Source organism: Dama dama, chromosome 17 (genome assembly GCF_033118175.1).
Source record: "Dama dama isolate Ldn47 chromosome 17, ASM3311817v1, whole genome shotgun sequence".
In the NCBI taxonomy this organism is placed as follows: domain Eukaryota; kingdom Metazoa; phylum Chordata; class Mammalia; order Artiodactyla; family Cervidae; genus Dama; species Dama dama.
In genome coordinates, this window is record NC_083697.1 from 42,932,528 (window position 1) to 43,057,727 (window position 125,200).

Consider the following 125,200-nt stretch of genomic DNA (forward strand, 5'->3'; position numbering starts at 1 on the left):
CTCAAAAGTCATCTCCAGCACCAGAATTTGAAAGCATCAATTATTTGGCACTCAGCCTTCTTTATGGTCCAGCTCTCACATCTGTATATGACTACTGGAGTAAGATAAGATCCAGCCATAGAGTTTCCTCTCCTTTCTGACAGCATCCAGTTTGGAGTGAAGCCCTGCTCTTTTAGAACCTCCTTGAAAGTATCCAACGCCAAAATCTTAAAATAGGATCTTTCTAAAACACTCTGAGAAGCCCCATGATTCTTCATGATGGACCTTCTTCCTCTGTTCCAACAAACAATAAACCCAACTCATTCACCTGTAGCTAGGTGTCTGGTGGTCTTTGCTCCTTCAGCTGTCTCAGTGTATACCTTCTGGAGGGCCTGACTGACCTGCTGTGAGCACGGTCTGAGAGAATCGACAGGACGGTGAGGTTGGAGACTGACTCACTCACTGTCCAACTGGCAGGAAGATCCATCCTGAGTGGGATGTGAAGTCCAGTCACCAGCACAAGAGGGTGGCCTCATTATTGATTTTACCAGTGCTGCCCTGGGCAAGTGTCCCAGTGGAAGGGAACTTTTGTCAATGCACAGATTCAATGTTGCGTATAAGAACGGTGGAATTGACTGGTTAACACTCCACTGTCTGGACTCGCAGCAAAGGGACAATGACAGAATAACTGTTTAATGCTCAAAGGCCTCTGAGTTCCTGGCGCATCTTTGGTTATCCCCTGCAGGGGGAGAACAGACAGCTGAGAAGTTAGGAGGAGGCAGCAGATCAAAATCAGTACTGCACCTGGGGGATGATGGTGGAGATTAGTGCTCTTCTTAGAAACCTGAAGGATGCTAGGAAACTCGTCCCAATCATAGCTCCATTTACTTTCCCAGACTTGCCCGTATAGAATCCAGGTAGAGGCTGGAGACCGAGTCTATAGCAGGCAGCCTCAGTTGCACCTGCTGTTGCAATGGTACTGGAGCAGTAATACGGGCTCAGGTATGTAGTGTGCAACTACTGATGGGACGACTTCATTCTTTTCTCCCCCAGGTAAGAAACAGTTGGCAACTGGAAAATGTTCCTTTCCAGTTTTGTTCCAGGTATACGTTAATTCCTTCTCTCTGTTATAATATAGCCTAAAGAGATACCCTGTTTTTCCTCCTAAATCAATTCTGAATCAGTTCATTTCTCTTAAGGTCTGCTGTTAACCTCCAAGCCATCCCCATCATCTCTAGACCACTCTGCTCTTGAGAGATGAATGGAACCAGATTATGCAAAAGAAAACAAGAATGTTTTCTCTCTCAAATTTCCTTATCATTTAGGGTACAGAGAGAGGGAGACTTTCATTCCCTGCTGGTGAAGGTGTAAATTGCTAGAAACTTTTTGGTAATTTGGTAGTATTACACAAAAAGCCTAAGCATATCCTTTGATGCTTTATTTTAATACTCAAGGAATATGTCCTAAAGAAAAAATGATAGATGCATGCCAAGATGTACTTAGCAAAGATAATTTTGTGTATAACCTTGAAATTTAGCATGATCTTTTAGTCACATGCAACAAGGAGTTAAAACTGATGTGGGGTCTCAATAAAATTCTATCTCTGTAGCATGTGTTATGCTGAGTTAAACAGCCTCCTTTGTTAGTCATCAGGAGTTGCACAGTGGTGGGAAAATATTTCAACAAAAAATGAACTACCTGTATGTACTCTTTTTTAAAAACACAGAACACTATCCTATAATGTTACCTTAAGCAGGAAATAAAAAATACTTGATACTGAAAAGTAACAGGGCATGTTACACAGATGGTAACAAGTATTTGCATTTAAAAAAAGTATGTTATTGGGCTACATGTTTTAATTAGGTAGTAAATTTACTTTCAAATTGTGAGTCTGAGTTGTAATTGCATTTCTCTCAAAATGACCCAAGTGCATGAGTAGCTACATTTTATTGAAGATGATCTGACTGAGGTTAATGTGAAGTCCCTGTTTCCAAGTTCAGCCTTTGTATAATTTCACCTCTGAAAAATCAATACAAGTCACAACCATTTTTATTGCCCAGTTGTTTAAAGTTTTATTCAGAGAGCAAAGATTTGACAGTGCATGGAATAGACAACTGTTTATAGGCCACCTGCTGGGCCAGCACCAAAGGATTGAGAATATATTTTTCCCACCGAAAGCTGTATTGAGTTTGTTTAATTGCAGTGCTCCATCAGAGGATCAGACAACTCATCATGGACTGACAGCAAGGTCAGCACTGAACAGCCATTCCCAGTTCCCTTTAATCTACTGAGCATCCATGCAGTGGGGAAGCAACGCACCAGGAGGCAAGACTAGAGGTTCAGTAGGTCTTTGACTTCAAAGAACAGATAGTCTAGAAACCATCACAAACAATCAAACTGATACTACAGTCATTGAGGTCGAGAGATATGACAGGGTGAGGCTCCATTATTCACAGAAAAATCCTGGCAAGGCTTAATTCCAGTTCATGATTAGAATTATTACCCATATTTTGTTTAAACCTCAAAAAGCCCCTTTGAGGTAGGTGTTACATCCTCTGTAATCTTCATGTCCTGGACCTAGGAAGTCAAAATATTTGATCCAACTATGCCAATGTCTGCTATAGTCCATTCTTAGTAGTTTGGTTTGGTTTTTAAAAACTTGACTTGCCTGGTTATTCTGAGTTTTGCTTTATTTCACTTCCTATTGAGGTTACGTGTGCATTTTGGAATTATTTACATAGAAACAGTTTAAAGTAAAGATGATCAGCATCCTAGGAAAAATGAAACCACTTTCAAAGTAGACCATGGAAAGCACAAAGTCTGATATTCCACAAGGTGGTGTGCAATCTTATGGACACTAGAAATATTATGTATAGGTCATCAGTAACATTAATAATATTTCCCTATGGGTGCTTTCTGATAACACTGGCTTGTTTCATCTTAACATCACAATGAAACAGTATGAAATGTTAATGTAAGAATTTGTTTTAGCTATATATGTAAATTATATTGCAAGCAAGTTACTTGGTTGACTCTTTAGTTCATTCCTTCAATCAGGTGTTTCAAAAGAAATGTTTTGCAAATATCCTCTTTATGCTTTCCCAAGGATCAGTTTAGAAAGAAAAATACTTGGTAAACCATTCCTGGTGGGCTGAACCTTGCTTCTGTTGGACTTCTTTGGGTTGGGCTGTATCATCATCTTGTGTCCTAAAAACAAACAAGTTTTCTTAGATGGTTTTGAAAATTATTCAGTAAACAACTTAATATGCCATCATCTTTTCAGTGAAAGATAACTACTGCTTTACTCTTCAAAAGATTAGTAGCTAGAAAAAGTTGTGAAGGATGAGGATGAAGAGAGAGCATCTAATTCCGTTGTGGAAACAATGCTCTCCATATTTCACTTAAAATGAATGAGGCACATTTTGCAACATTTACTATTTAAAAGAAAAAAATATATATATATATATAGCTGAGATATATATGGCCTAAAGCTATATATATGTCATATATATATATATATAGCTGAGCTGGGTCTTGATTGCTGCACGGGGGCCTTCTTTAGTTGTGGCAAGCAGGGGCTACTCTCTAGTTGCAGTGTGCAGGCTTCTCATTGCAGTGGCTTCTCTTGCTGTGGTGCACGGGCTTTGTTGCCCCATGGCATGTGGAATCTTCCCAGACCAGGAACTGAACCCATGTCTCCTGCACTGGCAGGTGGACTCAACCTCTGGCTCCCAGAGAAGTCTGCAACATTTACTATTTATTTCAGGGGCAAATTAAACAATAAACCCCTTTCATAAAAAAGTAAAAGGAAAAATGGTTAATGAATACAAAATTACACTTTATGGCCTCTTCAAAAGTTACCTAATGTGCTCTGGCCTTTCAATGAGGCTGTGAAATTAGTCTAATAAACTGAAAAAGAGAGATGATAAGTAAGTACAGTGTTTACCTATCTGAACAGTCTCTATCTGTACTTGTGAAGCTTCTTATAAAACAGTGGGAACACAGCTTTAAAAAGGTGTATGATAATGAGTTATGAACAGTGGCCAGGATTAGGCCGGCTCTGGCTCTGGCAGTTAATAGACCACGTGCTTGGGATTCTAGGCCTGTGTCCTCAGCTGTGAAACAAAGGACTGGACTTGCTCAATGATTGGCAGGGGGTCCTTCCAGCTCTACATTCATTTTTGTCCAAATAGCCTTGGGCAGACAGGGCCTTTGGAAAAGGAACATTTCAGAAGAGGCCTCTTCTGAAAAGCAAACTCCAGAGTCCATAATTAAAGATTTAGCTCTGAACAAAAATTGGCCAAGAAGGAAAATCAACAACAGGGGAAATCACACTTCTGGAAGAGAAGCATGCTGCAAGAGTTTCTGGAAAACAAAGCAGTATCAGAGAGCACCACACGAGATCAACCAAACCCACAGATTAAGATTAAAATTACAAGATTATATAATGAATCTTGAGAAATAACCTTTTAATAATAGTGGAAAATTGCTGAATGCTTCTATGCCAGGTCTTGTGCTAAGCATATCCTATGGATTAATTCCTTTAGTTTCACATGAGTCTGAAGAGGTAGGTAGTATATTATCTTCATTTTAGAGGTGAGGAAACAGAGATGTCAAGTGAGCTGCCCAAAGCCACACAAGCTAAGAATGAGCAGGACCAGAATTTGAATCCAGACTCAAGGCCAGATGATGACAGCCCACCGTTTGTGTGAATCACTCTGAAGTGATCGGCTAAGTGATTCAGTGTCCCCTGTCTACTCATCCATGGAAAAGTTAAAAAAAAAAAGAGGCTTTCTAGATTTTTTATCCTGAATAGTATCTCTTCTAAAGAATGACCTATTTCCTTTCTCATAGATAATCTTTCTTTTTGGCTGAGCTGCAGTTTGTCTAAGGCAAGGCTTGCTTTGTTATTCTTTGTATCGGCCCAAATGCTGGGTGCCAGAAAGGAATTCTAATTTCCCTCCTGTCTACAGAAAAATGGAATCATAGCTTTGGCCCTCTGCGTGCATGCTGAGTCACTTCAGTAGTGTCTGACTCTTTGCAACCCTATGTATCATAGTCCGCCAGCTTCCTCTGTCCATTTGATTCTCCAGGCAAGAATGCTGGAGTGGGTTGCCATGCCCTTCTCCAGGAGATCTTCCTCAACCCAGGGATCAACACCACCTCTCTTCTATCTCCTGCATTGGCAGGAAGGTTCTCCACCACTAGCGCCACCTGGGAAGCCCAGCTTTGGCCCCCTACCTTGTGGCAGTTTTCACATCTAGAGATGGGGTGGGTTTGTAGGGCCGGCCACAGCTGGGACCTGGGTCCAAGCTGGGTGACTTAGTTATCGGAGGGGCATTGATCCTGGAGCTCAGGTCACCACTCAGAAAGTTCTTGGCGTAGGAAGCGAGGTTTGGCACACTGACCACTCGGCTGGGCACTTCCTCCACCTTCTTCTTCTGTTGGGATTAAAAGAAAGGCCTGTTAGTGCCGCCTAAAAGCAGCATTACTGTAAAAGTAGATAAGCCTGCCATGCCAGAATTACGTGAGCAAGAGACAATACTTATCTATTACATGTTCTTTTTGAAAGCGTTTAGTTGTGCTTTAAAACAGGCTCACAATCTCTATCCAAAACTTCTGGCAGCAAGTATATTTTTTAATTTAAAGTTTTTAGATTTTAAAAGGTACCCTCAGCAGAAGCTGGCCCACACTGTCCTCAATACATTAATATTTCTGGAATGAAACTTACATTTTGTCACATGAAGAGGGATATATAAAAATTATAAATGAGCTCACATGAATTCAGCTGGAGTTAATGAATTACCAAAAAATATAAACTTTTCAGTGCTTTAGGATTTTGTGATAGCAGATGAGAAATTTGGATGTGAATATTTTCACTGTAATACATTCCAAAAATATAAAAGGAGAAAAAAGGTGAAGTGAAGGATTCTTGTCCTTCTTCTCCTTCCTATCACCAAGATATAGCCACTATTAGTAGTGACACATATATAAAAAGTTTGGAAAGTTAAAAAAACTCATAAAAATTAAAAATATATATAATCTGCCTAGTCAGATAGAAACAGTTTGCTAGTAATTTGGACTATTTCCTGGGGGGTTCTTATTTTCAATGAATATTTATCTAAATGAATGCCAGATTGTTGATAAATAAGCTACCATTATCTTTGGGGAAAATAAAGCCAGCAGAATTATGTAATGCATTGAAACCAGTAGGACCAATTTACCTTCATGGAAGGGGTCAAATACCCTGGGTGAGGATTGAAAGAGAAGGATCTATTCCGATGGGACATTGCGCTGGGGAACGCTGCATAGTGAAATCTTCTCTCCTCCTGGAAAAAATACAACTGAGTCTAAATGAGCCTAACTACACAGCACACTGAGTTTGATTTGAAGGAAGATGGCTGTGTGAGGGCAGATTACAGAGAGGAGGAAAAACCAGGGAAAAGAGGGGAAGTCAGTGGGAATCAAATTATAATCCACTGAGGCTTTGAGGAAGCACCTTTATTGCTGGAGCCTTTGTGTCCCCAGCCCCCTTGTAAAGGAAAGGACAAGCTTATTTGGCATGCCTTAGGGAAATAAGAGATCCAGGTACTCTTAGCATCTGGGAAAAGTCTACCGCAAAAAGTTATTAGCTAAGGCAAAATAAAAAACACCCAGGTACAATTGCTATATGGGTTTTCTTGGTGGCTCAGTGGTAAAGAATCTGCCTACCAATGCCAAAGATGTGGATTCAATCCCTGAGTCAGGAAGATCTGAGAAGGAAATGCAACCAACTCCATTATTCTTGCCTGGGAAATTCCATGGACAGAGGAACCTGGTGAGCTATAGTCCATGGGGTTGGACAGTCCAAAAGAGTTGGACATGACTTAGTGACTAAACAAAAACGCAACTGCTATATGGTCAATCTTCTTTATCTGTGTTATTTTCCACTTTTTTTCTTCCCAGATGTCTTGTTTTTAAAATAAGTTCCAGGTGTATAATTTCATCTGTAAAAACATTGATAAGTATTTCTAAGAGATAAGGACTCTTTACAAAACATAACCACAATACTTTTGTCACATTTAACAAACAAGCAATTCCTTATTGTGTGTTAGTCACTTAGTCAAGTCCGGCTCTTTGCGACCCCATGGACTGTAGCCTGCCAGGCTCTATTGTCCCTGGGATTCTCCAGGCAAGAATACTGGAGTGGGTCACCATTTCCTTCTCCAGTGCATGTAAGTGAAAAGTGAAAATGAAGTCGCTCAGTCATGTCCGACTCTTCGCAACCCCATGGACTGCAGTCTACTAGGCTCCTCCGTGCATGGGATTTTCCAGGCAAGAGTACTGGAGTGGGGTGCCATTGCCTTCTCTGCCAGGTCATTCTAGATTTTCCCAAATTCTATAGGTTAGCAAAACACAAACCAATACCAACATCAGGCAGATGGTGTAGGACTTGGGAGCAGAGTGATTATTTTTTGCCTTCTACTTTCCTGTGTTAATTTTTTCTAATGAGCATGTATTATTTTATATAACAGGGAAACAATATCCAAGGACCTTTTGTAAGGTGGTTTTCAGGTTATCAGGAATACAGTTTTAGGCCCCCAGGAAAGTGCCAGGCTAAAGCAAACGCCTCTGAAGCCTCACCGTGAGCTGCTTGATGATCTCCTCCCTCTCCTTCAAGCGGGTCTGCAGACGGCCTATGAGCTGAACGTCCTCTGGCCTGGATGCCCCCTTCCCTGGCTTCTCTCTGGAATCTTTCAGTCTGTTTCAAGCAGGCATGTGGTTAGCCCCCGTGCTGCAATGACTCAACCACGAGGAGGGAGATGTGGACATGATGGGGATGATGCCATGTGCTTGGCCTGGCTGGCTACTCTCTGTTCACCAAAGGGGAAACTGAGGCCCAGGGTCAGCCAGTGAATTGGCTGCAGAGCTCTGGGTGGATGGAGCCCAGGACCCCAACTCCCAGTCTGACATGTGTCATTCCTGGGCTGTAGGGCCCTGGAATCAAAGATCTGTGCACATAGATGCCACATTCAATGGGGCTTCAAGAACCAGGGAAGTTTGGGGAAAGTGGCCTTGGCTGGCAAATGTCCCCACTGCTAGCAAGGACAGCAGGTTGTGCTAATACAGATGTGGTTCCATCGCCATCTCCTGGCGGCCAGAGGGCATAGCATGAGCTAGTTCTGCAAAATGGGGGGCAGCAGGTACCCACAGCCCTTTCAATGTGGAGCTGGAGAGACATAACCTCTGGATGGTGGTGGAGGGAGGGGGGCTGCAGGTGGTCCACTGATTAGTTGATAAGAGGCCAGGGTTTTGGGGTGAGAGGACCTGGACTCTTAACCCAGCTCTGCTTTTTTCTAGCTGTGTAATGGGTATTTTGCCCATAACCCTCAGTTCCTTCTTTAAAATGGGCATGAAACTGGGTGGTTGTGAGGATTCAATGAGATAATGTGCCTGGCACATGGTAAGAACCCACTAGATGGTAGATGGTAAAACCTACTTCAGATTTTGGATGATTTGCTTTATATTGGAGACAATTGGGGACAGTTTTTAAAAGCACAAGTTAAGGGTAAGACAGGTGACATGTAAAGTTACTTAGTGCTGCTTGACCTGGTCACCTTGTCACTAACCCTGATTCCCCAGTCTCTTCTCCTCTCAGCAGTCAGAAATGACCCTGTTAAAAGGTGAATCAGAAGCCCTTGCTTCTGAAGCAAGGGCTTCCCCATTCACTCCACACAAATACATGCAAACCCCTTCTCAGTGAGGCATCTTCTCTATCCCTCCCAGCTATTCTGCCAAGCTCAGTTCCTACCATCACTCTCTCATTCATTCCACTTAAGCCTTCTGGCTGTTTGGTCTTGGGAGGCAGGCCCCAGGGCCTTTGCACTTGCTGTTCTGTCTGATTGGAAAGCTCTTTGTCCAAATGTCGCTCTCATTTCCATGCCTCCTTATGCTTAAATGTCACCTCTATGCCCACCCTTGGCACTCCAGATACTGATCCTGTTTTCCTTATAACATTTTCACTATCTGTTATGAAGTTTAACATTTGTTTGCATACTCTTTGTCAGAATCTCCATCTAGAATTTGTGAGTGCTATGAGAGCACAGTTTTTGTTTTATTCCCACTGTAACCCCAGAACCTAAAACAGTGCAAGGCACACAGAAGGCCCTTAACAAATATTTGTTGAACGAATAAATGAATGTTTGCAAGAAGGGCTCCTGGTTTCTTAATCTGTCCATGGGAATAAGCTTCTACCCTTAAGAACTGCTGTGACAGCAAAAGAGACACAGATGTAAAGAACAGACTTTTGGACTCTGTGGGAGAAGGCAAGGGTGGGATGATTTGAGAGAATAGCATTGAAACATGTATATTAGCATATGTGAAATAGATCACTAGCCCAGGTTCAATACATGAGACTGGGTGCTCAGGGCTGGTGCACTGGGATGACCCTGAGGGATGGGATGGGGAGGGAGGTGGGAGGGAGGTTCAGGATGGGGAACACATGTACACCCATGGCTGATTCATGTCAATGTATGGCAAAAACCACTACAATATTGTAAAGTAATTAGCCTCCAATTAAAATAAATAAATAAATTAAAAAAAAGAACTTCTGTGAGGATTAAATGAGATGATGCATATTAGAGGGGGAAATGCTCATAAAAAAAGCAGCCTTGATCCTTCTGATTTCTTTCAAGTGTGAGGGTTAAACAGTGCTCACTCCTCACAGATTAACAGTGCCCTGCATGAGACAGGAATGTTGTCTCTCCTAAAAGGATGGGTGACCAACCTTCCCAGTTTGCCTGGAACTGAGGAGCTTTGGAAACTCAAGACTTCCAGTTTTAAAACTAGGAGAGTCCCAGGGACACTGGGATGAGTTGGTCCCCCTAACAAAATGGTACATCTACAAGTCCCTCCCAGCCTGGGGCCAAAGCCTCACTTACTCAGTTTCCAGGGCAGCCAGCCGGGCCTGGAGCCGGGCTTGAGCACTGCTGAAATCAGCCACCATGGCCTGCATCTCCTTCCGGTGTTCCTGGCGCAGCATCTCCACCTCCCGGGCCCGCTGGGCTTGCTGATCCTCCTCCAGCAGCCTGGAGGGGTGGGGGTGGGGGGGGGGTGTGGGAGGAGCAGCACAGCTGGGCTTGCCCAGGCTCTAGCAACTGAACTTCTAGGGGACTGGAGTTTCTCCCCACTCTGCTGGGTGGCCTGCAGAATCTGAGGTCAGGACACGGTGGGAAGGAGACCTGGGTTCTCTGAGTTGTGGGGACCAGGATAAACCCATCTCGTGGGACACCCTCTCAGCATCTTCCACCCCAGCATTCCATGAAGGACCTGAGCACAAAGGGCAACCTTCAAGGGGAAAGGTGGGAGGACAGCTCAGGAAAGGAGTCCCAGAAAACACTCCTTTCACTTGAAGCAGGTGTGGGGCCTGGAGGCTGAGATTCTTTATCAGAATTGCCAACTGTTGGGACTCTGAGAGCTGGAAGACCTGCAGTCCTGTCTGGAAAGGCAGGGTGTGAGAGGGGCTAAGAGGATGGCATTTAGGCAACCAGTGTCCATCCATGACCTCCCCCATCACTTCTGAGTTGTGTGACCTTGGGCAAGCTAGACTTGGCTCAGTTTCTCCACGTGACTGACAATAGGGGCTACCTTGTAGGGTTATTGCATGGATGAACCATGTTAATCTATGTCCAGGACAGCCTGTGGCACAAAGTATATATTCGACCATCAGCTATTAATATCACTTTTCTTAACCTTGGAGTGGGGCATGAAGGGATCCGCAGACCAGACTGAAGGGCCTGACACCCTCCAAAAGTACATGCATATTTTTGTGTAATGATACGATTCTCCAGGAGAGAGACTGTTGCTTTCCTCATCTGGAGGAAGCTGTAACCGGAAATGATTAGGAACCCCTACTCTGGTCCAGTGTCCTTATTCCAGTGTTACATGGTGAGTCCCTAACTGAATTTAAGGTGCTCCACCTTGGCCAGGTGGGTTCATGGCTGTTCCTCAGATGAGCTCAGGCCTACTTTCACTTGAACTTTATGCTGGGAACTGGGACATTCAAACACTGGGATGAAATGGACAAGTGCCTTCAAAGATACAAATTACCAAAGCTTGCTCAGGAAGAAACAGATAACCTGAAAAGTCCCATATCCATTAACAAAATTAAAGTTGTAGTTATAAACTTTCCATCAAGGTGAAAAAAGGCTGTGAATTCAGGATGGAATCCTGAATAGGGCTATCCAACCTAGATAAGAAAATCATAGTTATCACTACAATTTACCAAGTACCAGGGTCAGTCCATGGTAAGCATCTTCCTATATGTTTCACTGCATCTACAATAGCCCCAAGAGAGGTAGTGTTTCCTACAGTTTACAGGTAGGAGAGGTTAGCAGACTTGCCCAGGTCACACAGCTATTAACAGGACCACAGCACTGTCTTTTAAACTATGCCACTGCACCGTCTCCCTGAGGGTTGTTTTAAGGATATTTTTGGTATTATTAAGTTTGATTCCATAAATTTCCTGATCTGTAGGGAAATAGGGTAAATCCAGCATTGACCCCTCCGTCTACTTCAGGGCTATCCTCTGCAGTTTTGAGATCTAGAATTCCTAGACCACTGATACCTTCCATGGGTCAAAGGAGTAACACCAGTGAAGTCCTGGCGTACTAGGGAATCTTTTCTTTGGGAAGATGCCGAAGGCATAACCTAATTTTACATCCCAGAGGCTCACTAAGGGGCAGAGGAGGGAGAGAGGGAGGGAGGGAAGCGGGGACCTCAGACGGACCTGCGCTGGTCGCGGAGCTGCAGCGCCTCCTGCTGGTGCTGTTCCACCTCGGCCTGCAGCCGCCTCACTGCCTCCTTGAGCTGCGAGTTCTCCTCCCGGAGGCCGCATCCCTCGCTGGGCTGCAGCTCCGCTGCGCTCTTGCCTTTGCGGGAGCCCGCCTGGCCCGGGCCACCCTCCTCCTGGGGAGAAAGCAGCCAGAAGAACCGTTTGCAGGAGGCTCAATGGCAGACAAGGGCCACAGATGTACCGCGGCCAAGACCCAGCCTGGAGCTCAAATTCCGCACTTGATTCAGAAGCTCATGTCTAACCTCTTGAAGTTTTCAGCTTTGAGAGTTGGCCAAATTTGGCTCTCGAAAAGTCGAATGATGCTGGTGAGCCAAGAATGTGGCTTAAATCAAAACAAGCCCAACACTCCACCTCTGTGGATTCTATGTGTTGGGGGGCGGGCGGGGGGGGGGGGGATGTCTCGTGTCTCTTCTTATAAGGACACTAATTCACTAATTATACCCTGAAGGTTTCATTTCCAAATTCCATCATACTGGTGATTAGGGCTTCAACATGTAAATTTGGGCAAGACCACAGAGGGCGGAGGAAGGGAGAGTGAATATTTGCTGAACAATAACGATCTATCACACCTCCTCCCAAGATTCTGGAACAGTCAGTCTGGATACATCTCAGCCCTGTGTCTTCTGAGAAAGCTTCCCAGGTGATTCTGAGGCCACCACAGTTATAATCCACTGCCCCACACTTGCCCTCGCCCGTCTCTTTACCTAGGGTGCCCTCCACACCTCCTGCCTTGGTGATACCTTCTCATCTCCTTAGGGGAGAGGCAACACGCTTTCTTTTCTCTGAGAGCCAGATCCCATCTGTGTAGAGGTTACACAGAAGTGCAGATTTGCTGAAGTGCTGTTTTTCTCTATCAGACCAGCAGGTGGAGAAAAGGAAGGAGCCATCTCCACTTCAATCTTCCCAATTCTATACCACCTAGCACAGAGTCTGGGATTCAGTAGGTGCCTAATGAATCCCTGCTCTGAAATGATGCTTGAAATGCCAAGGTTCAGACAGAAATGTAAGGATCTATGTCCAACATTAAATGGGGGCACAGTTAATCCCCAATTGGTGAATGTAGCAGTTTTCAAGGCCACGCAAACATGCCTGAAGGTCTGTGCACCTGTTCCTGCCACACGAAGACCGAACAGCATTGCAGAGGGGGCATGTGTGGCCCAGGCCCCATACTTCTTGCTTCCAGCCCTGGGGTGCGCATAGTGTGGGACACTCATGGATACCACCTGGCACTCACATCTGCATGACCCAGAAGAGCTCAGTTAAGGTTCTGTGGGGCCACCCTTGACTACAGGGAGAGAGAAGTTGACGGGTAAGTCCATCCCTCTCTGTCCTTGGCTGGGACAGATTTGAGAATTATTTCATGGGGCTCTCAGAAGATCCCAGTGGACGGAACACCACTTACGTGCAGTGGCAGCCACCTTGAGACTGCATCCTTATATTCTGCCTGCCCCCCCAACTGCCACCCCTTCATTTCTGCTGCCTGAAGTTGTTCCTTCTTATGAACACATTTCTTCTCTCTGTGGGAGATCACCCAGGGTCTGCTGTTTCTCCCTGAGTGTTCAGGGCTTCCCTCCAGTGAGATGTAGGTGAGGCCGGCACATTGATGACCAGGTTCTGTCTCATCTACCCAGCCTGAGTCTCTATCCATAGCCCTCAGGAGAGCCTGTCATTCACTGCAGTGGGCCTGTCACTGAACCCTCCAGCCACCAGCTGTCACCATCCTACACTTCCCGTGTCCCCTACCATAGGTCCAGGTGGCTCCCACCGATCTAGAACATTTAATGGATCATGTTCTGTTTTCCCTCTGCTAGACTTTACCAACTGCGCTGAACTCACTGTGATATATCAGTTGTTAATAATTCTCATTCAACACAGAAATTGTGTACAGGTTCTCAGTACCAGCAACATCTGGAATGAATGATCCCCACGTTCCTCCGATCTTCAACAGGGCTGGGACACCAACTAATTATGGCCATTTGCGTACCCTGGTGGAGACTCTACTGTGTGCAGAACTGTGTGCCAAGTACTGGGGCTGGGTGGACTGAGAGGGAGCAGACATGGCTCGTTCTAAAAGGACTCGTAGTCTGGTCGAGGAAACAAGGATATCCATGTAGTGATGGGTCCCTAACAGGACAGGCAGTAGATGCAGGTGCCAGCTGAGCTGTAGCAACAGGAAGTGCTCCAAGCACTCAGAGGGTGCAGAGAAGTCATGGGTTTGGATGGGAGACCCCCAGCCTGGAAGGATCAGCTGGGCACTGAAAAGGGAGGAAGGGTCCCAGGCAGGGGGCATGGCACATGCAGAGGCACCGAGGCAGGAGGCAGAGGCCACGTTTAGAGCAGAGAGGGAAACACAGCCAGTGGGTGAAGGCTTTTCAACACCAGACTGGGCGCTGGGAGCTTATTCTGATAGCAGCAGGGAGCCTGAAGGCTTTACACAGAAGTGCCTTAGATGGATACCTGAGGTCCACTGTGGTGGGCTGGGGAGAGATGTCTGGCTTGTGAGGGGGTCCCTGTGCTACCCAGCAAGGTAGGAATTATGGATGGGCAAGGAGGAAAATGATGGGCCAAGTCTGACCAGAAAGTTCAGAGCTTTGGTGACAGAAAGACAGCCCCCACTCATGGGAACAGGGGGCATCGAGGCAGGATTCTGTCTGGGGAGGTGTTCTGAGAAATTCTGTGCAGGTCCATGGAGTGACTCAGATGGGCTGTCTCTAGGGCCTGTCTGTCACCAACACTCTGAGATGCTATTTCATCTGAATTTAAAATAACAGGTATACTTAAAACTTGTTTTTGCTTTCCAGAGATGGAGTCTGCAGGCTCATCAAATATCCCCCAGGCCTGTGGAAGGACAGGGGGTAAAAGAGCACTTGGAACCTCTCCCTGATGCTGCTCCAAGAAGGGTGTGGGCAGGGCAGGGGTGCTGACCTCTGAAGTCCCAGCACGGTTCTCGCTGTCCCCTGGACACTGGGTGATGACCTGCCGTCTGCCCATGCTCTCCAGGGCCCTCAGCTCGGTCTGCAGAACCTCCAAGTCCTTCTGGTGCTCAGAGCAGGCAGCCCGCTGCTCTGCCAGCTCCTGCCTCAGGGACTCTGCAAAAGGAAGAGCAGTGGCAGGTCAGGGACGTGCTGAGGCCAAAGTCTGGGGTGGGCTAGGGGGGCGAGCAGCTGTAGGTGTTGGCTCGAGTTCCCCAAACTTACCTATTTCAAGAGAACAGCAGCAATAATACCATTTATAGAGTACTAAATATGTTAAGCCCTTAAAAAGTGTTTTCAGTGAAACCCTACAACCATCCTATCCAGTATTATCCCTCCCACTTTATGACGAAGGAACAGCCTCAGACAGGCTCAGCAGCCCAGAATTATTCTGCTAATAAGTCATAGTGTCAGGATTCAACACTTTCCATGGTTCTTCTTCCCTCAGAATCATCTGCTTAACCATTGCTGGTTGGTTAGGATAGGGGGTGGGACAGCCTGAATCCAGAGCTGAACCCTGAGGCAACACTTGGCCTCAGCAACAAGACAGAAAATTAAGAACAGAGAATTAGCACATGACCCAGTGGCCTCTTCTTGAAGTACAGGTCTCAAATTGGAAATGGTGACATACATTTATGCTAATTCTCAAGGAGACAGACAATCACAGGTTCTACTTCTCATGGATGTAAGTTCCTAGCTGGATCGTGGACAGCAGGGAGGGGATGGCATATCACCCCAACAGAGTCATTATGAAAACCAGAATCATCCAGGAGAAATGTACATGCCCTCCTTAACTCAGGGACCAGTACACCCAGGAAGTACAATTTCTCCTCTGAGGATTGTGGGTGATTTCTGATAGTGTGACACTTCCCAGCATGATCAAAAGGCAAATAAAATAATCATTTCAAAAAGAACATTTTCTGATGGAGTAGACAGTATTCAGTGAGCTATTAATTTTTAAAGAGAATATGACTTTCAAGTGCTAGTAAATTTGATACTTTATTTTCCTTTATGGACTTTTGAGACTTTATACTTTAGTTACTGCAAATTACTTTTGAGACATTGCTCCGATAATCCCAGAGGCCATAAGATACATAGTACAGGACTTAGTATAGAGCAAGTGCTCAACATATATTTGTAAAATAAATAAAAGATGTTTAGAGTGAAAATTAATGATATTGTGAAAGTGTCCCAGTTGTAAAAGATTTCCCACAAGTTTACTATGCTTCCCTGAAAGGACAGTATTTAAACACATATAAAAGTTTAATTATTCTGATGCTATTATGTTGAAAAATTTATCTCATCATCATCTTCCTTTATCCTCTAGGATTTTAATAGAGTGATTTCTATAGCTTAAACACAATCCAATTTTTGAAATTCTTTATCACAAAAATATGCGTAATAAAACCCTTTAGCAAAGCATGAACTACAGAGGGTTCATTCATTACCTGCCCCTCTTCTCTCATATTTTCTCACCATCCATTCATTTAGCCATCCACACCCCCATCCATCCACCTGCCCATCCACCTATTCATCCAGCATGTCCAGGTACCCACCCCAGCGTGTCAGGTACTCTAGTGGACACTCACCCTTCCTGCTCCTCACACAGTGACCTATGCTGCATGTCAGGTCTGTCTCACAAAGATGATGGAAGAGGAGTAACTTGGACCAGGAAGTCCTAGTATCATGCTGTGGTGGTCTGTGTTCCCACCCACCCAATGCCACCCACAAAGCCCATGATTTGCTATCATCATTACAGAGTCCACAAAACCCCTTCTTCCTGGGACTTGTGCTGAGCATGCCAGTCTATCCTCAGGGTCTCTCTGGAATCTTTCAACCAAGTAAGGACCAGGCTGCTGTGGGGTCAGAGAGGTCAGGGACGGGGCAGCAAGGATGGTTGCTGTGGGGTTTTAGACTCATCAGGGGTGTCCAGCCTGATCTCAGTCTGGGGAGTCTGGTTTCTGAGAAGTGTGGTACAACCTGGGTTTCAACTTGTATAATGTGTTTTCTTAAGGTGCCGAAACTTTGGCATTTCCCACGTGGCCACCACCATTCCAGGGTAGCTGCTAACTGGGAAATCTGTGGGACTCTTTCTCTCCTTCATCTGGAAACATGCAGGGCTGATGTGCTGACATGCAGTGAGCAGGTCTAATGAAATCAAACACCAAGTAGATCTTATTCACTTATGGAGGTAAAGAAAATATTCTTCTGAAAATTCTCTTAAGGAGAGCACTGTCTGGGTTTGAAGAAATATTTTAAAAGGTCTATATGGTCTTTAATGCTAGACATGAAATAAGGAGGGCATTTGTCTTGCTCTTAAGAGTGAGAAAGAAGATGAGAGTAAAGGAGAAAATGAGGGAGAGAGATGATCTACAAAAACAGACAGTCAGCCATGCAAAGGTGGAATATTCAGCAGTAATGACAGTGAACATTTACACAGCATTTACCAGGCGCTATGCTAAGCACTTCCAAAGTACAGACTCATGTAATTGTAATAACAGCCTAATGAAATCTAGGGGATACTATTATTATTACCATTTTACAGATGAGCAAAATCTAGGGGATATCTAGGGGATATCAGTATCTAGGGGATACTATTATTATTACCATTTTACAGATGAGCAAATGAGTCACAGAGCAGTCAAGCAACTCACCTGAGGTCACACAGCTAGGGCACATTGAATGGAGTTGGGCCTCATGCCCAGGCAATTTGATTTTGGAGATCTTTATTGCCTCTGGAAACTTCCAGAATGCTTTGTGTGACTTTGTGCTTTTTTTTTCTGTGAAAACTGAAGAGGAAATGAGCTTCCTGCTGAGAATGTGAAGGCAGGGGAAGAAGCAGAGGCACACCCAGAATCCTGGGGGCTTAAGTCCCCACATTTACAGAAATCTTTAGCAATGAGAGTTTGAGGCCATCTCATGAAACTCTCACGAAGGCTGAGATCTGGCTAATGCTCAGTAATGATGACGAAGATAATGATGACAATATTATCTGCACTAGCTGGGCTCATTTATATGCTAAGCATTTTATATTTAATATCTCATCAAATCCATACAACGCTTCTATGACAGAGAGACAAGTGCAACTTCACTTCATAGAAAAGGAAAATGAGGCTGCGTGCGACCTGATGCACGTCTTGCAGCTGGTTGGTGGCAGAGCCAGGAGAGTCGCCCTGGTCCTTACCACCCCCCACCCCGCTGCCCCAAGCCCTGATGGGTGCACAGCTGACTGCTTACCTAAGAGCAGTGTCTGCTGAGCCTTCATCCTCTCTAACTCCCCTTGGAGCTCTTGCCGGGCCTTTTCCTCCAAGGCCTGCATCTCTAGCCGGTGTGTCTGGTGCTGGATCTGGAGGCTGTGGCTGGATTCCTTCTTCAAGCGTTCTTCTGTGGCCTGTGGGCACAAGTGGGAGGAAGGAGGCATGAAAGCAGGCACAGAGGGGAGACCTGTCCCCTTTGCCTAGTTCTTCCTCATTGTTGGGGGCTCCCTGAGCACTTGCCACCCCCCCCCCTCCCCGGAGGGCTTATCAGGCTACTGTGAATGTTCCCCTACTCATCTGGAAGGACAGTAATGACCTGGCCACAGCGGCCGTTTTGTGCTGTGTGATTCACAGCTGACTGGACCAGAGTGGAAAGCTGTTCCAAACTGGAGCAATCATTGGGAATTTGGTGTTAGGAGGTGGGGGAGAGAGCAGAAAGAGACAGACACTAACTAGGAAAAGCAAAAAAACAGGTTCTTCTCTAGGGCCTTTAGAAGGGACACCTGTCAACACCTTGATTTTAGGACTTCTGACTTCTAGCGCTGTCAGATAATAAATCTGTGTTGTGCTCAGCCACCAAGTTTATGGTAATTTTGCTACAGCAGCAATAAGAAACTAACAGTCTATATTACTTTTGCAACAAAGAGTTCCAGTTAACACATCCCACTTTTCAGGTGAGCAAACTGAGGCTGAGAGAGATGAATTAGCTTTCCCAAGGTCACACAGAAAAGATACAGGACTAGGAAGAAACAAGCTCAGAAAAGTAAAGTGCCCTAACTGAAAACCAGTAATGGTGGGTGCAGTATTGTAACCCATGCGTGATGGTATCCAGGGCCCAAGCCCTTCCCACTCCCTCAAGCAACCTCCAGGAACAATGAGAAATTGGACTGCATCAAACGCACGAGGCTCCCATTAGGGAAGAGCAGATGAGGCAGCTACCAGAAGGCAGCAGCTTCTTTGCTTTGCTATTCCCCAGCAAATGGGGAGAAACAGTCTTATTCCTCTCACGGGAAACTCAGTCATCCCCTGGTGAGTTTATCTAGACAGAAAAGTCTTGTACTTTTCAAACTCTCTGATACTTTCTTCTTGCACTTGCTGCAAGGCTCAGCGCACTCCAACTGGTGACATTTTAATCCCAAGGAAATGTGAATGGAGAGATTGAAGCAAAGGTTTGCAAAAGGTGGAGCCAATCTCTTTTTAGGTCAGCCTTGCCTGCCTTCTGGCTCAGAAGTCCTTGGCAGTGAGGACCATGCAAGGTTTAGTGGCCAGATTTTATATCAAGCCAGACACTCATCCCTGGCAAATTGCTCCAGCTTTTTGTTTGCCTTGGGGTTTCTCTGGTGGTTCAGACAGTAAAGAATCTGCCTGCAATGCAGGAGACCCAGGTTCAATCCCTGTGTCAGGAAGATCCCCTGGAGAAGGGAATGGCTACCCATTTCGGTGTTCTTGCCTGGAGAATCCCATGGACAGAGGAACCTGGTGGGCTACAATCTATGGGGTTGCAGAGTTAGACATGACTGAGCAACTAAGACATTCAATTTTTCTTGTTTGCCTTGCTCTTGTGACTGGTTTGGGGCCTCCTAAGGGACCCAGCTTCACCCCCCAAGTCTCCATGCTCCATCCTATATAGAGTCTTCTTTCTCTGTGCTCCCAAAATACTGTGGGTGATTATCTCATGGCTCCAACTTACTGAATTAGAGCAACCTGTTCAAGTGGGTGTCTTTCCCCCTAGAGGTGAGCTCCATGAAGGTAGACTGTGCTAATCATCTTGGAATCTCCAAAGCTCAGCACGATGGTAGCTCAAGATAAATGCTCAATAAATACCTGCAGAATCAATGAGTGAGTAATAAGGGTAGGTCTTCTTAAAATTGAGCTCTTCCATGGACAGAATGTTTGTATCCCTCCACTCTCAAAATTCATATGTTGAAACCTGTTCCCCAATATGATGGAATTAGGAGGTGGGGCCCCTGGGAGGCACCGAAGTTGTGATGGTGGAGTCCTCATGAATGGGATTAGTGCCCTTATACAAGAGACCCCAGAAAGAGCGCCCTTCCTCTTCTGCCATGTAAGGTTAGAGTGAGAAGATGGCCATCTACGAGCCAGGAAGTGGCCTCAACAGACCCCAAATCTGTCCAAGTCTTAGACGTGGACTTCCAGCCTCTAGAACTGTGGGAAATAAATTTCTGTTGTTAATAAGTCACTCAGCCTATGTTACTCTGTTAAAGAAGCCTGAATGGACTAAGACAATCTGTTAGTCATGTATTGCTTTAAGCACTTCTCGTGGATTCTCTCTTTTGATGTGCTCAGTGGTTCTGTACAGTACATATGACTAGCTTCACTTTATGAATGGGGAACATGAGGCACAAGGAAGCCTACGCTCCCTTTCCTTGTAGGTGGCAGACCCAGGATTTGAACCCAGGCATCTCACTCTCAATCACTGTTCTGTATTAGGAATGATCATATGTCTACCATCTCCAATGAGAATTGCAGACACTTTGGTCTCATTCTGGAACCACCCCAAGTAGACAGAAGCCAGTAATGAAGACCCCATGAATCTGGTTCCATGGCTGCTAGGGACTGGGGCTTAGAACTGTGGGTCATCCCAATGGGCAGAGCACACTCCCCCCTCTCCCATCACCCGCCTCTATGCTTCCTCTACCTCCTGCAAGGGATTGAGGCCTACAGCCTGGAGGGGTAAAGCTCAAGCCAACACAAAGGCCAGCATGACCCAGCAGTGAATAACCTGGGGAACTTGGCAGCCTTAGCTCTTGTAGACTGAAAGCAAAGCTGGTAAAAGATTTAAGAGAATAAAAGAAGAAAAGGAATTCACAAATTCTGGACACCTACTAAGTGTCAAGCAGTCCACATGTATTATTTCATTGCTTTTCTCTTTTTTCTAAAAGTTTATTTTATATTTTTATCTGGGCAATGCATGAACACAGTATAAAGAGCCAAATACTGCTTTTTACAAATGAAAACTAGCACCTCCCTCCTCTTTCTTCTTCTCTCTGCATCCTGTCTACTGGAGCAGCCATTGGAACTTTTTCAGTTCTTTCTTCTGATATTTACCACCAATAATAAGACAGTATCTCTATTCTGCTTTAACTTGATTATTTTAGAAATTATGAATTTTCTTTCTATTATGGTAGATGAGGATTTTGTCTCATACATTCTTTCTCTTCCATTCCTTAAATATTGTTATACATTTTTTTAAATACAGTGAAATATATTCAATATTTCCTTCTTGTGAGTAAATGCCATTTACTGCTGAGCTAAATAAATTATAATTATTAAAATCTACCTTGGATTTCCCTGGTGGTCCAGTGGTTGGGAATCTACCTGCCAATGCAGGGGATCTGGGCTCAACCCCTGGTCCGGGAAGGGATTCCACATCCCTCAGGGCAACTAATCACTTGTGCCACAACTACTGAAGGCTGTGTACTCTAGAGCCTGTGCTTGGCAACAAGAGAAGTCACTGCAATGAGAAGTCTGTGCACCACAACTAGAGAGTAGCCCCCACTGCAACTAGAGAAGGCCCACATGCACCAACCAAGACCCAGCACAGCCAAAAATAAATAAATAAATAAAAAAGCTACCTTATCCAAAGTTTTGTTTTTCCTTGCATTAATAACTACTGTATTTTATTATTATTATTTTTTGGATTTTTTGGCCAAGTCTTCCTACAATCTCTAAAAGCTTTGTAAAATACATTCACTACAATTTTGCACATGGCCAAATGGATCAGAGAAGCCATCAAGCCTATTTTTCCATGGAGGCATCTCTTCTGGAGCCCTCCATCCTCGTGCTCCAGTCTAGACTCCAGTCTAGGCTCTGTTAGTGGCACAGCTAGGCTCCGGAAACCTTTCTCCTGTGCTCGATTCCCTGTATGCTAGATCTCTTTTATTCCCTCTTTTTTGGTTTGTTCCTTTGTTTTGGTGGGATATTCCTCAGGAACTTCCTGAGGAAAAGTGTATGAAAGATGCAAAAAGAACTCTGAAGGGTGTTCTGAGGCTGAGTGAGACCGTCCGAGAAAGGGAAAGCTTGGAATGGGGAGCCCTTCCCCAGCCTGGGATCCAGACCTTGTTGGAGAAGGTTGGTGGTAGTTCACTGATGGAGATGGCTGATTGCCCAGGCCAGAGTCAAGCAGGAGCAACCCTCCACCTGTGCAGGTGAACCAAGGTGGGCAGGTGCCCAGAGGGAATTGGGGCGTCAGGGCAGGTGTGAGGGCTGCCCGAGCAGAGAGTGTTTGCTCTGTGAGAGTTGCAAGAAACAAACCTCTGGGGTACAGGCAACGGCAGTCAATGGATAGGAACTCAGAGAGAGGCAGGGTCAGCAAGTGCGAGGATGGAGTCTGTGTCCACATCACAACTGGGTCTGGACCGAGCTGTGAGATTACTGTGAGGTCACTGGGGCAGAGAATCATTCAGCGTCCTCACACACCCAGGACACTGTTCAGGTGTGCACTGGAAGCCAGAAACAGCAAACATGCACCTTCCAGAACCAGGAAGGGAAGCCTCCTTCCTCCTGCAAGGGGCCTCCAGCGCCCTCTACTGACAAAGATTAACACTGTGCTCTGTAAAGGAGGAGAAATGCCTCAAGAATACAGATCATTATCACAAGCAGGTACTGAAGGGTAAATCGAGAACTGAGAGGCATAAACTGATAACAGAAGGTAATTCTCCTAATATTTCATGTGTCTGATATTTTTATTCAGTTATAACCCTTATTAATGGTTTTAATTGAATTTCTCAGAATTGCTTCATTATCTTCTAGCTTCCCTGTTGCTGCTGAGATGTTTGATGACATCTGAATTCAAGTACTTTGAGTCTGGTATCAATTTTTCCCTTAGAATTTCTTTTGAATTCCCTTAGAATTTCGCTTAGAATTCCCTTAGAATTTCTTTTGCAGGATATTGCCCAAGTCATGAAAGAGAAGTTGGTCTAATGATATAAAAGTCACGTGCAGATGACCAGAAGTTCAACAGACCTGAGTCTGTCTGAATCCTTGTCTTGCCTCTTACTAGCTATGTGACCCTGAGCAGGATGCCAAACCTCTCTGAGCCTCTTTCCTCATCCAGAAAAAGGGAATATGATAATAATGACCTTGTAGGATGAATATGGGGACTGGAGATATTGTACAACAGGCTCCCCCCAAAGTGCTGAGCAGCTCGCACAACAAGAGTTCAGTAGTAGTTAGTGGACGTCATTGTTAACACCTTTACCTTGACTTCCTGGTTTTTAGCCTTCTCAAGCATGCAGAGAGCTCGCTTGTGGGCAGCCTCAAGCTGGGCTTTCGCTGCCTGATTCTGCTGGACGGTCTCCTGGAGCTCATGCCGCAGCTGCTCCCGCTCGTGGTCCGAAAGCTGCTTGAGCTCCCGCAGGTCCTCCCTGTAGTTTGTGGCACACTGCTCCAAGGCCTGCTGCATCTGTGAGACCTGCCCACCAGGGCATCCAACCTCAGGCTGGGACCCTCACCCTCCCTGGGATTTTCTTTAAACATCAAAGCTTTCTGATGTCTCCACAGCCCACCTGAGCCTCCTCTACCCACGGGAATGCTGAGGCGGGTAGAAGCTGCAAGCTTGAAGGACCTGGGAACAGCTGGCCCTCCTAGGGGCTCCTCAGCTAGAGCCATGGATACCAGGGAATGGAGAAGAAGGGGTGGGATGTGTGCCACCCAAGAGAAATCAAGAGGGGACCAGAAAACCCTCCAGAGATCTATACAGCAGCCTCCCTTGCGTGCCCCATGTGCCCAAATCTCCCTTTCTTATGGAAGCTTTCCCTGACAGTCCTATTTGGTATTATACCCACCCCTCATCACCAGACAGCCACTCAGTCTTCTTTATCCTGCTCAGTCTTTTCGTCTTACTAATGCCCTTAACATCTTCTAATATTATAAGTGCTTATTTTTTATGTCTAGTGTTTATTGTCGGTGTCCACCTCCTCTGCTAAAATACAAGCCCTGTAATGCAGGACTTTTGTCTGGTTTGTTCACTGATAATATACAAGCACCTAGAAGAGTTCCTGGCTCATAGGTCTCATGAGCCACAGCAGGTGTTAAATGAATAAATGAACAGAACCAAGAAGCCCACCTTGCCCTGGACCTGGACTGCCCTCCCCAGCTTGGACAAGAATTGGGCCCCATATGCATTTCCAAGGCTGTCTGCAAGAATAAGGGAGAGGCAGGGTCTCACTCAGCATGAGGGTGCATCCCCACCAAGGTCATCCTTCTACCTGGGCTTGCAATCTGGCCTTCTGGCTCTGCCACTCCTCCTGCAGACGCTGGATTTCTGGTGCCTTCTCCTTTGGCAAAGAGCCCAATGGAGGCTGCAGGTCACCTCCCTCCTTGATGGGCACTTCGATCCTTTGAAGATACAGAGACCAAAATCACAAAAGATCCCAGCTTGGAAATGACATGGTCACCCTGCTAACATCCCAGCCACTTGGGCTGGGAGGAGGGAGCTCCAATGGCACTAATGGAATGACAGACATCTCTCTTGGATTTGAAAAAGTCATTTGACATACAATTCTGACTGCTGTTGCACTTGGGAGACTGTCAATATTCAGCTGGAATCACTGGATATCTGTTTCAGTGGTACTTAATAAATGATGATCAGTTATCAGAATGACTGAGAGCTTAGAGTTACTTATATGGGGTCCCTAGTAGCTTCAAAAGAAGGGGTCTCTGCAGTCTAATTTCACAACTTTTCATGAATGTAGAAAAAAATAACAAAAAATTATGTTCTACTTGAATACAGTAATTTACACTTTTCAAAGCACACATTGCTTTAACTTGCTGTTCCCAGGTATACACAAGAGGATTATAAATAGCCTTTCTGTGTATGTAGCAGGGACAAGACAGGCTGGTTTAAAGCTGTAGTAGTTTCTGCATTCTAGAAGAGATGCTGACAAATATTTTTGGAGGAGACTTTTCTATATTCAGTTTTGAGCCTGGAAACCAGCTGATAAATTCAAATGTGATGGGCTGAGATTGTAAAGTTAAGTATTTATCCTGTTTAACAGTGTAAAAGGATGCCGCACCGTGGGCATCTCTGCAGAGATTGCTGGGAGGTCAATGACATTTTGCTTTCTCTGGCAAACACATCAGGCCAGAGGACCAGAGGTTAGGGAGTTAGGGCCCTGGACTGTGAAGAAAGACCATGATAAGGACTCTGACTTGGCAGAGGTGAAAAGGCCCAGCAACATGGACAGAGGAGACCCCTGAAAGGAAGGGCAGGATGTTAAAAGCAGTGTAGCAAAGTTGTTAAGATCATGGACACTAGAGCCAGATTGCCCAGATTCAAATTCTAGCTCTACTACTGGTAACTGGTTATATTACCTTGTCTGAGCTCTTTAAACTGTTCCCTCTTCTAAAACATGGGGTTAATATCAGTACCTTTCACATGGATTGTTATAAAGATTAATAGAGTAAATATCTTAAAAAAGGCTTAACTCTGTGGCACATTGTAATATACAAATAAAAAATTAGTCAGGTATTTAAGAAAGTGAAAAGGTTTCTTTCTTTGCATCCTAATTCTCTTAGGTTATTTTCAAACTTCTGGAAGCTATGCTAAATATAACCAAATTTAGAACAGCTTATTTATTCCTACAAATAGGGTTACTGGGATTTTACATGGGATTGAACTGAATCTATAGCTGTACTTCAATTATGATCATTCTGTCTGTAAATAAATACACTTTTACTATTTCTTTTTAATTTGTAGCTCTTTTTCTTGCTTTATAGGACTGGGTAGGACCTTCAGGACAATGATAGGTAGTGAGCAGAACTTTTGCTTTGTTCTGAGTTTTTGGAGGAATGTGTCCAATATTTTACCATTAAGCATGTTTATCATACATGATCTTTTTCAGGTTGAAGAAATTCTATTCATGGATTGAAGAGTTTTTATCATGAAAGGATGTTAACTTTTGTCTAATGCTTTTGTGCATCATTGATATGATTATTTATTTTTTCCCTTTATATTTTAATATGATGAATTACATGATTGCCATTCAAATGTTCAATCAACCACACATTCCTGGGATAAACTCTACTTGGTCATGATGTATTATTCTTTTTATATACTGCTTGATTTTATTTTCAAACATTTTGTTGAGGATTTTGCATTCATGAAGAATATTAGTTTGTCTATATTAATGAATGTTTGAAGTGCCTTGAAAAAATTTATTCTGTAGTTTTTCAGCATATTATCTACAGATATAAAATAGGTTGTTAGTTAGTAGTGTAGTCCAAATCTTCTATATCCTTATTGATATTAGTCCAGTCATTCAATCAAATATTCAAAAAAGGGTCTCAGAATCTCAGATGTGATTGTAAATTTCTTCCTTTAGTTCACATAGTATTTGCTTCATTATTTAAAGCTCTGTTATTAGGTAATACACATTTAGGATTGTGATGTCTTCCAGATGAATTGACTACTTTACTGTTGTGAAACATCCCTTTTTAATCACTGGTAATACTTCTTGTTCTGAAGTCTACATTGATATGAATATAGCCACATTAGCTTCCTTACATTTTGTATTTGCATGGAGTATCTATTTCTATCATTTTACCTCCCAACCTATCTGTGCCTGTATAAACTGTGTCATACAAAATACCACCAACTGAAGGGCTTAAAAAGCAGAAATTAATTTTCTCATAATTCTGAAAGCTAGAAGTCCATGATCATGGAGTCAGCAGGTTTGGTTTCTTCTAAGGCTTCTCTTCTGAAGCTTGCAGATGGTCAACTTCCGTCACCCTGTGTCCCCACGTGATTGTCCCTTGTCTGCTTTACCAGGGCACTGATCTCTTCTTATGAGGAAATACTGGGTGGGGGCCATCCCAATAACCCCATTTAAATCAATCATCTATTTAAAGCTTTCTCTCTGAATGCATTCATATTGGGGATTAGGGCCTTAACATATGATTTTGAGGGGGGCACGGGGCAGCACAATTCAGCCCATAACAGTGTCTTTATACTTAAATCTCTCTCTGGTAGATAGCAGGTAGTAAATGTCCTGCCTTTTTATCCTCTCTGGCAATCTCTTTCTTTTAAATGATGTCTCTGTTTCATTTACAATATCAGTATTGTAGTATCAGACTGGGTTTAAATCCACATCTTATTTGTTTTCTAACTGCCCAATCCTTTTCTTATCGTTCTTCTGTTCTTTTTCTATCTTCCTACCTGACATTTTTTATGATTCCATTTTAGTTCTTTTATTGGATTTTTTTAAGCTTTTCTTTGTATTAATGTTTAATGTTGCTCTATGGATTAAAACTTGTATCCTTGACCTATCGCAACCTTCTCAGAGTTAACATTGTACCTCTTCATATAAAATATAAGTCCGTTACAATACTATAATTCCATTAATTGCTGTTCTTTGTGCTAGTGGTCATATATTATTCAACTATATGTATTATGAACTTCATAATATACTGCTTAATTATTAAGTAGTTATATGTCTTTTAAAGAAATTGAAGAGAAAGAAAAGCAGTAGGTTTTTATATTTACCTATACATTTACCTGGAGAAGGACATGGCACCCCACTCCAGTACTCTTGCTTAGAAAATCCCATGGACGGAGGAGCCTGGTAGGCTGCAGTCCATGGGGCTGCGAAGAGTTGGACACGACTGAGCGACTTCACTTTCACTTTTCACTTTCCTGGATTGGAGAAGGAAGTGGCAACCCACTCCAGTGTTCTTGCCTGGAGAATCCCAGGGACGGGGGAGCCTGGTGGGCTGCCGTCTATGGCGTCGCACAGAATCGGACACGACTGAAGTGACTTAGCAGCAGCAGCAGCATACATTTACCATTTCTGAGGCTCTTCGTTTTCTCCTGTAGATCCAACTTTAAATTTGCTGTAATTTCCTTTCAGCTTTAATAAATTCCATTGCTGTTAATCATACTGCAGCTTAACTGGTGAAAAGTCCTCTTAGCTTTTATATACCTGAAAATGTTCTATTTCACTCTCATTTTTGAAGGATATTTTCACTCGATTTAAAATTAGGATTTTACAGGTTTTTTTTTTTCTTTTCCATTTATAACCTTAATGATATTGCTTCATAGTTTTCTGGCTTTCATCAGAAAATGAGCCTAGAAGGTTGATGAGAACTCAGTTGTCATTAGTGTTCATGAAAAGCCAACTGTCTCCTGTATGTAATTTGTCTTTTTAAAAACCTGACTGCTTGTAAGATTTGGGGGGATATATTTTGTTTTCAGCAGATTTTCTATGATGTATCTAGGCATTGTAATCTCCAGATTTATTCTGTGGGGAGTTCACCTAACTTCTTGAATATGTAAATTGGTGTCCCACATCAAATTGGGGGAATTTTTGGTCATTTTTTCCAAATATTTTTCCTGCTCCATTTTCTTTGCCTTTTTACATGTGGGCTCCAAATACATGCATGTTAGACTAGTTGATATTGTCCCACAAGTCACTAAGAATCTCCTCATTTAAAAAAAATTTCCCCCCTCATTCTTTGGATAGCACAGTTTCTACTGATCTATCTTCAAGCAACAAACTTTTCTTCTGTGATTTTAATTTGCTGTTAAGTACATCTAATGAGGTTTTCATTATGGATATTGTACTTTACAGCTTTAGAATTTCTATTTGCTCCAAGGTTTTCATTTCTCTGCAGAAATTCCCTATTTGTTCATTCATTATAACAATCCTTTCCCTGAACATAGCTCATATCATTGCTTTCAAGTCTTTGTCTGCTAATTCCAATATCTAGGTCATTTTAGGCTTTATTAGCTGTTTTTTTCTTGATTATAAGTCATACTGTTCTGCTTCCTTGCATGTCTTATAATGTTTTCATCAAATGCTCAATGCTGTGGATAATACAATACTGGGAGTCTGTATTATTCAATCCTTTCCAAAGTATTTAGTTTTGTTATGAGAGCCAGTTAAATTACTCAAGGCTCTTTCTGATCTTTTTATGCCTGGACTTGTCTTTTGTTAAAGCATGTATATTTCAACACTGTCCTTTGTTCTAGGGTGTGGCCCTTATCCTACGGGGTGTGTTTCTTACTCCTAAAGTGTTATGTTTCTGAGGTCTCAACTCAATGCTCATAGAGCTCAGAAACACTTTTTTTTTTTTTTTTTTTTTTATTGTGGCTGATCTTGGAATCCAATGTCTCCTAGCATCTCACCTCTAGTACCTTCGTTTTTCTCAGCACCATGGCAGCAGCATACTCCTAGGCCTCATGAGTCTCACTCAAGCTCCCAGCAAGGACCTATGGAAAATTTTTATAGATTTCTGCCCCCTATACCCCCACTCAGTATCTTCTCTTCTGGCACCATACCTTACAAATTCCAGCTGCTCTAGCAGCCCTGAGCCCTGATGTCTGCTTCCTCAGCTCAACTTACCTCCACTTCTCTGCACTGTGGTTGGCCCTGTCCCCAGACAGAGAGGCAGGAGAAAATGTGGAGTGATTATGGGATTCAATTCATGTTTCTCTTCTAAAGAACATGGTCCTTCTCTGCTTAGTGTCCTGTTACTAAAAGAGTTGTCATTTATTTTGCTCACTTTTAAAGTTGTCTACAGAAAGAGGGCAAGTCTAGTACCAGTTACCCTGCCACAGCTGGAAGTACAAGTTCAGTCATTTTACTGAGTATTAAAGGAAAGAGTGACCTTAGAAAAACAGAAAAACTGTGGAACTTCGTATGGCATAAGAACAGCTGTTGAGATGTAGTTAACATTAGTTCTGGAGCCAGAGAGGCTATCATCTGGATTCTACCATCTACTGGCAGAATAAGTAGAAAGGGAAGTCACTTAACCTCTCTGTTCTTCAGTTTCCCTCATCTTTAAAATGAAGTACTTCAACAACGGTATCTATTTAATGAAAATTAAATGGGTTAATTCAGCATTCAGTAAATATTTACTATTATTATATTCATCATCATCATCATTTCTGGGAACACCATGAATGAGAATTTCCCTCTCTTACTCTATTCTCTTGTGTTAAATTCCCTTGTATCCTCATATCCTAAAAAGCTGATCCTATCCTGCCATCTCTCACAAGCAAGCCATAGCAGACTCTTCTGACTCCCCCTGCTCCCACTGAAGTTGATTCTGACCTGCTGCTGTTGCTGCTATTTAATCACTTCAGTCGTGTCCAACTTTGTGTGACCCTATGGAATGTAGCCCACCAGGCTCCTCTGTCCATGGGATTCTCTAAGCAGGAGTACTAGAGTGGGTTGCCATGCCCTCCTCCAGGGTTTTCCTGACCCAGGAATTGAACCCAGGTCTCCTGGGCAGGCAGATTCTTTACCGCTGAGCCACCAGGGAAACCCATCTGACCTGCTACCCCCACCTTAAATCAACAGCCAATGGAAAACCCACCATGCCAAAAGTTCTCTGACAAGCAACCTTCAAGGGGTTAACTACTGAATATGCAACCTCACCCCTAAAGAACCAATGTGTCTGTTCTGTTCTGCAGCCTCTGACCATAGATCTTTCTATTCCTTTCTCATTACTTCTCAGTTCTTACACTCTCACTAAAACTCCCATGAAAGAAGCCTACAGACCCCACACCTCCTCATTTTCTTCTGGGGTTGAGTAACCCCCTAAACAACAAAGCTACACAGGAGAAAAGACAAGGCTGCTGTGATCACCACCTACCGCTGGTCTGCCCAGCATCTTCTCCTTAGGGAAGCCTTTTCTCTTTCCATAATGATCCTGTTTAGTCCACAAGGTTCAGATGCAGCTAGCTCTGCCCTCATCCTTAATTGGCCCATGGGAAGGGCTGACACATACCTGGTCCATCAGAGCCAGATATCTCCTTGGCCAGAATGACTGGCTCAGGGATGGACAAGCGACCCAAGCTGGGCCCCTTAGAAACCTCTTGAAATCCCTCCCAGTATTTTCACAGTAAAGACTATTTCTTTCCGTTTGTTAGTTTTGAATGGAATAAGATTTGTAGCTTCCAGGGGTAAGTGACAGCACCAGCATTTAGTCTGGAGGCCCGACTCCAGAGTCTGTGCTCTTTAACCGCTATGGTTACACATCTCATAGATCCCAAGACAGAATCTGGAGGGAGCTGGGCAAGTATTATTAGCTAGAGAGTTCACAGGACTATAGGGTACCTGACACTGCCATTGATATGATTTAGGGGTGTAGGCTTTGCTTCCTCAATGCTAGCTTATAAATGTTTCTGTCCCCTCAAAATTCCTGTTTTGAAGCCTACTGCCCAATCTAATGGCAATAAGAAATGAGGCCTTTGGAAGGTGATTAGGTCATGAAGGTGAGACCCTCATGAATGGGATTAGTACTTTATAAAAGAGGCCCTTGCCCTTCCATCTTGTGAAGACAGAATGAAAAGACTCCTTCTATAAGCCAGAAAGTGAGTCTTCATCAGACACAGAAACTGCCATCACCTTGACCTTGGACTTTATAGCCTCCCTAACTGTGAGAAATAAATTTCTGTTGTTCATAAGGCACTCAATCTATGGGATTTTGCTAAGCAGTCCAAATTGACTATGACAACTAATCTCCCTCATGGTGAGATTAGTATCTTTATAAGAAGAGACACAAGAGAGACCTCCTCCTACACTGTCTGCTGCCTCTCTCTTCTTGAGAGGACATGAGAAGATGGCCATGTGCAAACCAGGAAGACAGCTCTCACCAGGACTATCTGAAGAGCTACCAGATGGGAGCATGGACTCCATGTCATCTGTCAGGACCCCACACAGCTGGTCATTAGTGTGGGGAAGTGAAGTATAAATGTGGTAGCCTCAGAATCACCTGGGAAGCTTTCTCAAAAGACACAGGGTTGGGATGTACCCAGACCTACTGTATCAGAAACTTGTGAGGCAGTATGACAGATCTTTATTGCTCAGCAAATACCAACTGCCTTGTGTGATGCTGTGGATTGAATTGTGTCTCCCCAAATTCATATGTTGAAACCTCAATCACCAATATGATGGTATTTGGAAGTGAGGCCACTGGAGGTAATTAGGTCATGAGAAAGTAGCCCTCATGATGAGATTAGTGCCTTTGTAAGAAAAGACACAAGAGAGACCTCCTCCCACACTGTCTGGTGCCTCTCTCTTCTCCATGAGAGGACACAAGAAGATGGCCATGTGCAAACCAAAAAGAGTCCTCACCAGGAACTGAATGGGCCAGCAACTTGATCCCCAGCATCCAGAACCGTGAGAATAACCTTCTGTTGTAGGGTATTTTGTTATAGCAGCCCAAACTAACTAAGACCTGTGGAGAGCATATTACCTTCTGCTCAGGGTATTAGTTTTTGTCACTTGGAAGAACAGGAGGCAGAGGTTTGGGCCAGTCCAGGTCTGTCTGATTTGGGGGCAGTTTATTAACCTTTTTGAGTGTTAGGTTCTTAATCTATAAAATGGTCTCTCTGAGTTGGTGTGACAATTAAATAATTCAGGTAAAGTCCTTAGATGTGCTGGAGGCACACAAGACATTTCTGTTCCCTCCCTAAGCTTCATGCATGGGGCAGTGATAAATATATGAGGTACAGAATGAATGAATGAATTAATTAATTAATCCTTCAAGTGTGAGTCCTCATTCACTGGAGCCCTCGGAAGCCTGCCTGTCCTCCTGTACCTTTCCTCCTCTTCGCTGCTGGTTCCTTCTTCAGCTGCTAACTTATCTTGATATTCCTCTCCTCTGGGCAGAGTCTGAGAAGGTTCATTCGGTCTCAAGCATGGATCCTAAGGGAAAAACAGTTGTAAGATGAGACTAAAGTAAAGTTCCTGGAGCCAACCTGTGGTTTACCAAACCAGAGAGCAGAGGAGAAAGAGCCTCCAGCAATCCTCACAGCTCTCAGGCCTGTGATGATTCAGTGCTGAGCCCACTGCCCGGCTCAGGAGCAGTGTCAGCCCTGATCCCTGTATCCTGCTTTTCAGCCTAGCAAGCATGTCACGCAGCTGATGAAACTAAAGTACAGACAGAGAAACTAAAGCATGTAGCTTGTCCAGGGTTCCTATCAGAGAGGAATGGAAATGAAATGCAACCCTGGGGCTGTTGTGGGAATCAGAGAACAGTGCCAGCAACAGCCACTGGTCTATAAGGGTGAGCAATTGGTATTATTATTATACTCATATTACAGGTGGCAGTCTGCTACATCCTATAATACAGGATCAGAAAACATGGAACTTTATCAGAAGCCTTGAGAAGTGGGGTATGGTGGGAGGACAATATGGAAACCATGAGTTAATAAGGAGGCTTCGGAATTTTCTATCAATAGAATTTGTTCATGTTATTATTTCCTCTTTCAGCAGAGAAGAAAGGTGAAGACTTTCTTATTTTGATTCTTCTACTTGTTACAATAACCACTGTCCACAGAAAACAGTGTAAGACAGGCTAGGATAGACCTCTTTGTTGAGAAATCTCATTAAATAATAATAAATTGCTACCTGGGCTTTCTGCTAATTATGTGTCTCTGTCAGTCTTGTGTTTTTCTGGCCCTGAGCTTCATCAGCTGTAAAACAAAGTGGTTGGTTACATCTCTGGTTTTCAAACCATGCTCCAGGGACCATGAGAGATGCCCTTGGTGATGAGAGGCAAAGCTGAGACTGGAAGATGGGGCCTTGGACTCCCCTCCCTCCCTGACACAGAATGAAACTGCTTTGGTTGCCTTCTATGTACTCTAATATTTATGAAAGGCCACCAATGTCAAGGCCAATGAGGACCTCCATGTTGCCAAATCTAATGGTCACTCCTTGGGCTTTGGTTAATTGAACTTTTCTGCAGAACTGGAATATCTGTTCCTTCCTCCTCCATGCAGCCCCCTTTCCTGGGTTTCCTCTCTCTTAGCTACTCCTCTGTCTCCTTTGCTAAAGCCTCCTCCATTCCTGCCCTAAACCTCAGTCCTTGGACTTCTCTTTTCTGTCTTACTTCCTAGTGTCTCATCTAGGTCCATGGATACTAATGACAAACAGTTTACCTCCATTTCCAAGTTTCCCCCTAAACTCTGGACTTGTATATCCAATTGCCCTCCAAACATCATTCAGATGCTTAATAAGCTTCTCAAACTGTAACATGTCCAGAACTGAACACTTGGTCTTACCTCCTTCAAACAACAAGCATCTACTTTCCTCAGGGCCTTTGTACTGGTTGTTCTTGCTGCCTTCAATGCTCTACCCTATGATATTTACATGTCTAGCTTCCTCACTTCACTCACCACAACCAAGAGACCTTCCCTCGTTTAAAACTTGGGCTCTGGCAGCAAACTGCCTATGTTTAAATCCCATTTCTTCTTATTTATGATGTAACAATCCTAATGGTACCAGTAATCACAATAAATAAGAACTAACTCAGTTCAACATGAATATCTCTACCCTAGTAAAATGAATCTTTGTGATCCCATGTTCTATACAGTTGACGGAATTCTCCAGGCCAGAATACTGGAGTGGGTAGCCTTTCCCTTCTCCAGGGGATCTTCCCAACCCAGGAATTGAATCCAGTCTCCCACATTGCAGGCAGATTCTTTTTTTTTTTTTTTCCTTAGTTTTGAAGGTTGAGTTTTTTTTTTCCTTTATTTTTATTAGTTGGAGGCTAATTACTTTACAATATTGTAGTGGTTTTTGCCATACATTGACCTGAATCAGCCATGGATTTACATGTGTTCCCCATTCTGAACCCCCCTCCCACCTCCCTCCCTATCCCATCCTCTGGGTCATCCCAGTGCACCAGCCCTGAGCACTTGTCTCATGCATCCAACCTGGACTGGCGATCTGTTTCACACTTGATAATACACATGTTTCAGTGCTATTCTCTCAGATTATCCCACCCTCGCCTTCTCTCATAGAGTCCAAAAGTCTGTGCAGGCAGATTCTTTACCAGCTGAGCCACAAGGGAAACCCAAGAATTCTGGAGTGGATAGCCTATCCCTTCTCCAGTGGATCTTCCCAACCCAGGAATTGAACCCAGGTCTCCTGCATGCAGACTGACTCTTTACCAACTGAGCTATCAGGGAAGCCTAGTAAAATGAATCATCACTACAAGGCTTAAAAATGAACTTGTAGGGACCTAGCAACAGAGCCTGAAAACATAAGGCAAAATGTTCAGAAATACAGGGAGGAACAAGCAAATTTATAATGGGAGATTTTAATACACACTTCTCAGAGACTCATATATCAGGTACACAAAATAAGCTAGGAAATGGAAGATTTGAACAAGATTAATAAGCTGAAACTAGTAGCTAAAAAAGAACAATAATCACTGTTAATGTTTATATAATGCTTAGTGTGCACCCTCAACTCTATGAGGAGAGAATCATACCATTTTAAAGGTGATGAACCTTGCCCAAGGTCATGCAGTGAACACCAGAACTAGAGTTTAAATATATAAGCTTTAACCATGGGGGTCACAAACAGTCACACACGACTTAGTGACTGAACTACAACAACAAACCTTTAACAACCAAACAGAATGTATACTTTTTGGCTATCACATAGGAACCATTTTTATTTTATTTTTTTTAATTTTTATTATTATTATTATTTTTTCCAGTGGGTTTTGTCATACATTGATATGAATCAGCCATGGATTTACATGTATTCCCAATCCCGATCCCCCCTCCCACCTCCCTCTCCACCCGATTCCTCTGGGTCTTCCCAGTGCACCAGGCCATTTTTAAAAAACGGACTCCACAACAGGCTACAGAGCAAATTTCAGCATAGCTAGAGTGTCGACATTTTATAGACCACAATATCTAATGACAATGCAAAAAATTTAGAAAATGGTAAGAAAGTAGGTTTAAAAAGTGAGATAAACTTCAAAACTCTGGTATACAGCTAAAGACATACACTGAGAGGGAAATTTATAGCCTTAAGTGCATTTATTATAGAACATTTAAGAAGTTAGAAAAAGGATAACATAATAAACCCAAAGTAAGTAGAAGGAAAGAAGTATGAAAGACAAAATTAATGGCATAGAAAAAGGCAGATCTGACCAGCACATCTGAAAGCCGGCTTTTTGAAAAGACACATCAAACTACTGCTAAGACTGATCAAGGAAAAAGGGAGAAGGAACTTAAAGCAACATGAATAATGGACAAAGATCTCATGACAGTTATGAAGATGAAAAAGAATTTCAAATGCACTCTGAGTCACTGTGAAGACTGTGAAAGAGAATGTGCAGGATGTAATTTCTGGGCTACCTTATTGACCACTGATATATTTAAAGGCATCCTGGGCAGGAGTCCAGAAATAGGAGAGGATAGAAAATGCTTAAAAAGGCTGACGATGCACTCAGATGACTACGCCAGCTCCCCACAGCATAGCGTCCATCTATTTCCATGCAGTAACTCATGGACACCTACAACTCAGGGAGGTGGGCAGGAAAGACAACCCCGTCCTTGTGTTGCAGAGGGGGGTCTAAGGTCGGAGAAGCCCAGACTTCCATGTGACTGCACTGGCACTCTGTTGTGTTAGCATGAGCACCAGCTGTCAGTATCAGGGCCTAACTGGATGAGTTCAAACTGTGATACGAATGTATTGCTGAAACGTATCTGCAAATCAGACACTTAAAATCAACCTGATAGATGAAGGCTGCTTCCCAAATCAATGGGGAGATAAACTCAGTAATCTTTTCTGCTTCTGTTCACTTGCTTCCAGCTCCCTGGAAACCAAAGACAAGGATATCCTTCCCATGAAAAGAAGATGAGTCCTCCCCCTCCCTGCAAATAATTAAAGGACCCAGTGTTCCTTTAAATCATCCTCTGGCCAAGGCTAATTTTTGAAGATGTTCCTAATCCAGCTTGAAACAGTACCCTCAGCTCTATTCATTCAGTTGTCTTGTCATGGATCAGTTAATATACAAGGAGGTGCAAACATCTGCCACATGTGGGTATGTTAGGTGCTGGAAGGACAGAGATTAATAAGAGATATAATTCTTGATTTCAACAAACATGGTTCAGCAGAGGGGACCAACAGACCATATAAATGGAAAGCATTCACCTTCACCACCCTACCTTCTGTACCTGGTATTTTGGGTCAAAGTGTATCATTCCGAATGAACTGGGGTGCCATCTGAATATTTCTCAAAGGAATCTGACCTTGGAAATGAACAGTAGGCTGAAGGAGCACTTTCAAGCTCACCAATACTCATTTCTCTGAATGTCAAATGGGGCAGTCTCTCCAGCATCCCTTTTCTGGTTGTTGGCTTGGGATCCCAGTGAGTGCCTCCCAGGACCAACAGTGAGCCACTCTGGGTGTATCCTGAGTTAATCGCTCCTAATTCACACTCTTGCATTCCCCATCAGGCATTTCTCAGGTTCTGTCCAGGACTCCCTCCATCACTAAAGTATGCACAGAAAATAAATAGCTCTGCTTCTCCCCTAACCATCCACTGCAAAAGCCTCCTCCCAACTCCTCCCAAGCAAATGGCTGGTTATTTTAAACCCACAGTCACATTAGGCCTTCATCTTTCATCTTCTAGGCAGTGAACCTCATCTGGGTTGTTTCTATTTTAAAGGAACACCCACGCCCAGGAAATCTTCAGGAAGGAAATATTGAAAGTCTTTCTCAAGTTCATTTGACAATCTTTCAAAGGCAGCATTATGTACATCTTAAAAATAGAACACCTAATGCAATGGGGTTTTGCTGAAATGATTACAGGGGACTGTAATAGATACTACAAAGTCACCTTACATTATAGACTCTTTTAACAGTTTCTAAAAGTGACTTCATGTGCTTTCTTCCGTTTATTACAAGTCTCTGGGGTGGAGGACAGGAGTCATGTCTGCCACTTTACTAATGAAAAGCAGTATAGAACTGTAATTTGGACACTGGTGTTCCTCAGTGTTCCTCAGTTTGGGCCTCAGTTTCCCTATCTGTAAAGCGAGGATAATAACACTTGCCTCATAGGGTTGTGGTGTGGGACTGTGTACACACTATGTTCTTGGTACTTGATCTGTTTGCCACGATGAACAGTGAGGAAACTGATGCCAGAGAGGTAATTATATAATAATATTTACTTCCTGCATTTGAAATGGAGCTCTCTGAGGACCACCCTCACTCATCCAGCCCTGGGCCTCTCTTAATGACAGCACTCATAAATACTTGTTGAGGCAAAATGAGTTGAATAATAATGACCACAAATAACTTTTCTTTTTGTTCTGGAGAAGGTGCAGGCAAGGATCTATGAAAACTTCATCCCTTCCCTGTCCCCAGCTCACTGAGACCCAGACACCAGAATCTTCGACAAAAAAATTAATTTTCTGTGAAAATTACCAAGACTCACACGACTTTCTGGAAACTAATGAAGAACACTGTGAACCTAAGAGAATCAAGAAGACCAGACATGAGAGGCCAGGATAAAAGGCTCAATGGAGTCTCAGCTGTCTACGGTGGGGACAGAGCCACACCCAGGGCTGGCAGCCCTCCCTCTGTGTATTCTGGGAATGGAGTGAAAAGTCTCAGCCTTATTATTTATATCTCTCTTGACTCACTGAAATGGTTTGGCAGAACAGCTAAGAACAACCGTTGTTGTGTCCCGTGTGGGGGCTGGGTTCACTGCGCTGTAATGCACTGCTCAGGCACCATCCACACAGGCCTGGACTTTGTACCTCTAGGGCCTCGGCAAAGATTTGACTCGCTTGGTTGGCATAGATTTTGCTGGAAAAAAATATCTGAACTAAATTATAAACTTTCTCTGATATAGCTTGACCAAGTTCAGAAAGTTGTGTAACCTGTTGAGTTGGTAAGGTTGTGGGGAAACAGACACTTGCGCCTGCTGCCGTGGGGGTACACTGACAACCTTGATGGAGTGCAAGGCAGCAAATCTATCCAAGTTCAGGCTTCTCATATCACTGGACCTAGCAAATCCTACAGTGGTAAGAGTTAGCCCTTACTAAACATTTACATGTACTGTTTCTGTCATTGTTTCACAGATGACTGTGGAATGAATGAATAACATACATGTTGAGTAGAATCAAGCAGAATTGATACTCATGACGGTTCTTCCTTCTTTACTTCTGTCTAGAACTGAACTCTTGGAGGGATCGTTGTCTAGACCCAGAAGGGTCAGATGAGAGCCCAGTTTCATGATGCACCAACCCAAGGTTTTCAATGTGCACTTGTATTTAAACTTCTTTGTGTATAGTTGCTCAGTCATGTTTGATTCTTTGTGACCCCATGGCCTGTAGTCCTTAAACTTCTCTAGGACTTGCTGTTTTAGCTATAGCAGTGGTTCTCAGTTGGATGGTTATGGGCCCAAGGAAACATTTGTCAATGTCTGGACAAGTTTTTGGTTGAGACATTCTGATTGCAGAGGGAGTGCTACTGGCCTTCGGTGAGTAGAGGCCAAGGATGCTACAAAACATCCTACAAGGCACAGGGCAGTCCCACAACAAAACTTCACCCAGTCCAAAAGTCAAGTGCCAAGGCTGAGAGACCTTGAGCTGCAATGAAAGCTCTGGCCCTTGTAAGTCAGTCCTGGAACATACCTAGAACTTGTGTGTATGTGTGTGTTCCCTCCTGAAAATACAGCCTGCTGTGTAATCTCCTGGAGCTTCATTATTATTTATTTCTAGCTTATCAACCTTCCTTTAATTTGAATCTCATCAATTAAGATCCCAGCCAACTCTGTCCCATCTCCCTACCACAGTCACTTTGAGGCCCTGAGAAATTCTCCAATATCTGAGGAAGAACCTTTCTGGGAAGTCCCACAGGGTACTGGTGAAAAGTTCAGCTGTCCCTAGGGCCAGGAGTTCTTGTTGAACGATAGCTCATGAGGCTGTTTCTTGAGAAACTCACAGAGAATGTTCTACAAGCAGACATTTTCAGAAAGGATGGGATGGCCTCAGTCAGGAAGGGCCAGCCCTGCTGATAAATGTACCTGTGTTCCTTTATTTCTCCTCCAAGCTTATGCAGGGGCAATGGGGGCTGCTCAAGAATTTCCCCCACATCTGGGTGTCAGAGGAGGAAATGTGGGGAGTCCTGGCCACTCTCCTTAATCCCAAGACATACAACTATAGCCTATTTTATCTGGAAGGCATCCTGGACATGTGTTGATACTCTTACAGGAAGAGTGGGGGATCAGAGCCAGAGACCTAGCTCCATCCCATCTCGGCTGCTTATCTGCCTGTGACCATGAGCGAGTCACCTAACTTCTCTGCCCTTCATTTTCCTCTTTTGTAAAATGGTTACGTTACAGGGTTACACAAATTCCAATGAGGTCAAGAATGGAGACAGTGCTGTATAACTGACCAATATTGTTATTCAAATCCATAGCCACTAGATTTTTGACTCATTTCTATCCTGGTGAATATGTGGTTAAGGTTAAGTATGGGTTATCCCAGTAGGGCTGTTTGCAAAATAGGACTGGAATCAACAAGGAGAACTTATAGTTTCTGAAGACAGACAGGCACAGGGAAATGGGTGGATTAATGGAAGAGGACAAAGCAGTGAGATTCAGACTCACCTACATAGTGTTTTCCCACCTGGAGTCTGAAGTAGACTGAAAATTGGAGGCAGCAATAAAATATATGAAATTTAGGCAATGGATTTTTGATGGTGCCAGCTGTAAAGATTAAGAGGTAAGCTGAAATAGGAACCAAGAGGGTCCTTCAGGCCAGGGTACTCAAACATGAACTTCACAGGAAGAATTTATGTTTCTGACATTATGCAAGAAATGTTAACTGAGTGCCTATATTTTAGGTTAAATTGTGCCCTCAAGAAGAGACAATGAAGTCCTAACTCCAGCACCTAAAGAAGTGACTTTACTTGCAACCTGGGCTTTTGCGGACGTAATTAGTTAAAATAAGGTCATACTGGATTAGGGTGAGCCCTAAATCCAAGGACTAGTGTCCCTATAAGAAAGCTAATGATGTGGTGACAAGCCAAGGAATGCCAAGGAGTGCCACCACCAACCCCCAGAAGCTGGAACAGACTCTACCCAGAGCCACCTGCAGGAGCCAACCCTGCTCACACTGTGATTTTGGACTTACAGTCTTCAAAACTGTGAGACAATACATTTCTGTGGCTTAAGCCCCAAGGGTATGGTAATTCATTGTGGCAACCCTAGGGAAAGAACACAGCCTAGCATGAGCCTGACAGAGACAAACAGAAACTAGATTCAATCCTGAAGCACCATCCCTTAAAAAGGGGCAGCATCACATGGGAGGGCTACCGTGAGAGTAACAGATATCACGGATATGGATGTGGATGCGGAGGGATGCAAGGGGGCATTGTGATTACTGTTAGGCTTCATGCTCCAGGCAGAACCAAAGACCCCACTCTAGTCCAGTGCCCCTTTGTCTGCCAGCCAGGTTGCTCTCAGAGAGGGAGGGAAGATTTATCTGACAAGTCTTGTTCTTTTTCAAACCATGCAGATAATTACTCAGAACTCTATTTTCTCCATGGTTGTTGCAAATTGATTTTATAATGATTTTTTTCCGCAGGCATTTTGGCAGCTCCGAGAGGGGAAATAAAAGGGCCCATTAATGCCAGCATGTGTCACTGGGGACACCAAAGTGCTGAAAAGGAGAAGAAAAATATCCTTAATTAAAGCAGAAAAAGCTAGAGGTTACCTGGGTCTCTAAAATGTTGTAGTGCTGGCAGTCCAATTCCTGGGGCCTTTCATCGCCTCTTGGGGGACATGCCTTATTCTGTTGGATAAATTCTTCCAGCCTTAAAACCTAAAATAGAAGAATAGAAATATTCAGCAATGAAGCAAAGTCCTACCACCTGGCTGTGGTCATTAATCTGGGAGCCTGTTCCTTTGAGTCAATCACTTCTGAAGACAGTGTCTCACTAGACAAATCCCAGACATGCTTCTTGAGGGGCCATATCTAGTTAGCTAGTTGCTTATTTCTTCAGAAGACAATGAACCTGGCATGTTTACAATATCCAACACTTCCCTTTAAATTATTCATGTCCATATAACTATACCAAAGCTGTAGCATGGTTTCCACTGTTTTCAAACCATTCATGGAAGGCCACCCTATTTCTTTTTTACAAAGTTAGTTGGTAAAGAAAAGGAACAATGTTAAAGAATTATACAGATAATATGAGAGAAGGGTGGCTACAGGATGCTACTACATTATAAGGCCTTAATTATGATGATTATTATTAACCAACTAAATGTAGAGTGTGAATTAAACAGATTGGTTCCCCAGCTCTACACTTTGAGAAGAACTAATAACCATAAAGGAAACTCAGATGTTGCTGTGTATGCTCCTCAGGTACCATGCTAGGCATAAGGTGGGGAGGAGAAGAAACAGCCTGAGAGCAAGATGGTAAGGTAAAATATCATCCCTGCCTTCAAGGAGCTGTCACCTAATGGAGGAGACAGATGCACACTTACAATCACAATAACATTCAGTAGACATATGTAAAATATAAAAAGAGCATCATTAATGACGTGCTTGCTCTGTGTCAGGCACAGACCTAAGCATTTTACAGTATTAAGTCTTAATTCTCCTAACAATCATTATGAGGTAGGTACTACTGCAGAGAACTTTCAGCAAAAAACTGCCCAGGAGTTCTGGTACAGTGTTAATAGCACTAAAGGATGAATAGAGTCCAGTGGCAAGTTTTTCTCCCCAGTAATACTGTCCACAGTGCTTTTAAACTTTGAACTTGGTCCCTGGGTGGTTTGGACAGATTGGCCCAAGAAGAAAACCCCATAGTTCAGCTGGCTTACATCCATTTCATATCCCACTCTTCTGGCTGGCCTCCAGATGGAGGCCTGATGGCTAAATCCTTGGTTTCCCAGGCTAGCCACGTGGCACAGATGTTACCAATGGGAGTAGGAGTCAGCTAGGGGCTTCGGTACACCCTTTTGTTTTTCTAAAGAAGTAGGCAGGCTTGGTCACCCCTGCCCCTACTCGTTTCCTGTTTTAAATTTGGACACGACAACTGGTCAGTGACAGTCATTCTCACAACCAAGGGGAATCTGAGCCAACTTCTCCTACATGCAGCGTCCTCAGGGACCTGTGATACATTTAGGGATCATGAAAATGTTTTCATTCAAAATTTGAAGGAAAAAATGCAGCCTTGCTGTATTCACCTTTATGGCAATGCAGTTACAAATTAAAATTTTTAATTTTCATTGATGAAGAAAAGAGTCCACAAAGGCAGAAGTATCTAATGCCCAGAAAACTGCCAGGAGGTGGGGAGATGGTGGAACCAAGAGGCTTGCAGATTTTCCAGACCTGATATTATTTAGCCACAGAATTAATGCCAGCAGCCTCCTGCCTCCTTCTTTTATGTATAACATTAAGTGCCTCTTTGTTAAGCCTCTATAAATCAGGCTCTCTGTTACTTGCAGCTGAATTTATGCCCCTGAGATCATCTTCCTGTCAGGCTAAAGTCTTTTTCTTCCGCGCAAGGATGCTAAATGTAAGAAAGTCAGGGTGACTTCCTGAGATTCCTGGCACGTTAGTTAATCAAATAATAAAAATAAATGAAAAAGAAAAAAAAAAAACTCCTGGAGTCCAGAATCATCACTCCCAAGCACAGTGTTTATTCAGGAGTTACCTCAAGCAGTGAATTCTGGAGCTTCACACTTAGGGCCGCTTTCTCTTCTTCCAGCTGCTTTATTTCATTTTCTGATTTCTTCTTCACTTCTTCCAATTGTGCTTCTACTTCCTAAATGATAAATAGAAGAGTTAACCACACAAGCCATAAAAACATGAACAGGACACACCCTGCCTTATTCCCAAAGGGGTTCAAAGAAGCTCACAAGAGTCATAAACTCCATAAAAAAATATAAATTAGAAATATATGAGAAAGTTAAAAAAAAAAAAAAACAGGTGCTAAATTCACACCACAAAGACTAATATATATTGGGGGAGAGCATGGTAAATTCCTGGCTTTAAGTATTGTAGTGTCAAGTAAGAAAAGAGAATGCTCATTATTGACACAATTCTCATAGTTCCATGAATCAAAAAGCCCAATACACCCTCAGATGCAAGGAAATATCAAAAACAGAATTAAATTTCCTCTTTGGTCTTCTCAATAGCAACCTTACTTTAGTCAAAATGATGGGATTCACAGAATACTGTTTCCACAGTCCCTCCCCACAGCCTCACAGTCTTAGTGCAAAGCAGATCCAGATAAAAGAACATTCTGGAGCTCATGTGAGTGGTGCAGCTGCATTTCAGCTCTGTGACCTTGAGCAAATTTCCTAACCTCTCTGTGACTCAATGCATTACTTATTAATACAAGCTTAGCATAGTTCTAGGTACATATTAATAGCAAGAGATAAATGAATTAAAAGTAGGGCAATTCTTATAGATTCCTACCCTTTTTGATCTAGCTTAATATCTGCGGAAATTTTGCAAGTGTCTAGAGCAGTGGATGAAATATTCTTTTCCTCTTAGCTGAACTTTCAGTTCAGTCAGTTCAGTTACTCAGTTGTGTCCTACTCTTTGCAACCCCACGGACTGCAGCATGCCAGGTTTCCCTGTCCATCACCAACTACTGGAGCCTGCTCAAACTCACGAATATTGAGTTGGTGATGCCATCCAACCATCTCATCATCTGTCATCCCCTCTCCTCCTGCCTTCAATCTTTCCCAGCATCAGGGTTTCTTCTAATGAGTCGGCTCTTTGCGTCAGGTGGCCAAAGTATTTAAGCTTCAGCTTTAGCATCAGTCCTTCCAATGAATATTCAGGACTGATTTCATTTAGGATTGACTGGCTTGGTCTCCTTGCAGTCCAAGGGACTCTCAAGAGTCTTTTCCAACACCACAGTTCAAAAGCATCAATTCTTCGGTGCTCAGCTTTCTTTATAGTCCAATTCTCACATCCATACATGACTATTGGAAAAACCATAGCTTTGACTAGATGGACCTTTGTCAGCAAAGTAATGTCTCTGCTTTTTAATATGCTGTCTAGGTTGGTCATAGCTTTTCTTCCAAGGAGCACATGTCTTTTAATTTCATGGCTGCAGTCACCATCTGCAGTGATTTTGGAGCCCAAGAAAATAAAGTCTGTCACTGTTTCCATTGTGTCCCCATCTATTTGCCGTGAAGTGATGGGATCGGATGCCATGATCTTAGTTTTCTGAATGTTGAGCTTTAAGCCAACTTTTTCACTCTCCTCTTTCACTTTCATCAAAAGGCTCTTTAGTTCCTCTTTGCTTTCTGCCATAAGGGTGGAATAATCTGCATATCTGAGGCTAATATTTCTCCCAGCAATCTTGATTTCAAGCTTGAGCTTCATTCAGTCTGGCATTCATATGATGTACTCTGATGTAAGTCAAATAAGCAGGGTGACAGCATACAGCCTTGACATACTCCTTTACCAATTTGGAACCAGTCCATTGTTCCATGTCCAGTTCTAACTGTTGCTTCTTGACCTGCATACAGAGTTCTCAGGGGGCAGGTAAAGTGGTCTGGTATTCCCATCTCTTGAAGAGCTTTCCACAGTTTGTTGTGATCCACACAGTCAAAGGCTTTGGCGTAGTCAATAAAGCAGAAGTAGATGTTTTTCTGGAACTCTCTTGCTTTTTCTATGATCTAATGGATGTTGGCAATTTGATCTCTGGTTCCTCTGCCTTTTCTAAAACCAGCTTGAACATCTGGAACTTCTTTTTTTTTTTTCATCTGGAACTTCTTGATTCATGTACTGTTGAAGCCTAACTTGGACAATTTTGAGCATTACTCTGCTAGTGTGTGAGATGAGTGCAATTGTGCAGTAGTTTGAACATTATTTGGCATTGCCTTTCTATGGGATTGGAATGAAAACTGATGTTTTCCCATCCTGTGACCACTGCTGAGTTTTCCAAATTTGCTGGCATATTGAGTGTAACACCTTAACAGCATCATCTTTTAGGATTTGAAATAGCTCAAATGCTATTTGAGGATGGAATTCTCATCACCTCCACTAGCTTTGTTTGCAGTGATGCTTCCTAAGGCCCACTTGACTTCACATTCCAGGATGTCTGGCTCTAGGTGAGTGATACACAGAAAAACTATACAAAAAGATCTTAATGACTCAGATAAGCATGATGGTGCGATCACTCACCTAGAGCCAGACAACTGAACTTTAGGTAGACATTAAGTCATTTATTCATTCACCAAATATTTATTTATTTTTTACTTAGGTTAAAAAACTAATTTTATTACAATGATAATATGATGATGTTTTCCTGATGTTTTGGACTATTAATTTCTTGAGACATGGATATTGTCTTACTAATCTTTATTTATTTATTTATTTTTAAAATTTACTTATTTATTTTTATTTTTATTGGAGGCTAATTACTTTACAATATTGTAGTGGTTTTGCCATACATTCACATGAATCAGCCATGGGTATACATGTGTTCCCCATCCTGACCCTCCCTCCCACCTCCCTCCCCATCCCATCTCTCAGGGTTATCCCAGTGCACCAGCCCTGAGCACCCTGCCTCATGTATTGAACCTGGACTGGCAATCTATTTCACATATGTTAATATACATGTTTCAATGCTATTCTCTCAAATCATCCCACCCTCGCCTTCTCCCACAGAGTCTAACAGTCTGTTCTTTACATCTGTGTCTCTTTTGTTGTCTCACATATAGGGTCATTGTTACCATCTTTCTAAATTCCATATATATGTGTTAATATACTGTATTGGTGTTTTTCTTTCTGACTTACTTTGCTCTGTATAATAGGCTCCAGTTTCATCTACCTCATTAGAACTGATTCAAATGCATTCTTTTTAATAGCTGAGTAATATTCCATTGTGTATGTGTACCACAGCTTTCTTATCCATTCATCTGCCGATGGATATCTAGGTTGCTTCCATGTCCTGGCTATTGTAAACAGTGCTGTGATAAACATTGGGGTACACTGGTCTCTTTCAATTCTGGCACCCTACCATGTGTTTGGCACTGTTCTGGAAGCTGGGGATAAAATGACACTATGCCTACTCACCAGGAGCTCACAATTGTGTGGAAAAGACAGGCAGCAAAGTCAACAGCTATAATGCAGTTGACGTCATGTTGGACGGTGACAATTGATTATAGACCTTTATGCTCTAATTGTGAGTAGATGGACATATTAGCAACTGACATCTGCTGAGTGTGCACCATTTTCTGAGTGCTTTTCACAGATCATCTCATTGATCCTTATGAAATCGTATGAGCTAGGTAAAAAGCTCATTATACAAATAAATGTTAAAGCTCATTATACAAACAAAGAAATGAAGCTTGAAGAAGTTAAAACAACTTTCCCAGGGTCATGCAGCCAGTATGTGGAAGAGTCAAGATCTGAACTCAGGAAAAGATGATTGCTTGGCTTGCTTCTTCCCTACCTGTGTGGGTCCAGTTATATATGGACATTTTTCAATAGTAAATACTACAGCACTATATAGTCTGTGGTCAGAGGATGTGGAGGAACTGGAGATACAAACAACCTACTATAAGTCATACTTGGATTTACTCTCACATTGTTCAAGGATCAAGTACAGAATGAATGGACATTATGGCTGGTTGAGCATGAATAATGAAACAGAAGTCATGGATTTCTAAATTTCTGACTCCTGGATTTCTAACCTGAGCATCAAAAAAGATGCTGCTACTGATCATCTACATGACATATTTACACTTCCTATGGGACTAATCACAGGCCAGTCTAGTGACCCTGGGGTGGTACTTAGCATTGTCCTTGGGGTGAGTCATATAAGAGAGAAAAAAAGGGATGTGACTAGATTGTAAGGGTCACATGATGTGGACACTTAGATCATGTACAGGGTCTTCAGTCAACCCATCATCTCCTTTTGCAGGGCTTGCTGTTTCAGAAAGTTCATTTTCTAAAGACAATAGATAAATTATCTTTTTGTTTGAAACAAGTTGAGATAACTTAAACAACCATCAGAAATAAGGCCATCCTCTCAGCAAAATTTCTGATTTTTGACTTCATTATTTAGCCCTCATTCACAGAATCTTTTATTGAACAAAAATTTTATTTAATGTGTTTACTGGTGCAGATACTTGCTAACTCTGCCAAAGCATGTTTGCAGTAACAGAACAGTGAAAGCCCCTGAGAGAAAGACTCTTAGCATAAAGCAGTGGCTATTTCTAATTTTAAACAGTTTAATTTTCTGGGGTACATGTAATCAATCACAGATTCAGCTATTGCCTTGACAAATGGACCTAAGGGAAAAAAATTCCTCCACAGGTGGAAATAACTCATTTCTGCAGTAATTTTTGACATTAGTAAGCCACATTTTAGGTGCAGAATAGTATGTGGTTTATTGTCAGTAAACAAAGAGTTCTTGGTCACATGGAAAACACAGATTAAAAGGAAGCATGACCATGTCCAGCTCATTCCAAAGTGACCTTAAGGACTTTAACAGGAATCATTAACAGTCTCTTCCTAACTCAAGTAAAGAGAAAAAACAGCTACAAAGACAAGAACATGAGGGAAAAGGAGACAGTTGATTTCAAACATATAAATTGTTGCATCCCACCCCAGCAAGAAGACTCCATGAGCTATTAACTCACAGGATTCACAGAGTACTTCATAAGTTCTATTCTCATTTAACTCTCAAAATACTCATGGAAAATGGCTTTATTACACCCATTTCACACAGAGCAAATCCAGTGCCTGATAAGAGGCAAAAGCAGGACTTCCACGTTTTTCTGCTTTCTTGTCTACACTGTCCACAATTACTAGCAATTTAAGAAAAGACACATAAAGGAGCCACTGTGATGGGAACAACAAATATGCAACCACAGAAAATCACTAAGCAGATATTTCAGTTCACATTTTAAAGGAAAACATGTTTTTTCAAGAAGAAAAATTACTATTTGGTATGTATTTATAGTAAAGTTCAGCTGAAAGAGTAAACTAGTACAAAGCCTGAAATGTCACTCAGAGCGGGGAGGCAGAAGAGATGATGATCTTATAATTTCCAAACTGTATAAAAACTATAATCCACAGGACAATATTGTAATAAACTATACTTCAATTAAAAATATGAATACAGAAGAAACTATAACCCACAGATTCAAGATTCCAATGAACCTCAAACATAAAAACACAAAGTATATCATACCATGACATACTATAATCAAATTGTAGAAACCAATGATAGAGAAAAAAAGTCCTCTAAGTGGTCACAAAACAAAAGACACACTATGCACTGGGGAGAACAGGTAAGAGTGGCTACCAACTTTTCATTTGACAAAAATACAAACCAAAAAAAAAAAAAAAAAAAAACCCCAAAATTGAACAGCATCTTTAAAGTGCTCAAAGAACAAAACTGTTAACCTAGAATTCTATAACTAGCAAAATAACCTTCAAAAATGAAGTCAGGAGAATAAGATGGTGGAGGAGTAGGTGGAGGTGGAATATATCTCTTTTCATGGATACATCAGGAATACACCTTCAGACACAGAAATGCATGCAGAACAGCAGCTGAGAGCAGACAGGAGTACCTGACCAGCAGAAAAGAACATACAGAACCACACAAAACTCAGTAGGACGAAGGAAATAGGGGGAAAAACAGGAGTGTTAGTAGGACTGGACCTGCCCTCGGTGGGTGGGGGAACTGAAGTGGGGTCTGATCCCCACACTGGGGCAACTATCTGAGTCAGAGGAGAAACATTTAAGGCTGAGAGTGAAACAGCTGATCTGTGGCAGCCTAAATGCAGTGAGAATCAGACAGTCCTTGCCACAGCCATACATACCCCGGACAGGGACGCAGGTCCCCCGGAAGGTGCAGCAGCTTGGAGCTGGAGTTTAGGGATTGTGGAACAATCTGAAGGCAAGGGCTGCTGTTAACTGCAGAGAGACAGATCAAGGGGATGTGAGGGAGGAGACTGTGGTGTGAAACGCCTGTGGAGGAAAGCTGGGCAGCCATGGAAGCAAGGCGATACTGCTGAGTCACGAGTAGGGGGTGGAGCCATCAGCACAGCCTCTCTCCCCACAAGCCAGCATTGGTATCTGAACAATAGAAAGGCTGGCCCATCAAACGCCTGATACACTGAACTAGAGTAGGACCCTTTCAAGTGCCTGAGGCACTGCACTGATCTATACAGTAGGACCCCAGCCAGGGGAGCCCATCTATGTGCCTGACACACGGAACAACAGAGAAGGACCCCAAGCAAGGCATCGCTCTAAGGACCTGAATGGGCGGAGCTACGGAGATAGACTGGCCAAGGAGGCCTTCTGATCACCAGCTACAAGATGCTCACAAAAAGCCTCTGATAAGGCCCTAACTCCTGCAGCAGAGGCAGTCCGTGTCCCTGCACCCTTGGCGCCACCAGGGTCCCTGCAAGCCAAGCAACTGTGCCACCTTCACGCTCAACTCTCACTGGGCAGAGCTGCCACAGGCAAAGAAAAGTCTTGTGTCTATGCACACAGGGTCACTTCAGTTGTGTCCAGACTCTTTGCAACCCTGTAGACTGTGGCCTGCCAGGCTTCTCTGTCAGCGAGGGGGGTTTTCCAGGCAGAATATGGAAGTGTATTGACCAATACTGGTTGCCATACCCTTCTAGAGCACTATATTTCCTGCTGCCCTAGCTGCCAACTCCCCTCTGTACCTGATGCTGCCAGAACCCATGAAACCCAAGCAGCTGCACCACCTCCACACCCCTGCCTCACAGGGGCAAACCCAAGTCCTCAGGGCAGCCTGAGGAGCAAACCCCAGTGTATGATCCATATGTAGAGGTGGAAGTAAAACCACAATTGAAACCCAAGGGCAGTGTGGCTAAGGAAGGCCCAAAACCTTCCCACCAGCTGTACAAGCTTCAGATTAAGTCCACACGATCAACCAGGCAGACTCTGTGTCTATGGAATATGTAAAAGGTCACTGAGAGCTCCCACGAAAGAAGACGCACTAGTTCTGCTAGCTGTGGACACTGGAGGCAGGAACACAGAGGAGGAGGACCAGATGAGAATCTGAGCTGCCCCCACAGCAGGTCCAGAGATCAGCACAGTGTTGGAGGGCCTCCTAGGGAGGTGAGGTGGACTGTGACCCCAGCGAGGGAAAGGACTCTGACAGCAGTGACTCCAGAAAAACATTTGTTATTCTTATGTTTTGACTTGTTCTATAGATTCTTTTGGACTTTTTTTCTTTTTATCCCCCCTCTGTTTTAGGTGTCGATTTTTTTTTTTTTTTTTTTGCAGTATGAAATCTAATTAAGCTTTTGAGCTTTTTTTTTCTCAATCACATTATTTATTGTTGTTATAAACCTCTGCCTCTACTTTGGGCTTTTGCAGTTCTGTGGAGATCCCCCCCTTTTGTTCCTCTCTCTTTTTTATAATTTTAATTTTTTAAACCTATTATATTTTTTCTACATTTATTCCTTTGTTTGCCTCTCCAACTGTTCTTTTCCTCTTGCAGTTAATCTTTAATGTATACAAATCTTCTTCATCTACTTCTATTTAACTTTGCATATCTATTCTTTCTTTCCTTTCCTCTCTATATATTTGTTAGTTTTGTTTTCATTGCTTCATTCCCCACTTGGCACCTTGCTTTAGTTTTGTTTTCCAGTTTGTGTTTTAGTTAATTTTGCTCTTAACTGGTAAATATTTTATTTCCTTTGTTTGCTGGGTCAATCTACTGTACTTTATTTTTGTTGGACTGTGTTGACTTTGCTCATCAGTGTGTGTATATATATATGTGTGTGTGTGTGTGTGTGTGTGTGTGTGTGTGTGTGTGTGTGTGTGTGTATTCCATTATTTTAATTATTATTTGCCTGATTTTGTAACTGTTATTTGCCTGGGGTTCGTCTTTGGTTTCTCGTTTTTGGATATTTGTTTTAATCTCACTTAATGCCATAACAAACCACTTGTGGAATCTTTGTTTCCAATCAGAGATCAAGCCCTGAGCCTTTGGAGTGGGAGCACTGACTCCAAGACCCTAGACTACCAGAGAACTAAGTCAGATAGAGAAAGATAAATATCGTATTCTAATACATATATACGGAATCTAGAAAAATGGTACTGAAAAATTTATTTACAGGGCAGCAATGGAGAAACAGAAATAGAGAACAGACTTATGGACATGGGGAGAGGGGAGGAGAGGGTAAGATGTAGGGAAAGAGTAACATGTAAACTTATATTACTATATGTAAAATAGATGGCCAATGGGAATTTGCTGTCTGGCTCAGGAAACTCAAACAGGGGCTCTGTGTCAACCTAGAGGGGTGGGATGGGGAAGGAGATGGGAGGGAGGTTCAAAAGGGAGGAGATATATGTATACCTATGGCTGATTCATGTAGAGAGAGATATCTGGTATGGTTCTAAATATTTGGAAATTAAGTAACCTATTTTTAAATAACAAAGAGTATTTTGGGAGTTGGTAGAAATAAAAAGTTGAAAAATTTTTGAGAAAATCATTCACATTCATATTTATTATTAAAATTAGAAAGCAGAGGCCTAGAATGTTTTGGGTTAACTTATTCAAGATTTGACAATGAGGCTCTTTCCCCAGGCACAGCACTTCTTACACACTGACTTGACTGATGTTTGAGTGCATGTCTTGTTTCTCCTACTAGACAGGGAGCTCTTTGAAGGCATGGATGATTCCTATATCCCTGCATTGCTCAAAACACCAAGTATGCATTCAATGAATGATAAATAAACCATAAAGGGATGCTGGCAGGGTGAAGACCTAAAGGCTGCACTCCAAGGCCCAGGGCAATGTTTATTCTGCCTTACTACATAGACAGAGAGCAAAGGTTATGCAGCCATGATTCACATCCAATTTATGTGATATTCAAGTGACTTTATGTCTCAGGTTCTTCATCTGTGAAAGGGGAAAGCCACCCCTGCCTACAGGGCTGAGGTAAGAAATAAATCATGGACTGGAAAGCTGTCATTCCTTTTAGCTGCACAGCATCTGATCCTTCTCGGAATGTTTGAGAAATTCTCCATCTGATACATCAGAGCCATCCTCCCACCACAGAACCAGAAAATGTCAGACTTACCTTCCCAGACCCCCTTCGAAAGAGGACTGAGGGAATGTGACCATCAGATACACTCACCCCAGATTTCAAATTGGAAGCCATCAATATGTACAAGCTGGAGTCACTGAAACAAAAAGGATCTGGCAACTGCATTTCCCAGGGACAGCAGGGCCACCCATTCTATAGCAGCTCTGACTGACAGACATTTCCGGGATGATGGAAATATTCTAAGGTTTATGTGTAGAAGTCCTTCAGCACTGTGCTATCCATTCCAGGAGCCATAAGCCACATACGGCAATTAAGCACTTGAAATATGGCTAGCTCACCTGAGGAACTGAATTTAAAATATTATTTAGTTGTGATTAACTTAAATGTAAATAACCATAAGAGGCTGCCAATTAGACAGCGCAGCTCTGCAGGCAACATCCAGGGCCCGTTGGTGGTGGTTGTCAGTTGTGTACATGGCATGTCTGGCCTCAGAGGTGGAGGCGTGTCCTCATCACTTACTGAGTAGCTGCCAAGCCCGGTTCCCTGGTTTTCCAGAAAGCTTCTCATTGCCCTTTACTACATTCCTTTCTTGCCTAAAGCGCCCAGGGTGGGTTTGTGATGCCTGACACCCAGAATCATAAGTGACGCAAATGAGGTGTAGAATGCAGCAGTGTCTAGCTAGCTCAATAGGGACTCAATAAACCTTTCCACGGTCTTCTAAGAATGTGTGGGCAAATGCTAATTATAGGACATGACTCTGCTCTGTCTGAAGATTAAGTAATCATATCCTCTAATCCCACGACAGTGAAGGCAGATAGGCCCTCTGGGTCAACTCCAGCCCTTCTCCTGAAGTATCTTTTTCAGGTTAAGGTAGCATTCAGGATACATAACACACTTGTACTCAAGGGCCCAAAGAAACAGTGCCCTCTTAACTCTACAGGGAAAACAGGTATCTATTTTTAGTCTATGAATACCTGATTTGGGGCCTCTTCAAGGTTTTACCTTCCTCTAGTCTACATGGCCTAATTTATGTAATTTATGTCCTCAGTTTGTAGAAATGATCATAATTTAAAAAAAAAAAAACACAGGAGGAAATGCAATTTATTTCTACATGATTCATTTCCCAAAGGGATCCATGCCCCTGATTAGAGCTGAAATGGAATTTCTACACTCAGAGTCAGGCTTGGCTGACAGGTTACCAGGGCAACCTGTAGCTCCAGAAGAGTAACCGTCCCTCCCACTGACTGTGGCTCAGGATAGAAAGAGGGTTCAGCTACATGAGGGCTGGATTTGTGCAACCAGTTACTGCTCGTCGGGAGGAAAGTGCTTTCAATACAGCTGCTTCCCACCCTGTGCAGGGATGGGAAATCATGGGCTCTGGAGTCAGGCTGTTGGATTTTAATGTGGCTACATCACTCACTGTCTGTGTGAGCAGTTATATAACATCATTGAGCCTCAGTTTTCTCATCTCTGAAATGGCAATACAAACATTCATTTTGTATCCCTGTTGGGAGGATTAAATGTTTTCATAAGAATAAGTGCTTTACAAAGTATGAAAGTGAAGTTGCTCAGTCATGTCCGACTCTTTGCGACCCTGTGGACGGTAGCCTACCAGGCTCCTCCGTCCATAGGATTTTCCAGGCAAGAGTACTGGAGTGGGTTGCCGTTCCCTTCTCCAGGGGATCTTCCCAACCCAGGGATCGAACCCAGGTCTCCCATATAGTAGGCAGATGCTTTACCGTCTGAGCCACCAGGGAAGTTACTTTATAAAGTACAGTGGTCACTAAATAATATTATCACACATGACGTCATCTAATGCACATGGTAACTAATTACAACCACTGTTTATCAAACTTTGAGTACATGTTTATGCACTGAGCTAAAAGTTTATATACAAAACCATATTTAATGCATGTAACAAGCCCCCAAAGTAATTATCTTTATTTTTGGAAAGGTTAAATGACCAGTTCATGGTCATAAAGCCAATCAGAGTCAGGACTTGGACCCAGTACTAGTCTTTCATGAGACCGTTTATTTATCCAACACATATTTATTGAGTATCTACTACTTTTCACCACCACACACTGCATTCCTCAGTGATATATGATTCTCTTTCAATGAAAACTCAGAGCTGATAATGCAAGTTCTTAGATTAGAAAGAAGCCTTCTTGTAATAATTAAAGCACCACCTATGCTTACAATAATGCTGATTTACTTCACTCTTTTCCTAAAACATTCAAATACATATGTATTTTCTTTCCTCAGCAAACACGAGGGATGAGGCTTTGCTTTCCTTCTCAGCAGAAAGCACCTCCTTTTGTGGGAATTTGGAGCAGTACTCAGAGGCTGAGAAACTTCTCTCCCACTGCCGACCCACTGATTAATCAATTACCTGCATTCACCTAGTGTCTATTACACCCCAGGCACTATGATCTGCTTTGTTTTTTTCACACGGATTCCTTCATGTACTCCTTGCAGCTACTCTGTTAGGTGCTATTATCAACATCTGTTTTATAAATGAGGAACATGGGGCCCACCGAGATTTTCTATGAGGGATCCAACTGTCCACAGCTGGAGGGTGGCAGAGCTGGGATTTGAATCCAGGCAGTCTGCCAGGTCCACGTGTTCACTTCATTTTATTTCTCTCTGCTTTTGCAGAATAGAGGATTTGAATTTCCCTAAGTTAAACACTCATATGACACAATTCCACCCCATGCTAATGACTCTAGGCCCTACTGTCTCATGGTCTTGGGATGCCCTGTCTCCTCCAGAAGACACTGAACTTCCTTTGGTCAGAGAACTAGCTGAGATCTGTACACAACAGGAGCTCAATAAATGTTTGAGGAAGGAAAAAAGAAACAAACAGGAAAGGAAGGAGGTAGAGGCAAGGAAGAACAAAAGGAATGGTATCTCTGGAATGGGGTCTAACCTTCTGCAGTCTCTTCCTTTCAGCTTCCACCGATGAGCGAACTGACTTGATTTCCACCGTGTGCTTCTTCACCAAGTCTTCTAGGCGCTTCATTAGCTGGTCTTTGAGATGTTTCTTCTCCTCTTCTGTCTGATGTTTGATTTTGCGAAGGTCTTCTTCATATTTTTGCTTCATAAATTCTGTCTCAATGCATGCTTCTTTCTTGGTCTATGAAAAGAAAAAGGGCTTGTAAAACTGCCAGGGCGGAGAGAACAGGAAATCACCATATCTCTTTTGTGCAACTTCTACAATGTTGATTACTGATTTTAAAGCATGTATCACAAGGTACAGTAAAACTTATAAGATGACATGTTTGATATTTGTAAGAAACTTCACTCTATCCACCATCGGAAAAGGACTTTTTGGAGTAATGCATCTATTGTCATAGGATCAGGTATTCCAGCCCACACTATAGTGCTTTCTAAAAAAAAAAAAAAAACCAAAAAAATGCTTTGTTTTGACTGGGAACATATAGCAGGAATCTTAAGCAAGTTTCCAGTTTCCCAGGAGCTGGTGATAAGGAGTTGGAAGAATGCCGCTACATTCTCAGTCTCCTAGTTTCAAATGACATGCAGTTGGCAGGACATTGGCTGGAACTTCACACCTACACATTCACCCCTGACACTATGGGACCTGTTGCTTCCAAGTAGACCTATCATGGTTCGGGGCTGGCCTCCCTCTGAAGCTTGTTCCAGCAGAGCCCCCCATGACTGCTCCATCCCCAGGGCTGGGTCAGACACTACCTGTGTATCTGTGCCTCCTTTTGTGCAGGGACACTCCTTGGCAAAGTTCTGGTCCTGCTGAGGATGGAGACTGCAGGTTTCCAAATCATTCTCTTTCCCTAGGACTTCATTCTCTGAAACTCTCTCTGTCTTCATATCATCTGTAAGCACAAGTTCCAATATCATTGGGAATGCCCTTGGCCTGGGCCTTGTGCCTGAGGCCTCTGCAGGTTACCATTCTGCTATTCAACTCCCCTATGTAATCCCTGCTCCATGGCCTTCTGGCCTCAAGTATGATCAAGATGGTGATTGTCATCTTTGCCCAAGTAGCATCTTGAGTTCACATAGTTGCCCTGCTCTCCCTTCTTAAACAAGTCATCTTTTACATAGGTTAAAAAATTGAGGATGTTCCTGAACATATGTGCATTCAAAGGATTTAAATTTAAAGAGATTTCAAGTATAAGACAAAAATTAAATACAACTAGATTGCTCGGTTTCTTCCCATATTCCCCAAGGTACTCATGCCTTACTTCTGAGACCACCATACCTTCTGGTTCCAACTCACACTTTTCAGCCCAGAGTGATTTCTTCTTTCCCAGACACCTTGTTCCTCTGCTGCCTGGGATGCACTCATGATATGAAAGCATGCTGTGGGCTGTAAAGTAACAATCCCATAATCTCCCTGGAGGCAGAGCCTATGTTTTGTACCCTTGTTAAACATCCCAGTGTCAAGCTGATCACACTATACACATTCAAGAACTTTCTGATGAGGGAGCTCAGTGGAAAGCACTTTTTTGTTGTTGTTCAGTCGCTAAGCCATGTTCAACTCTTTGTGACTCCACGGACTGCAGCACACCAGGCTTCCCTGTCCTCCACTATCTCCCTGAGTTTGCTCAAGTTCATGTCCATTGAGTCAGTGATGTTATCTAACCTTATCTCAAAGAAAGCACTTTGGAGTTAGATAACCTGTGTATTTTACTCTATCACCAGCCAGCTGGATGGCCTTAAGCTAGCCACATAACTTTCCTCTGGTTCATTTCTTCATCTGTGACATGGGATACTGACAATACCTAACTCAGAGAATTATTGGGAACATCCAATAACATCACTGTGTGAAAGATGTTAGAGTATAAAGTGTTGTCTAAGTCTAGGGAAAAGCCAGAACTGAGAAGTTCAGGCACTATGGTAGACTGGATGGAGAACTATCTGGGAGCCAGAGATCCTTCTGCATCATGCCTGACCTGTGGCAGCTCTGGGTATTGGCTTGCTTGTGTCTTGCATGATGGGACTCACCACCAGGCAGGTCAGATCAAAGAGCCCTGCTCTCCATTCTGCTCCCTTAACAGTCTCAAAGCTGCAAGCAGCGCCAAGCCAACCTGGTGGCCAACCTTTGTTCTGTAAGGAAATCAACTGGGGCATCTCACCGGTTTTCTGTGTCACATGACACTCCTGCAACATCAGCTTATCTTTGGCAATGGCCAGCTTCTCCCCAAGTTTTTTTGCCGTGCTTTTCAACTCTGAATTCTCCTGTCGAGCCTCCTTGAGCTGCACATCCAGGTCCTAAACAGAGAGACAGGGTGTCACTTCTCTAGTTCTGTGCAGACACAGCCTATGTACATCAGCTCTGAAAAGCGGGTAAACGCACAGCATGTGTCATTAATCTCTGGAATTCAATCGCTCAGTGTTCATCAAATCCTGATTCATCCTCTGATTGGCTATGTGACCTTCAGCAAATTATTTAATCTTTCTGTGTTGTGCTAAGTTGCTTCAGTCACGTCCGACTCTTTGTGACCCTATAGACTGTAGCCCGCCAGACTCTTCTGTCTTTGGGATTCTCTAGGCAAGAATACTGGGGTGGGTTGCCATGCTCTCCTCCAGGGGATCTTCTGGACCCAGGGATTGAACTCCTGTCTCTTATATCTGCTACATTAGCAGGTGGGTTCTTTACCACTAGTGCCACCTGGGAAACCTCAAGCTTTCTGTAGTGAGGGTTAAACGAGATAAACTGGGACAGAAAACAATGCTCAGGAAGTATGAAAGATACTAGCTGGTGTTACTTTTAGAGACGGGGCTCTGTGAGACTGTGGGCCTCACATAACTAACTTGTCACTGGTCTAGTTTTCCACAAATATAAAGCCTCAAGGACGTTAGGACAGGCAAGTTGTTATGAAGTGAGCAGGGGCTTTAGAATTAGGCTGAACTGAGTTAAAACACTTTTCAGCTGTGTGCCTAGCTAGCCCCTCCTTAAGCTTCTCAATTTCAGTTTTATCTTCTTATCTGTAGATTGTAAGTCTCAGCTCTCAAAGGATAGGGATCAAGTCCAGCTTACCATGTGTCTCCTTAACACAGCCCTGGCCTGGCACATAGTAGGTGTTCAATAAATATTTCCTTCATGAACGTGGTCGAACTCAATGAAGGTAATAATGCTCACTTTGGCAGAAGTCACAGTGCCTGACGCATGCTAGGTGTTCATACTACCGGCCATGGTTACTCACACTTGGGAGGTAGGAAGAGCCCCTGCTTTACCTGAATGCGGTCCTTCAGCTTTTGGGCGTACTTTTTCAGGTCACTAATCTTGCGGCCTCTGTGCTCCAGATCCCCTTCCAGCTTCCGGACCTGGGCCTGGAGGGCTGCCTCCTGGGCCTGGAAGTTCTTCCGGAGGTCGGTCTCCTTCTCCTGCCACTGCCACAGGGCCTCGCTCACAGACTGCTGCATCGCCTGCCGGACCGCCTCGTTCTCCCGCTCGTACGTGGCCTGCAGCTCCTCGGCCTTCCGTGCGTAGTCCTTGCTCAGCTGCTGGTTCTCCGCTCGCAGCCGCTCCACTTCCAGCAGGACCTCCCGCATCTCGGGGCCGCAGCCCGGCTCGGCCTTGGGCTCGGGACCCTCCTGGTCGAGCCGGCCCCACCGGGGCGCCTCGTGGCCACTCAGGTGCCGGAGCCTCTTCTCATAGCTGGCCTTGAGCTCCAGCATCTCCTTGGAGAGGGTGAGCACTCGCTCGGCGTGCTCGGCCTCCACCCTCAGCTCCCTCTCCTGGGTCTCCAGCCTGCACGAGGCCGACTGGGCCAGCGCCTCCTGTGTCAGCCGCTTCTGCAGCTCCAGGGCGCTCTCCAGGGCCTGGATGCGCTGCCGCAGGGCCTCCTCCTCGCCCGCGCGGCCCTGCGCCTGCAGGAGCCTGGCCTCGGTCTCCGCCACCGCCTGCTGCAGCTCCTCCTGGTGGGCCTCGCGCAGCGCCTCCATGCCCGCCTCGGTCTCGTCTTGGCGGGTGTTCAGGGCGTAGATCACCTGCGGGAAAAGTCACAGAGCTGGGTTAGCCCGAGGGATGTGGGTGTGGGTGTGTGTGAAGGGCCACAGTGACTAGAGAGGGCCTTGACCCTGGCAGTCACTCAAGCTGATCCCCACGAGCTTCACCTGAGAACAGGATTTGACTGGAAGTGATTTATTAGAAATTGCCCCCGGGATAAACCAATAAGGAGTTCCCTAGGTGCCTCTGGGAAGTGCCACGGGAATCAAGCAAAGGGTCTGAAACACTTTGGGACACAGCACCCCTGAAAACCAAACCAAAACAAAATACAACAAAACACTAGAAAACAGAATTCAGCAATGTATAAAAAGGATTATATACCATGACCAAGTGGGATTTATCCCAGAAGTGCAAAATTGATTTAACTTCTGAAAATCAGTTAATGTGAGATATCATGTGAATAGCATAAAGGGTAAAACCCATAAGATTGTCTCAACAGACAGAAGAAAACCATTTGACAAAATCCAATACCGTCTCTTGACAAAAACACTGACCAAACAAGAAAGAGAAGGGAACTCCCTCAACCCAATAAAGGGCATCTGTGAAAAACCCACAGCTAACATCGTACCCCCTGGTGAAAAACTGTTCTCTGTAACTTCAGAAACAAGACAGAGACAGGGCTAGGTGCTGGATACACATTTAGGATCTCAGAAAATCCTCATGGCAACCCTGAAAAGTTTGTATCTTTGTCTCCATTCTAAGAATGAACCACTGAGGTTCAGAGAAATTAAGCAACTTTTGCAACATCACAAGGGATAAGAAGATTTGACTAACTCGTGCTCACAGTACGGTACTTCTCTGCATCTCACTATTCTACTTAAGCTTTCATTCATTTACGCATTTACCCAATATCTCAGATGTGCCATGTTCTGTGCTGAGTACTAGAAATACGTGTTGATGAATAAGGCAACTGAAGCTGTGATCTCAAAAATATAATTTGGTGGGAGAGTCAGATAAGATTATGGTCGGTTTTAGTGCACTAAGTGCTATGAAAGTGATCAGCACCAGTCACTAGGGAAGCACAGAGGAATGGTGTCGTCGAAGACTTCCCAGAAAAGGGGAACCTTGCCTCCTCATCCTTGGGGTTGACCAGTTCCCGTTAACATGTCAAGCTCTGTATAGGCATGAACAATTGACTTCTTCATGTTGTCTCAGAGCATTTGGTATGAAGTTGAGCACAGGGTAGGTTCATAATAAGTATCTATTACGGTACTGTTGCTGGTCATCAAAGATTCATGCTTGCTTTCCACAGAGTTGATGCAGAGAAACAGCCACCAAGCCAAGATCCATTTCCTAGTCCCCGTGCATCTATATGGGACCACATGACTAGTGATTACAAGTGGAATGTGGCCTGAGGTGGATGGATGTCATCTCAGGTCCAATGTTGGGGTTAAGGTTAAGAGGAGGGTGAAGCAGAAAGCATGTCCTTTCCACAGTCTCTTTTTCTATCTGCCAACTTAATGTGGAGCGCAAGATGGAAAGTGCCTGGGTCCTCGGTGACTGAGCAGAAGGCCACCGGCTCACCAGGAGCACTGGTCTTGATTTCTGCACTAACAAGAAATAAACTACTCTGTTGAGCCTCTAGAGTCTTGATATTTATTTGTTACAACAGCTATGATCACTATGGGAGAACTCACAGGACTCAGCATATAATCATACTTATGGCTATGATTAATTATAGAGAAAGGATACAAAGCAAAATCAGCAAGTAGAAAACAAGCTTGGCAGTGGTGGGGGTGGTGGGGAGTCTGGATAAAAACCAGATGAAAGCTTGTAAGAACCCCCCCAAATGGAGTCACACAGAATTTCCCTGGCAAGGAGTTGTGACAACACATGTGAAATACCGCCTGCCAAGAAGCTTACTGAAGACTTAGCAAGGTTTTTATTCAGGGCGAGTCAGATAGACAGGCTTCTCTGGTAGCTCAACCGGTAAAGAATCCACCTTCAATGCAGGAGACCCCAGTTTGATTCCTGGGTGGGGAAGATCCACTGGAGAAGGGATAGGCTACCCACTCCAGTATTCTTGGACTTCCCTGGTGGCTCAGATGGTGAAGAATCTGCCTGCAATGCAGGAGACATGGGTTCGATCCCTGGGTTAGGGAGATCCCCTGGAAGAGGGCATGACAACCCACTCCAGTATTTTTGCCTGAAGAACCCCCATGGACAGAGGAGACTGGCGGGCTACAATCCATGGGGTCACAGAGCTGGACACAGCTCGGCGACCAAGCACAGCAGAGTCAGGTAGACAACATCTCCTGGGCATTACCAAAATTCCAGACTCCCAGAAGGAAAGTAAGTGCTCACATAAGTTATATTGTTTGCAGAAGTTAAGGCCTGCTGAGATATTCTTATTGGTGTCGGTGGTGGAAAACCTCTGGAAATCCAAGTTCCCAGATGGCAGCCAAGAGCAACTTTGCAAACAGGCCAGCTAAGGAGCAGTCTCAGATGCGCTATGTTAACTTTTCTGCACACCTAACACACCAACTGATTTTAAAAAAAGACTGATTTTTCTCTTCAATGGAGTCAAGCTGTGCCAGGTCAAATCTTAACATAAATGGGGTTTTCTAATGTGAAGAACAAAGCATCCTTGAAAAGGTTATTCCATGAAATTTGGCATTGTGACTACACTGAGGAATGGGAATCCAAAGAGAGACTTGCAGAAGCAGACGCCCTGAATGGCAACACACATGAAACAGACAAGCACAACAAGTAAAAGACTAGGCTGTGGAGTCTATGCTGCCTAAATGTAGTCCTATTTGCCATTGTGTGGATGCCATACAACGTATGGATCCAGAAGCTGTCTGCTCTCTGTGTGAGCTTGGGTATGCTATATAATCTCGCTGGCTTCCGTTTCCTCATTTGTACAATGGGGAGAATGAAGTTCCTGCTTTATGAGTTTCAGTCAGTCGGTCAGCCACTCAGCCACTCGGTCATGTCTGACTTTTTGTGACACCATGGACTGTAGCCCGCCAAGCTCCTCTGTTCATGGACTTTCCCAGGCAAGAATACTGGAGTGGGCTGCTATGTCCTGCTCTAGGGGATCTTCCCGACCCATGGATCAAACCCGTGTCTCCTGCATCTCCTGCATTGGCAGGCCGGTTCATTACCACTGCACCACCTGGGAAACCCCTTAATGAGGTTACTGAAGGATTAAATGAGGCAGTTCTACCCTGCACATTGCATAGTGCCTGGCTCACAACAAGAACCTGTGGGACCTGGCTGTTCCTATTACGTTTGCCCACAGGACACTTTGAGCCTGATGGAGATCCCTGTGACAATGGCACTTCTCTTAAGGAAGGCAGTAGAGTAGAACTGGTGGAGTAGGGGTCCTCTGGAGTGAAACAGACCTAGATTTAACTACCTAGGAGCAGAGATTACTGGTGGATCCTGTGTCTGTTTTTCTCCTTCGTCCTTAGAAATAGAACCCTTAACTTTCCTTTGGGCACACTGCCACATTTCTTAGCCTCCCTTCTAACTCAGAGCAGCTAAGGGACCAAGCTTTGCCCAGTTGAATATAAGCAGAGGTGTCATTATTTCTTCTGGGGTGAACCTCCTATTATCAAGAGGACATTTTGGATGCTGAAGGGGACACCACAGGCTAAGGATGGCAAGACAATAAGAGGAGCCAGGGTCTCTAACACAGTGGAAAGCCATGCCAGCCCTGCAGTGATTCCACACAGATTGCACTGGATTTTCTGTCGTTCGCAAACTAATTCTATTTGGTAGACATATTTCTCAACTCTTTTTAAAATTGCTTATGTTATTTCACTTCTTGATGCCTCAGTTTCTTACCTGAAAGACAGAGACAACCCGGACCCAGTTTTGTTTTTTTTTTTTTTTTTTTGAGGATCAAGTAGTATTACATCTAAATATGAGTTGGCACAAAATAGGTACTTATTAAATGTTTTTTTCTCTTCTTTTTTTTCCACACTGTGTCCTCAAAAAGAAACATCCCTTGTTTTTGGAAACATAATCTGGTCCACCCTCCCACCCCACCCCACTGTCAGCATCTGAAAGTGTTGAGTAGATTTTGAATATACCCACCCTTCTGCTCCTGGTGCCTCACAGGCCACTTGACAACACTTTCTCTGCCACCTGCTTGCTTTCTTTCACTCACCACCTTCTTACTCAACTGAAACTTCAAGTGCCTGGCCCAAGTTTCATTTGTGAATCCTTCTCAGGAGGAAGTCAACTTCAGAAGCCATCAAGGGACATGAATAATTCAGCAGTCAAGAGCAATATTGAGCAAGTTGCAAAGTCTTCCCAAGGGTTTTAGAAATCCACTGCTAATGGTTTGATTTCAGAGACAATGTCTGCAGTGGACCTGTTAAGGTCTTAAAGGTTGAAAATTCCATGGACAGAGGAGCCTGGTGGGTTACAGTTCATGGGGTCACAAAGAGTCTTGACATAACTGAGTGACTGAGCCCGCACGTGCTGTAGATTTAATAAAGCTATAATTAATGAATTCTGAGCATCAGATCCTAAGGAGAGTTTCCATTGAGTCTGGCAGCAGGAGTCAGAAGTGAAATGGAAAAGGAAAACAGGAAATAATACTTATCCAGTGCTCCCAGAATATAACCTTCTCTGGGTCAGTTAATAGATACATTATTTGTCAATAAATTTAACAGTTTTACAAAGTGGACATTCTCATACTTCTTATTTTTCAGATGAGGAAACTGACATTGGGTGGGGTTAATTTAACATCTAGCGGTTATAAAGCATGGTGCTTAAAAGGAGGCTTTGGATTCTGCTGGGCCTGTAGCTCTACCTCTCTCTAACTCTGTGACCTTGAGGGCATTATTGAACTTCTCTGATTCTCTGTCACTTCATCTAGCACAGGGGAGAGAAATGCCTATTTCATAGATTTATTTGGAGATTAAAATGACACACCGAACCTAATACCCTTAGCCGCATTCCTAGCACAAAGTAAACATCAAGAAATTCTGTCATTATTTTTACTATTATTGCGAAGTGTACTCGCTCAGTCATGTCTGACTCTTTGCAACCCCATAAACTGTAGCCCGCCAAGTGCCTCTGTCCTTGAAATTCTCTAGGCAAGACTACTGGAGTGGATTGTCATTCCCCTCTCCAGAGGATCTTCCCAACCCAGGGATCAAACCCAGGTCTCCTACACTGCAGGCAGATTCTTTACTGTCTGAGCCACTGGGGAAGCCCATTATTATTGCCAAGACAATGCTAAAAATAAATAATAAAATAAAATAATGCTTAAAAATGCAGATGTTAGGATTGAAACCCAAATCCTTTTGGATCCCCAAATTAGAAGAAACAGAACAATTAGCTTGTTTAGAAAAAAACTGGTGATATTCTTTCACTAAGTATTTTTACAGCATTTATTACATGCTCAGCATGGTGCTTCTCATCTGATTGGCAAGTTCTTCCTCATCTCCCACCCTTCAAATAAAAGGGCCCTAGAGCTTAGGCCTCAGACTTTCTCTTCTCTACAAACATTTTCTTGAGATCTCATTCAATCTCATGATTTTATGTACACTCTTTTGGTTAGTGACTGTCAAATTTATATGTCTAGACCTGTCACCTGAATGTCAGATTCATGTCCTGTTCTTATCAATATCCCCATTATCTAATATGTACCTCAAATTTAATTCTGGAAATTTTTCCTTCAAAACCTGCTCTTTGTACATTATTACCCATCTTGCTCATCTTACTCATCTGGCAACCCCCTTCTTTCAATTGCTTAGGTCAAACTTTGGAGTCTATTAATAAACACATGAAAGGAAGCTGAACATTACTAATTATTTGGAAAATACAAATAAAAACTGCAATGAAATACCACTTCATGCCCATTAGGATGATCATCATTAAAAAACAAAAAAATAAGTGATGAGGATGTGGAAAAATTGCAACTGTATTGGTAGTGGGAACATAAAATGGTGCAACTGCTATGGAAAATGGTGTGGTGGTTCCTCAAAAAATTAAACACAGAATTACCATGTGATCCAGCTATTCCATTTTGGAATTTCAATTTCAAAATAATTGAAAACAGAAACTTGAATAGATACTTGTACACCCACGTTCACAGCATTATTAACACTAGCCAAAAGGCAGAAACAACCCAAGTGTCCATTGATAAGTAAATGGATAAACAAAATGTGATATATACCTGCAATGATACATTGGGGCTTCCCTGGTGACTCAGAGGTTAAAGCATCAATTACTCAGCTTTAAAAAGAAAAAAATTCTGACACATGCAACCACATGGATGAACCTTGAAGACATTAAGCTAAGTGAAATAAGCCAGTCACAAATAGACAAATATGGTATATGATTCCAATTATAAGAGGTACCTAGAGTAGTAAAATTCACAGAGATAGAAAGTAGAATGCTGTTTGCCAGGGGCTGCAAGAAGGGGGTACTAGGGAGCTAGTGTTTAATGAGTACAGAGTTTTCATTTGGGAAGATGAAAAAGTTCTCAAGACAGGTGGTGGTGATGGTTGCACAACAATGTGAATGTATTTAACATCACTGAACTTTACACTTAAAAATGGTAAATTCTATGTTATTTATATTTTACCAGAATAAAAAAAAAAGTTTACAGCTATCTGTCTCAAATATGTCCCTGACGTTCCAAATCCATTCCAACATCTAATCCTGAATCGTGCTATTTCTCACCATCCCATCCTACCTTTAATCTGAGTCACGAATACCTCTCACTTGAACCATTACAAAGACATTGACCCTTGTTTCTACTTTGCCATCTAAGGTCTGTTAAAAGTCAGTCAAATCATGTCTCCCCACTGCTCCAAACCTTCTGATGATTAACCACACAGGACAAGTCAGAGCCTTACAACAGCCAGAAGGAAGGTTACATGTTCTGGTTTCTCATGACCTTTCTGAGCTCACGTCATCCTCTTCTCTTTCTCACTCCTTTCACTGCAACCACATGGACATCCTTGCCCTGCCTCAATCATGCAATCACACTCACTCACTGCATCTCTGTGGATATTGTTGCTTTTTCTGGGACAACCATGCTCCTTCAGGTTTCTGCTCATTTGCCACATCATCAGTGAGACCTGCCTTGATTACTCCCCAAATCAATGCTCTCCCCATACCTCATCCTGCTTTATTTTTCTTCATGTCACCTTTATCTGACATATCATATATTTTACATGTTTTTTAAAAATTTTCTTGTTGGTCTTCCTCTGGAGAATATGTGTTACGTGCAGGTATGTTCTTTTGCCTGTTGTGTCCACTACTAGATCCCAGAATAGTGCCTGACATGTGGAAAGGCCTTTGTAACTATTTGTTGAATGAATGAAATATTTCTTTATCCTAGCACAGAGGTATCAGATGCAGAGGATTCTTGAGTTGGGTTTGAAAATATGAGCAAGTATCAGCCAAGTGAAGAGAAAGAGGAAGAACATACAGGTGGGGGGAGTGTCAGGACCCCCACAAAGACATGAAACAGGGGTACTGGGAGGAGGTGCACAATGGGAGTCCTCCTGGCCAGAGCCTGGTGAGGGACACTGGCAGGAAAGAGGGAACACCATGACCCAGTGCTAGACAGGTGGGCAGAGGTCAGACACTCAAGAGGACACCATCCTTATGAAGGAGTTTGGACTTTATACTGTTTACATAGCATGCAGCATGCGGTACATAGAATACATAGCATGTAGTCTGCATGTGGTCATGCAGACTCCCATACCTTGCCCAGAGATGTGGCAGGTCTCGGGCAGGGAGAAGCCAGGACCTGCATTTTTAACATCTGGTTGCTCAGGGCCTTGGGCTCTAAAAGCAAATGGGTGCATATTTGAAGGAACTGTGGCTTCTGTGCCATGTAGGAAGCTTTTCTTACAAGATTCTGCCTCTCTGAAACTACAGGGAATAAAACTCTGTAATGGTTAATTTTACGTGTCAGCCTGACTGGGTCATGAGGGGCTGAGATATCTGATTAAATATTATTCTGGGTGTGTCTGTGTTTCTAGATGAGGTTAACATTTGAATCTGTCAACTGAGTAAGGCGGACTGCCCTCCCCAGTGTGGGTGGGCCTTATTCAATATCCAGTGGAGGTCTGGATAGAACAAAGCCTGGGTTAGGGAAAATTCACTCTTTGACAGCTTGAGATGGAATGCAAGCCTTCTCTTGTCCTCAGATTAGGATTTACACCATTGGTTTTCCTGGTTCTCAGGCCTTTAGATTCAGACTGGGATTTGCACCACAAGTACCCAAGGATCTCCAACTTGCAGATGGTATATTTGGGACTTTTCAGTTTCCACAATCATATGAGACAATTTCTCATAAGAAGTCTCTTTCTCAATATATATCCTATTGGTCTTGTCCCTCTGGAGAAGCTTGACTAAGACATTCCCTATTTCGTATATTTGGGGACCACTGCCTTGGCTTCAGTTTGGAGTCCAGATGTGATTGGGGGCAGGGAGAACAGGGGAAGGAGTTGGGGTAAAGGCTGGAATTACAGCAGGGGAAAGGCGTGTGGATCAAGAGCTGATAATGAGGAACAGTGGCAGGTCCATTGACTCACTAGGTGTGGGATGGGAGAGAGGAAAGAGTCAAAGGATTCTCCAGCTGGCATGACTGGGAGTGTGTCCACGCCACCCCACCTCAGAAGCACAGCATCCTGGGATGCCAGAATATGGATAGACCAAGGTCATTGCTCTTGACTCATGTCCCTGCAGACAAAGGAGCACCAACTTCCCTGACACCAAGTCAGGAAGAGGACTAGCTAAATATTAAGAAGGAAGTCTTGCATGTGGGTGCTGAAACTCCTGAGAAGAGCAGAGGTCAAGTGGTTGATGTTCCTTCCTTTATGCAAATGGATTAAAACAGGTCCTAAACAAGGCTGGGCTCCTGCAGACAAATGGACTTGGAATGCATTTCTAGATGGAGTCCAAAATACTGATTAAAATCTCACCATTACCGATCAGAGAGCTGTAGGCAACTGGCTGCACACGGCATTGAGCTGTGAGGCATAAGCTTCTCAATAAAGGAAGCTAAACTCTCTCCCAAGCCAATTTAGACCGAGACTTAGCTGAAAGGTAAGGGCAGTCTCTCCAGGATGCTCTTACTGAGAGACCCTCCCTTAATGAGAGCCCCTGCTCTTACTGACAGAGGCCAACACTCACAGATACAGGCCCATCTGCCTTCCAGGGAGTTTCACCACCTGCATAACATGAGGGACCTGCATAGGAAAAGAATAAAAAAAGAGTGGATATATGTATAACCAATTCACTTTGCTGTGTTTCTGAAACTAATACAATACTGTGAATCAACTATACTCCAATAAAAATTTTTTTAAAAGAAAAGCTTAAAACAAACAAACAAACAAAAAGATGAGGGACCTGGAAAGGGACCATCTTTTGAAGCTTGAACAACTTGTTTACAGTTTCTTAGAACACAAAGACTAGGGTTAGTGCCCTTGGTTAGTCAACCTAGTCAATAGTTGTGCATATGTGTCACAATACTTCTTCTGTGAACAAAATCAATACAAAAAAGTATTTAAAAATCAATGCAAAGTAATCTTAATACCTCTCACAGGAAATATTTTAACAGAGAGGTAATCCAAGTAGGAGCATCAAAATCTGTAGCCACAGAAAGAAACAAAATCGTGTAAACTTTATAGCAGAAAAAAGCAGCTCTTCAAGTTTGTCTGCTTTAGATTACATATTATAAATGTAAATTTATAATACTTTATGAATTATTATAATAGTTTATAAACTCTAAAAGCAGGTTTTCTGTGCGATCCATATGGACACACATATCCATTTGTTTCATACAAATGATACCACACTGAGTGCTAATATTATTTTGCACAGCACTTTATAGTTCACAAAGCATCTTTACAAGGTAAATCCCACAGAATGAAAGGTAAATATATTGAATGTGCATTCCAAAGGGATTCTTATTTTCTCCACTGTTCTCTGTGTGTGGGGGGTGGATAATCTCTTTAAACATTTCCAAATCCATTTATTGTACCATCTACATAATCCTCAGACAAACAATATGTTTCAAATGACATAGTCTTGTCCAAATATCATACCAAAACCCACAGATTCATTTATTACATGTGGGTCAGCTTTGCAAATTGTCCTTGCAGTCATGGCTGAGTTTCTGTGTTCTAGCAGCACGTGGTTTTGAGTACAGCGATGAGGAGTTTTATTCTCAATTTATGGGTGATGGTGCATGCTGCACACTTAAACTGCACACCAGAAATGGAAGGGCCACCTTGGGTCAAGTTCATAGACCAGAGCATCTTTTTGTACTACGGAGATTTGTACTATGGAGAGTATTTACGGGAGAACAGAGCCCTTGCCAGCCTCCCATGTCAGGGCCCCCCCAGTGTCAGGAGTAGATTACTCTAAATTAAAATTAAAAGGATGTAAAAGGGAGGATGCAACATGGTTCCAAAATCAAACACACACATCAACAAAGAAGAACGTCAAGAATGTATTAGAAACATGACGAAGGTTATTTCTGAATGGTAATAGTGAAGGGTATCCATCTTTCTCCTTTTTTTAAACTTTTTTTTAGTGAAACAAGTAAAGTGTTTATTAGAAGGAAACAAGAGTACAGTGTGTGTGGATAGACACACAGGTAGACTCAGAAAGAGTTGTGCCCTTGTGGTAGTTTGAGTGACTTTTTAAAAAACTTTTTATTTTATATTGGGATATAGCCGATTGACAATGTTGTGATAGTTTCAGGTTTGTGTATTCCCCAATTTTCTATATGAGTGTGCACTTCAATTATTAACATAATCAGAAAAAACTTTTTTTTTTGGAGGATAGGTAGGGCTATTCCATCAAACGGTTCCTCATTAGTTAACCCACATGTGTCTACAACTGAGACACAAGCCCTCAGAGGAGAAACCTTCTAACAAGGAAGTGGAAGTGCTGAGGTCTCCCTCCTGGGGATCTGAGTTTTGGTGGCGCTGCCTCCTCCTGGCTGGTGTATTCTGATCTGAGCAGCTGGGTTGTGATAAATGTGTCGTCTTTTCCATTAAGGACCTTGGTTCTGAGAGGGGAAGTTTAAGGCAGTCTTGTTGCTGCTGTGGGTGTAATGAAGTGAGCCCAGTGCTGACTGAGGCTTCGATCTGGGAGACAGGTAGCCACAGGCCACAGGCCATGCTGGGTGCAGCCACTCTCTGCTTTCAGAAATGAGCTCTTGATTCAGTGCAATCCCTATCAAGCTACCAACGGTATGTTTCACAGAACTAGAACAAATAATTTCACAATTTGTATGGAAATACAAAAAACCTCGAATAGCCAAAGTAATCTTGAGAAAGAAGAATGGAACTGGAGGAATCAACCTGCCTGACTTCAGACTCTACTACAAAGCCACAGTCATCAAGACAGTATGGTACTGGCACAAAGACAGAAATATAGATCAATGGAACAGAATAGAAAGCCCAAAGATAAATCCACGTACCTATGGACACCTTATCTTCGGCAAAGGAGGCAAGGATATACAACGGAAAACAGACAATCTCTTTAACAAGTGGTGCTGGGAAAACTGGTCAACCACTTGTAAAAGAATGAATCTAGAACACTTTCTAACACCATACACAAAAATAAACTCAAAATGGATTGAAGATCTAAATGTAAGACCAGAAAATATAAAACTCCTAGAGGAGAACATAGGCAAAACACTCTCCGACATAAATCACAGCAGGATCCTCTATGACCCACCTCCCAGAATATTGGAAATAAAAGCAAAACTAAACAAATGGGACCTAATGAAACTTAAAAGCTTTTGCACAACAAAGGAAACTATAAGCAAGGTGAAAAGACAGCCCTCAGAATGGGAGAAAATAATAGCAAACGAAGCAACAGACAAAGGATTAATCTCAAAAATATACAAGCAACTCCTGAAGCTCAATTCCAGAAAAATAAATGACCCAATCAAAAAATGGGCCAAAGAACTAAACAGACATTTCTCCAAAGAAGACATACAGATGGCTAAAAAACACATGAAAAGATGCTCAACATCACTCATTGTCAGAGAAATGCAAATCAAAACCACAACGAGGTGCCATTACACGCCAGTCAGGATGGCTGCTATCCAAAAGTCTACAAGCAATAAATGCTGGAGAGGGTGTGGAGAAAAGGGAACCCTCTTACACTGCTGGTGAAAATGCAACCTAGTACAGCCAGTATGGAGAACAGTGTGGAGATGCCTTAAAAAACTGGAAATAGAAATGCCATATGACCCAGCAATTCCACTCCTGGGCACACACACCGAGGAAACCAGACCTGAAAGAGACACGTCCACCCCAATGTTCATCACAGCACTGTTTATAATTGCCAGGACATGGAAGCAACCTAGATGCCCATCAGCAGACGAGTTGATAAGGAAGCTATGGTATATATACACAATGGAATATTACTCAGCCATTAAAAAGAATTCATTTGAATCAGTTCTAATGAGATGGATGAAACTGGAGCCCATTATACAGAGTGAAGTAAGCCAGAAAGATAAACACCAATATAGTATACTAACGCATATATATGGAATTTAAAAAGATGGTAACGATAACCCTATATGCAAAACAGAAAAAGAGACACAGATGTACAGAAGAAACTTTGGGACTCTGTGGGAGAAGGCGGGGGTGCGATGTTCTGAGACAACAGCATTGAAACAAGTATACTATCCGGGGTGAAACAGACCACCAGCCCAGGTTGGATGCATGAGACAAGTACTCAGGGCTGGTGAACTGGGAAGACCCAGAGGGATGGGATGGGGAGGGAGGTGGGAGGGGGGATCGGGATGGGGAACACATGTAAATCCATGGCTGATTCATGTCAATGTATGGCAAAAACCACTACAATATTGTAAAGTAATTAGCCTTCAACTAATAAAAATAAATAAATAAAGAAATGAGCTCTTGAACTCAACCTTGAATAAAGCTCTCCTGGAAATAAACACGTGACAACAATAATAAGAGCATTTGCCTTTTGTCAAGCTGAAGGCACGCCTGCTCTCCATACTGCCTAAAAACTTCTGGAATCATTTCCTCCAAATCACCTTCATGCAATTACTCTACTTTAGGGCCCTTTCATCCCTTGCCTCACTAAAGTGTTCTTTCCCAGTCCAAGAACTAGCTACATTCCTGCTTAATACTCCCCAGGGTCTCCTCATCACCTACCACAGTAGCTCTCATCCTTTTCCTGCACCACTGTTTTGAGGGGGGACATGTGCTGTGGGGGACTCTCCACTGCGGAGCCTGCTGGCTTTGTAGGGACAGAGTCATGACTTACTCTCAACTTTGTGTCCAGATGCCAAACACTGGACCAGGCAACCAGCAGGCACACAGTGGGTCCTCTGTGAAAGATTGTTGAAATAAACTAACAGGGACTGTTATACACCATTGTGTCCTCACCACCTTGCCGAATCCCTGGTCTAGAGTTCAACAGAGGGTAAATGAATGAATAATTGATGGGAAAAATGAATGAAAAAGTCCATACAATAAAGTGGGTACACCATTCAGATGTGTTGTGTGCTATGGAAATTAAACAGGGCTGTTTTGGAAGAAAGCAAGCAATTAATATTCCCATCTAACTGATAAAAAATGCAATTTTGTGATTTTTACTGCCCCTAAGTGATAAAGTCAGAAAACAGCAAAAATAATATATATTTAGTGAGCACCTAATATGTGTCAGACTGTGAATCTAGAATTCTTTTCACTAAGTTCAAATCCAATAGCTGTCTGTGCAGTTATACAATATACTAGCATATTCTGGAGGTATCTAAGAATTTGCCAGGTTGGGTTGTGGTAATAAAATTAAATATATAATCATCTCTGTTTTCACTAATGGTGACAGTCTTGTTTCTCTTAGCTGAGTTCCCTTAGCCAGTCTTATAAAGTCTGCCAGTTCTAGGGGGTAGAAATTCTATGTAACACATACTCCTGAACACTCCTTCTTTGCTTTTAAAAAGGAAAGAAAGGTCCAGGGGTTATGGAATAATCCCCTTCAGTATGTCTTGGCTTGATGCTTCTTGTCCAGTAAAAACATGTGAAATTCCCTTTAAAATCTTTATGTTTTAGCAACCAAATTCCAGAAATGTCCTGATTTACTAGTAAGAACTCTTCTAGATACAAAAACAGATCCATTAGACTGGGAAAAAGGCAATTTATTGGCTCAGGTATCTGAAAAACCCAGACCTAGTGCTAGCTTCAGGTACAGATAGCTCCAGGCTCTTAAATAATGTCATTGAGGCTATCTTTTTCCATCTCACAGTTTTGCTTTTCTCTGAGTTGACTTTATTCTTTGGCAGGTTCTTTGCAAAGTAGCTACAGGTAGCATCAAGATTACATTTTGCCAGCCCAGGACACTCCAGAAAGATAGTCCTCTTTGTCAACAGTTCCAACAAGAGTCTCAAGTTGACTCTATTCACCTGGGCAGTGTCATGGGTCTAACACTAATTCCTGTGGGCAAAGGAACAGAATACACACTAACTGACTAATTTCAGGTCATATGGGATCCAAGAGAATGGTGCTTATCTGCCTCAACCACATGGATGGAGGACTGAAGTAGGGTACATGGTCAGCATCTCAAGGAAAATGGAAATATTTTACCAAAAAGAATGGATGCTATGTCAGCAAGACCAGATGTCCACTATAGCTGATATTTCTGACTCTTCCAAGGAAACCCAATACGGACTGAGCATCAACTTCAGAACTGGAGAAGAAAGAACAAAACATTAGAACTTGGTCCCTAATCTCACAGAGGAAACAAGAGGCAGGTACACACACACCAGTGTATGCAAAACATCTGGATTGAAAGATGGTGCAGAACAAAGACTCTGTGGGACCTTGGAGGAAGCACAGGGCCTTCTGCCAATAGATCTGAGTTTCAAGGCCGAGTTCTGTTCCTTTCAAGCAGTGTGACATTAGGCAAGTCCTTTAATCTCTCTGAGAAAACTGTTTCTTCTCCTAGTAAATGAAATAGACAAACTAAACTGATATTTCCTAAAGGGAATGGACGTGAACAAGGGATTCCAAGGTTGAATAAGCCTGAAATGTGTGCAGCTCTGGTATACGTTTAGGCTGTCTTTACCCCAGCAGTTGGTCATCAAGTTTTTTTTTAAATTATAATTCCAATTGATGTCCCTCATTATATATTTTGGGACATGCTGGACCAGGAGGTTCTTAAAAATAATTTACTTATAAATATAAATAAATAAATAAATTATTGGCTGCACTGAGTCTTAGCTGTGGCACTCAGAATCTTTGTTGTGGGGGGTGGTCTCAGTAGTTGCAGCGTATGGGCTTAGTTGCCCTGCAGCATGTGGGATCTTCCCGGACCAGAGATGGAACCCATATTCCCTGGCAGGTAGATTCTCAACTACTAGGTTACCAGTGAAGTCCCTGGGCCAGGAATTCTTTAGGTTTTTGACGCTGTGAGTTCAGTGTCAAAAGTACAGGAGAATAAATGCTTGGAGGGCTCAGGGCTTGGAGCTCCTTTTATCTCACAGTCAGGGCACACAGGTTTTGCTGGCTAGGAGGACAGGGGATGGTGACAGAGTGAGGAAGAACTCTGGGGAGAGAGTTTGGGCCAGATGTGTAGGCATAGGAGGTGAATGCTGTCCTTGACAGCTGTGGGGAAATGCTGATTTATGACTAGAAGGCATCTCAGCATTCTAGTATAGTTATTTTTAGGTGGTGGAACTATAGGGGATTTTAATTATTAAAAATTTTGCTTATTTTCATTTCCTCAGTTCAGTTAGGTTGCTCAGTCGTCTCCAACTCTTTGTGACCCTATGAACCACAGCATGCCAGGCCTCCCTGTCCATCACCAACTCCTGGAGCCTACCCAAACTCACGTCCATTGAGTCAGTGATGCCATCCAACTATCTCATCCTCTGTCGTCCCCTTCTTCTCTTGCCCTCAATCTTTCCCAGCATCAGGGTCTTTTCAAATGAGTCAGCTCTTTGCATCAGGTGGCCAAAGTACTGGAGTTTCAGCTTCAGCATCAGTCCTTCCAATGAACACCCAGGACTGATCTCCTTTAGGATGGACTGGTTGGATCTCCTTGCAGTCCAAGGGACTCTCAAGAGTCTTCTCCAACACCACAGTTCAAAAGCATCAATTCTTCAGCATCAGCTTTCTTCACTGTCCGACTCTCACATCCATACATGACTACTGGAAAAACCATAGCCTTGACGAGATGGACCTTTATTGGCAAAGTAATGTCTCTGCTTTTAAATATGTTGTCTAGGTTGGTTTTAACTTTCCTTCCAAGGAGTAAGTGTCTTTTAATTCATGGCTGCAATCACCATTTGCAGTGATTTTGGAGGCCCCAAAAATAAAAGTATGACACTGTTTCCACTGTTTCCCCCATCTATTTGCCACGAAGTGATGGGACTGGATGCCATGATCTTAGTTTTCTGAATGTTGAGCTTTAAGCCAACTTTGTCACTCTCTTCTTTCACTTTCATCAAGAGGCTCTTTAGTTCTTCACTTTCTGCCATAAGGGTGGTGTCATCTGCATATCTGAGGTTACTGATATTTCTCCCACCAATCTTCATTCCAGCTTATGCTTCCTCCAGCCCAGCATTTCTCATGATGTACTCTGCATATAAGTTAAATAAGCAGGGTGACAATATACAGCCTTCACGTATTCCTTTTACTATTTGGAACCAGTGTGTTGTTTCATGTCCAGTTCTAACTGTTGCTTCCTGACCTGCATACAGGTTTCTCAAGAGGCAGGTCAGGTGGTCTGGTATTCCTATCTCTTTCAGAATTTTCCACAGTTTATTGTGATCCACACAGTCAAAGGCTTTGGCATAGTCAATAAAGCAGAAATAGATGTTTTTCTGGAACTCTCTTGCTTTTTCGATGATCCAATGGATGTTGGCAATTTGATCTCTGGTTCCTCTGCCTTTTCTAAAACCAGCTTGAACATCTGGAAGTTCATAGTTCATTTCCTAATTTCCTACAAAGTTTGTTTTATTCGCTTAATTAAAATCATTAAAGAAAAGGAACACCAAAGAATTGATGCCGTTGAACTGTGGTGTTGGAGAAGACTCTTGACATTTCCTTGGATAGCAAAGAGATCAAATAAGTCAATCCCAGGAAATCAGTCCTGAATGTTCATTGGAAGGACTGATGCTGAAGCTGAAGCTCCAATACTCTGGCCACCTGATGTGAAGAACTGACTCATTGGAAAAGACCCCGATGCTGGGAAAGATTGAAGGCAGGAGGAGAAGGGGACAACAGAGGATGAGCTGGTTGGATGGCATCACCGACTCGAGGACATGAGTTTGAGTAAGCTCTGGGATGATGATGGACAGGGAAGCCTGGTGTGCTGCAGTCCATGGGGTTGCAAAGAGTCAGATATGACTGAGTGACTGAACTGAAGTGAAAAGGAAAATTTTTAAATATTTCTTAAAATCCCCAAACTATATGAACCAGTTAACCACGTGGCTTTTCTATATCCAATATCATATTTGATTAAGAAGAAAAGATTTTCACATGAATGGTAATGTTTAAAGCTTCTTCCTTAGATCCTTGTCATTGGCATTTTTTAATAATCAAAAAAACACATGTAAGGATGACAAGTAAAAGAAACCACCCTCTACTCAACCTCTCATTTATCTCACTTCAGGTGCTCTGGCTCCTGAGAGGATGCTGAATGTGCAAAACCACGGGTGCAGCAAACACCACACTCACCCTGCAGTTGACACTACAAGCAGACTAAGTGCAAAGGCAGCAGGTGTCTTTAGGACACACACTCATGCATGGTACTAAATTCACCCTGTGTCAAACAGATATACAGAGTCCTAGAGTGCTCAGTTCAGGTTGGGTGACTGTTCTTACTGGGTTTCCAAAGTCTAGGATGTTCAGAGAGCCAGTTTTAAAAGCATATAAATACATGATGATGGTGATAACAGTAAGGATGATCCAGATAATATTGATAATTTTAATAGGAACAAATATTTTTTGAAGGTTTACAAGATGCCAACACTGAGGTCACAGCTCTCTATACCTTCCTCTCATCTGATCCTCAAAATAACCCCAGCAGGTAAGTTTCAATGTTGCCTGATTATACAGATTGTCAAACGAAGGCAAGGAATATTAGGTAACACTCTTGAGGTTCTGGGGTTGAAGAGCAACCAACCAAAGATCGATTCTATTCCATTCTTATTCTAGAGCCTATGTTCTCAACCACTGTGTAAGCCATTTAAAGAAAATCAGAGTGCCAACTAAGTAAAAGGGAATCATAGTTCTGTGATTGATAGGGTGCAGGCTAAGTTAAAAGACTCCCCAAAACACAGAGGATTAAATAAAAGTAGAAATTTAGTTTTCTCTTTCTCAAAACAGTCCCTAGGTCAGTGGTGGTCAGAACTAGGGGGAAGGTTCTGGTTTATTACCTCTCAGCTCTGCCATCCTCCACCTGCATCAACCTGCAGCTTCCATTATCTGGGCTCAATTTTGGGCCCAGATAGAAGAGGTCCAGGGTGAGCAAACTGTCCTTAGGTTGGGGGTAAACTGGAAGATGTATGTACCACCTCTCTCAGCACCCATAGGCCTACTCTTTATCTCAGGGCCACAAGGAAGGTGGGGACATGCAGTCTCTGGCTGGGCTGCCATGTGGTTAGCTAAAGCATAGATGGTTATCTTACTAACAGGAATAAAGAGAGACAGGCTGTTTCCCCTGTGCCAGCACATTAGAAAGTTAAAAGTCCGATCTTGCATTTTACCAAATCTACACCGGCTGTGTTATATACAAATGAGGAGGCCAAGGCTCAAAGACTTTAAGCAGTTTTGCCAATATCCTTCATCCCATTAGGGCAGAAGGGAAACTAGAGCTTGTGTCCTGATTTTCAGTCCAATGTTCTTTTCTCTAAATTGAGTCTTCCTTCAGTTTAAATTGAAAAGGTTACTGTTGAATTTTTAAGTGGTGCAAGATAAATACAATGACCTTTAAAAATGATACCAGACTGTGACACTACTCAAATGTTGAACAGAGATTCAAAGGAATCAATAAAATGTCAAAAAGCAAGATGAGTATATTCACAGAATTTTAAGACTGTAAACAAGATACCACCAAGACCATCTTTCTCACTTTATAAATAAGACAACGTTGGCCCCAGGAGTCTGCTGATTTCTACATGGTCATACAGCTTGTATAGAAGAGTCACAAGTGGGCTTTAATCTCTTGATTTTCAATGTTCTTTTCACTGAATCTCAAAATCCCTCATGAAAAAGATAATGGATCTCAGAAGACCCTAAAGTTGGAACCCATGAGACTCCCAGAAAACTCCACCTCTGTCTGCTCAGGCATTATCTACAGACTTGGTTACTCTCTGATATAGCTCACTTTCAGTTTCAATTCAACAACTTCCATTTACAGAAGCCCTTCCCTTCATCAGGCATCATGAAGGAGCAGAGCGACCATACTGAAGTCATGGTTCCTGCCCCAGGAAACTCACAATTTAGCAACAAGTACATAAAAAAAAAAAACATGAAGTGATAAAAAATGACATGATGACAGGATATGACTAGTTTTCCAGAAAAATGTAATATCCGATCTACAATCTGTGAGAGACTCTCACCCCTGTCCAAAAGTGCTGAGTAGGTATCTTTGGCTGGCTGTTGATAGAAACCCATTCTTCTGACCAAGTGATTAGGACAGGCTGGTCACAGGATCCAAGCCAGGCCAAGCAGGGTCCTTCCGACGGTTTTATTCAATTGGGGTAGGAGAGAATCTCTCTTGCCTGTTGGGTCTGAGGGTTGGAAGGATATTAATTGAGTGACCTACGCCCTTGTTTTCCATCACATGGAAAAAGCCAGTTAAGTAGTGGAAAAGAATGATTCAGCCACAGAGACAAATGCAGAGATACGAGTAGGAGAAAGAGTTAAATGTACCCGTCTAGCAACAACAAATATCTAGGTCCTCGTATTGTAATCATCATCATTAACATCCTTAGAGTTAACACTTTAAGTGCTTACTTGATGCCAGGAATGGTGCCTTTATAAAATGTGGGCACTTGATAACCACTTTGAATAATGATAATAATAGTAACATTAATAAGGCTATAAAGGCATTATTATTCTGCTTTTACAGAAAAGTTAACTGAGAAACAAAGAGGTGAAATAATTTGTCCCACAGCTAGTGGGCCATGAACTCAAATTTGTTTGACTCGATCCGAGTTCTTTCCATAGCAACATATAGCCCTGAGCCTGAAAAGCAATGTGCTCTGAATGAAAGCAGGGAGCCTGAATTTCCCGTGCAGAGCTAGTATTCAAGTACTCACACCATTTGGTCTCCAGGCTGGACTGACTCTGGGGATGGCTTCTTGACTCCTGGTGGGTCTCTCCCCAAATTGACGTCCCTTCCTTGACACCTTGAGTGGAAGTCCTCCTTCCAGACAGAGAAATCTCAAGTCCTCTCCACCAGCACCCCATGGTGAATATCAGATTCTGTCTCCACAGTCTCCACCTCTGTTCAGAGTAGAAAACCACCATTTCTGACACCAACACATTTCCACAGTGTTCATAAACCTGACAGGTTGTCCTTACTGAGATCTCATTATGTGCCAGGCTCTTGGGATGTATCAAGGGACACGACATATAGAGATTGCTGCCTTCATGGAGTTGGATTTTAGTGGCAGGGTGAGGGAGGAGGGAGCAGAGAGATTGACAATAAATAATAGATATAATAAATGAGTTCATTATGGTTAGTTAGAAGGTTGTAAGTGCAATGGAAAATGAAAAAGCAGATCAGAAAAGGGAGATGAGGAGTATGGGGAGAGAGGGTACCATTATTTGAAATAGGACAGTTCAGGTTGGCCTCATTGAGAAGGTGACATCTGGGCAAAGACGAAAAAGAGGTGGGAGGTTAGCCAGGCAGACATCTGGGTGAAGGGTTCTATACCACAGCGAGGGTCCTGAGGCCAGCAGGGTGAGTGGAGTGAGCAAGGGGCAGTAACAGAAGTTAGTCTGGGGAGGTCATGGGGAGGCTGGGTTGTAGAGTCAAGGACTTTGGCTTTTACCCAGGGATGAGAGCCACTGATAGGTGTAAGCAGGAAAGAAGCCGACTTAAAGAGGATCATTCTGGCTTCTGGGTTGTGAATAAACTATGGGGGGACCAGGGGGACAGCAGGGAGACAATTCAGAGGTGATCATCTTGGGGAAGGTAATGCAGGCATCTCAACCCGGTGTGTCCCACAGCGAACTCATCCCCTTCCCCTTGCTACCTCCCATCCAGACCTGCCCTTGGATGCCACAATGCAGTCCCCTTCAGGTGGGAACCCAGGAGTTCTCTTTGGCCCTTTTCTCTTCCCCCCAGGACATGAAGACTGCACAGCCTGACTGCCAGGAAGTCTTCACGTCCATCACTCCTCGTGCTGGGCTTCCTCCTACTCTCACCCGCCAGGTCCTCATTATTCCAGCCTTGTCTCCCTGCTGCCCGGCTCCTTGCTTTCCAGGAGTCAATAAACTGAACACAGCTTCTCCCCACACCACCTGATGGGGCTCCTCACAGCCCCCTGGATAAAATGATGCTCCTTGGCATGACATTCAAGGCTCGGAACAATCCAGTATCAAATCCTACCACCACCTCTGAGGACCACAAGCTCCAGTGACAACTGGGTTACACACTGTTTCCTGCACAAGCCACACATTTGCAAAACTTTCTGGTTTTGCTCAAGCTCCTCCATCTGTCTGGCATGCCTTTCCTGCCACGCTCTCCCTGGTGAAATTCTCCCCAACACGAAGCTCTAGATCCAATATTATCTGCCTTCTAAGAGCTCCTCCAGGGCCACCGTGGGGACTTCATTCATTCAAGAAATATGTACTGAGTCCCGAGGCACTAAAATGATGCTGTGAGTTATCCTCACCTAATAGTTCTCTTCTGGTATGAAGAGTGAAAAGAGATATAGATTTTAAAATTTACATTCCTTTTTTTCCTTCCTTCTCTATTCCCCCATAGGATCTGTCCATGTGGCTGAGGAATCCCTCAGCATCGAGCCCTTTCTTATAGAGCACAGGAGTTAAATATGTGGACACCAGGGCCAAACTACCCAAGTTCATTGCCTGGATCCACTACCTAAAAGCTGTGTGACTTTGGGGAAGTTACTAAACCTTAGCGTTCCACACTACGTTCTGCATCAGAGACCACTATTTGTGCTGGGAAAGAGTCTCCTGTATGTAGTCTTTCAGCCCCTGCTCGGCCACATAAGAATGGGCCTCTTGGCCTGGACTCCTTCCTTACCTAGAGATAAAGAATCCACACAGCCTGCATGGGCTTATCAGCTTGTACAGGAATATCTTGCCCTGTCTCAGGCTCAGTGTGTACTCCTTTGTTCTGCTGAAGCGTGTAGGTCAATGGCCCTGAGGCATGTGCCCAGATTTCAGTATTTCAGACTCCTGAAGTGGGTAGGAGGGGTCCTTCTGCTACAGCACAATCGCCCTGTGTCAGCGTACGGGCATCTGCTAGCAGAGGAACAAGTATGCACCACTGGCGCTGATCTTTCTCTTTCTTCTCATTGTCAGTGAAGGGCTGATTCAGTCAACGCTTAACAATGTTGTGTTTTCCTTGGCAACTCAGACACCAAGATGCTATGGGAAGAAGCATTTGGACTTCTACTCCCGGTGGGTGGCACAGGGATGATCTTTGCTATTCCTCCATGTAGTAATAATCATGGTCCTTCCTGAGCATTGATAACCAGTGCGTGGTGTCCTGCTTGACAATTTGTTGATCCCAAGAATCTCAATTTTTAGCTGATATCCTTCTAATTTACTCTATTTTTCACACCCTTGTGCAGTTGTTTGTGGCCACATGGCTAAGTGCTACCTAATGAAAAGTTAGAAAGAGTATTATGTAGCTTTCCAGAAAGCCTCCTTAAATGTGCACATATCTTTTCCTTCTCCTCCCAGCAGCATGGAAAAGGATTGTCATGGCTGGAGCTCCAGCAGTCATCTTAGACCAGAAATTGATGTTGAGGAAGAAACTTTGTGGCTGGCAAGGCAGAGTGGAAAGATAAAAAAGCCTGTCTTGCATAGAGGGTTATCAACACAGATGTATAGAACAGACTTTTGGACTCTATGGGAGAAGGCGAGGGTGGGATGATCTGAGAGAATAGCATTGAAACATGTATATTATCAAGTGTGAAACAGATCGCCAGTCCAGGTTGGATGCATGAGACAAGTGCTCAGGGCTGGTGCGCTGGGATGACCCAGAGGGATGGGATGGGGAGGGGGGTTCAGGATGGGGGAACACATGTAAATCCATGGCTGATTCATGCCAATGTATGGCAAAAACCACTACAATATTGTAAAGTAATTAGCCTCCAACTAATAAAAATAAATGGAAAAAAAAAAAGCCTGACTTGCGACAGCATGACTCTTCCATCCCAACCTGTGATTTTGTACCTCTGGTTCTCTTTTATGTAAGGGAGGGAAAACTCCTCATTTGTTTGGATTTTTCTGTTATATATGTAGCTGAACCTAATCCTAACTAATTAAAAGTCTGTCTCCCACAAGTCACAACTAGAGACTGTTGGCTGCAACGAAAGATCCTTCTTAAGGCAATGAGGATCCCACATGCCACAGCTAAGACCCGACGTAGCCAAATAAATAAATTAGCTAATAAATAACCCATTTATCTTGCTCACTTTTGTATTTCCTGTACCTTGCATTGTGTCTTGCACAAAGTCTGTGTCCATGAGAAAGGGCTGATAAATCATAAACAAATGGGTTTGTATTAAATGGCTCACATCACAAACACAATAAAAAAAGAAACATTATGCATACATACATAAAACATATGTAGCTATTTATAGTTCAGGGCATATTTTGGGAGTAGCTAGGGATTTTCCACTGTAACTCTTAAGACCCAGTTGGGCTGTTGTTTACACACCTCACTTCTTGAAATAACACAAACAATTTTGCTTTTGGGAGAGTCCTGATGTCAGGTTGGCCTCATCACTCAGGTGACAATAAACAGACAAGGAACAGTGGCAGCTGCCCAGCTAGAAGTTGGCTGGGAGCAATGAGTGTTTTCATGATCATATTTATTTAATATTTATAAATGATAACTGTCACCAGGAGCCAACCTCCAGGCTCCCAGGTGCTTTGTATCATAAAGCCTCATGGGGGGTTTATGTTTTATATCATGTATTTCTTTTCCCATCACAGCTGTCTTCACTGTTGGCTCTGCATGCAAAGTAAACTGCAAAGCCATATGGTCCATTGTCCTGGATTTTTGTAGTTAAAGCGAACAAAGGGCCAGCTCACAATTTTTCTTAAATAATATATCCTCCACAAATTTCTTCCTATTTTTAAAATTGAAGTATAGTTGATTTATAACATTGTGTTAGTTTCAGGTATATAGTAAAATGATTTGGTTATATGTCTATATTCTTTTAAAAATTATTTTTCATTACAGTTTTATTGGGCTTCCCTCATAGCTCAGTTGGTAAAGAATCTGCCTGCAATGCAGGAAACCCCGGTTCAATTCCTGGGTGGGGAAGATCCACTGGAGAAGGGATAGGCTACCCACTCCAGTATTCTTGGGCTTCCCTTGTGGCTCAGCTGATAAAGAATCTGCCCGCAATGAGGGAGACCTGGGTTTAATCCCTGGGTTGGAAAGATACCCTGGAGAAGGGAAAGGCTTTACCCACTTCAGTGTTCTGGCCTGGAAAATTCCATGGACTGTGCAGTCCATGGGGTCGCAAAGAGTCGGGCACGACTGAGCGACTTTCACTTTCACAGTTTTATTACAAGATATTGAATATAACTCCCTGTGCTATACAGTAAGTCCTCGTTGGTTATTTACGGTAGTATGCATCTGTTAATCTCATACTTCCAAATTATCCCCTTCGGTAACCATAAGTTTGCTTTCTATGTCTATGAGTCTGTTTTTGTTTTGTAAGTCCATCTATATTTTAGATTTCACATATCATATGGGTATCACTTATGATATCATATAAGTGATATCACATGGTGTTTTTTCTTTGTCTGACTTACTTCACCTTCATCTCTAGGTCCATCTGTGTTGCTGCAAATGGCATTATTTCATTCTTTTTTGTGGCTGGGTATATGTACCACATCTTCTTTATCTATTCCTCTGTTGATGGACATTCAGGTTCCTTCCATGTCTTGGCTACTGTAAATAGCACTGCTATGAACACTGGAATGCATGTATCTATTTGAATTAGAGCTTTTGTCTTTTTTGGATACATGTCTAGGTGTGGGATTGCTGGATCACATTACCTACCACCAATTTCTTTTAAAGAGAAAGAAATCACCCTTAGAAAGTAAAATATATCTCTCATTATGCACACATCCCTTTTGGTCATGGTTTTCATTATGGGGGATACAGCATGCTCAAAGCAAATCTAAATCCTTGGGTGCTTGAAGCTGACATTCAAGTAAGAGAGTCAGACAACAAACATGTGAAATACGCGGAATAAACAATCTGGTAGGAAATAATAAATGCAAAGAAAAGGTATAAAGCAAGGAAGGAATACTTGAGGGGTGGAGTTAAAATTTTACACAGAGCAGCGAAGGAAGGCTTCACTGAGGAAGTAACATTTGAGTACAGAGCAGATGCACACAAAAAAGTGAAGAATGAAGGGTGTTGGGGAAGAGCACAGCGGGCAGAGGTTTAACAGCAGAGTCCAAGGGTGTGCGTCAGGCTGATGTAGTAGCAAGGAGGCCACTGTGGCTGGGGCAGAGTGAGCAGTGAGGGCAAAGAGCAGGCAGGAGAGGTGAAAGGCCGGGTTGTGGAGGTCCCATGGCTTCTCGAAGAACTCTGGGCTTTACCCCATGTGAGACAGGAAGCCTTGGAGAGCTCAGAGTGTGATCTGATCCACATTTTATAAAGATCACTCTGGCTGCTGTTGAGAATGGTGGAAGCAGGGAGATTCATTAGGAGACGTGTCTCTTCCAGGTCCCACCAGTCTTTTCCCCCATCTTCATTCCTTCGGTAATCCTCCCTAGCCCACTTCAGAACCAAGAGCCATTTCGTACTCCTTTTGTCCCTATCAAAATATATTTTTGGATTCTTCCATCAAACTAGTCAAAAGCAGCTGCCATTATTGAGCAGATTCATACCCAAGAAAAGCAGAGTGAAGAACAACAGTTTGTAGAGGGCTCATGGAGTGAAGGGGGTCTATGTTCTCCCCACTCTTCAGTCGGGACTTCCTCAGTTGTAAGCAAAGTGAATCCAAGTGTGGTCATTTTCTACTGCTGATAAAGAAATGACCACAAACAGACAAGTATGATGTGGCCAGGTTCTTGCTCAAGGGCTGAATGAAACTGAGGTGTTGCCTGCTGAGTTCTCATCTGGAGGCTCTGGGGAGAAATTTGTCTCTCATCTAATTCAGGCTGCTGGCATAATTCACCTCCTTATGGCTATACGACTGTTATCTGGGATTGCTCTCAGCTCCAAGAGGCCGCCTGCATTCTTTAGTACGTGGTACCTCCATATCCCTCACTGAGTTTTTCTCATACTTCAAATCTCTCTGCTTTCTCCAACTGTAATCTTTAGACTGGGCTTTCAGGTTTCAAGAGATTAGGTCAGATTCACCTACTCTTTCTATCTTAAGGTCAAGTTACTTGAAACCTTAGTTACAACTGCAAAATCCCTTCCAGAAAAACCTAGATTGGTGTTTGATTCACTAACTAAAACAAGGTGTGTATATACCAGGGGCTGGGAATTTGGGGCCATGTTAAAATCTGCCTAGTATAGTCAGGTAAAAGGGAGCACACTGACCCACATGTCCGGGAAGGACCTCCCAGAATAGAGGGGAGAGGTACAGGAGCCGGGCAAGACCTCAATGTGCCCATGACTCACATACATTCTCTTTCTACTCACCTCTCATCTCTGCTCACTTCTGCCTGTCTCCATTCTCCAGAGTTCCTCTCCCCAAAGAACCAAAAAGACCATCATCAATTGCCCTATTACCTGCAATCAGAGTTTTGTTATTCCAGCAGAAATAGAATTTCTTTCTCCCAAAGTTTGAATACCAGTCCTAAGGATTCCAGCCGCCTAGGTCAGGTGCTCCTGGCTGGGATGGGAAGTAGAGCACCAAGACTGAGAGCCCTCTGAGAACCATGTGGAGAGTGGGAGGGGTTCTCCAGACGAGGGAAATGCAAAGCTTGCTGTATAGACAAACAGACCAGCTGTGACCCTAGTCAGCTGTCTCACTCTTTCCCCCAAAGACCTTCAATCCCCTCTGCATCCCTCCCTTTCCTTTACTTACTTGACCAGCCTTGCCTTCTTTACCTCTCGTGAGACCTAGCTCTAGAATCCACAAGATTAAGCTCAAACCTACATGGGACTTCCCTGGTGGTCCAGTGGTTAAGACTCTGTGCTTCCTTCCAGCGCAGTGGGTCCAGGTTCAATCCCTGGTCAGGGAACTAGATTCCACATGCCACAACTAAAGATTGAACATCCTAAGCGCCACAACTAAGATCTGGAGCAGCGGAATAAATAAATACAAACAAATATATTTTTTAAAAATAATAAAAACATCAATTCAAGCCTATGACAGTTGGGGGGATGGGATGTGGTTAGACATTAAAGTAATAATGCTTTGAGGAATAAAAGAATTCTGCACTAAAGTTTAGTCCTTCAGTTCAGTTCAGTTGCTCAGTCATGTCTGACTCTTTGTGACCCCATGGACCGCAGCACGCCAGGCCTCCCTGTCCATCACCAACTGCCGGAATTTCTAACTGTGATACGGAGCATGTGGCAGGGGTCCAATGTCCAGTTCTCTCATTCCAAGAACTTGACATGTGGAGTATAGTCAGTTGGTACCTTTAGATCCACTGTGACAGTCCCACCAAGGCAATGATTCCTTCCCACCCCACACCCCCCATAAAGCTGCTTCTAACCAACAACCAAGCCCAGAGGGAGGAACAAGACTGAGCTATTTCTAACCAACACAAGACTCCTCTAATGTGCCCTCTCTGCTCAGGAGCCCCTCATCAGCCTAGCCAAGACCCTTTCTTAGCTGGACTGCAGTCTGTGGATTTTTCTACCCAATTCTTCCTTCCCTCTTGCCTCTTACAGGTGTTGGACCTGCAGCACAGTCAGTAGGTGCTCCCTGTCTAGTCCTGTTCCCTCGCCCATACTTTAGACACTTCTCCCAATAAATCTCCTCCACGTTGAAATTTGTCTTGGTGTTCATTTTTTGGAAGATGCAATGTAACATCAAGGGAATTGGATTGGATTTCTGGACTGGATCCAATATAACATCAAGGGAATTGGACTGTATTTTTTCCAGCTCTAAAACTCTATCTGTTTGGGGGATTCTACAAGCTTATATCTGTTTCATGAGAGAAGAGAAAAATGACTGAGCATTTAGATCTCTAATCCACAACTATTTGGGGACTATATTCATTGCTTCTTTTGATTTTTACACTCCCCTCCTTTTGGTAATACCTTATCAAGAAAAGTAAATAATTCTGAGCAAAGTTTCAGATGGCTATAAACATTTCAGAGACTGCCTGAAAACTGGCCTGAAGCAGCATTTTACCTCAGCCAATGGTTCTTATACTTCAGTGTGCAGAAAAGTCCCCTGGGGATATCTTATAAAAGGCAGCTTCCTGGACCCAACCCAAAGACAGCTTCACTCAAAAGAAGGGTAGGAGACCCTGGGAATCACTTTTTCATTAAACCCCCTTATGACTGATGCTGTTAGTTCACAGAGGAACTGAGAAATGAGAACTCATGATGAAGAAAATCTACATTCTTTCTTAAATTTTACAATGATTATTTACTGAGAACCTATAGGGTGCTGTGAGAAGCTATACGGAGTCATTAACTCTGCATGCATGGTAGGGGCCAGGGTGGGCCATGATGATTTCTCAAAAGTGGTGATTTCCTGCAGTGGGCCATAAAAAATAAGAAGGAATTTGTCCCCCAGCCAGTAACATGGTGAAGACACTCCCAGTATATGTATATCACATTAGACTGGGGAACTGAGGAGTCCTGGAGTTGATTGGCAATGGAAAAGAAGACCAAGGGAAGGAATTATCTCAGTTACCACCTTGGACTTCACTTTCAACACCTGCAATATCGACAGAGAACATCACTACAGAAGTTTAGGGAACAGCCGTCTTATCTTGAGAAAACACAAGGTCAACAGAAAGTTGAGAATCAGAAGAAGTAAATGCTACTTGTTTTTTCCTTTCGTGGCATAACAGGGGCCTGAATTTAGAATGGCACTAGATTGGAAACTCTCTGTGATGCCTCGGGATCTCTGCTCTGGCTCCCTGAGGTGCATGCTGTATTCTGCAGCTTCTCACAGCCCCAGGAATGAGCATCTAATTGGTTCCGGAACCCCCTATTGTCTCTGAAGGTTAGGCAGATACAAAAGACCCATCTATCAGTGAGGGCATTTGAGCCCCTTGATCCCACTTCAGAAGTGAGGATCAAGATCCTCTTGTCCACTGAGAGTCCCTAACGCTGATCCAGAGTTGTCCTTGAATTTGACATATGGTTTAGCCCCTTGCGCTTCAATCCCCTGTAAAAAAATTTTTAATGATTTTCTTTCTTGTTATCAAAACAGTATAGGATCAAGGTAAAAATAAATCAAAAAATCAAAAGAACCATTATTTTAAAAAATTACTCCCAATTAAAAGACTCTTTTAAAAAAAAAAGAGTACATATATCTTACAATTTTAGAGGTTTAAGGGTGCTCTGAAGTACATCTATAAATTTCTTACTGCCAATGTACCTCATTCAGAAAAACTTTTGAAATGAGAAAAAAGAAAGACAGAAGGTATCAGAAAAAAAAAAAGAACAGAAACAGATCTAAATATGGAATTGTTGTACAATCTATACATTTAGTATTTGTTGCCTTGAACAAAGTAAGTTTAAATAAACATAGTTGCATTACCTCAAGAAAGACAAACAAAGAATAAAAATCACCTGTATCCTCACTGGTACAAATAAATAGTCTGGCTAACATTTGGATGTGTTTCCTGTCAGGTTGCCTTTTTAAAAAATATTTTATGTATTTGACTGTGCCAAGTCTTAGTTGCAGCACGTGGGATCTTTAGTTGCAGCTGTGGGATCTAGTTCCCTGACTAGGGACTGAACATGGAGAACATGGAGTCTAAGACACCGGACTGCCAGGGAAGTCCCAAGGTTGCTTTTATACGTAAATGTTTTAAGATATTTATTTTCATAACTATGATCATGGTGTGCAATCAATTTCATTTCCTCACTTTTGCATTTACCATTATGAGTGATTTTTTGTTCATATACATCATGCTTAATGTGGACATAAAATTCCACCATGTACCTCTATCATATTTTACTGCTATATACACCTATTGCTGGAAATTAAAGTCATTTTCAATGTTTCATTATAAATAATGGTGCTTAGAATACAGAATTGCATTAAAGCTTTTTTTTCACACTTTGGATTTTCCCCTTAGGATGAATTCTCAGAAGTAGAATTTGAGGATGAAAGAATAAGAAAGTTTTTAAGAGTTATTAACACACTGTCAAACTGCTTTTGAGAACAATGAGAACATTTCATACTGTTACCAGCCTAAACAAATGTCTCCATCACCACACCTTCACCATTGTGTTTCCTGTTCTTTAAGCTTTACAAGTCTGTTGGCAAAAATTGCTGATTTACTTCCCATGGTTGTCTTTTAATCCCATGGCCCTTGATTCTCAGAGATGCCACTAAGACATTACAAATAAGTATCACAGATGTATAAAAAATGTGTAAAAATAATTTTAACTTTCATAAAAGCAGTTTTATTCTTTCAGTTCATCATGCTTCCTTCTCATATTTTTGATGGAAGATTTCTCAGTCTCGGCACTTTGACACTGCAGCATCCCAAATGCCAATAGCGCCTCTCTATTCTACTGTGAGAACCAAAACTGGCTTCAGACATCACCAAGTGTTCCCCCCCCAACCCAGCAGCCCTGAAAGGATAGGGAGTGGCCTCTGAGAACCCAGTGTCCCCTGGGAAAAAAATAGCCCCTGACTAATGAAAAACACAGAGTTGTAAGTCCAAGTTTCGATACTGCCTATACGACATCCTTTTCTGCCTCCTTCCTTGTCAACAAAAACCCAATTTCATTCAGCTGTCCCCTCCCATGGATTCAGAGGGTGAATTACGGCAAATTATGCCTGGTCTAAGTCAGGCCTTACAGTTTTGTCTCATTTATCAATGACTCATTTTGATTTGGGCATGGAACTCAGTCCTGGCCAAGAGGACCCAAGGAGACATCTGAAGGGCTTCTGGGAAAGATTTCCTTACAAATAAAAAGAAGCGCAAAGGAGAAAATGTCCTTCTTCAGGAGATGTCATGTCTCTGTATGTTGCCTGGAACAGCCACTGTGGAACTCTGCGGGAGGAAAGCATTGACATGCATAAGATGAAGATGGCAAGCACATGACCTGTGGTGACATCCTTGAGACATTGAATTACCAGCTACAGAGAGGCTCTACCCCCTGACTTCTTGTTACGTGAGATAACACGCCTTTAGAGGTTCAAAACTGTAGTGTTTTCCACAATTGCATCCAACTGGCTTTCTGGGAGCCCCAAACACAGTCCCAAAGAGATGTAATGAAATCAGGGAGTCTGGAGAGCTGATTCAGACCCTCCAGATCCAGAGAAGCAGGTCCAGAAAGGTAGAGGAATAGTGGGATAGAAGCTGTTCCTTGGGGGAGTCAGGAACTCAGAGAAGCAGATGACTTCCAAGGCCACCATAAAAAGTAACAGAAGTTCTTGATACACAGTGACTGGCTCTGTGTTCATTGGGTCAGATTGGGCAGGACCGAGCCGGAGGTGTCCAGTACCAGTAACCGCAGGGAGCTAGGAGAGGCAGGGCCTCTGGGAACTAGTGCCACTGTACCCTGCTGGGAGGAGAGTACCATAATACAAGAGAAAGAACAAGGGTTTGGGAACTGGAGTTTCAAGAGGGATTTCAAACCCATGTCTGACATGGGTGGATGGCTGAGTAAATGGATAGGAAGGTGGGGGGCAGGGCAGATAGGTGGAGGAGGGGCTGGTCAGAAGCTGCATGGGTGAAGAAGTGATGAAGAGGATGGATGGGAGGTGGGGTGAGTGAGTGAATGGGACAGGTGAATGGAGGGGCAGTCGGTAACTAGATCGATGAATAAACAAATAATAAGGACTCTTTTGGGTTTTCTTTTGCTCACAGACAGCCACCTTCTTCAGGTGGGAAGGAACTTCTGGGGATCTCAGAAGGCCACATTCCCATTTTAAGTGTGGCTCCACTTCATAAGTGAAAAAGTGAAAGTGTTAGTCCCTCAGTTGTGTCTGACTCTTTGTGACCCCATGAACTACAGCCTGCCAAGCTCCTCTGTCCGCGGAATTCTCCAGGCAAGAATACTGGGGTGGGTAGCCAATTTCAGGGAATCTTCCTGACCCAGCGATCGAACCCAGGTCTCCTGCACTGCAGGTAGATTCTTTACCGTCTGAGCCACCAGAGAAGCCCATTGTGGGCATCCTCAAGAGGATGCCCAGGTTATCCCAACTGTCTACTATTTAAAACTTGCAAATGTTATAAAAATAAAAAGAAATAAAGACACTTTCTACAAGTCAGGCATGTAAATGAGAATTGCAAATGAATTTTTAGGCTGATATAGGGCTACAATCATAAATCTAATTATCACTGCAAATAAGCTTTGGCCTATCCTGAATCCGAGATAGCTGCACTTGTTAAAATTAAAAGAACAATGAAGATGAAAGCAAGGCACGTCTTTTTCACTGGCAGGCAGTGTGACTGACTCCTGAGTTCCTCTCTTAACCTCAGCGATTTGCCCTTAAAAGGAGCAGCTACTAGTAATTTGCTTGCAGGCTTTTTTAATTTGGTTGTTCATAGTTCAGTTAGTAAAACCAAGAGGTCCTTTCAACGTTGGTAGCTGGGCTTTGGTGCAGTCCCCTCTCACATCTGTTTGACTCCTAGCCTGATGTTTCGTGCCCCCTACCCCACTGAGGTCCCTCCTGTGGGTTCCACTGCACCCCTTGCAGGCCTCCAATGCCTCCCCCGTTATGCTGCACTCATTAGAATCTGTCTCCTCGTTGTTATCAGGGTTCCTTCAGGTAAAGAATCCGCCTGCAATGCAGGAGACCCCGATTCGATTCCTGAGTCGGGAAGATCCACTGGAGAAGGGAAAAGCTACCCACTCCACTATTTTGGCCTGGAGAATTCCATGAACTATAAAGTCCATGGGGTCGCAAAGAGTCAGACACGGCTGACCAACTTTCACTTTCAGGTTATTCCTAACCTAGCACAAAAGTCTTAAGAATAAATGAATCAGGTTGAATTTTTCAAGACCAAGTTTTATTAAAACAGGCTTTTAAAACTGCTCTGTATGTATATTTTATTCAAATAAAATGTCTAAAATGTATTTAAAGGGAACACAGCATTATTTTTTAAATAAGGCAATTTTCCCACTGCCTAAAATCTCCTCTCTTGTTGTCAATAATTTCTACGATCATGTAATTCAGAGGTTATTAAATGCTGGGATTGGTTGCCTAAAGAGCTTTTTGGCTGTCACTCCCTGGAGGCCTTTAAAAATTAAATATATGATTCAATTGTTTTCCCAATTATAAAAAATAACCAGCTGAGAAAGGTTAAGGAAGGAAATAATTCTATTTACAATAGCAGCAAATATACACAACACACAGGGGGACAAATTGAAGAAATGCATAGAATTTAGATCTAGAAAACTTGAAAGCCGTGAGACATAAGAGTAAATGAGAAGACCTACTGTGCTTTTGAATAGGAACACTTAATACTGTAATATGTAAATTCTCTCTAATGCATATGCAGTCCTACACAAGCAATCCTACACAAATATCAACAGGATTTTGGGTAGAGCCAGACACTCTAATATCCACATCAAAAATTTAAAAAGTGAAAATCCAGGAACTATTTCGTAAAGTAAGTGTAGCAAGAATGGACTAGCCCTATGAGTAGCTTTTCTAGTGTAGCCCAAAGCTTATTATAAAATTATAATAATTAAATAGATTGGTCCTAACTATGAAACAGATAGACGATTAGAACAGAGGAGAGTCCTGATTGGCAAGTTAACGGTAAAGATGGCATTTCAAGTCCATAACTCAATAAATGTACAGAGCAATTGGCTAACCATTTGGAAAGAAATAAACTGGATCCCCACTTCACTCTTCATATCAAAACTAAACCCAGATAGAGTAACAATTTAAAATAAAAATAAAACCATAAAAATATTAGAAGAAACCATGGATTAATTTAGTTATATTTATTTCATATATTATATTAATTTATAATTTTGGAGATGGGTAAAAGCCTTTCTGGGCTTCCCAGGTGGTGCTAACCGTAAATAACCTGCCTGCAAATGCAGGAGACATAAGAGACATGGGTTCAATCTCTGGGTTGGGAAGATCCCCTGGAGGAGGGCATGGCAATCCACTCCAGTATTCTTGCCTGGAGAATCTCATGTATAGAGGAGCCTGGCGGGCTACAGTCTATGGGGTAGCAAAGAGTTGGACACGACTGAGTGGCTAAGCTGTTATTTACCTACTCTATTAGTTTCCTGTTGCTGCTGTAATAAATTACAAGTTTAGTGGCTTAAAACAACACAAATTTATTATCTCACACTCTGGGACTCAGAAGACTTAAAAGCAAGTTGTCAGCAGGACTGCATTCCTTCCTTCCAGAGGCTCCAGAAAAGAATCTGTTTCTTTGCCTTTTCAGGTTCTAGAGGCCACTATGAAGTTTCTGTAGTATGTAGCCACTTCCTCAAGTCCCCTGAATCTCTACTTCCATAACCACATCTCCTACCATGCCTCTGACCCTTCTGCCTCCCTTTAAAGGATTTCTGGGAAGTTCACAGCACTTTCTATGAAGTTTTCTTACCAAAAAAATTGAACCTGAATCTAATCAGTCTTGTGAATGGAACCACCATTTTAAAGGAAATGTGACAGAAAAACATGTAAAAAGGCATCAAGGGTGCAATTGGCAAAATCCAAACTTTTGGAAACTCTAAAAAAACTCCAGTTTTTTTACAAGTAAAGGAGGGGAATATGTTTCTGTGTGTGTGTGTGTGTGTGTGTGTGTGTGAAACTACTGATTAACAGAAACCTAAAAGACTTCTCAACTGAGTTGCAATATATAAGTCCTCGTTTGAATCCTGATTTGAAAAGAAAATGGTAAGAATTTTATGAGACAACACTATGAAACAATACAACTACTACAAGAAGCATTTACTGTTAATTTTTTCAGTGTGATAATGGCATTGAATATTAAGGATATGCTACAAAAAGTGATACTTATCTTCCAAAGATATATACCTAAATTTTTAATGGATGAAATACTTCTCAGATCACTTTAAAATAATATAGAAGCAGGGAGTAGATATGGGTTCAAATAAAGCAAACAGCATAAGTTAATAATCATTGTTAAAGCTGAGCAACAGGGAAACAGTGTCCTGAAATGTTGTAAATATACTTGAAACTTTCATGGTAGAGGTTATATAAAAATGACAATAAATGTCTTGTTGGGGAGCACATGATTGGTATCACCAGAATTACATCAAGAAATCCATCTGTAAGGGATCCTGAGAAATATAATTTTAAGCTTTTCAGCCTCTGCAGCACTTGGCAGAATCAGGGTTGAAATATGTGTGAGTGAAATGTTCAACACTGTTCACCTTCAAATCTGTAACTCAAACCCTGACATCTCTCCTATAGGATCATAAAAAATATTCAACTGCCTCCTTGACACCTGACTTGGATGTCTCATAGGACCTCCAACTCTACACCAAAACCAAAGCTAAAGATTAACCCTCTCCTGCTACTTACTAGCTGTGTGACCTCAGAGAAGCCCCTTGGTTTCCCAACTCTCCAGTGTGTGAACGGGGAAAATCAACTAAGTCATCTTCAGGTCATCAACAGCTCCGGGAATGGATGGGACTAAAACCTACCCCCTTTAGACAGTACTAATTTAACTCTATGCTATATTTAAATAACAAGTCATCTTAAAAGGGACTTAGCCTATATGTTTTTAGAAGCAGCACTATCTCATGATAAATTTAGCATCAATTTAGCCATCAGTAGTCATTTACTCAATATCAGTGACTGCAGTATGTTTAGCTGAAATTTCAAACAGCCCATAATTGCTTTCAGCATGGGTGCATGCGTCCTAGAACCAACCCAGCCAGAAAGCTGCCTCTCTGTAGCTAAGGAGTTGTCTGTTGTTGTGAAGATAATTTTGATGGCTGGGTTTCTTTCTTTCTTTCTTTCTTTTTTTTTTGGTATCTGTTTCAGAAATGTGACAGGTGCAATTTTTTCCAAGGCAAGAGGAAGAGATGGCTTTGACCTCTGGTGCCTGTTGAAGCGTCTGCAGGAGGGTGAGTTGTCATTTTTATTGCATAAGTGAGGGTGCTCCCACAGTGAAGTGAAGGGGGTGATAAATAAGATTCTTGGAGGCCGTTAAATGGCACTTGGTGGGATGAGGCCTGAGTGACAGCTGCGAATGGTGCAGGGATCATAACAACTTGCTTCTCTTCCTATGGCTCCCTACGCTACACGCTGGTGCTGCTGCTGGACTTCATTTTCTCTCCACTGGAATGACTTGCCTGATTTAAGGGAGTAAAAGGTCAAGTAAACTTAATACAAATAGGAATAAAAGATAATTTGAAAAATGTGGAGAAAAAGTGATTCAGCCTCTTCTGGTCAGTTGAGAACTACTCCCAGGTGTAACAATGCTACTGCTGCTAAGTCACTTCAGTCGTGTCCAACTCTGTGCGACCCCATCCCTGGGATTCTCCATGCAAGAACACTGGAGTGGGTTGCCATTTTCTTCTCCAATGCATAAAAGTGAAAAGTGAAAGTGAAGTTGCTCAGTCATGTCTGACTCTTCGAGACCCCATGGACTGCAGCCTACCAGGCTCCTCCCTCCATGGGATTTTCCAGGCAAGAGTACTGGAGTGGAGTGCCATTGCCTTCTCCGAGGTGTAACAACAATGCATTTTAAACTCAGCTTTGTTGTTATCGTGTAGCTAAGTAGTGTTCGACTCTTTTGTGAGCCCCATGGACTGTAGCCTGCCAAGTTTCTCTATCCATGGGCTTTCCCAGGCAAGAACACTGGAGTGGGTTATCATTTCCTTCTCCAGGGGATCTTCCTGACCCATGGATTGAACATGCATCTCCTGCAGGTGGATTCTTTACCACTGAGCCACCAGGGAAGCCCTAAATTCAGTGGCTCAGACGGTAAAGCCTCTGCCTACAATGTGGGAGACCTGGGTTCAATCCCTGGGTCGGGAAGATCCTCTGGATAAGGAAATGGCAACCCACTCCAGTACTCTTGCCTGGAAAATCCCATGGATGAAGGAGCCATCCACAGACTGTAGGAGTCTGTGGGGTTGCAAAGAGTCGGACACGACTGAGCGACTTCACTTTACTTTTATGTTTAAAAATGAAACTCTAAATATTAAGTAGTAATACAAGTCCGAGAAGAACATACCATTTATATAAAAATTAAAAAAAACAAATATTGTTTATTACCATGTAGAGAAATGTAGCAAACCCTAAAGAGAAGAAAGAAAATGACAAATGAAAAATTTTGATCAGAGGTTACCCCTGGGGAGGAGGGGAAGAAATACAGTCAGGGAAGGACACAGAGTTATTAATAATGTCTTGATGTTTTAGCTGAATAGTAAATACATGTGCTCATTTTATCCTTATTTTTTGTACTTTGCATATAGGTACAATGTAATTTTTTATGTGTGAAATATTTCATGAAACTGCCAAGATTCCACACCAAGCTCTGTTTTCAAAAATGCTGCCATGAAACTGGTCAATGCTGTTCTGTAGTATACAGAGGAGATTTTTAGACACATTGGGAATATGGGAAGGAATTAATGAATTTTGCTGAATTCTAGTGCCTTCTGGGGTGAATATACTTTAAAGGTGCAGATGACAAAAAGCTTCTGCAGCAGTATGAACTGCACATACCACAATCACCACAGATCTGCAGTTGATTTACAGAGCAAACTTCGGAAGCTGTGACTAAATTCAGTTTATCTTTCCTCAGAGGCAATATAAGCCCGGGCACTATCAGCTTGGGTATCCTATCCTATCCTTTTTTTATTGAAGTATAGTTGATTTACAATATTACATTAGTTTCATGTTTACAAATAATATATTTTAATAGATTATACTCCATTAAAAGTTATTATAAGATACTGACTATATTCCCTGTGCTGTACAATATATCCTTGTAGTTTATTTATTTTATATATAGTAGTCTGTGTCTCTCAGTCTCCTATCCCTATCTTGCCCCTCCTCCCTTTCCTCTCCCCACTGGCAATACTAGTTTGTTCTCTATATCTGTGAGTCAGATTCTGTTTTGTTATATTCATTTGTTTGTTTTATTTTTCAGATTTCACATATGTATTAATATAAAGCCTTTTTCTCTCTCTGTCTTATTTCACTAAGCATAATACTGTCTAGGTCCATCTATATTGTTGCAAATGGCAGAATTTCATTCTTTCTATGGTTGAGTAAAATTCCCATTGTGTGTGTATGTATATATGTTTATATATATACACACATACATACATACCTCTTTATTCATTCATCTGTTGATAGACACTTAGGTTGCTTCCATCCTATCCTGTCCCTGAGATTCAAAGGAAATGACACTTGAACCTCCAGTAAACATACAGTGGGAATCCCAGCATCATCCACCTTTTGGGCTGGCTTCTGTTCTCCTAGACCCCTCGAGCTCCACATCCCTGCTTCCACTGGACTCATTCCCTTTAAGGAATCTGCTCAAGGCCCTGATGTGCTTTCCTGCCTCTGGAGACATTGCCAAGTGGTGAACAATGCCAGATCACCTTTACTTTCCCAAGGACCATCTCTACAGGGGCTGGGGCAGCAGACCAGCTGCAATGTTGGGAGGGGTGTCACACTGCAGAACATCATAGCTCAGCAAGTAGCTCAAAGATGGATACCAGGCATCTAGGTTCTTAAAGTTAAGTCAAGGAAATTTTCAGCCATTCACTGTTGTGTTTTATATCCATTTGCTATGTCTTTTAGCTGCCATCTCTACACAGCTGGGCTTCCCTGGTGGCTGGAACAGTAAAGAATCTGCCTGCAATGCAGGAGACCTGGGTTAGATTCCTGGGTCAGGAAGATCCCCGGAGAAAGGATTGGCTACCCACTCCAGTATTCTTGCCTGAAGAACTCCATGGACAGAGGAGCCTGGTGGGCTGAAGTCCATGGGGTCACAAACAGTCAGACACAACTGAGTGATTAATACTTTCACTTCACTTTCCACACACCTAGGTGGTACTGATTTCAATATTTGTCAGGTAAGGAACAAAGTAATTTGTTAGGTAACTTTCTAAGGTTCTAGACAGTCTGTGGTTGACCCATGATATGAATCCAGGCCTAGCTGACTGCATAGCCAGGGCTCTTTCCCTATATCATACTGACCTGTAAACATCTCAGATATCATGACATGCATGGTTTATAAAGAATCCACATACAAATTCTAAGGTGCCCCTCTCCCCAAGGAGGACACATGGAGAAGGCAACTGGAAACAGCAGGGAAGAGGCATGAAAAGTCAACATGAAAACAGACGCCCATCTAGGACCCACAGGGAAAGAGAGGGCAGAATTTGGTAATGGTGGTTATTCAGGATCCCTTTCACAACTAAGGAAACCTTGACTGTACCCCTGATGTGCCCCAGAGATACAAGGAATTGTATCTCCTTGTATTTTACTTTCTCCTTGCAGCAATCCTGAGGCAGGGAGATGAGGTGGGCACTGTGTCTTTTAGATCAGGATAGAGAGTCCTGGGGAAAGTTCAAGGGGGTGGTCTAAGCAGTGGTAAGGATGGAACCAGAACAAAGTCTCCTGACACTGTTACAGACTGAATTAGGTTCCCTTCAAAATTCCTGTGTTGAAGCCCTAATCCCCAGTGTAACTGTGTTTGGAAAGAGGGCCATTTAGGAGGTAATTAAGGTTAAATTAGGTCATAGGGGTGGTGTCCTAATCTGACAGGACTTGTGTCTTATTCAAACAGGAAGAGACATCAGAGATGTCTTTCTCTCCATGTGTATGCAGAAGAAAGTCCATGTGGGGACAGAATAAGAGGGTGCCGTTGACAAGCTAGGAAGAGATCCCCCATAAAAAACCCACACTAACAGCACCATGATCTTGAACTCTGAGCCTCCAGAACTATGAGAAGATAAATTTCCGATGTTCAAGCCACAGCATCTGTGGCATTTGGTTATGTCAGCCCAAGTTGACTAATACAGAAGTCCACACATGACTGTCAGAACCCAACCCTGGCCCATCATTCTAACGACCCTCAGGCCATCAAAGAGCACTTATAATGACTTTTTTTAGAGCACAACCCACCTTCCGTCTTTGTACCAACCACCAGTTAACGTTCCCATTTGAAGGCCTCTTCTCCCAGATGAAATTCCACCTTCACTTGTGTCTCCTGGTACACTCAGAAGGATTTCTCAGACTCTCTTTTATGGGCTAGCAATCCCTAAGGCTCTGTTTTTGACAGCACTTTCTTGCTCTGCAAATTCTCCCTGGGAAAGTTGCCAAGAGACCTATTTCCATGAGGATCTTGGACAGTCTCCTCCATACCAATGAATAAGTACCCAGTCTAGAATCAACCTTTACTAAATATTTGCTGAATGAATGAGTAAATAAACAAATAAACAGACTGTCCTCTAAGAGTTGATCATTTCTAAAACTGAATCTCTAGTCGAGATATCTTTTCTGATTTCCAGCCCTACAGTCTCAGTCAGGGACTGCCCACAATAAATGTTGCATAACAAACTACCATGCAAACTCAATGACTTACACCAAGAAGCATTCGTTCTCATGTAAGGTAACTGTGGTCAGGCGTGGCTGAGTGCATCTACCCTGCGTTTCAGGTCCTGTATGGTCTGGGCTTGGCTTGAGTTGGGAGCTGGATTAAGGTCTGCTCACTAGCACTAGGCTGTAGGGGCAGAGGCCAGTCAGCACATGATTTTCTCAAGGTGATCACCTAAATGCACAAACACATTTAAAGCCTCTGCCTGTGTGTACACTTTAACGTTCCATGTGTGTGCATGTGTGTTAGTCGTTCAGTCATGTTCGACTCTTTGTGACCCCATGGGCTGTAGCCTGCCAGGCTCCCCTGTCCATGGAATTCTCCAGGCAAGAATGCTGGAGTGGGTTGCTGTTTCCTTCTCCGCTAACATTCCACAGACCAAAGAAAATCTAAGAAGCGCATCATCAATGGGAAGAGGACAGAATCTCTGCTTATAGGGTACAGGAAGACATTAGAGATAAGTGAATATTCACTGAACAATAATGCAAAATCCAATCCAGCACAACTAGACATCAACTGTAGGGCAAGATCTTTCCACCTTGAATGTCTTACAAGCTCTTTAAATTCTCTGTGTCATTTGCCAAGAATCTAGCCCCCTGCCAATTTCTTCCTTCTGGAGAATTAAGTCCTCAGGTCTATCACCAACTAGCTGGGCATCCTGCTGAATTTGGGCAGAACATCCAATTCTTTCTGACAGTTCTCCTGAATTCTGAATCATTCACCTTCTGGAACCCCTCACTGCCCTGGCCCACACAGCTGACCAGCTCTCCCACTGCAGACATATGCCCGATTCACACCTATGTTTTCTAAGCTTTCTGGACTTTGTGTCCCCAGATATCCTCAATAGGATGCTTATTTCCCAACTCCCACTTGCTCAGTGCTAGTCAGCCTCAGCTACCAAGAGCCCACCCAGCCCTGTGCATCAGTTTGCCAGGAGGAGACTGGACACTGGAAGGTCCTTTAAAGCACTCACCCTTACACTTTCTGAAGCAAGATTCTTTTATTAGCTCTTCTCTGGGGACAGCACCACATGGACTTGGCTAGAAGCTACCTCCTATGGAACTGACATTAGGACCCAACAAAGGGGAAAGAGGTCAGTGAAAGAGTTACTGATTAACTTTTGTTTTCCTGGTTTAGATTATATTCCGGATGCGTGCACACACACACACACACACACACACACACACACACACACACACCCTCTGCTCAGTTCTAATCTCCTTGCTCATGTTTATTTAGGCTGTTGCCAGATAATTTGATAGGCTTCTTCAGGACAAATGGGCCCTGCCCCAGGGGCCTGAGGACAGGAATAGCAAGTCTGGACAGACGCACTTGGCAGCGTGAAGAGGAAAAGCTGTGCAGGATGAATGTCACGGTATTGCTGGCTCTTGCTTGCTGTATTAATTTCTCCCTTAAAAGAAAACTGACCCATTTTTTCCAGCCCACAGCCCTGATGGACTCGTATTCAGAGGCCATCCTTCCCCCACATAAAGAGCTGTATTGTACTTAATGATAAGCCTTTTAATGGAATTTGCTATTTCTGGATCTCTCTCTGGAAAATGCCCATTAATGAGCCTGCAAGTGCAGGGAAAAGCAGATGTTTCGGGGTGGGGGGATATGCTTCAAGGGCAGACCACCCTGGAAAGAAAATGGACAAAAACTAGTAATAGGTTCTTTTTCATGTCCATGAAACTGGTTTGATTTACCCAAAACTATGATTTAAATAAACTTTGTCTTCAAAATATAAAGCTATCACTCCTCGTGTTACCCACCCCCATATCCTATTTGTATAAATCCTTACTCTACCTACAAATGCTTCTGTAATTCTAATCATAACAAAATCATCAGCAGACTGCAAAGCTAGACCAAGACACATGGATAACTTAGCAGGTTAACATCTGTCACTCCTTCAAACCTGTAATTGGTCAATGCCTATTTAAGAGACTGAATGCAACATGAGGAGAAAGATGGAGCAGAACTGCTGAGGGAAGATTAATTTTTCTTTAACTGTCTGGAGCAATTCAGCTCTGGCCCCAAACCTGCATATTTACTCAGCAAAACCAAAGCCTTGACATTAACCAGCGGTGCCCTCCTTCACAAAGCAGTTTATTGTTCATTCACTATTTCACAACCCCTTCCAAGTCACACCTGCAACTGGACACAGCCAGTGAAGATTGTGCAATACCACCCTTAAGGGTGGGGGTGATGGTGTTCTAACATTTTGGCATCCTTCTGCACTTCCTGTGATGTGCTGGCACCCAGTGATGCATTTGTATCACTTATGGATGAAAGTTTTGCTGGCACACCCACCCTTTAATATGTCTCTTACTGGCACCCCCTCTGTTTTGGCATTAATGGAGGTGCTAAAGATATATTTAAAAGGTATAAGGCGAGGTCCTTGTCATCAAGGGTTTAACAGTTCAAAGTAACTCAACTCATATTATTAATATTGAGAGCAGGGCACTATGCTAGAAGCTGCACTATGCTAGAAGTTCAAATGGAGGGAGCCGTTGAGAATGAGAGAGCCCTGAGAATCCTAAACGCTATCTCAAACTGGAGTCTGCAGCATCACCTGAACTTGGTTAAAAATGCAAATTCTTGGGCCTCAGCCATGATCATCTGAACGAGATGTGCTGTAGGTACGCTCAGCCATTTGTGTTTAATACTAACATTTGAACAGTACTGGCCTAAAGACCTCCTAGAGAAGTAAAAGAAATAAGAATCTCTCATTCAATCTTCTGCTACCAGACAGAGCAAGTCCAGGACCAGGCAATGGACATGGACCTACTATATAGACCAAAGGCCAAAGGCCTATTCTGGTGATATCAGAGTCAGGTTAAAGTCATAGTCACCGGGGCAGTTTTCAAAATGCATAATTGCCTGAACCTCACCCAAAAGTTTTAATTCATTGGTCTAATTTTTTGTTAAAAATGCTGCCTGGTTGATTCTGACAATTATCAGAGGCAAGAACCTCATTAAGGGTCTGAGAAGGAAGAAGCCTTTGATGATGAAGAGGATATTGTGAAAGTTAGCTAGTGGTCTCACCTCGCATGGCTGCTATAACAAATTACTACAAACTCATAGCTTAAAACAACAGAACTTTATCAATGATGAAAAGCTTTTAGCTTTTTATCTGTGATCAGGAACAAGACAAGGAGGCCCACTCTTGCCACTTTTATTCAACACAATATTGGAAGTCCTAGTCATCAGCAATTAGGCAAATCAAAAAGGGAGAAAAACTATCATTATTTGCAGATGACATGATACTATGTGTAGAAAAGCCTAAAGACTCCACCAAAACCTATTAGAACTAATAAATGAGTTCAGTATAATCAGAGGATGCAAAAACAATATACAGAAATCTGTGGCCTTTCTGTACACTAATAACGAACTAACAAAAAGAGAAATAAAGAAAACAATCCCATTCACAATTGCATCAAAAAGAACAAAGTACCTAAGGATAAATTTATCCATGGAGGTGAAAGATTTGTACACTGAAAACTGTAAAACACTGATGAAAGATACTTAAGAACACATAAATGGAAAAATATTGCATGTTCATGTTTTGGAAGAATTAACATTGTTAAAATGTCCATAGTATCCAAAATAAACTATAGAGTCAACACAATCCCTGTCAAAATTCCAATGACATATTAAACAGAACTACAAAAAATAATTCTAGAAATTGTAGGAAACACAAAAGATTCCAAAGAGCAAAATAACTTTGAGAAAGAAGAACACAGCTGGAGGTATCACACTCCCTGATTTCAAACTATACTCAAAGCTATAGTAATCAAAACATATGGTACTGGCACAAATCAATGGAACAGAATTGAGAGCCCATAAATAAACCCGCACATAAATGGACAATTCATTCATGACAAAGGAGCAAGGAACACAGTTTTGTTTGTTTAAAAAAAATTATTTATATGGCTGCACTGTGCAGCATGCTGGATCCTAGTTTCCTGACCAAAGATCAAACCTGTACCCCCTGCATTAGGAGTGTGGTGTCTTTATCACTAGAAATGATTAGTGAAGTCCTTACACATAGTTGAGAAATGACAGTTTCTTTAATAAATGGTGGTGGGAAAACTGGACAGCCACATGCAAAAGATTGAAATCAGACACTATCTTATAACAGACACAAAAATTAAGTCAAAATAGATTAAAGTCATGAATGTAGGGCCTGAAATCATAAAATTCCTAGAAGAAAACATGGGTGGTAACCTCAGTGACACGGACCTTAGTGATATTTTTGTGGATGTGACTCTAAAGGCAAGGGAAACAAAAGCAAAAATAAGCAAATGGAACTGCTGCTGCTGCTAAGTCACTTCAGTCGTGTCTGACTCTGTGTGATCCCATAGATGGCAGGCCACCAGGCTCCCCCATCCCTGCCTGGAGAATCCCAGGGATGGGGGAACCGTGGATGTGATTCTAAAGGCAAGGGAAACAAAAGCAAAAATAAGCAAATGGAACTACATCAAACTAAAAAGACTCTGTCCAGCAAAGGAACCATCATCAAAGTGGAAAGGCAACCTAATGAATGGGAGAAGATAATTTCAAATCATACATCTGATAAGGGATTAATATACAAAATATGTAACATCTCACACAACTCAACAACAAAAAGACAAACAATCTGATATAAAAAATGAGCAGAGGCACTGAATAGATATTTTTCCAAAGAAGATATACAGGTGGCCAATAGGTACATAGGGTGTTCAACATCACTAATTACTAGGGAAATACAAATAAAAATCACAATGAGATATCATCTCACACCTATTAGAATGGATATTACTAAAAAGGCAAGAAATAAATACTGTTGAGGATGTGGAGAAAAGGGAACCCACTGTTGGTAGAACTGTAAACTGGTATAGCTGCTGCATAAAACTGTATGAGATGCCACAAAAAATTGACAATAGAACTACCATATGACTCAGATATTCCACTTCTGGGTTTTTATCTGAAGAATATGAAAACATTAATCTGAAAAGATATATGCATCCCTATGAATAAAGATGCACAGAGTGGAATACATGACTAGTGGAAAAACCATAGCTTTGACTCTATGGCCCTTTGTCAGCAAAGTAATGTCTCTGCTAAGGTCCGTTTATGTTGTTCCAGATGGAAGAATTTCATTCTTTCTCATTGGGAAGTAGTATTCCACTCTGTGCATCTTTATTCATTCATTTATGGACACTTAGACTGTTTCTATATCTTGGCTATTGTAAACAATGCTGCAGTGAACATAGGGATGCATATATCTTTGTTGGCAAAGTAATGTCTCTGCTTTTTAATATGTTATCTATTACTTTGCCAATAAAGGTCCATCTCGTCAAGGCTATGGTTTTTCCAGTAGTCATGTTATGGATGTGAGAGTTGGACTATAAAGAAGGCTGAGCACCAAAGAATTGATGATTTTGAACTGTGGTGTCGGAGAAGACTCTTGAGAGGCCCTTGGACTGCAAGGAGATCAAACCAGTCCATCCTAAAGGAAATCAGTCCTGAATATTCACTGGAAGGACTGAGGCTGAAGCTGAAGCTCCAATACTTTGGCCACCTCATGCGAAGAGACGACTCGTTAGAAAAGACCCTGACGCTGGGAAAGATTGAAGGCGGGAAGAGAAGGGGCGACAGAGGATGAGATGGTTGGATGGCATCACCGACTCAATGGACATGAGTTTGAGCAAGCTCCAGGAGATAGTAAAGGTGTGCTGCAGTCCATTGGGTTGCAAAGAGTCAGACATGACTGAGCGACTGAACAATAACAACAAATGGACCTTGAAGGTATTATGCTAAATGAAATAAGATGGAAAAAAACAAATACTGTACGATTTCACTCACATGTGGAATATAAAACAAAACAAATGAACAAACAAAATAAAACCAAACCAAATTCATAGGCACAGAGGATGGATTAGTACCAGGGGGAAAGGGGTTGGAGAGGGTGGGTGAGATGGGTGAACGCCGTCTACTACCACACATCAAATGTATGGTGCTAGATGGCAACTACTTGTGGTGTGATCACATGGTAGTGTACACAGATGCTGATTTACAATGCTGTACACCTGAAATCTATTTAAAAAAAAATAAACAGAGCTTTTTCTTTCACAGTAGGTCAGAAGTCAAAATCAAGGTGACTGCAAGGCCATACTCCCTCCTGTCACTTCTAGCTTTTGGTGGCTCCAGGTGTTCCTTGGCCTGTGGCTGCATAACTCCAAGCCCTTCCTTCATCTTCACGTGACTTTCTTCTCTTCTGCATCTTCTTCTCTTCTGTCTTAAACCTTGCTCTGCCTTTCTCTTCAAGGGACACTTGTCATTGAATTTAGGGACCATCCAGATAATCTAAGATGATCTCATCTCAATATACTTTATCTGCAGAGATCCTTTTTCCAAATAAAGTATTATAGTATCACAGGTTCCAGAGATCTGACACCTATTGGAAGGCTATTTTTAGTCTACCATGGCTTTTATAAAGAGAAGACAGCAACTGCCAAGTGTACAATTACACAAAGCTGTAAAACACTGAATAATCTCTTGGACTTGGCATTTTTAACAAAACAAGGGCATAAAGTTTAAGGGGGTAAAGCTATAGTGCTACCTGGTCAGGATTCAGCAGCTTTTCAGGAAATTTTTCTCTGCCACCCTGCCTCACAAGACCTGGAACAACATTATCCCTGATGAGTACATCAAAAACTCACAAGAAGGTCTTTCTGCTTCATGTTCTGAAGGTTCCACAACTAAGAGAAAGGCTTCCAGTGAGATCAGGGACAGACCAGTGAGAACTGCTGGCGTGCTTATTGGTGCTCCTGGCCTGTGAGCTGTGAGAGAGCTGCTTGTTTCTCTAACGCCTCAAGGAACCTGGGAGCCTTTTCTAGGTGTATCCTGTTACCCTGGAGGCTCAGAATATAGTAAGTAACTTCAAATAGGTCCATTAGAGTTATAATGTGTGCTGACAGCCTGGGCCTGTTATTATGCCACTATGGTTTGAAAGTAATTACTCCATTGTCTCTGTAACTATGAGAGTTGCTCACTTGAAACTGTTCCAGTGTTCAGATTATAGAACAGAGTTGTAGTAAATGCCTTTTTAAATGGCAAGCTTTGTAGTTAACAAGTTAGGACCTCCATATACCTTGTTTTTTTTGGTTGTTTTTAACTAATTGATAAATATTCTCCAGGTCTCTTTCTTCCAATTTTCCTAATATTTTTTACAGGAATCTACCTGCATCAAACATGAGTTCTGCTCATGGAAATCTATCTCAAGGAAATAATCTAGTAAAAGTGCAGGGATCGAATCTCAAGAATATCCATCACAATATTTTAACAACAAATCACATCACAATGATTTTAACAATGAGAAACCAGGATCAACCAAAATATCCATGAATCATAGTCCCTATGTGCCTCAGGAAACTTTTATTGATCCCTCAGATTGTTCAGTGTTTTCATACTTCTTGCTTGGTAGCATATCAAAACCATATTTCAATTTTTTAATAAAAACAGAAGAAGCCGTTTTAACCAGTCTCCATTCAATCAACGTGTGGATAACTTAATACTCTTCATTCTTCCTCTGGAAAGCCACCAGACTTCTGCTCTCACAGTCACTTGTTTATGTCAGTTATATTTGCTACTGTAATTATGTGATTTAACACCGCACTAAGCCAGTTAAATATGAATATGAAGAGAAAGTTGTTGTTCTGATGAAAACTGGGATGAATAATTTGAAAAGATAAAGCATTTATTGATAAAGGAGAGTTGCTAGAGAAAAAAAATGGTATTCAATTAGGTATGATGAAGAAGTGAAAAGTTTTAAAGGTTTAAAAGGATTCTGAACCCATATTGTTTCACAAGTGTTTTAGATTCTCCTTCTCTGCCTTAAAGATGCCAAAATGATAAAAACAAAAAAACAAAAAAAAAACCTGATGCATTATGGTCAGGCCAGGACAGTCCCTGTTTACACCTTTAATTTCAGTGCCCTATCTGATTTAGTGGCCCTTTCATTCTCAGAAGTGCCTCAGTTTGTATGACAAATTAAAATGTCACTCTAACTATGGTAAACTATGGGTATAGTTTATACAAGACAAGTAAGGTGAAATGCCAGACAGCAGGCCATCCCAAAGAACTGAAACCGAGTCTCACATGAAAGAATTAGTGTATGAGTATCCATCTATGTGTTTTAAATTAGGGGTCCTCAAACTTTTTTCTGTAAAGGACCAGGTAGTAATTATTTTAGGCTTTAGCAAGTCTCTGTCCCAATGATTCGAATATGCTATTTCAGCACAAAAGTTACCCTAGACCATCTCTAAATGAATGTGCATCACCATGTTCCAATAAAACTTTGTTTTGGACATTAAATTTGAATTTCATATACTTTTCATGTGTCACCAAATATTTTTCTTATTTTGTATTTTTTCCAAATTTTTAAAAATGTGAAAACTATCCTTGACTCACAAGCCATACAAAAATGGGCAGCAGGCTGATCTGGCCTGCAACATAGTTTGCTGACCTGTGTTTTAAGTTTAAAAAATGTTATGTATGTGCTAGGCTTTTCTTTTATAGTTTTCATTTTGATTTATTCAAAATGTTCATATGATATTGAATATGAGGGCTTCTATTGTATTTGAGGGTTTCTTTCTACTTCTCTTGCCTGTAAGTTCCATGAGAGGGGATTTTACCTGGTACTTTTAAAAACACTCAGTAAAAGTGTCTCAAATGAAATAAGTTAAATTATACAACATTTATACAATGGAATATTTTTAACACAACCATTAAAATTATGTTGGACAGTTCTAGATTTACTTTTAAAGAGGGAAAACCCCCAGGTAACACAATAATCATGAATGATATAACTCTGTTTTTTAAAATTACATGTCTATATATGTACGGCAAATCATAGAATAGGCTATACAAAATGGTATTAGTTATTGTATCACTGCAGTTACTGTAGATTGGGGATACTTTAAAATCTTTTTCTTCTTGTTTCTCTGTAATTTTTATTTTTCTCAAATGGATATTCTATGTATGATTGGTCACTGAGGTTTCTTTTTTTATCTTGCCCCATAATTCTGGTGTCCTGAAGGAATATCAGTTCAGTTCAGTTGCTCAGTTGTGTCTGACTCTTTGCAACCCCATGAATCACAGCACGCCAGGCCTCCCTGTCCATCACCAACACCTGGAGTCTACCCAAACCCATGTCCATCAAATTGGTGATGCCATCCAGCCATCTCATCCTCTATTGTCCCCTTCTCCTCCTACCCCCAATCCTTCGCAGCATTAGGGTCTTTTCCAATGAGTCAACTCTTCGCATGAGGTGGCCAAAGTACTGGAGTTTCAGCTTCAACATCAGTCCTTCCAATGAACACCCAGGACTGATCTCCTTTAGGATGGACTTGTTGGATCTCCTTGCAGTCCATGGGACTCTCAAGAGTCTTCTCCAACACCACAGTTCAAAAGCATCAATTCTTCGGCACTCAGCTTTCTTCACCGTCCAACTCTCACATCCATACATGACCACTGGAAAAACCATAGCCTTGACTAGACAGACCTTTATTGGCAAAGTAATGTCTCTGCTTTTAAATATGCTATCCAGGTTGGTCATAACTTTCCTTCCAAGGAGTAAGCATCTTTTAATTTCATGGCTGCAGTCACCATCTGCAGTGATTTTGGAGCCCCCCCAAAAAATGTCTGACACTGTTTCCACTGTTTACCCATCTATTTCCCATGAAGTGATGGGACCAGATGCCATGATCTTAGTTTTCTGAATGTTGAGCTTTAAGCCAACTTTTTCACTCTCCTCCTTCACTTTCATCAAGAGATTTTTTAGTTCCTCTTTACTTTCTGCCATAAGGGTGGTGTTGTCTGTATATCTGAGGTTATTGATATTTCTCCTGGCAATCTTGACCAAATGGAGAGCTTGGTCTGATCCTGTGTCTATGGTCAGGGGCTAGGAGTGACTAAGTCAGAAGTTGACCTGGGAGGGGATGGGGAAAGTCCATTTATTTATCAGATATGCCAGTTTTCCATTGCCTTTACGAAACTTGAAATTAGATGCTAGTACCTCCTGAGTTCTGTCCTTGAAAAAGAAATCTCCCCACTGTCCCATGAGATGGCTGTATGTAGGCTATGGTTGAAATGTGATATTTTTTCCTAAGAGCTGTGGGAGGTCCATGAAGAGTTTTGTTCATTTAGCCCACCAACAAACCCTTGATGGGCACCAATCACTAGCCAGGTGCTGTTCCAGGCACTGGGGTGATTAGGAGAGAACAGGACAGACCGAAATTCCTGCCTTCAAGGGATGACTTCCTTGGTAGGGAAGAGAAGGCAATAAACAGATGAACAGATGGACAGAAAAAATGGAAAAAGCGGATGGAGCTGAGGGAATTTCATGGTATAGGTGAGCAGGGAGGCCCTCCCTTAAGAGACATATGAGCCAAGCCAGGAGCAGGCATAAGAAGTGAAGCCACAAGGACAAAGGCTCCAAGTGGCACTAGCATCTGAAGGCTTTGAAAGAAGGCCAGTATGATGGAGAAGATGACGCTGAGAAGTGGACAGCAGACACTTCAGGTGACCATACTGAAGAATTTACTTAGGTGAAGAAAGTTTATTCCAAGTGAAATGAGAAGCCATTTGTGGGTTCTAAATGGAAGAATGTCATACTCTGGTTTATACTGTATGCTTATTGCCACTGTGAGGGGGGTGAGGGTAGACCATGAGGAGCTGCAGAAGGGTTGAGGGAAGGAGGTGAAGGTGGCTCAGACTGGGGTGGAGGCAAAAATGCAGAACTGATCTTTTACATTTATGGGGTAAAGTCATCAGGACTTGCTTCAGAACTGGATTCAAATGGGAGAAAATTCAGTTTGTCTTTGTTGGTTTTAATGTTCCCAGCTTAACTGAGATATAATTATTGAGACCACACAATCCACCCATTTAAACTGTGTAATTCAATGGCTTTCGGCACATGTGCAGAACTGTATAACTATCACTACAGTCAACCTAAGAATATTCTCATTGCACCAAAATGAAACCTTGCAGCCCTCAGTCACTGCCCAATTGTACTTTGTACCATATTTTATTCACACCATTTTCCAGTTGATAGACATTTAGTTTCCATCTTTGGCTACTACAAATAATGTTGCCCTGAATATTACGTACAAGTTAGTTTCTCTTGGGTATATACATAGGTGTAGAATTGCTGCTTCATTATGATAAATCTCTTAATTATTTGAGGAACTGCCAGACTGTTTTCCAAAGCAGCTGCAACATTCTACAGCAATGTAGGAGGGTGTTACTCAGCTTTAGCATCACTCTGGCTGCTGTGCAGAGAAAGACTTGGAGCAAGGTTTGGGGTGGGAAGTGCAGAGATCCGAATGTTATGCAAAAGTGGAGGCATCTTAGTAAGGTTCAAAGACACCCAATTTAAAGTGTCCTTCATCCTATTTTCTGGCAAAGAGATTTCTGTGAGATAGCTGTCTGTACACCACAAATCACTTCATTAAATTAAAAGATTCCAACAGAGAGGGCTTGTTAATACAGATCTGCAGTTTTCAAATCTAGAATCCTAAAGCAAACCGGTATGGAACTGTTTAAACATCTGTCCCCACACAAGCTCCTGCAGGCAGGAGGGTATTTGGAGAGAAGCTAAGGGAGTCAGCAGCACAATAAAACTTCCACAGCTTCAAGCCACAAAAACCCAGGGCTCAAGTGGCAGCCTGTTCCCCAGGACTCGTGTGGCAGCAGGCATCACTCCTACTGCCGGGGCCACTGCCCTGGCCTCTCAGCCCAGGAAAGGGCTGGCTTTGTTCCTAGTTGCTGGTCTTGACAACTGAGCAGTGGTCCTGTCCGTCTGCCATTCTTCTAGCTCAGGAAGGGAAGGGAAACCAACATCCATCAGACTTATGGTAGTCCCGCTCCCGGGGTGAGATGCTCTCCTTACATTCCTTAAGTTAGTGAACTCTCACAAGTCACCAAGGAAGAAAGGACTACTTTTCTCATTTACAGATAGGTTGGCCCCTTTGGATGGGAAAGTCAGAAAAGGTATCTCTGAAGAGATAGCATTTTAGCTGTTAACAGCCACACAAGGATCATTCTAAGAGTAAATCCCAAATTGTTAGCTCTCCGGGTGTCCTCGTTTTTACTCACATTTAATTTTTATTTATATTTATTATATAAATAAGAGTAAGAAGCACCCTTCTAGAAATAAATCCAACTTAAATTCATTTAAAAGATAACCTGGAGTAGAAATTATAATTCTTTTTCCTTAATATTTCTGACTTTTTACTCAGGGACTTTTCTCCATAAAAATATCTAAACATCCCTAAACAATCCACTATTTTCCCCCAACATCCAATATGACTGTCTCTGCTCATGTATCTCCACAGACTTCAGTAAGGTTCTGGGATGTGGGGAGACAGAGTTCCTTTGGTTTGGTCATGCTACTGTGCTGGGAGTGCTGACTCTGACCTCCAGACCTTCCCACAGCAGGAAGCAAGGATCTACAGATAAGAACTACACTGCCACTCAAAGGGCCCCTGCTCTCAAGTTAGGATGCTTTCTTGAATGACAGAATTCATTCTTACTACAACACTTTACCACAGTCCTCAAAACTGAACTCATCCTAAGTTCTGTGTGGTGGGTCTTTAGGAAAGCCCAATTTAAAAAGTCATTCTTCCCCAGTGAACTAACTAAAACATAAGACCAAAGCATAAGGCTGTTTTGATATCAAAATATACTGTGTGTATCCTCACTCATGGCTGACTCTTTGTGACCCCATGGACGGTAGATAACCAGGCTCTTTTTTCTAGGGGACTTCCCAGGCAAGAATACTGGAGTGGGTTGCTATTTCCTCCTCCAGGGGATTTTCCTGACCCAGGGATCAAATGTGTGTCTCCTGCATCTCCTGCATTGGCAGGTGGATTCCTTACCACTGAGCCACCTGGGAAGAGTAATATTAGCGAATGTGGCTTATATCCATGGGAAAGCTGGATTCCTGATATTTACCCACCTATTCATAAGCTGGGCCGGGGCAGTTCCTCCCCCTCCCAGAACTGTACATATTCTTGTAAACAGACGGGGACTGACCATGCTCCTCTCCTTGCCATGCAGAAATGTTGTGCTCCCGGAGGATGAGTAAGTGTGTCAAGGGCTTTGCAAACAATGCAAACACTAGGGAATCATAAGGCATCACTAATGTCCAGAAGTTGCAGCCACTTGATTTCACCATAGGCCCTATAGGGTCTTCTGAGACCTGGAAAGACATCATTTTGGAAGAGTGCCTGACAGGTTCTCTTGGGGTTATCTTACTCCTTATAGTTTTAGCTTGGCAGCTTCTGGCACTAAGAGGACTGCTTATTGCCTCCTGGATACTTTTCTTCTCATAACTCCTAATGAGAGGTGGTCTCGTGGGTGTATGGAGTCATGTTTATGGGCTGGGTTCCTAAGATTCAGCCTTCAGTTCAAGGGATGATTGATGGAGAGGAAGCATGTGCTTTCCCACTCATTTTTGTGTTCTAATACAAAAGGATCTTTGTTAAACTTGTTTTGGGGGCAAGACACTCCGTTCCACCTTGAAAGTGGGAATTGGGAAATCTCTGCGTATGAGGGATGCCAACACTTCTGGGTAAGAGGATGTGGAGAAAGTTACAAAAGGAAAAATCAGCTGCAGATTTCTGAGCGGGTGAAAAGTAGAGACTGGCTGAATGGACAGGGCTAGGCAAACCTGCCTAATGCTTTCAAGACCAAAGTATCCCACAGGCTATTATGGGAAATAGACATGAAACCTCCTGCTCTCCCAATTAACTCCTCTGTGTCTGCTCTACTATTTAAACCTTTGGCTATTCTGAACCACTGATTCTCAACCCTGTGTGAATGTTATAGGTCTTGAGGGGCTTTAGAAAACAGCCTGTCACCTCTCCTTACTTTCTAAGATGGGGTCTGGGATCCTGTATGCTTTTTGTTTGTTTTAAACTTTTATTTAGAAAGAATTTCAAAATTAGGGGAAAACTGCCAGAAAAAGAACAGTACAAAGAACTTCACACCTATCTTTTACTCAGATTCTCTTATTCTTAACCATTTGTCCCATTTGTTTTATTATTTGTTCTCTTGCTATATTCTCTATCTTATTTATAAAATAATGAAGATGTGTATGTAAGAATGTAATGTTTGCAGCAGTATTATTCACAGTAGACCCAGAGTGGAAACAATCCAAATGCCTACTAATTGGTGAATATGATCACTAGTACCCATACAATGGTATACTAGTGCGTAATAAAAGGGAATGAATGAATGACATATGCTACAACAACTGATGAACCTCAAAACATGATGCTAAGATTTAGCATCTAAGTGAAAAAACCAGATGGAAATACATGTTGCATTGTTTCACTAACATGAAAAGTCTGACAAAGACAAATTTATAGAGACAGAAAGGAGATTAATGGTTGCTTGGCATGGGGGTGGGAACAGGGATTGACTACAAATGGATACAAAGGACAATGACAGAAATGTCCTAAAACTAGATTGTGGTTACGGTGCAACAACTCTGTAAGTTTACTAAAATATGTTGAATTGTATGCTTAGATGAATTTTATGATATGTAAATTATACTTCAATAAAGCTATACAAATTAAGAAGTTACCAAAATCAGACAGAAAAGGAAGCAAGAACAGCAATCTTAGAAATGAAAATATAATTATACAATTTAACAGATGGGAAAAACTCTGGATTGGACAAACTGTTTAGTGGATTGGCAAACAAGAAAACATGATTAAGGAATTCACCAGGATACAGAGATAAAAAAATTTTAATAACATTTCAGAATATGGAGAGGCTTCCTTAATTCACCTAATAGCAGTTCCAGAAAAGTGAAAGGAGGTAATGGCAGAAAAACAATATTTGAACAGAAAATCACTGATAATTTTCCAGAATTAAAGAGAGCATATGAGTCTTCAGTAGAAAGTACACTCAATACCAACTAGAGAGTTATAATGAAACTGCTAAACATCAAAATAAACACATGCAAATACCACCAAGAGAAAAGGCAGGTTATCTACAAATAAGTGAAAATTTGATGGGCAGTAGGATTTTTACCAGCGGCAATTAGTACCTGACAGTAATAGAACACTACCAACACTGTGCCTTGGAAAAATAACTGTTCAGAAGAATGTTATGGGCAAATAAACAACAGTGAGGACAAAATAAAGACATTTTCAAATGTACAAAGGATTTCTTCGCCCACCAGGACCCCTATAGAAAGAACATTAACAGATGAACTTCAGATAGAAGAAAACTGAACCAAAAAACAAGGCCATGGATTCAAGGGGAAAAAAAGCATAAAAGAATCAGCAAAGTATCTGTAAATTTAATTAACTATAAAAATTATTTAAAATTTAAAAGGTAAAAATTTCTAGACAACAATGACAAGATGGGAAAGGGAAGGGCTATTAAATGAGTGAGGTAAGGAAAGCTCTTTTTCAAGAAGAAAGAATTACATGATAATTTTATTCAGTTCAGTTTAGTCGCTCAGTTGTGTCTGACTATCTGTGACCCCACGGACTGCAGCACACCAGGCCTTCTCGTCCATCACTAACTCCCGGAGTTTACCCAAACTCATGTCCATTGAGTCGGTGATGCCATTCAACCATCTCATCCTCTGTTGTCCCCTTCTCCTCCTGCCTTCAATCTTTCCCAGCATCAGGGTCTTTTCAAATGAGTCAGCTATTCGCATGAGGTGGCCAAAGTATTGGAGTTTCAGCTTCAACATCAGTCCATCCAATGAACACTTAGGACTGATCTCCTTTATGATGGGCTGGTTGGATCTCTTGCAGCTCAAGGGACTCTCAGGAGTCTTCTCCAACACCATAGTTCAGTTCAAAAGCATCAGTTCTTTGGTGCTCAGCTTTCTTTATAGTCCATCTCTCACATCCATACATGACTATTGGGAAAACCATAGCCTTGACTAGACGGACCTTTGTTGGCAAAGTAATGTCTCTACTTTTTAATATGCTGTCTAGGTTGTCATATTAGAAAAACTATAGTTAAATATGCATGTGAAAAACTAAATGTTGATAAGTATAGGAATAATGCCTAAAGCCCTCAAACCAACAGTGGAAAATGAGGGAATATAAATCATTTAACTAATCCCATAGAAAGCAGAGATGGAGAAAAAGGATGGTAAATGAAAAGCACAAAATATGATGGAAGAATAAGCCCCAATATAGTAGTAATCACAGTAAATGCATATGGATTAAATTCACCTATCAGAGATACAACAAAGTAAAAGTTATAGAAGGATTAAATATAAAGAGATGGAAAATACGATGTACAACCAACCAAAAGAAAGGTAGCATATCAATATTAAAAGGGTCTAATTTAAACAACTAGCGTGGAAAATGATAAAGAGAGCACACCATAATAAAAGTCAACTGTGATTTCTAATGCAGAATATACTTTGAGAAACACTGCCTACTATGCCGTAAGGATCAGTGGATGCTTTCTTCACTGCTTCCTTCACAGTGCTGGGCAAATAATAATCATGCCAAAATATTAATGGGTGGAGTGACTACCATTACCACATTATATTCAAATGATCTGTTTATACATTTGTCACACCACAAGGGCAGGGGCCCTATCTTTTTCAGTTGTATGCCATTAATATTAAACACAGTGCCTGACACATAGTTGTTGCTCAGTCACTAAGCCGTGTCCAACTCTTTGGACACGTCACACTCTACAGCACATCAGGCTTCTCTGGCCTCCACTATCTCCTGGACTTTGCTCAAATTCATGTCCATTGAGTCAGTTATGCTATCTATCTCATCCTCTGCTGCCCCCTTCTCCTTTTGCCCTCAATCTTTCCCAGCATCAGGGTCTTTTCCAGTTAACAGGCCCTTCACATCAGGTGGCCAAAGTATTTGAGTTTCAGCATCAGTCCTCCAATGAATATTCAGGGTTTATTTCCTTTAGGATTGACTGGTTTGATCTCCTTGCTGTCCAAGGGATTCTGAAGAATCTTCTCCAACACCACAATTCAAAAGCATCAATTTTTCAGTGCTCAGCCTTCTTGATGGTCCAACTCAGTAGGCACCCCATAAATTCAAACTGAGTTCAAGGTTCATCTCTTCCATAAAACTTCTCCTAACTGTTTTGCCTATAATGACTTAACCTTTGTTTCTACCTCTAGAGCACTCACAACTTGAAACATCCAATTTAGCAACTGATTACAGAGTAGTATCTTTTCGTTTTCTCTCCAAAATTGTTTCTCCAAAAATATTTTACTTTCTTTGAAGACAGATAAGATGTTTATTCTGTGCCTAACATCTCAAATCAATACTTTTTGGGTTGACGTTACTATTTGGGAGACTGCAAATTAGATCAGTGGTGCCAAGCAGCATGTCCCAAGGCCTCCAAGGAGTATCTCCATTTCCCCTTTTCCACCCTTGACTCAGGAGATCACTGTTTGGATACAGGTTCATTTGCAAAAAATGTGGAGAAGTTAAGGGAAGGGCCTAAGAAGGCAGCTAGTGCCCAATTTCAGATCTCTGTGCTCTCTTTCTTCTGGTGAGATAGGGAGGAAAATGCCTGTGATCCCACAAAAAAAGTGGGTGTTGGAAGCGGGAGGGAGACAGTTGGGGAAGAAAGCACGTCCCATACACAGAACTTGGACCCGATGTTCTACTAGCAAGCATGTTATCAGGAATAATTATGAGATCAAAAGGAAACTCCAAGGCAAACAGCTAAATTCAGGCACTGGGGGACCTTGTATAAAAGACAGAGAGGGATGTTTTCCATCTACACGCCAGGCACAGGAGGGGTGCCTGTCACAAGGAACTCCTAATTGCGAAGCTGCAGGGAGCTAACAAAGGACAGGGTGACATCTTTTGCTGGTCTTTATAAGGAAGGCAGCACGGTCCCTAGAGGTTCAATCAGGGCCCTGGGATGAGGTAGGAGAATGGGCTGGCTGACCTCCCAAGGTCTTTTGTAATCCCGTAATTAAATGGTGAATCGTTCACTTCCCCATTTACGCTCTGCACACGTCTGCAGCCAGTTTGATAGTAAGTCCCTTGGGCAGGCTTCCAGGTTTAGCACGGTGCCACGCAAGCTGCTGGCACTCAACAAATGACTCGAATATTTGCTGAATGAAGGAATAAATGAATCAAATATTTAAATAGCCCACATGACCTCCTCCCCGCCGGTAAAGTACTGTGATGAATGAAATCACAACATTACAGACACGATCATTTGAGCAGAGCCTGCAAAGAAACACACATACACACCCCAGCACTGATTCAACTCGATTCACATTCCCACCCTGGGAGCACTGACCACCTGCTCGGCGTGCAAGCTGTAGGAGTTTTTTGGCAAGGATCCTTTCTCTCAACTGCACTAGGACGGTGCCTCCAGAAGGTCACCAAGATTTAAGGCCGCTTCCCTTCCGCTTGGCCTCGAAGACAAAGTTTCAGCAGGGATTTTGCCTGGGCCTCCCTTGGGTGCGTCCGCACTCCCTTCCCTGCCCCGGGCGCCCCGGGCGCATATCTCTCCAGCCCGCAGCGCCTCACCTTACCTTGGTGAGCTGGGCGATCTTCTTGCACATTTTCACGTGCATCTCAGGATCACACTCCATTCTCCAGCCGGCGCCACCGCGGGCATCGGCTTTGGAGCCCGGGCAATTCCCGGGAGCGTGAATTTTGCTGTTCAGGGCAGAAGCCATCGCTGAAACGCGTACGGCACTCAAAAGGCTCTTGCTGGCTCGGGTTCTCGCAGCCCACGATGTGCACGTGCTTCCGCGCGTGGGCGTGTGCGCTTGTGGGCTTTCTCCGGAGAGGCGGCACTGCAGTCCCGCCGCTTGCACCGCCACCTGGCTCTGGTCCCCCTGGGTGTCCTCCTCCCAGCTGCCCGCGCGTCCACCCTGTCTGCCCCCGCGCTCTCGCTCGCTCGCTGGCTCTGCGGGCACCCGCACCCTGCGGAGAGGCGCCGAGGACCCGCACGTGCTGCTCGTGATTCGCGCGCCGCTCCCGGGCCGGTGCGGGTCTCGTCTGCAATAAGCTTCCGAGATGAGGAGTTGCTGGCCTTGAAGAGGTTTTCACTGGCCCGGCGCCTCGTTCTGGGACACGTGGGTGCAGCCGGGCTCAGGACTCAGCGGCAACGGCCCTCGCCCGTGGTAGGCATCCCAGGCCAAACAAGAAGAGCCGGCTTCAGCCTCGGGCACCTGGGGGCGTTTGATCTGGGGAGGGGGACCCTGGCGAAGTGCTGTGGGCCAACGGGTGGCGAGGGACGGGGCACCTTGACGGGTGTCCTCAAGCAGCTACTCGGGAGCCAGCCTCCGAGCTCGGCGCTGAGGGCGGAGGTTGGAGGTTGGCGGTTGGGGGTTGGGGGCTGGATGCCGAGAGAGGGGCGGGGTGGGGAAAGCAAATTGCGGGGACGCAAGGAGATGGCGGGGACCCGGGCAAACGATTTGGGCCCCTGTCTAGGTTGAGGGTGGGAGCCTCCCTTCTCCCATTTTAAGGAGGAGCGAGGATGTTGCGGGAGAATTGCCGGAGATTTACCAAAGGGAAGAAGCCAAAGGGGCTGCGGAGAAGCTGGTGACCGAAATCTGGGAGAAAGAGCAGGGTATGTAGCGAGGGATTGTGTGGTGTAGGGGCGCAGAGGAAAAGTCAAAGACGGAGGTAGAAAGGATGATAGCAGGTGTGGGAAGGAGGCAAAGAGGAACGGAATAGTAACTGGGTAACAGATGGAGCTGAAAGTCTAAATAAACAGTTCCCAGGGAATGTGAAATGATTCATCCACACGCGTGGCCACCCGCCTCCTGGAACCAGAATCCTGTCGTCTTTCGCTTACCCTACAAGTGTGTTGTATCAGCAACCAAGTATCATGAGCCACAAAGCCACTGATGATCTAATTTTCCAAAGAGGTAAACAACTTTTGATAAAGTTCTGATCAAAAAGGCTGTTTAGACCATCCCCTCCCCAATTCAATTAGAAAACAGAATGCCTGAGAATCAGAATCTCTACCAGGAAGCTGATGTAGACTCTTAGTGCTATTTTAGATTCCAGAGTCAAAATCTCTGGAGATGAGGGTCCAGAGCCCACATTTTACGTGACTTTCCTACCTAATTCCATATTTAGAGTATTTTCTGCAGGGTTTTAATACACACTGAAATTTACAGGAATTCGACCAATTTGTTATTTCTAAGACACAATTTAGAAATATTCTAACGAATATTGTGTTGTGTCTGTTTCAGACACTTAGAATATTTCTAATTTCCTTAGTCTCACCCCATCATGTTACAGTACATAGGCATGGCCAACCTGGGTTTTGGTTCCTAGTTTATCATCTTAGGTTCCCTCTACAGGACAACCACCCCTTCCCCAATTCAGTTAGAAAACAGAATGCCTGAATCAGACTCTCTACCAGGAAGCTGATGTAGACTCATAGATTACAGAGTCAGTATCTCTGAAGATGAGGCTCCAGAATCCACATTTTAAGCGAGCTTCCTACCTAATTTCATATTTAGAGTGTTTTCTGCAGGGTTTTAATACATACTAAAATTTACAGGAATTCAACCATTTTGTAAACTAGAGGAAAAATAACCATTTTGATCAGAACTTTATCAAAAGTTATTTACCTCTGTGGAAAATGACATCATCAATGGCTCTGTGGCTTATGATAGTTGGTTATTGATACAACACACCTGTAGGATTTCCCAGGTGGCTCAGTGGTAGAGAATGCACCTGCCAATGCAGGAGATGCAAGAGACACAGGTTCGATCCCTGGGTCGGGAAGATCCCCTGGAATAGGAAATGGCAACCCACTCCAGTATTCTTGCTTGGAGAATTCTATAGACAGAGAAGTCTGGTGGGCTACAGTCCATGGCATCACAAAGAGTCAGACACAACTGTGCAAATAAGCATGGACACACAACACACTTGTAATGTAACTGCCACATTCATGATGAATTAGCCAATATGTGCAAGCATCTGAGTACTGCCTTATGTCATAAAGTTCATCAAGCCAGAGCATTCCTATATTGAAATATATATTATTTAATTATATTGCTTTCCTTTTATTATACTGATAATATTTAAAATGTATTTACTAATTTGAAAAATTGTCTATGAATTTCAAGATAATAACATGAATCTTACAGAAAAGATGATACTGGGTATGAAGAGGATTGAGAAACACTGCTCTCGATGATCTTATACAGACTACAGTTTAGTAATACTCCTAATTCCAAGTTTTAGTTATTTAATAATGATCTTATTAAGTCTGGGGTATATTATACTTTCAACTTTATTGTGGAAGACAATGGGGAAAGCAGATTCCCTTATCAGGCTTTGTTGGATTGCAGTTAAGGTACCATGAGCTCGTCTGTCTTGGAAAGAGACCTTTGCAGTTTTCGGAGGTTTTCTAGCACCGTGGCTAGTAGGTCTTTTCACACTATCAGGAATGACATAGAGAGCAGAAGGGGATTAAGTGCTTTGTCTAATACAAGGCATTTATTAGTCCACTAATGTGATCTTGGCATTGCACCACGCTCTTTGCACATGTTCTCACCCCTACTTAGGCACTTATTATCCGCATTCTACAGTCTAGAAAATTGAAGCTAAGGGAGGCTAAGTACCCAATTTTATACAGCAAGTGAATGCATCTGGGCTTCCCTGGTGGCTCAGACAGTAAAGACTGTCTGCAATGCAGGAAATCTGGGTTTGATCCCTGGGTTGGGAAGATCCCCTGGAGAAGGAAACGGCAATCCACTCCAGTATTTTTACCTGGAAAATCTCATGGACAGAGGAGCCTGGTGGGCCCCAGTCCATGGGGTTGCAAAGAGTCGGACCCCAGTGAATATTCCACCCTAGAAACACAGATAAAGAACATAGCTCTTAGCAAGCCGTTAACCAGGCATACTTGCCTCTAAACATTTCTAACAGAGCAAGCACATATTGACTTTAGGAGTCCCCCATCCTGCTGAGTCCTTTCAACTTCAACTGCAGTTCTCTTAACTGCATGTTCAGAAGTCAAGGCTGCTGCAGCAGACAGGACAAGACTGTGTAACCCAGGATTCAGGTGTCCTCTTACCTCCCTGGTACTGTATTCTAAATGTCTTAATCATCACTAATTGACTTCTATTTAAAAGTGGTTCAATAAATTATGGGATTTGAGTTGTAAGGATTTCCTGTCCATGACATCTAGGATAGAGTGCCTGAATGGTAATTTAGTGTCTGAATAGAGTGTGGTAATTTGGAGGTTACCATTGCATCAGGAAAACTTTCTACATGACATTATACACGGATCTTTGCACAGATGTGCAAGTAATTCCATAGGAGTAATTCCTGGGAAAACCTGACTTTAAAGAGTAAGCAAATTTTAAGTCTTGATATATTTTCTTATACTGTTCTTCAGAATAGTTATTCCAAATTACACTTATTAACAGTGCACAAAAATGTGTGTTTCCCATACCCTTACCAACACTGTTGCTAGTGATCTTGAAATATCTTCCGATTTAAAAATGAAGTGTCTCCCCTCACCATTTGTTTGGTTACTTGTATTTTACTAGTAAAATCAAATCAAAATTAGGGTTGTTAGATGAGGAAGGCAGTAATTCAAAATAGGATGGCATTAGACATACTCACAGCAGCCCAAGGAGGGACTTTGGCGAATGGTGTGTACATCCCTGACCTGTCTGAAGATGTATCTGCTGCCTTGGAGGATATGCAAAATCAAGTGAAAGCCATGTCTAATGAACTGTTGTTATAGTAATCTTGATCATACTGCTTTGTGGACCCTGCTTCCTACAATGCCTTGTGAATTTTGTAACCCAGAGGTTGATAGCATTTTCTCATGTGGGTGGCAGGAGGGCTAAGGTACAATATATCTCAATAAATGATGCTCGTTATGGAAACTAAGAGCATCAAGAGGGGGGAATGAAGAAGGAATTCATAGGGCCTGGACTCCATCTCAGGCCTGTCTGTGCTGATCGTGCGTGGCCACCTCTCCAGTGGACTCTGAACTCTGTGCTTAGCGCCTGTGGGAATGACAATGGAAGGATAAGACCCCCCTCTGGGCAGGGGAGTCTTGAAGAACAGACACTAATCACCCCTGCCTCCGGACACTATCTATCAGAATGTAAGCACAGGCTTATCAGTTATTAACTATTTGGAATGTAACTGCGGGCTTATTGATTATTGACTGTTTGAACACATAACACGTGAATGATGGGGTTATTGTAGTTGTATTTACCTTTCCTTTGTTTATGTAAGTCTCAAGGGAATTGGGGTAGTGGGTTTGGACACATGGGGTATAAAAGATTTTCACAAATGCTGGTCGGGGCCCTTGGCTAAGAGGAGACTCTGCCTTGGGCCCGTCGGTGTAATAAACTGCACTCCACTAAAAAAAAAAAAGAAAGAAAAAAAAAAAACACACCACATTTCTACAAATTGATCAGTTGTTGGAATTTAACATTATTATTTTTTGAATTAAACTTTTTGTGCACTTGCTTTTGCCTGGCTTTCTTCCACATGTTGAAGTAACTTCCTAGACCAAGATGGAATTGCTACTGTGCAGGGTACCACATAAGCAAATCAAAACTTAGATAACTTCTGTGTCTCTGTAATGCTCTGCATGACCAGACACACAGTATATGTAACTCTGGGCACTTTACTTAGTTCCTTTTTCCTTCTTACGCCAAACAAGTTTGACAGGGTGACCCCAGCCAATTGGATATTTTCTACTTTTCTGTGTTCTTTATTCTTCATCCTTTAAAAGCTCCCTGTCTTTTACATCATTTTATTCCACTTTATAAAGTGCTAAATTGTTTTCTTTAGTCATTTTTAACACTTTACAACATCTTTCTTTGTAGGGGCTTCTACCACTTTGCTTACCATACACATTGCAAACATTTCCCCCAGTTAGTAGTTTATTTTAGCTTTCTTATGCTTCTCAAATATTTTGAATTTTTATGTAGTAAATCTGCTGATATTTTCTCTTACATTTTCTGGCTTTTGCATCATGCTTAGAAAGGCCTTCCCCATCCAATAGTATGTTTTCCTAGCACTTTTATGGTTTCACTTTTTTAAAATGTTTACATTTTTAAATCTAGCTGGGATTATGTTGATACATGGAGTGAGGTTGGAATCCAAGCTTATGTTTTTCCAGATGGCTAAGCAGTTGTCTCAACAGGTATTGAATAATTCATCTTTACCACACTGATCATCTAAGTGCAACCTTAGGTGATTTCAGTAGAAATTTACTAAGGTAATGTTTTATCCTTTGCTTTGGAATTTTCTTCTTAATCAGTTAAGCAGCATGGGTAACTCTATCATAACTATTATTACTACTCATCTAAAAATAAAATCAGGCTTCCCTGGTGCCTCAGTGGTAAAGAATCTGTCTGCCAATGAAGGATACTCGGGTTCAATCCCTGGATCGGGAAGATCCCCTGGAGAAGAAAATGGAAACCCACTTCAGTATTCTTGCCTGGGAAATCCCATGAACAGAGAAGCCTAGCAGGCTATGGTCCATGGGGGTCCCAAAAGAGT

At 42.7% G+C, this 125,200-nt stretch overlaps 1 protein-coding gene across 1 annotated transcript; it reads right to left on the reverse strand.

The window, feature by feature from the left end:
* Positions 1-2,850: 2,850 nt before the first annotated feature.
* On the reverse strand, positions 2,851-119,373 carry FAM184B (family with sequence similarity 184 member B). The gene is made up of 18 exons (XM_061164436.1): positions 119,227-119,373; positions 59,067-59,822; positions 57,965-58,100; positions 56,562-56,701; positions 55,780-55,986; positions 43,493-43,603; positions 41,542-41,649; positions 32,610-32,716; positions 24,272-24,401; positions 23,263-23,475; positions 18,022-18,175; positions 14,738-14,901; positions 11,747-11,925; positions 9,900-10,046; positions 7,603-7,720; positions 6,204-6,308; positions 5,221-5,420; positions 2,851-3,186 (listed from the first exon to the last, which is right to left on the reverse strand). Exons 1-18 carry the CDS (start codon positions 119,371-119,373, stop codon positions 3,093-3,095), a joined length of 3,216 nt encoding a protein of 1,071 aa, XP_061020419.1. The 3' UTR covers positions 2,851-3,092.
* Between the last annotated feature and the right edge of the window lie 5,827 nt (positions 119,374-125,200).

Excerpts from the sequence above, each read along its gene's own strand:
- FAM184B (XM_061164436.1), bottom strand. The coding sequence starts at position 119,373 with ATGGCTTCTGCCCTGAACAGCAAAATTCACGCTCCCGGGAATTGCCCG. Across the intron at positions 41,650-43,492 it reads TCCAGAATTCACTGCTTGAG|GTTTTAAGGCTGGAAGAATT; the intron begins GTAACTCCTGAA and ends CTTCTATTTTAG. Across the intron at positions 5,421-6,203 it reads ATTTGACCCCTTCCATGAAG|AAGAAGAAGGTGGAGGAAGT; the intron begins GTAAATTGGTCC and ends TAATCCCAACAG.